General features: G+C 45.2%; 2 protein-coding genes across 2 annotated transcripts; one reads left to right on the top strand and one right to left on the bottom strand.

The window, feature by feature from the left end:
* The first annotated feature begins 32,063 nt into the window (after positions 1-32,063).
* Positions 32,064-33,753, top strand: LOC141126486 (E3 ubiquitin-protein ligase TRIM39-like). Its single transcript, XM_073612429.1, has one exon. It carries the CDS (start codon positions 32,107-32,109, stop codon positions 33,751-33,753), a length of 1,647 nt encoding a protein of 548 aa, XP_073468530.1. The 5' UTR covers positions 32,064-32,106.
* Positions 33,754-38,667: 4,914 nt separating this feature from the next.
* LOC141121961 (BOS complex subunit ncln-like) lies at positions 38,668-132,698 on the bottom strand. The gene is made up of 15 exons (XM_073611738.1): positions 132,500-132,698; positions 125,393-125,583; positions 124,827-124,971; positions 120,971-121,065; positions 120,755-120,841; positions 117,826-117,929; positions 117,590-117,678; positions 115,264-115,403; positions 112,880-113,061; positions 100,559-100,646; positions 82,375-82,413; positions 56,165-56,328; positions 53,256-53,309; positions 48,047-48,125; positions 38,668-39,007 (listed from the first exon to the last, which is right to left on the bottom strand). Exons 1-15 carry the CDS (start codon positions 132,645-132,647, stop codon positions 38,948-38,950), a joined length of 1,665 nt encoding a protein of 554 aa, XP_073467839.1. The 5' UTR covers positions 132,648-132,698; the 3' UTR covers positions 38,668-38,947.
* Positions 132,699-144,179: the final 11,481 nt, after the last annotated feature.

The following is a 144,179-nucleotide window of genomic DNA, read 5'->3' as shown; positions in this document are numbered from 1 at the left end:
AAAGTAAAAACATTTCTTTTTTTCAAAATTGTTAATTTTTTTTGTTCAGTGCAAAAAATAAAAACCTCAGATGATCAAATACCACCAAAAGAAAGCTCTATTTGTGGGGAAAAAACATATTTTATTTGGATACAGTTTCACACCACCGCACAATTGCCAGTTAAAATAACAGTGAAGTATTGCAAAAAATGGCCTGGTCATGAAGGGGGGTAAATCTTCCAGAAGTCAAGTGGTTAAAAAAAAAGAAAAGTGTAGTACACAAATCTGCTTATTTTACACCAAAAGCACAGGTTTATGATACAAACATTCCAATCATTTCACACAGAAGCAGCTCCTTTTCTAGGACTTGGGAGTGTGGGATCCGCCAGTGCAATCCTGTGTAAGGTTCCAGGTTTGTCCCTGGCACAAATGCTCCATGAAAGTTTTGCATACAATATGAGGAGCTCATGGCTTACCTTGATCTCCAAATTTGACACCAAAATAGCCTAGAAATGCTCTCTTCACAAGCTCAAAAATAGGTTTTGTGGCAGGAGTCACTTTGGGCAGAGGGCTTGTGGAACCCAGCTTACCTTCGAGAGCTCTGGAAACCCCTTCTCCAGCTTCCCCTCCTATGTGTAAGTTACCCTGTGTCTATTAGGGGCACAGGGTGACCGAGAACCCCAGTCTGATCTGCACTGATCTGTTGAAAGAATGAAGGGGCTTGTTCACTTGGGAGAGTGGTATTTCTGAACAACATCCGTCAAGAAATATGTGAAGATAAATGAATTCCACCTTTCCGACTGCTGGAATATTTTCTGGTCTCAAACTGTTGTAGACTTTTTACTAGATCGTTTGAGGTGTGGCTGTATCCCATTGTTCTATTGTTTCTGTCTGCCTTGGAAGCAACCTATTATAGGACGTATATGTATTTCTAGGATGTAAACCGGGGGCGGGGTGGAGGGAGGGAGGAATTCCTCCAACAGCCCTCCCTGCTGATAAGACGGTCTACTGCTGGAAAGTTGATTACACCTGTGTGTCTCTTGTCGCTGAATGTAGTTTACCCCTCCCTGTGTCATTATGCAAAGAAAGGGGGGTTGTCCCCTGAGTGTATATCTCATTGTGCCTGTGTTTGAATAAACAGTCTTATGTTTTCCACCCTACACTAATGTTTCGACAAGTGACTGGGACCTTGGATTGTACTGGTACCGGGCAAAGGAAGCTTATACGGTGGACAGACTCTTGAGTACGGGGTTCCACTACAGGTTTCCTTCTTGCTTTCAGGGTGTACTCTCCCAAATGTAGCAAAATACATCAGGATGATCCAGGCAGCACTGTCGTGAAGTAGCTATGACCTCTATGATGCTCGATCTGCAAAAATGAAACAATATGAGTCTCAATATACAAACACCACCAATATGATCGTAGCTACAATACAGTTACTAACTTACACTTTACGTACTTCCAACTGTTAGGCCCCTTTCACACGATCGGACCATTCAGGTCCGCCTGTCAGTTTTGACGGCGGACCTGAACGGGTGCTCCATGTTAGTCTATGGAGCGTCGGATGTCAGCGGAGACATGTCCGCTGACATCCGACCTGGTCCGATCCGCTAAAAGCAGACGGATGGCTCTACGTCCAGGTCCATCGCTGGTGGATCGGATCGGGTGAGATCTGACGAAAACGGACATTCTGTCCGTTTTCATCCGATCCCTCCATAGGCGGCAGCGGCGCCTGACAAGCCCCTCCCCGCTCAGTGAGCAGAGAAGGACCTGTCATCTGCCGGCTCAGCGGAGATCAACAGACAGATGTCCCGCTGAGCTGGCGGACCGAGGCGGGCTCCATAGAAACTGAGTCCGCCTCGTGTGAAAGGGGCCTAATTGTACATCGAAAACTAGCTAAACACTCACTCTCGCTATATCTGCTAACTTGTTCACACAATTTTCTGAATCAGTGCCCCAAATAACCCCAAGAACAGTTCTAAAAAGCAAGACAAGAAGAACACAGCCCAACAAGAAAAAAAAATGTGATTTATTTTTTTAAAGGTGAACTTATTCTTTAAGTAGTGGCCGGCAATGACCCCTTGCACAATCTGTGGTCCTGTAATCTTTTCACTTAGTCAGCTGCAACAGATCATGCATTTGGAACCGTGGTGACTTACCAGCATATTCCAGCAAGGCATCTGGTATGCCTGGATAGCCACCGTTGTTACCCCAAGGTGGGCTAAGAGCTCCACGTTAAATTTGTTACAGTCCTTTGCTGGCAGGTCATAGTAGGCCTTCTGTGCTTCCCCGGATAGGAATGGGGCAAACAGGCTGACTCCCAGGTCCTAAAGCCAAGCAATATCTCTCAACAGTGCACTAAAACGTGGTCTGGAAAGCTTCCTTGTCATTATGGGGTGTAAGCTTTAGCAAAAAAATGGCCAGTCTTCAATGTCACTGGGAGCAACAATCTCCTTCAACCAATCTGCTAGCACATCCAAAGGGGCCTGGACAGACTTCTTTGGCACCTCTAGTTGCAATGCCTGTGCCTGTATAAAGAGAGCCAAGGTCTCTTCGTAGTGCCAATTGGCTTTCATTAGGGCCAACTGCTGGTTGAGTGGCCTCCTGATGGGCTGCTGTGCTCTGAACCATGGCTTTTATGAATTCCTCAATGCCGCCTTCAGAGGTTTTCAGCACCAAGGGCACTGGCCCTTTTGAATGTTAGTTTTGTTACCTTTTGCCTTTTTATGGCTAAATTGCTCACATCCAAGCACCAGCTGTTATCTTAGGGAGCCCGAGATCATCAGCCAAGCACGTTTGTTAAAGCAAAGTAGTCATTTATTGTTCAAAGGTAAAACAAAACAGCTTGCTTGCAGCATAAAAGTATGGAAAACAGTGCACACTTCTAGTACATATCAAGCTTTTTGGCTCACTGCCTGAACAATTTGTCCCTTTCATGGGGTTATGTTCCTAACTGCCTCAGAGGTCCCAAAAGCCCAGTCAGCAGCAGAATAGCCATGTCTCAGTCACAAGCATTCCACCACTCTTGTTCCTAAGTATGTTTGGCTTCACACTCCACATCACAGACACCTGTTGGCTGTTTCCTGCTCCATTTGTGGACTTTCCTTCAGGTGGGTTAATCCATTCATAACCAAATTCCTTGTAATCAGGGTTAGGAGGTCTTTTCCCACCCAAAGTCTCTCTGAGCCTCCAAATTAGGGGCCCAATGCGGAGTCACCAAACCTGAGAGAACTGTAAATTTGTCCTTTCCTCTTTAACCAGACTACCTCTTCACCCTGGATGGGCGAGAATAAAAAATGTATTTTATTGTTCCCCTAAAAAGACTACAACCCAAATAGCAGGGAAACGTATCTGCCTTCCAGGGCCCATCCCTGGTGTCCTGTACAATTTGTGGTATGCTACCTGGAAGATGTTGGTTTTAAAACCAGTTAGACTTACCAGTAACTCTATTTCCAGTAGTCTTCCAGGACAGCCACTGACATATGGAGCTCCTCCCACTGGCACGGGAAACACATTGCCTAAACACTTTAAAAGGTGGTCCCTCAGGAACATGGCCAGTCAACCGCAAGAACCGAAAGACAGAAACTGAAAAATATAGCCAAAAACAGGCAATAACCTGAAAATTACCAAAAGGTTGAGAATGTGCTGTCCTGGCCTACATACTATGTGTCCTTTCATCTCAAGAAGTTGTGAGGTACTGTATGCCAATGGTATAACTTTTCTTAGCCATTCCCAGATTGCTAGGGCTAAGCCTTGCAGTTAGGAGTATTAAAGTGAAACTAGATTCAAGAAGGTTGATATAAAAGATCTTCTAGCTTACAATGGTAATAGCAGGACTTTTGTTGGATATGCTGTTAACATTTTGCTTTTAACATTAAAATATTTTAAAATCATTTACTGATTAATTTTAATATGACATTGCCAAGACCAATCATTACCTGTTTATTGCAGTAACTCGTAGGAACCCAAGTTCATTTTTTTTAATCTAGAAGAGCAAAACCAGTGAAGGATGGTTTCTTTTTGGATGATTTCGGTCTCGATCACTTTGTTTATTGTCTTATTAACTAAGATTAGCTATTCTAGGGCTGATTTCTAATTTACACAAAACATCTAAATTTTGGATCCCTATGAATTTTAGGAAGGCTTTAAGAAATTAATGTCATTGGCCAGAAATGTAAACTGTATAATTTTTTTCTTTGTAAACACATCAAGGCTTCCATCCACAACCAGACCATCTGAAGTGTCAACTTTGCACATTTCTGGAGCCATGTAGGACACGGTGCCACACTTGCCTCTAATCACTGTCCCTTTGACCTTAGCAAAGCCAAAGTCTGTGAGTTTGATGGAATAGCAGTTCCCGTTAGACACTAAAACATTATCTGGCTTCAAAACCATGTGTACCAGTCCTCTTGCTTCCATAAATTCGAACGCACTTGAGATCTGCTCAGCACACCTTTTTGCTGCGTCTTCTGGAATTCCCACCTAAAATAAAAGGAGAAATTCTGAATATTTATCCAGAAACAATTAAACTATGTATAGGCATAACTTTTTTCGTTTTATAATAGGGTTGGATTCTTTTGCCATATGCAAGTATGTGCATGCTCAGAACAAGTACGAGTTGTCAGAATAAAAGGTAAGTGTAAATTTTTCCACATGGATGCCTCTACTAATGTCAGCTAAGAGAGTTTCCTCTCACTTCCTGTTTCATCTCAAGGAGAGGAAGTGAAGGGAAATCTTTCCAAAAGGATACAGACAGCAGAAAATAAAAATTGAGCTTTAAAGCGTTTGTTACTCTAAAAAGAAATACAAAATTATCCTGTTCATTTAAAGAGTAATAAACTGCATAGTGCTTGTGGTGTGTCATTTTTCCTTTTCTAAACTGTAAAAAGCTAGCTGATCCTGCCAGTTCTGTGTCCTGACCATGGTAATCATGGCTGCTGAGCCCTGACACTGTGGTCAGTTTACGTGTCTCCATCATCCGCAGCTCTGCTCTCTCCCCCTTCCAGCTTCTGTGTGTGAGCCGCCCCTCCCCGCCCCGCCCCTCCCACCGATCAGTGGTCACGTGACCGCCCGGCAGACATCAGAGGGAGATCTCGCCCCCCCCCCCATAGTACTCACATCGGAGTAAGAGAGCAATGGGCGGTCATGTGACTGCTGATCGGCGAGGAGAAATAAGGTATTTAGAAGAATTTTAGTATAGTAGATGATGTTATAGCAGAGGGGCTGGCAGTGATTGTGAGCATTGCCTTTACAACCCCTTTAACTCTTCTTAACTCTGCCCAAACCTAAGAAAAAAACATTTTTTTATACTTATACCTTTAATGTATGTAAATTTGGTATAATCACGGAGAGCAGATCACCAAAAGGTACCAACTCTTGAACAAATACACAGTGGTCGGTGGTGGTGAAGGCGGTACCATATCATCCAATGACGTTGGGATGAATTGAAAGTAAAAATTAAATATTGAATTCATCTTGAGGAAAGACCGCTGACTGGTTATGTTTTTATCCATGACCTTCAATGCCATTCTTTGACCTGTGCAAAAAATAATAAGATTACCATAGTTGGAAATTTTAAGTTAGTAATTTCTGTATGTTTCACTTGAAATCCATTCTAATAAAATTTGTGGCTCCCAGATTGAGAATGCATTATGCTTTATTTAAAGCTAAACCTCAGCCTTACTTGCAGTCAGCTTTACAGAAACGTCCCCTGCACTGAAATTTCTTACTCCGATTTCACTGCACACAGATTCTCACAATGTGCATTAGAAGCTTCAGCAAGTCAGATAGAGCCCACCTCACTTCATTTCCTATCTGGAGGATATCCAGCATGTTTAGCACCATATCCTCCCCAGCCTGACTGTCCCTCGCCCGTTCCTTTCATTCATTGAATTTCTGTTTTTTTAAGCATATAGACTCAATATCACATGTGATCTTTATCTAGGGTGGTCTGCATGCAAATACTACCTGTCTAGGAATGCCCACTCCTCCAGGACAGATATATACCCATCAAGATGTCAGCACTATTGAGGTTAAAAAGAATACATTTATCAGGCCTATACATATTTTATATATTTTTTCCTGGGCATCTTGGAAACCATCTTGTTTTGTTTGTTAAAATCTTCTTGTAAGAGCCTAATCGCATATTCTCTCAGGTTGTAAATCGTGAGGATCCCAGACAACCAAACAAGATGACTGGCCATGGGGCCAGAGCGTGTTATAATGAGACTGATGACCCATGTCTCAACTGAACAATAAATAGGAGGTTTTGAATTTTCTCTTTATTACTAAAAGAAAAAAATAAGGGCTTATTTAAAATTTGTCTTATGAATAAATATTCTTAATTGCGGGTAATTATATTAGCAATAATTTCTATTGTATTATTATTACATTATATGGAGCATTTATATGCTTACTTAACTGAATAATTTCAAATATTTTTGTTTATGTATTTTACAATATTCAACATATATTCATTATATATTGTTTGTTTTTACTCATTTAGTATATATTATTAATATGAGGGATGCATGTTAAAATACTATGAATAAGAAGGGAGGTACAAAAGTTCTATCGGTGAAATTATATATGAATAACCATTGTGCTTTTACCAATGACTTCACTCTCAAAGGCATTTGAAGGAAAAGCCAACTGTGTTGTTCAGACTTATTTAAAGCTATATATCTTATGAAGAGACATTAAGTCTGACAGACGCTGCTATAGAATAAACATCCCTATTATATTTATGGTTTTGTTCAAGGCTCAGATCAAAGGTTATTTGAAGTGATATCTTGACATTTTAAGTAAAATTCCAAAATAATTTTTAAACCAATACTGCCCCCTTTAGGTAGTTGTGTGGATGGGTCCAATACTGCCCCCTTTAGGTAATTGTGCGGAAAATAACATGTCATTGGAGGTCATTAACTACAGATCCACACCTACTTTCTTTGGGGATAAAAGTGTGTAGACAAACTGCAGTGAGGAGGGAAAACAGGAGAGGGAAACACGAGGGGAAAAGAAAAGAAAAGAAAAGAAAAAAAAAAAAAAAAGAGTACAGGAGGAGACAAAGCTGATATCTCTTAGACAAAAGATTTTGAGATTTCTGGTAAAGTATACATTTCTATTTATCTGTTGGCAATTGACTAGATATATACCTGGCATTTAGTCTTTGTAGCAAGAAATTTGGAATTGTAATCATTCTAACTGCAGTATGAATTGTTCATTTTTCAATTAAAGAGAGGAATATGCACATATGTATAATCTCAATGAAACAGATTCCAGTTTCTAGTAAATGGTTTAGTTATGATGTATGCTTAAAATAAAATTATTATTTGAAATGTATCTTTACCTTAAATATAAGTCTTGGTTAACCACCAATTCTGTGCATGGTATAACATGTTTGTCCATGTGCTGTTAAAGTAAATTCAAGCTTGCAAAATCTGTTGACAGAGAGGTCACGTGTCAATATCAGCACCTTTTTGTTTTCACATCCTGCTGAGCCACTGATAAGCTATTAATTACTTTCAAGGAGTTAATCAGTTTTGCTACCTTGGTATTTTTGAAACATCTTGTGGTTATTTTCTCATCATCTGTATCATCCATATTATTGAAATGTTGATCCAATTGTTTGTCACCAGTTATATTTTGATATTATTCTGCACTGATGTTTAGTAAATAAATATATATATTTTTGCACACTTTTGTATTCCTTTTGTCTTCAGGCTAGCTTGAATAAACAAATTAGAGGTTTTTTTTTGTTGATTTGTAGAAATAAGTGGGAATCTCCTTAATCATAGATCCTTGCTTATTTTCATAAATATAAAACTGTTTAATATTTCAGTATAAACATTTTGACAAAGATATTTGCATAAGGCTACTTTCACACTGAAACAAATAAAGCCTGGGAATGCCCAGGAAAAAATTCCAAGCCTACTTACCACCAGCTCGCAGACAACCAAATTGACCTGTCTAACAGTATACGTTAAAAACAGGGCTTTAGTCCACACGCATTTGCAAACGCATGCGTAAGCCACAGAGCCTCGTCACGGCACCCTGATATCTGTGGTCCTAACACTAAAATATGAGTGTCCCCACAGTGGAGGCACATGCATTCTGATGGATAAATGCGGGCAGGTGGACTGAAGGGCAGCCCACCCCTTCTTAAAAGGTACAGGAGCACACCAAACACCCAGCAAATAGCACTATGGCTGCAAAGGTGCTGGTGCGTTGCTGGACCAATACACACACCAACATGATCTCAAAAAACTTGCCACCACCCTCATTTATAGCTGGCTACTAGCTACTTTCACACTGGCAGCGCCTGGCCGCTAGCTGCTCATTTTTGCGGTACTTTTCGGCCACTAGCAGGGCGCTTTTTACCCCCCAAAAAATGGTAAGAAGTCCTATTTTGTAACACATTCAAAGTGCTTTTCAGGCGCTTTGGAAGCATTGCCCATTCATGGGCAGGTTGTTTTGGGAGTGCTATTTACAGCACTCCCAAACCATCCCAAAGATGCTGCTTGCAGGACTTTTCATAACGTCCCGCACGCGCACCACCCCAGTGTGAAAAGACACACTGCAGTGAATGGAAGGCAGTTTTCAGAGGCTATTTCTAGCGCTAAAACACCTGAAAACCGCCTCAGTGTAAAAGTAGCCTAACTGCTCTAAAGAGTCAGCCCAATGCTTAGTTACCTAAATAACCTTACCAACACGCATTCATGTTTTATACAGTTGTGCCCGTAAGTTTACATACCCTGGCAGAATTTATGATTTCTTGGCCATTTTTCAGAGAACATAAAACATTTCTTTTACTCATGGTTAGAGTTTGGCTGAAACCATTTATTATCAATTAACTGTGTTTACTCTTTTTAAATCATAATAGCAACAGAAACTACCCAAATGACCCTGATGAAAAGTTTACATACCCCAGTTATTAATATCGTGTATTGCTCCCTTTAACATCAATGACAGTTTGAAGTCTTTTGTGGATGAGGCTCTTTATCTTCTCAGATGGTAAAGCTGCCCATTCCTCTTGGCAGGCTCCAGTTCCTGTAAATTCTTGGGCTGTCTTGCATGAATTGTAAATTAGAGATCTCCTCCAGAGTGGCTCAGTGATATTGAGGTCAGGAGACTGAGATGGCCACTCCAGAACCTTCACTTTATTCTGCTGTAGCCAATGGCAGGTTGACGTGGCTTTTGGATCATTGTCATGTTGGAATGTCCAAGTACGTCCCATGCGCAGCTTCCTGGCTCATGAATGCAAATGTTCCTCCAGTATTTTTTGATAACATACTGCATTCATCTTGCCATCAATTTTGACCAAATTTCCTGTGCCTTTGTAGCTCACATATCCCCAAAACATCAGCGATCCACCTCCGTGTTTCGCAGTAGGAATGGTGTACCTTTCATCATAGGCCTTGATGACTCCTCTCCAAATGTAGCATTTATGGTTGTGGCCAAAAAGCTAAATTTTGGTCTCTCTACTCCAAATAACTTTTTGCCAGAAGGTTCAAGGCTCATCTCTGTGCTGTTTGGCGTATTGTAAGCGGGATACTTTGTGGCATTTGCATAGTAATGACTTTCTTCTGGCGACTCGACCATGCAGCCCATCTTTCTTGACCTTTAAGACCCCTTTCACACGGGATGCATTTTTCAGGCGTTTTAGCGCTAAAAATAGCACCTGTAAAACACCTGAAAAAAGCCTCATCTGCAATCCCAGTGTGAAAGCCCGAGTGCTTTCACATTGGGGCGCTGTGCTGGCAGGACGTCAAAAAAGTCCTGCAAGCAGCTTTATACACACACACACACACACTAATTACAAGCAAACAGATCACAGGTGAGGCTGGTTACCTTTAATAACCATCCAAACCCCCTTTGTGTCAACTTGTGTGCATGTTATGTTACCAGGGTATGTAAACTTTTGATCAGGGTCATTTGGGTAGTTTCTGTTGTGATTATGATTTAAAAAGAGTAAACACAGTTGGTTGATAATAAATGGCTTCAGCCAAACACTAACCATGGGTGAAAATGACCAGTTACACTTACCGGTAACAGTGTTTCTGGGAAGTCTTCCAGGATGGCACCCTGAGAGATGACTGGCCCCACCTGACAGGAAACACAATCAACAAAGAGGTTCAAATCCCCACCCCTCCACTCTAGTGTCTCAGCAACTCCACCCTAGTGTCTCAGGAAGGTGCTCTCGCTTGTCCATGAAGGTGCTCTGGTTTGTCCATGTAGCTGCTCTGCATATTTGCTCCCCCGATGCTATAGTCCTTTCTGCCCAAGAGGTCGCCAGAGACCGAGTGGAATGTGCTTTAAGGTTATTCGGGGCTGCCCTCCTAGCCTGATCATAAGCTAAAATAATAGTCTGCTTGATCCAACTTGCTATGGATGCTTTAGACACTTGCTGACCCTTCTTCTGGCCAGAAAAACTAACTAATAAGTGGCTGGACCTTCTAAGCTTTTTTATTCTTTCTAAATAAGCCAACAGACAACATTTGGCATCTAAACAATGAAAGGAACTTTCTCTCTCATTCTGAGGATTGGTACAAAATGAAGGAAGTTCTGTGAAACCTTGAGGCTACCTTCGGAAGGTACAGGGGATCCTGCCTGAGTACACCCCGTCATCAAATAATAGAAAAAAGGGCTCTTTTATTGACAGAGCCTGGATGTCGCCTATTCTTCTGGCCGCAGTGACCGCCAGCAGGAAGGCTGTCTTTAGGGTAAGCAACTTAGGAGGAATAAGAGGTAATGATTCAAATGGTGCCCTGGTTAGGGCTTCCAAGACTAGCGTAAGGTCCCAAGGCGGAAACTTGCTTATCTCTGGCTGACAAGAATCTTTTAATCAAGGGGTCCAGAGCCAACCTCCTGTCCAAAAAACTGGACAAGGCTGCAACATGAACCTTAATTGTCTTGGTCGCCAACCCTTGATCTGCGCCATCCTGGAGAAAGTCCAGGGTGGCAGGAATCTCTTGTTGAGAAGTCCCCTTTGCCTGGCACCAGCGCGAGAAGACTCCCCAGACTTTGGCATAAATACGCCTAGTACCGAGCTTTCTGCTCAAAAGAAGGGTGTCGATTACTCTCTCAGAACATCCCCTTTTTATAGGCTCTCCCTTTCAATAACCAAGCCATCAGCCTGAAGAAGCAGGGATCTGGGTGGCAGACTGGGCCCTGAAGGAGAAGGTCCCATGGCTCCAGAAGGCTCTGAGGGGGAGCTACGGACCAATTTCCCCAGGTAAGGGAACCAGGTCCTCTTGGGTCACCAAGGAGCGATCAGAATCAGTCTGCCCTCTGAGAGACTCAGCTTCTGCAGCATCCTCGAGATCAGAACTAAGTTGAGAAAGGCATATCCCAAGAGGAAGTCCCAGACTTGGGCCAGCGTGTCTACCCCCTCTGAACCCCTATCTCTCGAGAGTGAGAAGAATCCCTTCACTCGTCTGTTCCCTTTGCGGGCAAAGAGATCGATCTCTGGGTTGCCGAAGTGTCAGCATACGAGGGAGAAGACTTCGGCGTTCAATTCCCCCCCTGGTGAATCGGTTGCCGACTGAGATGGTCTGCTTCGACATTGTAGGCCTCCTTTATATGTACTGCTGAGATAGAGGGGGACTCTCTGCTCTGCCCACTCCAGGAGTTCCAGAGCTAGAGTAAGAAGAGCGCGAGATCTGGTGCCTCCCTGATGATTCAGGAAGGCCACCACGGTTGCGGTGTCGGAAAGGATCTGAACCTCCCTGCCCTTGATTCTTTCCTCAAAGGCCCTTAAGGCCTCTGACTGCCAAGAGTTACCGGAAGTTGGAGGAAACGTTCCTCTGACTCTGGTTCCAGGCGCCATGGGCTTGAAGTTCCTCTAAGTGGGCCCCCCAACCCCAAGCACTTGCATCTGTTGTTACCATGAGGGGTTGGAGGTGTCCCTCCCGCAACCTCTGGAGGATTGAGCCACCACTGCAGAGACTTCTTCACCCTTTCTGGAATGGGAACCCTGTTGTCCTGAGAGTTCCTCTCTTCCTGTCCCAGGAGGATAGGAGGAATTTCTGGAGGGTCCTGGAATGGAGCTGAGCCCATGGAACCGCAGGGATGCAGGATGTCATCAGTCCGAGAACTCTCTCATGACCCTTCTGTAAGAGACCTCTTTTAAATCTAGAAGGGTTGCTACTGCTGCAATGAGGCCCTCGACCTTCCCCTGGGGCAAAACAAGCTTCTGTGCTGTTGAATTCACCGGGAATCCTAGATAGAGCTTGGTCTGGGCAGGAACCAGCGATGATTTTTCCTGGCTGATAATCCACCCAAGGGACTCCAAGGTACTCACTACCTTGGCCAGGTCGGAGAGAAGGAGATCTCATGTAACCCAGTATGTCATTGAGATAGGGACCAGCGTTACCCCTTGGAGACGAAGGAATGCAACCACCTCTTCCAGGATCTTTGTAAACACTCTCAGACTGGCTGCCAGTCCAAAGGGTAGGGCAGAGAACTGCCAGTGCTGCACTCCCTGCTCCCAGGGGATCATGAACCTTAGAAAGGCCTGGTGCTCTGGAAAAATAGGGACGTGAAGATAGGCATCCTTCAAGTCTATTGTTACCATAAATACATCCTTCAGAAGGTGCCTTCTGAGAGTATAAGCGCTTTCCATGGGGAACCTTTTGTACCGCAGGAACCTGTTTAGCCGCCTTAGATTAATTATGAGGCTGTACTTTCCCGAGGGCTTTGGGACTAAGATGGGAATAAAATCCCTGCCCACACTGTTCTGCTGGGACTGGCACTATGATCCCCTGCTCTGCCAGCTGTCCGATAATGTGTAAGAGACCCACTGCTTTCTGAGGGTCCCTGGGTAAGTGGGTTAGAGGGTTAGAGGGAAACTTGGGGGAGGTGAGGAGAGAAACTCCAATCTGTAACTCTCTTATGCAATCTGAAGGATTGGGGACTCTGTGGGGACTCTGAGTAATCCTTTCCCACGGAGAGAGAGTCTTCACCCTACCCTTACGTCACTTGGTATCCTTGTCAGCAGACTTCTGGCTGGGGAAGAGAAGACCTCCCTTCTGCTTGCCTTTGCCGACCCCCCCAACGCCTGGTAACGGTACCTTCCTTTTTGTCTTTAAAACAATTTTTAGCCTAGGGGTCTGGAAAAAAAATTTCCCCTATCCTTCTTTAATGAGAAATTTCTTGCCTTTCTCTGTAGGCCTAGAAAGGGCCTGATCCAAACCAGTGCCGAAGAGCAGGGAACCCTCAAATGTCTTAGAAGTGTTGTCCCCATCCCAGGTCTTGACCCACAAGGCTCTCCTTGCGGAATTCAAAAGGGCACCAGTCTTAGCGGTTGTACGCACCGTCTCGACTGCTGCATCTGCCAGGTAGGCTACTGCCCTACCAATCACCTCTAAAGAGTCCAAGACCTGTTTGGACTTAGAGGTTTGCGACACATGCTCCATTATTTTGGTGACCCACATGTCTGCGTTCCTTGCCACACAAGCCAAAGCCAAGGCAGGACTCATAGCCGCTGCATTGGCTTCCCAGGCCCTGCGCAAGAGGGTCTCGGTTCATCAATCCATCTGGTCCCTAATGTTGCCCGCATCCTCAAATGAGAGATCGGATTGCTTGGACACCTGGGCCAGGGAAGCATCTAATCTAGTTGTCTTAAAGAATCTCTCTTCCTCCTTAAAGGGGCACCTACGTTTTCACGTTTTAAACTTCAAGAGTTTTCTTTCAGGCTCCTTCCACTTACTCAGGATGATATCCTTAAGGGCCTGGTGGATCGGGAGGACCTTGGATAGGGGCTTAACCAAGCCTCTATACATCCTATCTTGTACGAACACCTGTGCTGCGGGTTTCTGAATTTCTTCTGATGCATACACTGCCCTAAGTAGGCCCTCCATATCATCGGAGACAAAGATATGTCTGCCTGGTCTGGAGTTCTCCTCCTGACTGTCCTCAATGCCCTTGTCAGAACCACTCTGATCGGGGGATTCAGCCTCTTTCTCCGCAGAATCCTGAGAGGGGAGAGGTCTCAGGGGTTCCGGATGTCTATGTCTGCTCGGTTAGAGGAGGGACCCTCCTGGGAGGAAGAACCCACTCTGCTAGTGTGGGGTTCAGGGTCCCTAGCTTTGAAGGTTGCTTGGAAGGCTTTAAGGGTTAACAGCATTTCCGACTGAATGGAGAGAAAGTCTTTCATAACCTGAGAGGTTTCCTTCCCCGCTAGCTTGTGGATACACTTGTAACAAAAAGGTTTAGAGTGATCCTGTGGTAATTTATCATTACAATATCCGTATCTTTTAGAGCAGGAAGGGGCTTTAGGACGGCTGGCAACCAACTGGGCAGTAACGTCCTCCCCTATAAGAGACACATATGAAGATTAGATAGCAATGCCCCCTTGCTATGTCCCACAGGAGTAAGAGTCAGGGTCCCCGCCCCATCATTACCCCTGCCAGATAAGTCGACTCACCCCCTGTGGTCTCCTCTAATGCTGCGGCAGCTTAGGGCCTCTCCACTCTTTCCATCTTCTCACCAGAGTCTTCCAACTCTTGCTGATGATCAGGTAAGAGCAGGATGTGGAAGCCTGCTCCACCGTCGGTCAGACCTCCGCTCCCAGCTCAGAACGCTGCCGCCATTTTGCTGAAGCCCCGGACCGGAAGTGACCCAGGGAGGCATGGCGACGTCATTTCCGGCGCTAGGGAGGAAGCCGTGTCATTCCTCTTGCCATCACCAGCAAGATGGCGCCAAGTTCTCTCAGCCCAGCCGAATGGCACAATCTCTCATGGCCAGCCATTCGCACGACCCTATGCAGGAGTGCCGGGAGTCGGGGATATTTCGTACCTGACGCCCCGAGAAAGATCCGACCGCCAGCTCCCCCCCCGCTGAACGGACACCTGCCAGGTAAGAGGCGGGAGGAACAGGAAAATGGTCCCTGAACTTCTGGGTACCCCACTGTACCCAGGGTCCTTCAGCTCTTCCCAAATCTGCTGCTCCCCTGAGAAAAATGGGGAGACCCCCCCCAGGGAGGGCAAGCCCTACCGGACCCAAAAGCTTCACAAGCCTGCGGTCTGGCTCCCAGGGGGAGACCACCAGCCCACGGCTTCAGGTCTTTTAGAAAAAAACAAACGGTTTTGTGTGGGGAAACACAATCAAGAACTGAGAAACACAGGGAGGGGCGGGGGTTTTAACCTCTTTGTTGATTGTGTTTTCTGTCAAGTGGGACCAGTTATCTCTCAGGTTGCCATCCTGGAAGATGACTTGAAAAAGGAAAGTTTTTGTGTTATCATTCATATTCTCTGAAAAATGGCCAAGAAATCATAAATTCTGCCAGGGTATGTAAACTTATGAGCACAACTGTATATATAGAATTAAATTATATCATTGGGCCATACTTTTTCGCTGCATTTACCTGCTATTCTTCATTAATAGTGTTGTACAGGGATTCTACTTGACTGCTTTGTTTATTTTAGAGTAAGTGTACAATTGTTGACCTCTTGGGAAAAAGTCCATTCTTGCAGATCATATTTCTTGCAGATCAAGTTTCCATACATAAACATAAATATCTGTAGAGGAAATTGAAATGGGGATTAAATTAATTCACGGACCTGTTTTCCTGTCATTTGCCAAGAGTACATTTCCAAATTCACCTTTTCCAAGTTCCTTCACAATGGGGAAGTACTTCTGTAGTCATGAGTAGGAGACCATTCTATCCAAAAGACGTTTCACATCATGGGCAACAGAGTCCATAGTGTCCTGGAGAAAAAAAAATAAAACTTGTTACATTATGAGGTAGAAAATAAATCTTTAAAGAGAAACTATAGAAAGGCGTGAAATATGAATAGTTACCCTCAGTTATACAGCTATAAATATGACATTTTAAAAAGACCTCCAGCTCTGTATATACAGTATATGACTCGAGAATAAGGTCTGATTGGGCTTCATGTACACTACAGCTCCTAAAGTTTAAAGTAGGAGTTTGTGGTGTTTTTTTGCCAAAGCTCCTAAACTGAACTCCATAAAAGCCTATGGGGTTGATTTACTAAAACTGGAGAGTGCACAATCTGGTGCAGCTGTGCATGGTAGCCAATCAGCTTCTAACTGCAGCTTGTTCAATTAAGCTTTGAAAAAAAACCTGGAAGCTGATTGGTTTCTATGCAGAGCTGTACCAGATTTTGTACCCTCCAGTTTTAGTAAATAAACCCCTGTGTCCATGTACACATAAGCTTTTACCAGAGTTTAGGAGCTGCTGCGGTTAGGGGAGCTTCAACCTCCCTCTCCTGAATGTGGAAGATAGGAACATTTTGGCCACCAGAAAATGCAAAAATGTGGCGTGTTTGCCACTTTTTGCATTTTCCCATGGCCAAACTGGGCTGTGTGTACATGAAGCCTTAAAATCAGAGCTCAAGCACAACAGAAATGTATGGAGTACATTTAAAAGACCTAAATATGGAAAGCCAGCAATCTAATTATAAACAAGAAAATGATCAAGACGTTGTCATGCATGCGAACCTTGATTGATGTCCGGGACCGACTGTGTAAGCCATATTCAGGGCTGGTGCAACAATTTTTTGACACCCTAGGCGAAACCTCATTTTGCTCCACCCCCTTTTCCCCACCCATGTATACCCCCACCTTTTTAATGAAGCGCCCATCAAATGCAGCCTCATCAGCACCCATCAATGCAGCCTCACCAGCGCCCATAAATGCAGCCCACCAGTGCCCATCAATGCAGCCCACCAGTGCCCATCAATGCAGCCTCATCAGCGCGCATCAATGCAGCCCACCAGCACCCATCAATGCAGCCCACCAGCACCCATCAATGCAGCCTCATCAGCGCCCATCAATGCAGCCTACCAAGAAGGGAGGGGGGGGGACAGTGGGGAGAGGCCAGGAGGCCAGGAGGGAGAGCGGCTTCTACGACCGGGGGGGGGGGGGGGGCAGGGGACACAGGATTAGGAATCACTTATGGGCAGAGAGGCAAATCGGCTGGTCATGTCACGGACAGCAATCACTGATCAGAGGTGCTCAAAGGCGCAGCAGGGGAGGTTTGCTTGCTTCCATTCATTCGGGAGTCAGGACACAGACACAGTCCTCCGCCATGCGCCAGGCGGCTGCCTGCTGATGCTGAGACTTAGTTGCTTGCTGCAGAGAGAGGAGAGTAGGAACACCAGTGGCCGGGCGCCCTAGGTGGCTGCCTAGTGGTAGTACCGGCCCTGGCCATAGGAACGCTATAATAGATATACCTGTATATGTGTATGAAGCCTGTTGGCCTAATTTTTATTGTGAGTGTTACAGCTATACTTTTAATAAATCTCTGATATGAAGTATTATACAATACGAGTATTCTCCGTGTCTTATCCTTGATCAGTTTTGGTGGTTTATTCCATATTGGCTCTGGTGGAGAAAGCAAACAGGTTGAAAGGAGACCTTAACTCCTTAGGTGCTTTCTGGCTATCTGTAATACAGGGGACAATACATCTTTGTAAGGAGCTGCAGTGATTATCTGATTGGGGTGCACCGTTCACCATTTTTAATTGCTACCACCAGGGATGGGCTGAACACCCCCCTAGCCTGAACAGCGAACCCCACTGAAGTTTATAGGAGCTGAACATGAAAAATCAAAATTGCCCATTTTGAAAGCTTATATGCAAGTAATTGGCCATAAAAGGGTTATGGGGATCTGGGTACTGCCCTGGGGGACATGTATCAATAAAAAAAAAAAAAAAAAAGGTTTTTTTTCCAGGAGCAGTGATGTTAAATATGCTTAATGTGCAACAATGACAATGAAAAACCCCATTTTAATATCATGCCTGGGGGAGCCTTTAATGTGCCTGTAAAGTGGCACCTTAGTAGCTTATACAGAACATGCTACAGCAAAACTGACATTTCTAAAGAAAAAAAATCTCCATTAAAACTGCCAGCACCCGGCTATTAAAAAAATAAAGAAAAACATGGTGCCCCCCCCCCCAGTCCTCACCAGGCCCTTCTGCCTGGTATGAATTTTAAGGGAAACCCTACGCAAAAAAAAAAAAAAAAAAAGGCTGTGGGGTCCCCCTAAAATCTATACTAGACCCTAATCTGAGCATGAAGCCCGGCAGGTCAGGAAAATGGGGGGGTGAGAGACGAGCGAGCACCCCCCCATCTGGAAGCCCCCTTAAACAAGGGGCCCCCAGATCCTGCACCCCCCAATGTCAATGGGTATTGGATACATCACTAGCAAATCATTTTTTGGGGGGAAATGTAAAGTAGAACTTATTTTTTCATTTTGGATAGAGTAAGGGAAGGTTATAACCAGTCAGATTTCTCATTGTCTCATTGGGGTGATTTGCTTTCACTTCCTGTCCCATAGTCAAACTGGAAGTGAGAAGAAATCCCTGCAAATCAATCATTTAAGCCCTGAACCATTTGGCTGGCCAAAGACCAGAACACTTTTTGCGATTCGGCACTGCGTCACTTTAACTGACAATTGCGCGGTCGCGCTACGTGGCTCCCAAACAAAATAAAAAAAAAAAAAACACACATTTTTGACTATAATAAATATCCCCAAAAAATTTATAAAAAAACATTTTTTTTCCTCAATTTAGGCCGATACGTATTCTACATATTTTTGGTAAAAAAAAAAAATTGCAATAAGCGTTTATTGATTGGTTTGCGCAAAAGTTATAGTGTCTACAAAATAGGGGATAGTTTTATGGCATTTTTCTTAATTTTTTTTTTTTCTTTACTAGTAATGGCGGCGATCTTTATCATGACTGCGACATTATGGCGGACACATCGGACAATTGTGACACATTTTTGGGACCATTGTCATTTTTACAGCGACCAATGCTAAAAAATGGCATTGATTACTGTAAAAAAATGACACTGGCAGGGAAGGAGTTAACCACTAGCTGGCTAGGAAGGGGTTAAGTGTGTCCTAGGGAGCGATTCTAACTGTTAGGGGGCGTGGCTACGAGTGACACATCACTGATCATAGCTCCCGATCACAAGGAGCAGAGATCAGTGACACTGTCACTAGGCAGAACGGGGAGATGCTTGTTTACATTAGCATCTCCCTGTTCTTCCTCTCCGTGAGACGATCGCGGGTATCCCCGCGGACATTGAGTCCGCGGGACCCGCGGTCCTACTCACGGAATTCGCGGCTGGGTTGTGCACGCATGCCGCTGGCGGCGCACCAGCGACCACAGGGTGGCAAATTCAAAGGGACGTACAGGTGCGCCCATTTGCCCAGCCGTGCCATTCTGCCAACGTATATGTACATGGGGCGGACAGCAAGTGGTTTAGGGGATTATTTGAGGGCCCCACAGGTCACCAGAACTGGTGTCCCCATTGGAAGATTTCCCCTCTATCACTTTTCTGGGGACAACCCAAAATGTGTGATTTTCTTTTACTTTCAATGATAATAGTAAACAGAACAAATAGAGAGGATGAATCCCCCTAACAGGGACATAGACTGCAATAAAAACTGGTGTTCTAATCCCTCTCCACTCTATCCAAAACCAAAAAAAGTTTTGCCTTTAGTTATACTTTAACCGCATGCCGACTAGCCGCCGCAGTTGTACTGCGGCAACATGGCTCGGCTGCGCAAATTGCCGTCATGGTACGTTGGTACCATAGACGGCCACTGCTCGCCCCCGGAGCGGATGCGAGTGCCCGGCGGTTGCGATCATCACCGGGCTCCCGCGATCGCTCGGGGCACACGGAGAACCGGGATCTGTGTGTGTAAACACACAGTTTCCAGTTCTCTGAGGGGAGTACAGACACTCTGTTCATACAGATTATGAACAGCGATCTGTCATCTCCCCTGCACAGTCCCCTCCCCACTTCAGTTAGAACACACAATAGGATACACTTAACCCCTTCACTGCCAGTGACATTTTTCAGTAATCAATGCAATTTTATAGCTTTGATCGCTGTAAAAATGCCCGTGGTCCCAAAAACGTGTCAAAAATGTCCAACGTGTCTGCCATAATGTCGCAGTCCCGATAAAAATCGCAGATCGCCGCCATTACTAGTAAAAAAAATAATAATAAAAAGGCCTTAAAACTATCCTAGATGCTATAACTTTTGCGCAAACCAATCAATATACGCTCATTGTGATTTTTTTTAATAAAATTATGTAGAAGAATACATATCAGCCTAAACTGAGGGAAAAAAATGTTTTTTTTATATATTTTTGGGGGATATTTATTATAGCAAAAAGTAAAAAATATTGTGTTTTTTTCAAAATTGTCGCTCTTATTTTGTTTATAGCGCAAAAAATAAAAACCGCAGAGGCGATCAAATACCACCAAAAGAAAGCTCTATTTGTGGGGAAAAAAGGACGTCAATTTTGTTTGGGTACAACAATGCAGGACCGCCCAATTGTTAGTTAAAGCGACGCAGTGCCGAATCACAAAAAGTGCTCTCGTCTTTGGCCAGCCAAATGGTCCAGGGCTCAAGTGGTTAAAGCGGTTGTATACCCGCACATCTAAAAAAAAAAAACCCCATGAGGCAAAGGCATAATGAGCTAGTATGCAGCGCATACTAGCTGCATGCAAAGGGAATATCTCCTGAACCGTACAGGTTTAGGAGATATTCATTTTACCTACAGGTAAGCCTTATTATAGGCCTTATTAAAGGCTTACCTGTAGGTAAAAATTACAAATTAAGGTATACAACCTCTTTAAGCAAGCCAGGTCATCGCCTTTTTGGAGGGGAAATTAAAGTGATTGTAAGGGTTCGTTTTTTTTTTTTTTAAATAACAAACATGTCATACTTACCACCACCGTGCAGCTTGTTTTGCACAGAGTGGCCCTGAACCTAGTCTTCTGGGGTCCCCCGGTGGCTCTCGCGGCTCCCCCCCCCCGCATCAGATAACCCCCTGGGTGAAGCGCTGTCCTGGGGGATTACCTTGCGGGCGCGCTCCCAAGTCCAGCATTCGGCGTCCACAGAGGCCAAATGCAGGACTCGACCCCGCCCCCCCGGCGCCCGCGTCATTGTGTTTGATTGACAACTTTGGGAGCCAATGGTTGCGCTGCAATCTAGCCAATAAAGAGCCGAGAACCCCAGGCAGAGAGACAGTGCGTCCCCACCGGGTCAGGTTCCGGAGCTCAGGTAAGTAAAATGGGGGGGCTGGTCACTGCCAGGTTTTTTTTTTCACCTTAATGCATAGGATGCATTAAGGTGAAAAAACACGAAGGTTTACAACCCCTTTAAGTATGCAATGTCATGGCCTTTTTGTGAGCAAATTATGTATTCCTGGACAGAAGGCCATTCTCATTGTGTGTGTGTGTGTGTGTGTGTATATATATATATATATATATATATATATATATATATATATATAAAAGAGAGGGTCCATTGAAGTGGATATAGCTAAAACAAGAGATTTAAATGGCCTGGTCGAAATAATTACTTTAGTCCCTGTAGAGTCTGAAATAATGAGATAAGGCAATTAATATAACCCTAGTCCCTTCTCATGTCCAGTGTCACTGGTAAAAAATAGAACATTCCCTGTGGCACCCGCATCAAAACCAGTGGCGGCCTGTCCATTAGGGGGCACCCGGGCACAGCCCCCTCTCTATCCTTGCCACCCCCCTATATGAATCTATCCATGGCCGCCGTGGCCACCCCCTATTCAGGCGTCTGGCCCCTTTCAGGAAGCCGGGCACCTGAATTGCAGCGGCGGGGGTTTTTTTTGCAGCCCCTGATTAGAGCCATATAAAAGAAACAAGGGGGGAGGCGCCTCTAAGTGTAGTATTAAAACAATATTATTTATTGCACAAGGTTAAAAACACTTACAAGATATAAGTGGGAGTCATGCTCGTCATAAGTATGTAGACCTGGCAGTTCTACTGCATCCCACAGGCTCCTCGTACGATCCGGGTAGCTGGGAGAGGTTCTGGTGTGATGTTGTGCTGAATAAGCTGTACATTCAGGAAAAAACAGGAAGTAGTCAGCTCCATGCTATCCAGCTTGAACCGGAAGAGGAAATGATGTCACCAGCAGGGGGCGGGAGGAAGGGGTCAGGACTGTCTCTGTGAAGTGAAAGGTTACACGCTCGGCGCTCACAGCTCCTTCTACTGGCCTACCATGGTTCAACTTTGTTTTTAACCAAAAAGACTGACTAATCAAATGTACATTATTACAAACTAAGGGCATTGCCTCCTGGAGCGCCAGATACCCAATTTACCTCCACTTGATTAGCGCCATAGGCTCTAATAGGCTGCAAAATAGCGTGGCTCGTGGCGCTATGAGCCCACCCAAGTGTTACAACAGCGAATGAATATTCGCTGTTGTAACACTGATCCTCAATCCGGCCAATCAGAAGCGGGGGTGTGAGACCCGTTTTCTGATTGGCCGAAAAGAGAAGACTCCTGATTTGGCTGCTGGGAAGGAGGGAGGAAATGGAAGCCACCGCCACCACCCTAGAGAGCAGGGGAATGGGAGGCCGCGATGGGGTAAGATGCAACCGACCATCCCACCGACTGACTGACCGAATAGGGGCGGGGCAGGGGGAGTGGTGTTGTTGCCCAAAACGGATCAAAACATTCACACACTTCAAAGTTATCTGATTAACCAATCACACTACTAAATAAGGATGAGCTCCGGCGTGTTGGCACACCCCACGCGCAGAGCCCGCCAGGAAGTCGGCACTGCGCTGATCACAGACAGTGAGACATTTCCTGATCTCTGCAGCCGCGCATCTGGACAATGTCTCACTGCTTGTGATTAGCGCAGCGCTGTGCCGATTTTCTGGCGTGCTCTGCGCATGGGGTGTGCGAACACGCCAGAGATCATCCCTACTACTAAACCTGAACCCTTGTTCTCCATATATTTATACCAATATCTAACACCTCTAAACTTGTTTAGTATAGAGTTATACAAATATATATTTACATTTACTAATGGAAATTTCACAAAAAAAGCCCTCATAAGGCAGCAGATCCCCCTTGTGACCAGTGAGACCAGACCACTCTCAATAAAGTCATTGTTCTTGTCTTATCTTCATTAGTTCGGGATTTACAAATCTCCCAGGCACCTTTTGAGACCTCTGATCCTCTGTCCAGATTTTCCACCTCTCCCTTTCAATCAATTTTAGTCTCACCTGGGACCCCCAGTCAGTACTCTGCAGTCTGGAGAGGAAACAGGTCTTCTCTGTTGGAGATAAAGGTTGGTGTTGACAGTCAGTAGGGTTGGTCAGTCTGTTAGGATTGCTGATATGTAGTCAGAGCTGAGACACGGTTAGGTTTTGTTGGAAGTTTCATTTTTTTTTTTTCCTCTGAAGGCATTGTACATCACCTGGAAATACCACCAGTAAAGTCACCGCTGTTTGCCATAACATTACCGGACTGGTACTGAATATCTTCTTGGACAATTCCGGTTTCCTCTGAAAGGAGTGGACAGCTGTCATAAAGCAAATAGAATTGTTCTTCCCCTTTTAGCTTTAAGTCTTCGTTCACACTGAACGTGGGTTTAAAAAATCATGCAACTTCACCTGAACTCGCACAATTTCAAACCCGCATTTCGGTGCGAGTTTGGGAGCAATTTGAAAGACCTCTGTGTGGGTTCATGCACAGGTGTCTATTGACGTTGCCAAAAATAGTGCAGGAACTACTTTTGGGGATCCGGTGCGGCGCCGCAAAGTCTGCGTCTCACCGATTGCTGGCAACGGCACCGTCCCAATAGGTTGTGATTTGACAAGTCAAATCAAGCGGATTGTGAATGGGGGGGCTAAAGCGGATCTTCACTTTAACAATCGGGGTCTCCAAACTACGGCCCTCCAGCTGTTGTGGAACTACACGTCCCATGACACCCTGACATTCACAGACATGACTAGGCATGATGGTAATTGTAGTTCCTGAACAACTGGAGAGCCATTGTTTGAAGACCCCCTTAACTAGTTAAAAATTCAGTCAAACTTTCCCAAGCTGGTTGGTCTATATTAGAGGTGGGCACCCACTGTGCACATTGTATGAAGCCTCAGCTATATGATTTATACCGTCTAAACCAGGAACTACAGCACTACTGAGACCCCAAATGACAAATGAGGTGCAAAGAAGGGGAGAGGGGGGTGGAGGAGGAATGGATGTTGAAGATCTGGATGAGAGAATATAAAATAAGCTAATCTAAATGCAGACCACGTAAACAAGTGACATAAAGTAAAAGTACAAATCTTGCACTCACTATTTAGTAGTAAGTAGTGTACATGTCATCATTGTGCCTCTTAGGCTGGATTCACACCTATGCATTTTTAATGCTTTTTGCATTTTTCATATTTGCACTACAGAACGTGTTCCATAGGAAGCAATGTTAAATGGACTGTAGTGCAAAAAGCACTAAAACTGCATAAGTGTGAATCCAGCCTAAGGCTCGATTCACATCTATGCATGTTGCTTTTGAGCGTTTTTGAAGGTTTTTTTGTGATGCTTGCCACGTTTTTGAGCAGCGTTTTTGCCACGTTTGCGGGTTTTTTTTTTTTTTTTTTTTTGTTTTTTTAGACTGTATACAGTCAAAAAATAAATAAAAAATAAAAAAACGCTGCACTTGCGTTTTTGATGCTGGTCCATTGAATTCTATTACATGCAAAACGCTGCATTTTGCATGAAAAAAAGTCCCTGACCCTTTCCAAAAATGCAGAGGTACAAAAAGGCATTGATATGAATATGTTCCATAGGAACCCATGTTAAAAAAATTCCCATGCATTTCTGCAAAATGCATAAAAAAATGCGCTAGTGTGAATGGAGCCTAGGAGGACTGCAGAGATCAGCAGGCAAGTGGCCAAGCACAGGCCGAGTGATGCTGGTGATAGGAACTGGAGCGTAAGCTGGCTGACAATGCGGCAGCTTCCAGATAACTCGGGGCCAGTTCACACCACATGCAGTCCAGTGTGTGTGTTTTTGTTTCTGTTTTTGTTTCTGTTTTGTTTGTTTGTTTTTTTTTTTCTGCACCAAAAATGCTTGGAAAGTAGGTTATATGGTTTTTTTTTTTTTTTTTTTAATGGTATAGTTCACACAGTGCTTGCAGTTCCAGGAAAAAAAAGTAGCACATGATTCATTTATTTTTCCTGCACTGGAACGTTGAAAAAGGCATAAAAAATGCACTGGAGCACACATGTCCTTTATTTAAGGTTAAGAAAAAAAGAGGGGGAGAAAATTCACTGGACTGCATCAAACACACGCATGCAGAAAAGCATCCAGACTGTTTCTTTTGGTGTGAACTGGCCCTCAGTCCACTCGGTGGTGATCGGGTCTGCTTGGATTTCCTCGTGGATGATGTCGCTATGTAGCAGGGGCATGGATATGTTTCAAGGCACCGCCCCTTTTTGTCAAACCAATCGGAAGCTTGGCTTGGTGAGCGAAATGTATTTAAAGGGCAGATGGGAGGGGATGTGACTGGATGGACGCTTCTACATATCCTTAGCTCTCAGCTCTATGTCTTGTGATCTACTAAGAGATAAAGACTGGGACTGTCATACACTGCAGGGCAAACCAATGACAGAAAAATTCAAGATTCTAATGATACTTGGTCAAGAAAATGTCACTGCAGTGACTAAAAACAAATTCCCTTAGGCCGAGTTCACATATGTGCTGCCGTAGTTCCCAGCATGGGGTCCGGTGCGTTTCTGTTCTTCAGTTTAGGTGCGATTCAGGTCTAAATTGTTGCCTCAATCTGCCCCTAAACCGGACCCAAAAATGCACAGGACCTTTTTGGGATCCTCACTGTGGCTGCTCTGGAGATGCGTGAACCGGCTCCATTAAGAGCCAGTCATATTCACCTGTCATGTGAATTGGATATGGTGAAAACTGCATTCAGTTTGCACATATGTGACTGAACCCGGCCTAAAAGGCTAAGCTCAAATTTTTTTTTTTTTTTTCTAAAATCCAGCTCCCCTATGTAACAATATACCAGTAATGTATCTCTGTTGCACAAAAATACAAATTTTCATTGATTTTGAAAACAAGGCCTACCTGGGCCGTAGTTTGCAGATCACTTCAGAAACTTCCTGGTATATAGACGCACAGGACAGACAAACCAGTAGAACCCAGGAAGGAGTTTACCAGCTGACCTCAGCACATGCCCTTTACCCATCAACAAATTTTTTTTTTTTTTTTTTTTTATAGCACCCCTTGCATTTCTCTGTGTGCATTTGCCTGGCTTCCCCAGCATCCCTTCAGACGGGCTCAAGCTGCATGCTAAACTTCCTGGGGCCACGTGCGGCCCACTGGACACCCTTGATGTAGTGCAAGAGCCTGCCTGATTGGATACAAAGTGATTGATTGGATAGATGGTGTGTCCTCCATGATTGTACAGAGATTGGACAATCAAGATTGTAGAGTGTATAGCCGCATTTATACACCTAAGATTACCTAGTTGCGCTTTCAGTGTCATTGTTAATGGCACACTAAACACAGAAGCAAACACACATTTTGCCACATGAAAAAAACAGATGAAAAATGCAGTAAAAAAAAGTGCAAAAAATGTCCCACGAGCTACTTTGCCAGGTGTAGCGCAGCCCATTAAAATTAACAGGCTGCCCTATGTGTGTCACTGGAAAAACAAGCCAAAAAACATGCGCTTCCTTTACTCCTAGGTGTGAATGGGGCCTGAAAGTGAAATTGGTGCATTTACATGAGAACATTGAGGCTCCAATCACATCTGTGTGTTTCCAAACGCATGGCAAACTGTAGATAAAACGTGCACTTTGCCATGTGTTTCAGAAATGCTGCACATTTGCATTGTGTTTGTTGACATTTACATTTTCAAGGCTCCAAGTGTAGCAAACACGCCAAAATTTATTTTTGATTGTTCGTGTAGGGAAGCCCATTCAAGTGAATGAGCTGCCCTATGCCTGACGAGTGAAACCGCCCCAAAACAAACATGCGAGAATGTGTGATGGTGTGTTTTTTTTTTTTTTTTTCTACATGGAGATGTGAACAAGGCCTGAGAACTGAGTGTCTCTGTCCGCTCCCTCCTATGTACTTGTATAAAGATGGCCATACACTATACAATCTTTGTACAATTTTCTTTAGATTTACCAGACCTATGGTATAGAAGACATACCTGAACAATCCGTTTAATTTGTATCCAATTAGACAGGCCCTTGTACTACATAGCTAATGGAAGATCTAAAGAAGATTGTACAATCAGCTTGTATAGGGAGTGGGTGGCAGGTGGTATTGTAATGAGGGAGGTGTGGTCCAGAGTGGTGAACACACCCTACCACGCCCTCTTATGTGATGTAACAAGGAAGTGAAGGCTTCTGGGAGATGACCTTAAAGCGAAGTTCCGCTTAAAATAAAAAAAATAAAAATTTAAAAGTCAGCAGCTACAAATACTGTAGCTGCTGACTTTTTTTTTAATAATCAGACAGTTACCTGTCCCAGGGTCCAGCGATGCGGGGGATCGAAGCCCCGCTCGTCTCCCCCTCCGCTCTGCGGCGCCGGCATTGCAACTCTGGGCGCCCGGCTGTGGCTTCACAGCCGGGCACCCACTGCGCATGCGCGAGCCACCCAGTGCGACATGACGTGTCCCAGATGATTGCTGGGAGAGGTGATATTTCTTCCGGCGCCGAGGGTGCACCAGAAGGAAGTGGGAGCTGGAACCCTCTGGAAAGAGGGTATCCGCTCCCCCCCGCCCAAAAAAAAAAAAAAAAAAATGACATGCCAAATGTGGCATGTCAGGGGGTCACCTCCTCTTAAAGCAGAGTTCCACCCAAAAAATGGAATTTCCGCTTTAACAGGTGAATGCTGATACAAGCTACAGGATGTGAAGGAATCTGAAAATCCATTTAAAGGGGAAGTTCATCTTTACAAAAAAATCTGTGAGGTGAAATTACACAAATTTTTTTTTTTTTTTTTTTTTCCCCACAAACAGAGCTTTCTTTTGGTGGTATTTGATCACCTCTGCAATTTTTATTTTTTTGTGCTATAAACAAAATAAGACTGACAATTTTGAAAAAAAAACAATTTTTTTTTACTTTTTGCTATAATATCCAAAAAAAAGTAAAAAATGTCTTCATCGGTTTAGGCCAATATGTTTTCTTCTACATATTTTTGGTAAAAAATAATTGCAATAAGTGTATATTAATTGGACAAAATGTGACACTTTATTTTGGGAGCCAATGACATTATTACAGTGATCAGTGCTAAAAAAATATGCACTGTTACTGTACTAATGACACTGTCAGGAAAGGGGTTAACACCAGGGGCAATCAAAGGGTTAAGTATGTCCCTAGAGGATGTTTTCTAACCGTGTGGGGGATGGACTCAATGATCCGTGTTCCTGATTAGCACTGTGTTCATCTCTGGCAGAATGGCGGTCTGCATTGTTTACACCGGCAGACCGCCATTCTAGCTTTCTTGGGAGCGATCGCAGGTGGACATCGCATCCCCCCCAAACCTGCCGATTGGCTCCTCCCTCTGGACAATCAGCGCGTGGGCTATTGGACGAAAACTATGTACAGGTATGTTTCACACAATAGAGTCGACCTGCCGGAGTATATGTACTGCCGCCGGTGGGCAAGTGGTTAAACATGTATAATATGGGGGGGGGGGGGGTGAATAACAAATATATAAAAATATGTATATGGGTTAAATGAGTATACCTTTGTAGCAAAACCTACATCGGAGTTGATGAAGTTGGGGTTCCCCACTGCTGCCCAAGCCAAGGACAGTGAATGAAGGAAATGCTTTGTGATTGGCTGGCAATCGCACAACATTTCCTTCATTCATTCCAACTCAGAAAACTGTCCTTGGCTTGTCTTTGTTTTCTTTATTAGGGGATGATAACTGGGATAGGGTAAGGAATTATGGGATGCCCAACCTGAACTTCAAGGACAACTTCCTCCCAGTTTACAGATTCTCCCCCCATCATGTCCTCCTGCACTCTCTTGGTTTCTTATGTACAGCTCCTAATCATTCACTCCTTAGGGAACTAACCGTTTTATCTTGTTCAGCACAGGCCCATTACAGGCAAAGACTTTCAGCCTCTAACACAGTAACACAAACTGAGTGAACAGAAAACCCACTTTATTCTGCTTTCCTGTGGCTACTGATCCCAGTTCCACTTACAGAATATTAGCCCGCTTGGCTGCCACCAGCCACACCTGGCTGTTTTCCGCCCCAGTCCTGCCCCTGAGTACAGAAGTGCAATAATTTTACTCTTAATTTATGTCACTTGTTCTGTACACAGTCTACATTTAGACAGAGGTGTCCTCTCTTGCTGCTTCATATACTGTATACAGAGCTGTGATCTGGCAGTGAGGCAGGAACTTCCCTTTCTGCTCTGGAACTAAATTGAGTTGGGCTGAGCTCTGACCTGAGGAATATTCCATAGACCGGGGAGAGCTCTGCCCCGAGGAGCGCTCCCTAGACCGGGGAGAGCTCTGCCCCGAGGAGCGCTCCCTAGACCGGGGAGAGCTCTGCCCCGAGGAGCGCTCCCTAGACCGGGGAGAGCTCTGCCCCGAGGAGCGCTCCCTAGACCGGGGAGAGCTCTGCCCCGAGGAGCGCTCCCTAGACCGGGGAGAGCTCTGCCCCGAGGAGCGCTCCCTAGACCGGGGAGAGCTCTGCCCCGAGGAGCGCTCCCTAGACCGGCAGTGGGACAGGAACTTCCCTTTCCACTCTGGAACAAAATTGAGTTGGGCTGGGCTCTGACCTGAGGAATATTCCGAGGAGAGCTCTGCCCCGAGGAGTGCTCCCTAGACCGGGGAGAGCTCTGGTAGGAAGAAGAAAAGGTGGATTACAACCAGCAGTGCCGGACTCAGAACAAGACAGGAGGGGGATATGAGCCAGACAGTGCAGTACACAGGATAAGCCCTGCAGGGTTGTATTCCATAGGCAGAGCCTTTCAGTGTTCTATATAGGACGAGTTTGGTGTCTACTATACTGCCTAAGGAGAGATACATTGGGGTTGATTTACTAAAACTGGTGCTTTCAGAATCTGGTGCAGCTGTGCATGGTAGCCAATCAGCTTCTAACGTCACCTTGTTCAGTTAAGCTTTGACAATGAACCCAGGTTCACACCGACAGCAGGAAGGGAATTGTGTGATTTCAGCTGAACTCACACAATTTCATTCCCGCATGTCAGTCCTGACTTCGGGGGCGATTTCAGAGACATCTGTGCGGATTGCTGCACAGATTTCTATACAAATCGCACCCCGAAGTCGCCAAAAGTAGTACAGAAACTACTTTCGAGAATCTGTGTGGCATTACACCGATTCGGATAGTGCCATTGCCGGTGTAGCGTCACATATGGCGACCCATCACATGCACGACGACGCCATATGCGCTCCAACACTTTTACGACAAAACTCCGCACCCCTCATGGGATTGCTTCGCTCGCCACACTTCGGGCACGGCCTCGCTTCGCTCGGCATAATTATAATCTGGCTCTATGTCCACTTGGATGGTGGGGCTTGAACCTGGACTTAGGGGTGGAGTTATGTCGTAAAAGTGTTGGAACTCATATGGCGGTGTGGCACATGCGCACTCCAGTAGTAATAGTAGTAGTAATATGTGATGGGTCGCAATATGTGATGCTACACCAGGAATAGCCACCGATTTGACATGTCAAATGCCAAATCGCTGCAATGTGAACCTAGCTTCAAACCTGGAGGCTGACTGGTTTCTTTGCAGAGCTGCAGCAGATTGTCTAGACTGGGGATGAGGCTGGATGAGGGATTTATCTGAATTAAAGCGTGAAATAAGGGATGGAATGATATTTTGTATTAGATTGAGATTACTAATTATCCTGAAGTTTGTGTGCACCTCTGAGTACCATCATAGAACCGGATTTTCATAATGAGGTGGAAAGGAATCTTTATCCTTCTAAAGGGTCTTCTAGGTCAGCTGAAAATTAGTGCTGACATCCTGTATATTTGTTTATCTGATTTTGTTCATTTCAAGTGAGGTAGGCAAGGTGGATTAAGCACATTGGGATTTATTTACTAAAGCTGAAGGGTTCTTTCACACGGGCTTTCCAATCAGGTCTGCCTGTCAGTTTTTCAGGCGGACCTGGTCAGATGCTGCATTCACTCCTATGGAGCCACGGATGTCAGCGGTGACATGTCCGTTGTCACCCGCTGCTATCCGCTCCTGTCCATGAAATTCAGACGGCTGGTGACCCTATCTTCCATCCATCTGGAGGATCATATCGGATGAAAATGAACAGGTGGTCCATTTTCATCCGATCTTACCATAGAGGAGAGCGGGGCTCTGACAGGTCCATCTCAGGACAGTGAGAGAAGACGAATTTGTCATCTGCCTGCGGATCGGATTTTTTTTTTCTCCCCGCTGAGCAAAGCAGAGTCTGTCAGGTGGAAGGCCCGTGTGAAAGGATCCCAAGAGTGCAAAATCGGGCTCAGTTCTGCATAGAAACCATTCAGCTTCTAACCTCAGCGTGTTCAAGTAAGCTTTGGCAAGAAAACATGGAAGCTGATTGGTTTCTGTGCAGAAGTGAGCCCGATTTTTGCACTCTCCAGCTTTAGTAAATAAACCATAATGTGTCGTTCTTGTAATCGTAGACTAAACAATGTTTCCACAATTTATTAAATGTCCTTCATTTCCCCCCAGATGGGGAGATTATTGTCAGGAATCCTCCCATGTATAATCTATGTTCCTCTATATAAGGATTCCTATGACTACTAGAGATGATATTTACGTATTGTGTATGCTTTGGGAAGCAGGAAATTCCTCTGCTACTTATGACTGTCTGTCGGCTTTCACAGCTTCCCAGCAAGATAGCTTGGGCAGATTAAGACTCGTGTCTAGGAATGTCAGACTGGCTAAATATGGATTGTTTGATATATTAATTTTTTTTTTCTTTCAAATCAACCTGGTGGCTGAAAAAACAAAAAATTGATTCCCCCATCTACATAAGAGATTGATGGAGTGATCCTCCCTACTGTGCCATTGTATTCAGACAGTGGGGAATCCTCCGCTCTCAGAATATATTACTTAATAAATATTCCCACTAGAGAGAAGCTGATCATTACATTGACTTCTCTCTTGGGAGCAGCCATAGATGGATCAAAATTCAGCCAGTCCCTGGTAAATGGCCAAATGTTGGTCCATCTATGGTCACCTTCAGTCTCACCATGTGTAGGAATATACAGAACCTGGTTACTGAGTGTCAGACTTTTCTTTTTTTTTTTTTTTTTTTTACTGTCACTTCTCTCTTCTGGTCTCAAGGATGGCATCTGCTGAACTGAAGAAGGACCTGGAATGTCCCATCTGTCTGAACACCTTTACAGATCCAGTAATGCTGAAATGTGGTCACAACTTCTGCCAGGACTGTATTGGTCGTGTGTTGGATACACAGGAGGGGTCTGGAGGTTATTCCTGTCCTAAATGCAGAGAAAAGTTCCAGAAGCGGCCTGAACTCGAGCCGAACATGAGATTGCGTAACATACTGGATCTTCTGTCTGCTCAGCCATCTCAGGGGTATGCTGGGGTCTTTACTTACTATATTGACACTCCTATACCTGCTGTGATATCCGATCTGAACAGGAAATGCTCTGTCCATAAGAAACTACTAGAGTATTACTGCACTGAGGACTCCACCCTTATCTGTGCGTCCTGCAGTTTGGATGGAGAACATCGGGGACACCAGGTGGAGACTCTGGGTGAGGCCTCTGCGATGAAGAAGAGACGACTGAGAAATGTTCTGCAGAAACTGATTACAGGGAAAGAGGAAACGGAGAAAAGAGTTGAGAGTTTGCAGGAACACAGGAGGAAAGTACAAGGAAAAGCAGATGATGAAACGGAGAGAGTCGCTGCCCTGTTCAGAGACCTCAGGAGACATCTGGACGACCTGGAAAAGAGAGTCCAAAGTGAAATCTATGGGCAGGCAGAGCTGGTCTCTCTATCACTTTCTGATATTATCCAACAGCTGGAAATAAAGAAGGAGGAGCTGTCCAGGAAGATGGGTGACATTGAGAAGCTGTGTAACATGACAGATCCACTGACTGTCCTACAGAAATCAGACACAGGTGACTTGTGTGATACTGAGGATGGAGATGATGAGGACAGAGAGAGACATGATAGACTCCTCCATGATGGAGGGGATCTGGATTTGGTGGGGATCTCACACACATTACACACAGGTTTATCTGATATCATGTCTTGGGTAAATGTACAGAAATATACAGGCACACAAGTCTATCCACCTTCTACTACACAGGACAAAGATCACATCAATGCTAAACCATTCAGGAGACCACCCCAACCCACCCCCACCATTCAAAGCTCACACTGCCAGGCTGAAGGACCAAATATTGGGTCTGTACTGCAGACATCAGGGGTGTGGGGGTTTATGGACCTATTACTGGATGTGAGCACAGCTTGTAATCTTCTACATATATCAGATGACGGGAAAACTGTATCCTGGTCATCAAATCAGAATCGCCCAGAAACACCAGAGAGATTTCATTGGCCTCAGGTGATGAGCAGTCAGAGTTTCTCCTCTGGGAGAAATTACTGGGAGGTGGATGTCGGGGAGTCATTATATTGGAGAGTCGGGATGTGTTACCCCAGTATAGACAGGAAAGGAGATCAGTGTCTGATTGGATGTAATAATAAGTCCTGGGGTTTGAGGAGGTTTGAAAATCAGTATTCAGTAATGCATGACAGGAAGAAGCTCCGATTACCCGGCTATGTCTCCAGTAACCGAGTCAGGATATATCTGGATTATGAGGCCGGGCTGCTCTCCTTTTATGAATTGTGTGACCCGATCCGACACCTCCACACCTTCACCACCACCTTCACTGAGCCCCTCCATGCTGGTGTACGGGTAGGGCTAGGTGCCTGTATAAAGATATCTGGGGAGAATGAAATGTGAGAGATCTGTCTGGAAACTGGTGATATCACAGGGCTGAGAATCTGATTGATTGGTGTAGTACTTGGCTGATAACTTGAAGCAGTGAACAAGAACCAACATAACTGATATATGTATAAAGCTGCAGACTCCGGGGCCATCATCTTCATAGTAAACCTCACTCTACCTTGCGTGTCACTGACCAGGAAGGTGCATGTAGGAGGTCCGATTTAGTAGGCTTCATTTTCTGCATGCTTGTTCTGGGTGAGTGAAACACAAGGTAATGTGGTCAGGATTGAGATGACAACCCGGGAGCCTTCACCTTTTACAGTGTATCTGAAGTCCATTTGTTTCAATTTTGGAAGCAGTGTGGAAGGATTAGAACCTCAGTCAGATCTTTAGTCCTTTGTGCCCCTGTTGTAGTTTTTCCATGTATATCCTGTTTGGTAAAATGTTGATATAGAACAGGAAGTAAGAAGAGATCTCTTTACTGAAGCCCCAAATAAAAATCCTGACGGGTTCTAATCCCCCCCCCCCCCTCCATCCAAAACTAGAACATACAGGTTTTATTTAGGCACACACTTTAATAGCCACAATGATTCCTAAATTTCTGTCCCCATAGGTTCTTTTACACATGACCAATCCATTTATCTGGGATTGCTCCTCCACGTCGCTGTGATTGGCTGTGAAGATTGCCACTATTAATACAGGCAGTGCTATTCTTGTTCTTATTGGTTATGATGTATAGGGGGCGGGATTAATATCTGCCACTATCAATGGTATTTTATTTCCAAAATAAATGTACATGATGAACAGATGTCAGTGATCAGCGATTTTATTCTGACCGTAGATCATTCTTTTTGTTCTGGGGGGGGGGGGGGGGGGGGTTCAGCAGCAGGTACAAAGTAAAAGTCATTTTAAATAAAACAAATTGCACTAAATTCATAAGGACTGGAAAAAAAACTGTGTTGCTTATAGTAAGTAATCACATCCTTAATGCTATTTTCTCAGATCCTCTTGAAAATTGAACCTGATTTCCGTTTTGCCTTCTGGCAGTTTTTATGAACGTTGCCTATTGTCCAGTCTAAGGCCTGGTATACACTGTCAGCTTTTTTTTTTTTTTTTTTTTATTCAACCAGACTGATCACTGTACTAACACATGCAGTGTTAGTACAGTGGGCTTCCCCACTGTGCTATAGTGTTCTGACAGGGGGGATGCCCCCCACCAGAACACAGCGGTCAGTGCACTCAACCATTGGAGTAGCTATCACAGGGTGGTGCACTGTAATAGCCAATCTTACTGGGCAGGTGCAAAGGGGCGCCATCTTGTGGAAGGCAGCACACTCACTGATTTTTAACCCAGTATACCAAACGAGAGAAGTGGTACTGTGCTGAGTCCATACATACAAAGCATACCTCTAAACCTGAGAAAAAGGGGTATGCCAAGGAGAGAATAACCTGTGGGTGTGGCCAAAAAATATTGTGGGAGGGGCTTAATGGCCCTTGGGGAGAGACTGCGGACAGATTACACGATATAATCAGAGACTGCGGACGGTTTACCCTTATCTTAGGGTCCCTACTCCCCTCTTACATCAGTGACCCCCCCCCCCCCTGCAGATCCTTTTCAGTAGATGGCAGGGCAGTCTGTGGTGTGGATTTGTCACGCACTGACCTTAACTTTCTGCTGCAGTCCAGGGCACTGATGGTAGGAATTGATCCTCTTCTCTTCCTGCTCCCTCTCCTTGCAGTATATTTAAAATGAGTGAAAAAGGGGCCACCTTTGTGTCACCACACAGTGTGCACCGGGTCAGCAGACCGCCGAGCGCCCTGTCCCCTGCCCGAGCCGACCTGAGATGTCAGCAGAGCACCCCGCCCCCTGCCCGAGCCAAGCTCTAAATCGGCGTTGATGGAGGAGGGAGAGACTGACTGCGGCAGTAGCTGGATCAATATAGGAGCTTGCCTTGTTCCTGTCCATTAACAATTACGGATTGGACGGGGACAAGTGCAAAGCTCCCCCCTTTTTTTTTTTTTTTTTTTTTTTTTTTTTTTTTTTTTTTTTTTCCCCCCCACAAACCTAACTCTGCTCTGGGGGGGGTTCTGATACCCCAAATCACCCCCCCCCCAATCTACGTCCATGACTGTGTGGACAGATGAAGGAGGGTATACAGTCTCAGGAAGTGGAAATCCTCGGCTCTGTATATGGAAATATTGATGGGATGGATTACTAGAATCACCATTACCCCTTCAGTCCCACCACCTCTATGATGCTTAGAGAAGAGAGAGAGAATTTTTTTTTATTTCCTCTACGGTCAATCACTTGATAAAGAAACCGTTTTTATATGGGGGGGGACCCTTTCATCCTAAATAAAAACATCACCCCAATGTAAAAGTGTAGAAAACAATAATAATCAGCAGCTATATATAAATCAAACCTCCAGAAATATTAACCACAGTACACAATTGAAGTTTTTTTATATCATATTTTTTTTTTTTTCTTTTTAATATAGCTTTCTTTTGGTGGTATTTCATCACCACTTTATTAGAAAGTAGGTGTGTGTGTGTGTGTTATATATATATATATATATATATATATATATATATATATATATATATATATATATATATATATATATATATATATATATATATATATATAATTTTCAGACACCCCCCCCCCCCAGTGAATAAAATGGCGGTTGTTTCAATACTTTGACACACCATATTTGCGCAGCGGTCTTACAAGCGCAATTTGTTTGGAAAAACTACACTAAAAAGTTAGCCCAATTTTTTTTTTTTTTTTTTTAACATTGTGAAAGAGATGTTATGCTGAGTAAATTGATACCCAACATGTCACGCTTCAAAATTGCGCCTGCTCATGGTGACAAACTTTTACCCTTAATCTCCATAGATGAAGTTTAAAAATTTCTACAGGTTACCAGCTTTAAGTTACAGAGGAGTTCTTTTGCTAGAATTATTGCTCTTGCTCTAACGATCGTGGCGATACCTCACATGTGTGGTTTGAACACCATTTTCATGTGCGGGTGCAGCTTATGTACGTGTTCGCTTCTGCGCACAAACTGTATGTATGTTTCTTTTTTTTTTTTTTTTTATTTCTATTACAAGGAATATAAACATCCCTTGTGCATGACAGGACCTCCTTAAATGTGAGATCTAGGGTCAAAAAGACCTCAGATCCCATATTTTCCCAAAAATGTCCCCTTTTTTAAGAATGGAGGGCACCCCCGATTTAAAAATGATCTTGCGGCGAATCCGCCATGGAGACCACTTTTTATCTGAAAAAGGACCGTCCGCTCTTGAAGCTGCTGCCATAACAGTATTTCTCTTCAAACAGCGGACATACAACGATGGTGGGCGGTCCTTAAGTTAACTTTGTATTGACAGCGGTTCGTAGAGGGCAGTGTGAACCCGCACTGGATTTAACTCTTGAGGTGACATTCACTCATGAATTTAAAATCTGGATTCAACATATTACTTGTAAATTCCCTGCCTTCTTCTTCAGATGTCCTTTCAAATTTGCTGTTAGTGAACGTAACGAATGCGAATGTATCCACAGTTACGAATTATCCGAAATAATGAATGCCATATCTAAACAAATGGTGCGGAACAAATTAATAATAAAACTTTTTTAATATTGTTATTTATTATTCATTTGTTATGTTCCATTCATTTAGATACGGCATTGGCTAATTCGGAACTTCGGATAAATTTGTATTTGCTACGTTTACTAACGGCCAAATTTGAAAGGAAATTCCAATACCTATAATTTATTAGTTAGTTGTTTCAGATTTTCGGATTTTTGAATTTTTCTAATTTCTGAATTTTCGAAATTTACAAATCTTTGCAAAACTGTATTAATTGGGTTTCCATCCGAATTAAGGAATTTGTCACAAAACTATTTGCACATGTCTAGTACATGGTACAGAAGCCACATATCAGGAATATGAAGTGTTGGGGTAACAAATGCTTTAAGGCCAAACTTGTTTTAACTTTTTTTATTTTTGGATGGAGTGGAGAGGTATTAGGCCCCCTGCCACTTTTCATTGCTATCTGTGCCCTCCCTCCCTCTTGGGGAGATTCACCCTCTCTATTTGGTTTCCTGGTGACCATTTTATACCAATAGTAAAAGAAAATCCTAAATTTTGGGTTGTCAACAGAATAGGAATAGAGGGGAAATCTTCCAATGGGGACACTAGTTCTGAATTGCCTCACTTTAAATGGATTTCCTCCCACTTCCTGTTTCAGTTATGGAACAGGAAGTGAAGAGAAACCTCCCCAGTGGGACACAGATGGCAAAAATAAAACTCACCGGGGTTATACCCTTCCTTACTCTATCCAAAATGAGAAGGGGGGGGGGGGGGGGGGAGTTTTGACTTTAGTTGTGTCCTGGAGCATTAGCAGCAAAACTTAGGTCTTCATCATAGCTGCTGATTGTAATAGAATGTATAAAACAATTCTTTTTTCTTTAGAAAGATTTCCCTATGTTTTTCTAAATATGTATATATGAGTTTTCAGCAAGACTCCTCTTTGGTTTACATAGAAGTAAGATTTTGTCTGTTATTTTTGGTTAAGCCATCTCCCGGAACAAGCTTCCTGTTTCTGTGAAGACATATGTCCTTATCTGTAGGCAAACATCTGTTTCTCACTTACAAGAGACTTTATCTTGTGGTTTAAGACAGAACCCAACAATAAGTTTCCTGTCCTAACTGTCAAATACGTTATTGAGAATATGCATGATCAGAATGGAAACAGATGTTTGCTAGAGATGACTTGTTTCTTATTCTGATAACTTACAGAAGTCCCTCCTAGCCCCTACCTTTTTCCTTTTGCATCTATATAAATACTCTGCCTTTTTGTGTTCAATAAACTAGAGACACTCTGATCAACACTCAACAAACTCTCCATGTGTAATCATTGAGTCTCTCTCAGATCTGACAGGTCCCTGAAAAGTTCTTCCTGCATTACCTAAAGAGTACACCTGGGTGGTTATATTACCTGTTTCCTCTTCACTGATGATGCACAACACTCCCAGGGTAAAGCTTCTGGTGGAGCTCACACCCACAGGGGACGCAGAGTTCACACACCAATACAAAATGTGGTTTTACTATCAATTTTATTTTTAAAAACAGACTGTTGTGATGTAAGAAGTTGAGTTCCATTCGGTGATGAAGAGGACGGATGGCGGACTTCAGGCGTCTCTTCATCTCCTCTTCTGCTTTGTAATAAGGAGGACAAACCTATTATATGCCGGGCCGGAATTCTGGGGAGAGAATAAGAAGGGAAAAGAGATTAATTATAATCACATTGCAGGTTCAATTTACAAAGCGAACACACCGAGAGAAGGATCCTTATTTTCAAAAAGCGATAGTTTTCAGGGAAGCCCAATGAGATTTGAAAAATGACAGTTATATGGCTATAATATAAAGTTGTATCCTGGTATAAAGCTCTGTGAATTTTATGTACTGAATATAATAATCCCTAGGTGTGGAAGTGGCGTCATATTTACAAATATTTCTCAAATCGCCCTTCAGGACAACCTTGGAGAGAGTGTAGTTCCGCCTTCTTCACAGGAAACACATGCAGCCTTTAAATCCCTCCTCTTCCACCATGGCATCAGTTATTGTGTTTCCTCTGCCATGGTGGAAGCATGTGCCTGGAACCAGGGAGCTGCGCTCTCTCCAAGGTTGGGGAGTGTCAGGTTTACCTTTTTTGCTTTCTGTCTTTATTGACCATCCTAGCAACCCCCCCCCAAGGGGCAGGGGGTGTCCCCAGTCTCTCCATCTCAGGGGAGTTAGGGCCCTCAGGAGGTGTGGTGTCTCTGTGCCTGGATTCTGCTTTTTCTTGGCCCTAGAGATGGCTCTGGTGGTCGGGCGGGGGCTGCTGCCGGTCAGCGGTGTGTCCCGCATCTCGGTTCCGGGTTCCGGCCGGCGAGGGCGTCCTTTCCGGTGACGCAGCTTCCTGGGGGGGGTGTGGCACTGCTGGTTCCAAGCACCTGGAATGCAGAGACCAGGGGGCGGGTCAGAAGACCGGTGCTTCAGTTTTCCAGCCCTCGCTGATGACACGGGGACCGGGAAAATTTTTTAAAACCTGTGGGTTTTCTTCCTAGCTGCTGATTTTCCTCTACAAGATGGATGAGAGCAAAACAGCCATGGCGGATGCAGGCACCCCTAGCAAGCCCAGGTAAGGGGTACAGTGGTGCCTTTTCCTGATCCCTATGGGCTTTGCTGAGGGGAGCCTGTAGCTGCAGGGTCAGTGGTTACTTCACTTGGACCCTGCAGCGTGGACTGTGTGCCTCACTATTTATTCTGCGTGGGTTTTCTGCCTCCTGTCTGGCTTGGTGGTTGGTCTGCTAGTGTTTGGTATTTTTAGGGACACTAGGTTTCGTTAAAATTGTTTGTCGTTGCAGAAAAAAGCGTTAGCAAAAACTAAACAGTAATACAAGGACTTATTCTCCTCTGTAAGGGAACTTTACAAACTCGCGGAGTTCCATCAGGTCCATATTGGTACAGAACCCAGCAGCTCAGGTTGAGCCCCAGAATCCACCACCTAGTCCAAAAGCATCCTCATCCAGACTAGTGTAGACTGAGGACTCAGGTGATGAAGGGGGAAGTACTCTTCTCTCACTCAGGGACTCAGATGAGGAGGAAGACGATAGCAGAACCTCCCGGTACAAGCTATCCCTAGAGGAAGCGGATGACCTCTTAAGAGCTATCTACACTACTCTTGAAATTCACGAAGATAAGGTACAACTGTCAGTTCACGACAATGTATCAGGGTCTGGATGAAACTAAACACAGGGTGTTTCCAGTTCATAGGGTTCTCTCAGTCAGTCAAGAAAGAATGGAAGGACCTCGAGAGGGCCCCTTTTTTCTCCAAGACCCTTAGGAGAAGGTTTCCATTTGAAGATAAAGACTCTAAAGTTTGGAATAAAACCACGGGTAGATGCTGCTTTCTCACAGGTTTCTAGACTCACAGACCTTGTGTTTGAGGACATGGGGGTGCTGAAGGACCCGATGGATAAGAAGGCAGATTCCCTCCTTAAAAAAAAGCTTGGGATTCTACATCAGTCAGTCTCAAACCCGCTATTTCTTCCACGATTGTGGCAAGGAACCTGGAATGCTGGGTGGAAAAGCTGAGAAGTCATGTTGAAGCAAGTCTTTTTCCCTTAATATTAAAAGCTGTTAAGTATGTATGGCTGATGCATCGGCTGAATCAGTCAAGTTGGCGGCAAGGTCATCAGCACTGGTGGGGTCTGGCTGAAGACCTGGTCTGGTGACACAGCTTCCAAGGTTAAGATGTGCAGTTTACCTTTAATTTTTTTTTTTTTTTTTGAGGTGATTTTCCTTTTTGGTCTAGACCTTGAAACAGTCTTAGATAGGACAGCCGACAAGAGAAAGGCTTTCCCTGCCAAAAAGAAACAGCCGATTTTTTTTTTTTTTTTTTTTTTTTTTTTTTTAAAGAATTTTCGTGCTGTTCAGCCCCATAAGAATAAGGAGCAGGACCGTAAAGAGCCGTTGGGTCTCCAAAAGGGGTAAGGGAAGAGGAGGAGGAGTTCTTTTCAGATCTCCCCAAGACCAGCCCTCTAAAAGTAAGTGACAATCTCACCCCACTAGGGGAAGATTGTCAGCTTTTCACCTACAGTGGAACATGACATCTCCAAGTATGTTTGTGAAAAGCATCATAACTCAGGGATACAGGCTGGAACTTTCAGAGCCACCCCCGAGCAGATTTTATGTTACAGCCCTACCAAGAGATCAGGGAAAAAGCTTCTGCAATGATGAGCCTACTACAGGATCTGATTCAGCAAGAAGTAATCATCCAGGTCCCAAAAAATCAGGAGGGCAGGGGCTTCTACTCTCATCTATTCCTGGTAAAGAAGCCTTCAGGGAAGTACCGCTTGATCCTGAACTTAAAAATCTTGAACAAATCAATACGGTACAAGAATTTCAGAATGGACACCATCTTTTCAATTACGACGTTGCTGACTCCAGGCTGTTTCATGGCTTACCTGGATCTAAGAGATGCTTATCTTCATGTTTCGATAAATCAGACGTCTCAACAGTTTCTACGCATGGCAGTGGATCTGGGGAACTCGGTATGGCACCTCCAATTCAGAGCTCTACCATTCGGACTTTCATCCTCCCCCAGGATCTTCACAAAAATTATGGCGGAACCTCTGAAGTTGAGAGGGGTTTCAGTTGTCCCCTAGCTGGACGACCTGTTGTTCTTCGCAGATTCCAAAGAACAAGTCTTATCAAATCTCCAGACGTCCCAGGATCCCCTCAAAAACTTAGGATGGCTCTTAATTTTTGGAAAAATCCAATCTGGAACCCTCACAGTAGATGAAGTTTTTGGGTTACACCATAAACACGGTGCTTCAAAAAGTCTTTCTACCGCAGGAAAAAAGGGAAAAGATCCAATCAGCGGTGAAACAGGTTCAGAACAACCTGTCAGTGTCAGCTATGGCAGTGTTGGGTCTCCTTACAGCATAGATTCCGACCATTCAGTGGGCCAGATTGCATTCAAGGCCCCTCCCAGTTAAACATACTATGCAGGTGGTCATACTAGGAACCACAAAAAACAGATAAAACTTTCCTTGAAGGTAAAGAGGGCCCTCTGGTGGTGGAGAAATCCGTCCAACCTGAGAAAAGGCCTTTCTTGGGTCTTTCCCCGGGACAAGCGCCTAACGACAAACGCGGGTTCCTGGGGCTGGGGAGCCCACCTGGATGGTCAGACTTCTCTGGGAGTCTGGTCCAAGTCGGAATCCCAAAATTCCTCAAATTGGCAGGAACTGAAGGCAATTTTTCTGGGTCTTCTAGCCTTTTAACATGTAGTAAAGGGCCATCATGTTCAGGTTCTGTCAGACAATACAACTGCAGTAGCCTACATAATGTTGCGGGCAGACAAAGCTTAATATATAAAGGTAATGGTGAAACGGTGACTGCTTGAATATAGCAAAGCAAAAAATGCATATACTAACACAAATAGGATGAATAATGACACAATGCAAAAAAATATATAATGCAAGAAAAATACATGTGGGCTAGTGCCCCATTAGCAAAAAAGTGCCAAATCCTGGTGGACTACAAGTGACAAATCCCTAGGACAAACATGAATACTAGTTCTATCATCCAGTCCAAAAACAAAAACTCGTGATGAGAAACACAAAACAATTCCAATCGTAAATAAGGTAGTGACAATGATGAACATGCCAAGTGAAATATAAAAAATAAAAAGTATACAGCATGTAAAATAACTCTGCGACGACCACAGTGGAGGGGGGGGGGGGGGGGGCAAGACACACACGGGGGGAGGTTGCACTCACTTTCATGAAGTGAGTGTGGGCATCAATCCACGAGCGCCGAGCTCGTATGCCTCCAGGGGTACCACCAATCTGGAATTTGTCCCCCTGCCTGGAAACTGGAATTTGTCCCCGTGCCTCTCTCCTCAGTGTTCGTCAGGTAGAGTAGTGATGTACAGTGTGAGGGGGGAAAGAGACGCACATAGCGTGATCCCATATAAAAGGTATATTTATTTAATAAAACAAGTCCAATCAACTTACATTTAAAACAATGCTGCAGTGTGTAGTAACTACGAGCGCCAAGCTCGTCTCCTGTTGTTTGTCTGTGGCAGGATTGGAGCACGGATGCTGCCACAGACAAACAGGAGACGAGCTTGGCTTGTTGCAGCAGTGTCCTTTTAGCGTAGCCCCCCCAAAGCGCAGGAGTTTCCACTTTCACAGCCTACATAATGAAACAAGGGGGAACCAGGAGCAAAAGGATCCTATAGTTGGCCAGTCAATTACTGACCTGGGAGGAACAGAACGTGGCCTCATTATCAGCAGTTCACCTGAAAGTTTCTCAGAATCTTCTAGCAGATCTTCTAAGCAGACAGAAGCTGGTGGAAGCAGAATGGAGCCTAAATCAAGAAGTCTTCCTGATGATCTCCAAAGCTTGGGGGCAACCTCAAATAGATCTGTTTGCCAACCAACAAAACTCAAAAGTACACAAATTCTTCTCTCTCCACCAAGAAGACCAAGCAGTAGGCATAGATGCTTTCGCCCATCCGTGGCATTACCAGCTGTGCTATGCCCCCCCACCCCCCACCCCCACCCCCTTTTCGCTAATACCACTGGTCCTAAGGAAGTTCAGAGAAGAAAAGGCCAATTTGATCCTGGTCGCTCCTTTCTGGTCAAAAAGGCCTTTGGTTCGCGGCTCTGTTAAATCTAGCCACGGAACCTCCATGGAAGTTACCGTCCAGAAAAGATCTATCACAGGGGTCAGCGAACCATCCGGAAGTGTTAATTGAAGATAGTCAAGCTTGGTTTCTGAATAGGACCGCCTTGAAGGCAAAAGGACTTTCTGATAAAGTAGTAAAGACCCTTCTTTCAAGTAGGGAATAAGTCACGCGGGCCATATACATGAAGGTCTGGAAAAAATGTAACTCCTGGTGTGCGTTTTAAAGGCCTCCAAGTTAAAAGTTTAGTATCTGTTCTTGAATTTCTCCATGAGGGAATGGAGAAGGGACTTGCAGCCAGCACCCTGAAGACTCAGGTGGCGGCTTTATCTGTTTGTTTTCTTTGAAAGAACTTTATCCAAAGAAGTTTTAATTTCAAGATTTTTCAGGGCATTTTACAGGGTCTCTTGGGAGCTCCGTTTGAACCCATCCTTGTAGAATCTGATTCTCAAAACAATTTTTCTGGTGGCTATCACCTCAAGAAGAATCAGTGAGCTCCAAGCTCTGGCAGTTACAGAACCTTTCCTGAAAGTTTTTGCAGGCAGAGTGGTCCTTCAGACGGACCCAGCGTTCCTTCCTAAAGTTTCTTCTACCTTTCACCGCAAACAAGAAATAATCCTGCCCACTTTCTCTTCAACCGACCGATCCAGCAGAAGAAGCGTTCCTTGGATGTGAGGAGGTGTTTGTTACATTTTCTTACAGTAACCAAAGAATTCAGAAAATCGAATTCTCTCTTTTTGTGGTTTTCTCAGGCTCACACAAGGGAGAAAAAGCTTCCAAAAGTACGCTGGGCAGATGGCTTAGGTTGGCAATCACAGAGGCCTATAAAGCCAAAGGAGAAATACCCCCTTCAGGTATTGCTGCCCATTCTACAAGATCTACAGCAGTTTCCTGGACTGAAAGGGCCGGTGCTACACCTGAACATATCCGTAAGGCTCCTACTTGGTCCAACTATTCAACATTTCTCTGACACTATCGGTTGGACTTACTGTCCGCCGCAGATCAATCCTTCGGTTGGAAGGTACTGCAGGCAGTAGTCCCATCCTAGGGTAAGTTTCTCGGTTATCCTCTCCAAGGTTGTCCTGAAAGGCATAGTTAGACTTACCGGTAACGGTATTTCTAAGAGCCTTTCAGGACAACTGTTACTTCCCTCCCTTTGCTTATCTTAGAAGTGGTTTTAAGTGTCTATCATGGTTGTTTGGTTTCCTGTGCTTTGTTTTTCAGTTGTCGGAGACCACAATAACTGAAGCCATGGTGGAAGAGGAGGGATTTAAAGGCTGCATGTGTTTCCTGTGAAGAAGGCGGCGCTACGCTCTCTCCAAAGTTGTCCTGAAAGGCTCTTAGAAATACTGTCACTGGTAAGTCTAACTATGCCTTTTTTTTTTTTTTCTAATAGAGAAAGTTATTGATAAAATAATTACTTTGGCCAATAGTAAGCAAGAGCAAATGTCATTTATCAGGGTCTGGTATGCATTTTAAGGGGAACCCCATGCCAACATTTCTTTAAAATGGCGTGGGCCCCCCCCTAAAATCCATATCAGACCCTTATCCAAGCATGCAGGCAAGGAGACGAGCGAGCGGCCCACCCTCCTGAACCATACCAGGCCACATGCCTCCAACATGGGTGGATGCTTTGGGGCAGGTTGGCTCTGTGACCACCCCCCCCCCCCCCCCCCCCCCAGCACCTTGTTCTCATGTTTATGAGGACAAGGGCCTCTTCACCCACAACCCTGGCCCAGTGATTGTGGGGGTCTGCGGGCGGGGAGCTTAGCAGAATCTGGAAGCCTCCTTTAACAAGCTGCGGGTCCCCCTGATCCTCGCCTCCCCCCTATAGTACTCGTACTCATTCACCAAAAAAAAAAGAGTAGTGTAAATAAAGAAAGGAGGCAGTTTTTGACAAGTCCTTTATTTGAAAAAATTGTCTGCATTCTCCAATAAGGGTCTGGTATGGATTTTGGGGGGACCCCACGCCTTTTTACATTTTGGCATGAGGTACCCCTTAAAATCCCTGCCAGACCTGAAGAGCCTGGTATGGGTTGGGGGGGGGGGGGAACCCAATGCTACTTAATTTTTTATCTTAATATTTTTTAAATTTTTAAGAAGCTGATGACCCTTAACCATGGCAGTTACTGGTCGTTAGGGAGGCATCCTTAACAACCAGCTATTTACTACTGCTTGTTTATAGCCTTTTTTTTTTTTTTTTCTTCTGTGCAAGGTAAAGGCATGATGTTAAACTTACCTTTTTAAAACAAAGCCCTCCCGCAGCAAGATATCAGATCTGGAGGCCACCACTTCCATCTTCCGGGTTCGTGGACTCCAGCTCTGTAAATGGCTGGAGCCCCAATGACATCACAGTGCGGGGCCCTGAAGAAAGGGCACAGGTGGTCGTTCCTTCAGAACGCATCACTGGCTGCATGTACAGTAAATATCTCCTACATGACGCACGTTTAGGAGATATTTACATTCCCTATAGGTAAGCCTTATTAGAGGCTTAACTATAGGTAAAAGTCATGCATAGAAGTTAACTTTCACTCTCTAAGGACACCGGTTAGTGCCAGCGTAAAATTACAACAGGCTTTCACTACAAAAGACCACATCATTTCAAAATGGCGTATGCGGTATTTTAGTAGCAGTTTTGAGGAAATTGAAAAAATATTTTTGAAAAAACACCTGTGCGGGGGGATCACGCTTTGTGAATGGAGCCCACTGTAAAGCAAGAATGCTTTCAAACATATACAGTATATTTTTAATTTTGTTTATTTTATTTATTTTTTTTTTTTTATCAATATGCAAAATGAGCGAACAGAAGAAAAATCGAAATCCAACCCTGATCTCACCATCATGGAGTCTGTCTGGGATGACATTAGGAGACAGAAGGATTTGAGACAGCCGACAGAAGATCTGTGGTTAGTTCTCCAAGATGTTTGGAACAATCTACCTGGCGAGATCCTTCAACAACTGTGTGCAAGTCTACCTAGAAAAACTGATGATGGTTTAAAGGCAATGTGTGGTCACCCCAAATATTGATGTGATTTGGATGTCTCTTCTGTTCCTTAACTTTCCCTTTTGTTAATGGATAAGCTGAACTACTCACACTTCTATTTCTGAAAGCATTCTTTATTTACCGTACAGCATTTTTACACACCTGCCTAAAACTTTTGCACAGTACTGTTTATAAATATACTATGTGTGATATAGAGAGAGATATATATATATATATATATATATATATATATATATATATATATATATATATATATATATATATATATATATATATATATATATATATATATATATAGTCTATCTAGTCTATCTTTTTTTTTTTAACCTAAAAACATGTTCAAAACTAAAACAATAGCTCCTTGTCAAAAAAAAAAAAACTACTACTTGCAAAATAAATTTTAGAAAATTAAATTCAGCTTTGTCAGTGTTTGAATTTTTGGCACTGTAGACTGTACAAAATAAGGTAAAGCCATTTTTATGTTAAAGGGAGTGCTTAGTTTTGTTTGTGTCCCTAATCCAAATTTTTCTTCATTATGTTCAGAAATACAAAAAAAACATATACACATTTGACATTATATTTTTCATCAAAGATTTTATATAAATAGTAAAAAAAAAAAAAAAAAAAAAGATCGTTCAAAAACAAATGTTTTAATAAAATTGACCTAATCCATTATGTTTCTCTGTAATATAGGCCAAGGCCACAGCGCAAAGATCCAGTTTTCTGGAATACAAAAAAAAAAAAAAAAAAAATGAACATTATGAAATATATATATATATATATATATATATATATATATATATATATATATATTATATTATATTATATTTTTTTTTTTTTTTTTTTTTTGTCAAAGATTTTATAGAAATAGTAAAAAAAATTAAATTGGCAATAAAAAATAGAAATAAAAAAGATTGAAAATAAATTGACCCTAATCCATTGTTTCTCTGTGATGTAGGCCAGGTAATAGCACAAGGGAGCTGATTCCAGTGTTTAAAAATTGTGGTAGATATTTAATCTCTCATTGGGTTACCTTCTGGTGTGTTGGGTTTCACTTACTTGGACAGCTTTGTGAATCGCGCCCAAGTAGGCCGCAATAATAACGGCCATAAACAGATCAAACACGGCCGGCTTCACCCTACAGTATGAGAAAATACAAATTAAGTAAATTAGACATATAGGGGTCCATAAATGTTTTTCACCTAATATTCACGCAACTTCCACCCAAAATTCACATATTTTCTTTAAAAACTTAGAAATGTCGTATTTGCCTTGGAAAAATGTATGAATTCTGGGCAAAAGTTGCCTTAATCTTGTGTGAAATAGAACCTTTAGTATTGGGGTCGTCCAACGAGAATGCAGAGAGAATTCTGTCCATTGCATCTGACAATGTTTATTTTATCTTTTCTGTTTTTTTAACCTTGTTAACACACCCAATAGGCGTGCATTACCATGTAAGCGCACATTTATTTGTTGGCCTAATTGTAGCAATTACCAGGAAATGATTCTTATATGGGTGGCACTCTGGTAAGTTTTGTTGGCACTTCCATAAACAGTGGAGCAGGGGTTGATTGTTTAGGCCTGCTCAATGTATCAGAGGCTGCTGCTCTGATTGCTTTCCCCTGAATTCTAGAGGATTCTGGAATTATAGTGGGAGGAAGAACAGAGTAAGCAGCCTGAGTGTTTGTGGGACTCCGGCCAGTCCGTGAGGAGGTGTGCCCAGTGGGTAATGGGAAAGCCCATGAATGGGGTGGGGCCTGAGACAGGAGCATCTGCGTTCCAGGGTTCAGTCCTGCTGGAGGAGACCCCTGGGGCAGTGGCGGAATTATAGGGGTCGCTGAGGTTGCCAATGGCGACCGGGCCCCTTGCTGCAGGGGGCCCTTGAGGGCCCCCTGTATACAGTACTTTGATAGGGGGAGCGGAGACAAGCTCCCCATTTCTAAGCCGAACTGTATTCGGCACTGTGCAGGGAGCTTGTCACATTGATCACAAAGTGAAAGCAGTGTGTGCTGTGCTCTTTGTCTCCCCCTACAGTGCAGTACCCGGCAGGAAGAGCTAAAGGTAAAGGTCGGCCGTTTTTTATCTACTGTATGTGTGTTTATATGTATGTATGTATGTATATGTGCATGTATGTATGTGTTTATATCAGTGGCGGTGCGTCCATAGGGGCGCATGGGCACCGCCCCCTCTCTCCAGGCACCCCTCTATCACAAATAGATAGATTTATGCATAGCGTGAATGTATCTATGGCCACCACTGCCCCCCTATTCATACGCCTGGACCCTTTTTGGACACCGGGCGCCTGAATTACACAGGCGGGGGTGTTTTTAAAGCACTAATAGGCTTAAAAAAAAATGAACTGCGAGTGCCATGCTTGGCGCTCACAGTCCACCCAGGTGTGTTAGAAAAGCGAATAAATATTCGCTTTCCTAACACTGAACCGCCTCTCCACCAATCGGGTGCTCGGGTCTGTTACCCGTCACCTGATTGGCTGAAACGACAGGCGCCGCTATTGAATGCCTATCAGGAGGAGAGGATGGGAGGAGACGCATAAAGAACCCCACTCGTCGCCGTCACCCGCTGCCCCACCGAGACAGGGTAAGTGCCGGGCAGACTGCGAGCGGGCAGGGGGGTCACAGTGGCAGCATTTGATGGGCACAGTGACTGCATTTGAGGGCACAGTGGTGGCAATTGATGGGCACAGGTGCTGCGTTTGATGGGCACAGGTGCTGCCTTTGAGGGCACAGTGGCTGCGTTTGAGGGCATAGTGGTGACAATTGATAGGCACAGTGGCTTCGTTTGGGCACAGTGACTGCGTTTGAGGGCACAGGGGTGGCAATTGATGGGCACAGTGGCTGCGTTTGGGCACAGTGGCTGCCTTTGAGGGCACAGTGGTGGCAATTGATGGGCACAGTGGCTGCCTTTGAGGGCACAGTGGCGGCGTTTGATGGGCACAGTGGCTGCGTTTGATGGGCACAGTGGCTGCCTTTGAGGGCACAGTGGTGGCAATTGATAGGCACAGTGGCGGCAATTGATGTGCAAGTGAGGCTGCAATTGATGCGTATTTTAAAGAATTTTTCAGTTTGCTTGCGCCCCCCAAAAAATTTTGAGCACCATCTGCCACTGGTTTATATGTGTGTATATGTATGTATGTGTGTGTTTGTGTGTATGTATGTGTGTTTACGTGTGTGTGTGTGTATATGCACATTTTATGTATGCGCTTTTAATCCTGACCCCCTATATGTGTCCCGTTAGAACCGATTTTTTTTTTTTTTTTTTTTTTTTTTGCTTGTTCATAGTACCAGCAAAAAAAAATGCTGTTCCTCTGAAAAGTGATCCATGCTCAGATCGCTTTTCAGAGGCATTTGACAGCCGGTAAAGAGGCAATATGTTGCCTCCTGACCGCCTGTTTTAACCCCTTAGATGCATCATCACTATGCTGCAACTGCATGCAATGCACACAGTTGCAGGGTGGTTGCAGTGCAGCCACTTCAAGGGTGCCCTGACTGGAAAAAGATTGAGAAACACCGACATAGAGGAACCCATCTCTCCATTTTCCTCCTGCAGCTGCTGAATGCCTGTTGGAGGGAGAGGAGGAGAAGCTGGGGGGGGGGGGAGAGAAATCGATTCCTTTACATGCAGCCACCCACTTGCGACCGGACCCTGGTGTTCCGCCATCGGGCTCGGAGAAAAGAGCCCTGTCCGGGGGTCAGGGGGGCCCTTCATGGTTTATTGCATCGGGGCCCTGAAGATTCTAGTTACGCCTCTGCCCTGGGTCAGAATTTCTGGAGGTTTCAGCTGGGGCTGCCTATTTGCGGGGTCTAGTCCTACCTTTTTGTTTGGGTCCGGAGAAGCTCACTGGAGAGTACCAGGAGGAAGTTTGGGGGGGGGTGCCTGGCTGTCCTATGGTGGTATGAGTTTGTGTCTCCCGCAATGGAGACTGCCTGATGGATATCAGAGGGAGGCAGCTAATGACCTTGTAGCTGTGTGGGTGGATGACTGTTTAGGTGTTTTTGCAAATAACCAAAAGCTGCAGTCACCTGTCAGCATCGGAGATTCTGTGGGAACATTTTGTGCAGCTCTATAGAGTCCTCAAGGTGTTCAGTTCTTTAGTATCTCATGCTCTCCTCAAATCCATCCAAGTTCATTGTTCCAGTAAAACCCTAGAAAAGACACCTCAGTCTCCTCTTCCTTTGAGCCAGCTTCCAGGCTTCTTTTGAGCCTTTAATGGTATTTCATATTGTAAAAGACACCGGGGATGGGTCCTGGATGAGAGATGCATATCCCCATCATTTGGGTTGTGGTCCCTTTTTAAAAAGGGGTGAAAATAGACAGTTGGGAGTACTCATGGCTTCTCACCTATGCAAGATAAGAGGTTTTGGGGTGATACAGCAGAGAGGAAAACTGACTTACAGTTTTTTCAGGATTATGGAGGCTCACAGACTTTTGGGTGGGAAAAAGCCTCCAACACCGACTATGGGGACTTTGGTCCTGAAAGGGTCAACCTGCCTGTGAGAGAGAGGACTGAAAAAGGCAGGAAGGAGCCAGTAGGTGTCCATGAAGTGTGAGGTGGACGAGGACATGCTTGTGAGAAGGAGCTGTGTTGTGTTCACTGATGAGGCATTTGTGACCTTTTTTCGATGGATTCTGAAGTAGGTGGGGACTTTATAACTCTTTTAAGGGAACAGTTTAATGGGCAGTGAGCCAAACCTTTATTTTGTTGTACTGGGAGTATTTAGAGTGTTGCTTTTAAAAACATGGCTGCCTGGTGATCCCGGGCTCCCCCAAATATCACAATATACAGAAACATATATAACATCAGTTATAGGTTAAACCATCTAGAATTTGCCTGCAAGTTACAATGTCCCATTATCGACCTGAACTGAGCTAACAAGCATCAAGATGTATTTTATATTTACCAACCTGGAGCTTCCGCACTGCCCCAATCTGTCCTTGTAATAAATCTGCTTTTTTTTTTTGTAAGGACTATCCAGATTGCAGTGCTCAGAGCCCAGGGCTGTGCTTGGGGGTGGAGGGTGTCCTGTATAGTCCATAGACATTTTAAGGAGTTTCAGTAGCAAATTGGGGCAGGGGAATGAAGTAAAGGGTCCGTGTCACCAGATCGCACTTTCAGTGCTCTGCTATGTGTGATCTCCTACTATGAGCCTCTATGCCATGTCATAATTGAGGCTGTTCAGTGAGTCCTATATAAGAGGTCCAATATAATAATAGCTGGGGTCAAAGATATATAGAGACAACAGTTTTCTCATATACACTGAGCAAAATCATAAACAACACTTTTGTGTTTGCCCCTATTTATCATGAGCTGAACGCAAAGATCTACGACTTTTTCTATGTACACAAAAGGCCTATTTCTCTCAAATATTGTTCACAAATCTGCTTAAATCTGTGTTATGCCCCGTACACACGGTCGGACTTTGTTCGGACATTCCGACAACAAAATCCTAGGATTTTTTCCGACGGATGTTGGCTCAAACTTGTCTTGAATACTCACGGTCACACAAAGTTGTCGGAAAATCCGATCGTTCTAAACGCGGTGACGTAAAACACGTACGTCGGGACTATAAACGGGGCAGTGGCCAATAGCTTTCATCTCTTTATTTATTCTGAGCATGCGTGACACTTTGTCCGTCGGATTTGTGTACACACGATCGGAATTTCCGACAATGGATTTTGTTGTCGGAAAATTTTATATCCTGCTCTCAAACTTTGTGTGTCGGAAAATCCGATGGAAAATGTCCAATGGAGCCCACACACGGAAAATCCGACCATGTGTACGGGGCATTAGTGAGCACTTCTCCTTTGCCGAGATAATCCATTCACCTCACAGGTGTGGCATATCAAGATGCTGATTAGACAGCATGATTATTGCACAGGTGTGCCTTAGGCTGGCCACAATAAAAGGCCACTCCTAGAATGTGCAGTTTTATCACACAGCACAATGCCACAGATGTCGCAAGTTTTGAGGGAGCGTGCATTTGGCATGCTGACTGGAGGAATGTCCACCAGAGCTGTTGCCCCTTGAATTGAATGTTCATCTCTCTACCATAAGCCGCCTCCAAAGGCGTTTCAAAGAATTTGGCAGTACATCCAACCGGCCTCACAACCGCAGACCACGTGTAACCACACCAGCCCAGGACCTCCACATCCAGCATCTTCACCTCCAAGATCGTCTGAGACCAGCCACCCGGACAGCTCAGTCTATCACTTGAACCTGACACACGATGTACCCGGAGCCCCATCTTACCTGTGTGATGTCATGGTCTGTTTCATCTGATCATAGAACACAAATTCTGGATGCCTAAAAGACACAAATGTGTTTAGTTAAAATGCAGCAATCATCATCACATGTATGACTATATTGTCACTTTTTTAAACGTGTGTGTGTGTGTATATACACACATACACTAAAATATTGATGAGTCCATGCATCTTCTCAGATAACACTATATATTGTGGTGTGAATTGTCATATTTCGACTTCTTATGCTTCTGCATTGCCCAGCCATCTCTTGCAGTCAAACAGCTCAGCCCAGCAGATTACACTGGTGTAACAGCCGCCGGTGTGGCCATAGTTCTGTATGCTCCTGGTAAGCAGCCAACAACGCCCAGGTGTCACAGAATTCTGTATGCTCGTGGTAAGCAGAGATCAAAGCCCGGCTGTCGCAGAGTTCTGTATGCTCCTAGTAAGCAGAGATCAAAGCCCGGCTGTCGCAGAGTTCTGTATGCTCCTAGTAAGCAGAGATCAAAGCCCGGCTGTCACAGAGTTCTGTATGCTCCTGGTAAGCAAAGAACAATGCCCGGCTGTCGCAGAGTTCTGATGGTTACACAGGGAGAGCCATGTTCTTCCTGTGTACCCTGTAGCACAGAGCGGTCAGTTTGGTCATGTGGGTCCTGTTCAGCATTCATTTATAAATGAAGACTACAATTGCACCTTTCATTCATCAATTATTTGTGTGCATGGAAAGCCAACCTGATCACATTCTGAGACCAATGAGCAATGATTCGCTGGTCTTCCCCCCTTTTTTTTTTTTAACCCACAGTGGTGTGAAAAAACATGGTCCAACTAGCCAAAAGGGCCTCTTTCCTTGTCATCATGGTCTGTCGAAGCCTACCATCGAGTACTACGTGGGGGGCTCTCCTGAAGACATAACCCCCCCACCCAGTTCAATGGAGGAAAGAAACTCATGGCCACACATCTTCCCCCCTAGACTTCAGGGTTGGACTGAGGACTCACACCCTCCACCCGACTGAAAGAAACACAGGAAAAAGTGCAAAGTGAAAACTTGTGGAGAAAAATAAATGAAAAAGTGCAGGTGCAAGGGGCAGTGGCAGAGCCTTGCAATCTGGTAGCAAAAATTGCCCCGGACTCACTGTGGGTTTTCCACACCCAAGTAATAATAGGAGCACCCCTGGGGCAACAATCTCCCAGGGGGCACTGACATCTCCCCTGGCTAGAATAAACCCAGAAGGGATGTGTAAAACATCCCTTCTGGTTTCTGTTGTCACTTCCCCTTGTGGGGCCAGGGAAGAAGCTAGTGGAGAGCGATCTGTACTCCATTAGCTTCAATGGAAGGTAGGCGAGACATCAGGGGTGAGACCCCTGATGTCTCATTAAAGAGAACCTGTCTTTAAATATTATATCACATAGGGAACTTGTTCTCCACTATGTTAATATCTAAATCTTTAATAAAAGTAAAAAGAAAAAAAATAACCCTCAGCCCACCCAACCCCCATTAACACACACACACATGAAATAAACGCACCGTTGGGGATTGCCTACATACAAAAACATCACTTAGGATATACACGTTACATATCGCTGCACACATGAGAGTGAAAACAATAGTCCCAGGCCGATTATTCAAGGTTAAAGTGAATGTAAAGGTAAATTTATACATTTAAAAAAAAAAATAATAAACATGTCTATACTTACACTATCTGCTCTGTGCAATGCAATTGGCTGCCGCCAACCTCCTCTTCTCAGGTCCCCAGCCAGTGCCCCTGGCCCCTCCTCTCTGTCCAGTGCCCCACCCTCGTGGGAAGCCGTTTTATATGGGGGCACACATGCGTGCTCGCTCCTGAGCTTTGCTGCTACGTCTATTGACTCAAATAGCGCCCCGCAGCCCCCCAGCGCACTCTTTTTCTCATTACTGGCTTTGATTGACGGCACTAGGAGCCGATGGCTCCCGGTCACCCAGAAAAGCCAGCGAGACCCGGAAGTGAGGGGAGAGAAGAGCTGTAGATGGGCACATCGCTGGATCGAATGATGGGCTCAGGTTAGTATTGGGGGGGGGGATGCTGATGCTTAAAGATTTTTTTACCATAATGCATTAAGGTAAAAAATGTTTAGGCTTTAGAACCATTTTAACTCTAAACTGATGACCCATAGGGGCTTTTAAAGCGTCACTTAAAGCGGGGGTCCACCTATCGTTTTTTTTTTTTTGAGTTCATTCACAAACTTTTCTTCTCAGCATTACATACTCACATATTGTGTGTAATATGTCCGCCTGTGTCAGATTTCGTCGGAAAGAATAACTTAGATTATTCACTGCAGGCGGTTTCCATCTTCATTGTGGGCATTTGAAGCCCACAAGCATTTATTTCCTGGATGTGGTGAATGCTGTGCTCCCAGCATTCACCTCTCGTTCCCGCACATGCTCAGTGGCATCCTGGGAAGCCTGAGACTAGCTCCCAGGAGTCTGGGAGAGGCTAGAAACACGCCTACTCCCACGGGAGGAGAACCAGGAAGTGCAAAGAAGAATAGAAAAATAAAAGGTAATTACGGCGATTTCAATTTTTTTAAACGGCATGTCAGCATCTAGGCAAGGAAGAGAATGCATACAGATATTGTTCAAAATTTGGGTGGAACCCCGCTTTAAGGAAAGTATAGGGTACAAAGATTGGGCAATATATTGCATTAACTTTAATGCATTTTTCACTGAAGTTTTGCACTTGATAAACCATTGTGCAAATGTTGTGGGACATAAAAACTGGAAATTGTATTCTCCAGGGTGTCTGCTTTTATAAAATAGATCATGTTTGGGGGTTTTAACTAATCTTCAGGCCTAAAATGTTTTTTTTTTTTTTTTTTTTTTATAAAGATATGGAAAAAAACTCAAGCTGCCACAGCACAGGTTGGCGCTATATTCTGTACCTTTCATCCGGTTTGAAGACGTGGCGCCTTACATCTTTTAGGTGCCTCTTGAACAGATGCTCGGCGGTGGACAGTACGGGGTGCGTCCGGTCAATGAGCGGAGCGGAACGAGGCTGGGAGGCCAACCAGTCCAAGGTAGCCGATAACCGCTCTTCATCAACGCTCTGCGACCAGAAAGAGGGACAGAGGACAACCAATGAGCTCTGAATGTCACTGATACACCTCATTATTATTATAGATGTCATTTTCTTTATTCTGCCCAGAGTTGCATTCTGCTATTTAGATATGATAATAGTTGGCAACTAGCTTGTCTTTTTATTGTATTCAGTAGTTTGCATTTGCACAGCTTGCAGATGAAGGAATCTGGATAGACATCAATGATACATGAGAATCAGTAAACTCTGAAGAGAAAAAAATGATAGTTTTCTTTTTGATATTATATATATATATATATATATATATATATATATATATATATATATATATAATGTAATTTTTTTTTTTTTTTTACAGCTTTTCTGATGTTCCATATCTGGTGTTTTGCTGCCATTTATTGGTCCATAATGATTATTGTGTTCATTGCACTTTCTAGTAATCTACTAGTGTCTAGATGTCACATATGTGGTATCATGCTGGCATCTAGTGGTCTATTATGAATATTGCAGCCATATTGATATCTAGTGGTCTAGTCCTGAAACAATGCCATTTTAATGTTAATCCTGCTATGAGTAGGGCTTCAATAGCCGAAACATGTCTGCATAGATCCTGTGTATATGATGTAGCCAAATAAAGCATAATAACTAGGAGTTATCGAGTTTCCGGCTTCATTTGGATTTTGGTTTTCTAGAGGTTTGATCATGTTCAGATGTTCCATTTCTGGTGTATTGCTGCCATCTAATGGTCAATAATTATAATTGTGTTCATTCCACTTTCTAGTAATCTGCTAGTGTTCAGATGTCCCATATGTGGTACCATGCAGCCACCTTGTGGTCAGTTATGATTATTGCATCCATATTGGTTTCTAGTGGTTTGATCATGTTCAGATGTTCCATATCTGGTGTATTGCTGCCATATAATGGTCAATAATGATTATTGTGTTCATTCCACTTTGCACAATATCAGATTACTAGATATGTCCCATATGTAGTACCATGCTGCCATCTAGTGGTCAGTTGTGATTATTGCACCCACATTGGTTTCTAGAGGTTTGATCATGTTCAATTGTTTCAATCTGGTGTATTGCTGCCATCTAATGGTCAATAACTATTATTGTATTCATTCCACGATCTAGTATTCTGCTAGTGTTCAGCTGTCCCATAGATGATACCATGCTCCCATCTAGTGGTCAATCATGATTATTGCACCAATATTGGTTTCTAGAGATTGGATCGTGTTCAGATGTTCCATATCTGGTGTATTGCTGCCATCTAATGGTCAATGGTTATTATTGTGTTCATTCCACTTTCTAGTAATCTGCTAGTGTTCAGATGTCACATATGTGGTACCATGCTGCCATCTTGTGGCCTATTATAAATATTGCATCCATATAAATTTCTAGTGGTCTAGTCGTGAAGCAATGCCATTTTAATGTTAATCATGCTATGAGTAAGGCTTCAATAGCCTAAACATGTCAGCATTGATCCTGTGTATATTGAACCATATTGGTTTCTACAGGTTTGATCGTGTTCAGATGTTTCATATCTGGTATATTGCTGCCATCTAATGGTCAATAATGATTATTGTGTTCATTCCACTTCGCACAATATCATATTACTAGAGAAGCCCCATATGTGGTATCATGCTGCCATCTAGTGGTCAGTTGTGATTATTGCACCCATATTTGTTTCTAGAGGATTGATCATGTTCAAATGTTCAATTTCTGGTGTATTGCTGCCATCTATAATAATGATTATAATAATAATAATATTAATGATTAATGTGTTGAACTTGGGCCCGCTATTAGACAGGCAGAAAATGAAATGTAATAGTTGGTGTAAGCTCCCCTTATCAGTGGTGGGACGAGTGAATATAATAAAAATGGTATGGGCACTGCAACTCCTATAGTGTGGCACAATTCACCTATGTGGCTTTCGAACAAATGGTTCAAACGCATTGACTCTCTAATGCGAGACCTGATATGGAAAAAGAAAAAAGCTAGGATCGGCTTGACCACCCTACAATATGGAAAGGATAGGGGAGGACTAGCTGTACCACACCCTAATATGTATTTCATAGCCTCACAAATCCAACAACTGGCGGGGTGGAGAGGGGATGCAGGAGAGGACCCCGTAATTAACTTGGTCACCATGTCTAGCCCCTCATTGAAGGCAGCTTCCCATATGGAAATGGACTTGCCCAGTATTCCGCACTCAACCCCCACGAGTGTTCTTCTTATGCCATGTACACACGGGCGGACTTTTCGACCGGACTGGTCCGACGGACCGAATCCGGCGGATAATCCGACCGTGTGTGGGCTCCATCGGACCTGCAGCAGACTTTTTCGGTCAAAAATCTGAAGGACTTTAGATTTGAAACATGTTTCAAATCTTTCCGACGGACTCGATACCGGTCGAAAAATCCGCTCGTCTGTGTGCTAGTCCGACGGACGAAAACCCACGCTAGGGCACCTATTGGCTACTGGCTATCAACTTCCTTATTTTAGTCTGGTGTACGTCATCACGTACGAATCCGTCAGACTTTGGTGTGATCGAGTGTAGGCAAGTCGGTTCGCTGGGAAAGTCCGTCGGAAGTCCGCCAAAAGTTCGTTGGATAGACCGTCGGACCAGTCCGGTCGAAAAGTCCGCCTGTGTGTACGCTGCATTAGGAAAGTATGGCAAGAATTTCAGAAAACTGAGGCACTTAAAGGCCCATTGCCCTTTACCCCATTGTGGAATAACCCTAGATATCCAGAACTTCAGGATCTGTTTTTTTCCACAGCTATATGAAGGGACAGTGCTGAAAACGTATAAACAGAAGTGTAAGGAATTCCAATTAGCCCCAAGGGGCTTCTACAAATACCTCCAACTTAGACATGCCCTGTGGGCACAGCAACAGACCCACTCACTAGCTGTATCATCTTCTCCTCTGCTGATGGATGTCCTCCGGGCCAAGACCCGGAAGGGACTTATACCTAGGATATATGCAGAATTGCTGTCCTCTGTCCAGGAACATGCCTCTCTCAAATGTAGAAGCAAGTGGGTGGAAGATATTGGAGATATAGATGGGGACCAGTGGGAGATGGCTCTGGAGTCAATCACTGCGGTATCTGTTTCAGCCTCTCATAAACTGTCACAATTATTTATCTTACACAGAGCCTATAGAACACCAATACAGCTCCATAACTGGGGAAGTAGAGACTCTCCCCTGTGTCCAAAATGTAAAGTACATCAGGGGGACTTCATGCATTTACTCTGGAGGTGCCCGAAACTCCGCCAATATTGGGTGGAGGTTTCTTAATGCATCTCCAGTCTAGCTCAGGTTCCTGTTCCCCTGAAATCCCTTGGTGTACTTGCTCGGGGCAATTGATGAGGAAATGTATCCGAAAGGAGTGTATTATATGATCACTAGGCTGATGTATCTGGCCAGGAAACTTATAGCAAGGTACTGGATGGCACCCACAGACCCCCACAGGGAAACAGTGGATTGCTTACGTAAACTCTCTACTTCTCAGGGAGCGCTTGGCCTACAGCCGCAGGAAGGCTGCGAAAAAATGTGATCTCATTTGGCAACCATGGCTGGATGACCCTAGCCTTGCCCCACCACAACTGGTAATAGACAGGCTCCTTCTGTAGAGGTTGATAGTTGATGTTGGGGGGGGGGTGAGAGAGAGAGAGGTAGAAAACACAGGTTTAATCACGTTCAAAAGTTATGCACTAGCTCAGTGATGGCGAACCTTGGCACCCCAGATGTTTTGGAACTACACTTCCCATGATACTCAACTACACTGCAGAGTGCATGAGCATCATGGGAAATGTAGTTCCAAAACATCTGGGGTGCCAAGGTTCGCCATCACTGCACTAGACTCTGCCTTATCCGTTGGCTAAAGAAATATCTAATACTCTTCTATTATGATGGGTCGAAAGTGCTGGTTGGTGTTTTTCAGGGTTGGGGGGGGGGGGGGTTAAAATAGAAATGTACTATCTGCACCATCTTCTGTTATTGCTCAGATAATATGGATGCTCAAAAAGATATATTCTGTATGTACTGTCTTTTTTTTATTTTTCTACTGCAGTAATTGTATGTATCATATAAGCAATTTATTAATAAACAAGTTTTGATTAAAAAAAAAATGATTATTGTGTTCATTCCACTTTCCAGTATTCTGCTAGTGTTCAGCTATCCCATAGGTGATACCATGCTGCCATCTAGTGGTCAATTATGATTATTGCATCCATATTGGATTCTAGTGGTTTAATTGCATTCAGATGTTTCATACAATATGTTGTGTATTTCTGCCATCTTATGCCCCGTACACACGGTCGGATTTTCCGACGGAAAATGTGTGATAGGTCCTTGTTGTCGGAAATTCCGACCGTGTGTGGGCTCCATCACACATTTTCCATCGGAATTTCCGACACACAAAGTTTGAGTGCAGGCTATAAAATTTTCCGACAACAAAAATCCGTTGTCGGAAATTCCGATCGTGTGTACACAAATCCGACGGACAAAGTGCCACGCATGCTCAGAATAAATAAAGAGATGAAAGCTATTGGCTACTGCCCCGTTTATAGTCCCGACGTACGTGTTTTATGTCACCGCGTTCAGAACGATCGGATTTTCCGACAACTTTGTGTGACCGTGTGTATGCAAGACAAGTTTAAGCCAACATCCGCCGGAAAAAAATACATGGATTTTGTTGTCGGAATGTCCGATCAATGTCCGACCGTGTGTACGGGGCATAATGGTCGATAACGATTAGTGTGTTCATTCCACTTTCTGGTAATCTTCTATTTTTCAGATGGCCCATATGTGGTACCATGCTGCCATCTAGTGGTCTGTTATGAATATGGCATCCATATCAGTTTCTAGTGGTCTGATTTTATTCAGATGTTCCATATCTGGTGCACTGCTGCCATGTAATGTTAAAGTGGAACTCCAGGCTAATACTAACTAAGCTTACAACTGCTTACACCCCCCTTCTAACACCTATACTAACCATCCTTTAAAAGAAAGATGCATGTACCTAACTATTCTCAAGCTGATCTGGTCATGTGCTCTGCTCTTTTCTCTTTCAGCTGGCAGCGGCTTCAGGGGAGAGGAGGGATCTCTAAAGTAAGCCTATGGGTGATGTCACCACTCAGGCATTCCAGCCAATGTCAGATCACCCTCTCCTCTCCCCTGTATGTGACCTGGGAATGTACATGACGGCCTGGGAATCGGTAAGTATATTCCTTTCTTCCACAGAGTAGTTGGTATAGGTGTTAGAAGGGGGTGGGGCCGTTTTTAAGCGGTATTAAACCACAAACTAAGAATGTCATATATTATTATTTTTTATCATTAAATTGTTATTATATATTGCAGCTTACCAATCATTTAGATGTGGTGACTGCATTAGTTTTCTTTTTTAGGCATCTTTCCCCTTCTGTTTTCACCTGGTGATCTGGCCAGTAACATACCTCCTGTATTAGAGCATCCTCCCCCCCCACACACACGCACACACTTTGGATGAAGGAGCATAGGAGGCACAGCTCCCCTCCTGGGGGGAGGGGAGTGTTAGGTGCACTAGCAGATTTAAATACAATAACAGATTGCAGCCAAACTCCAGCTCACACTTCATAATCAGCTACAGAAAGCGGTCTTTTTTTTTTACTTTTGGGATAAAGGTTTTACATATATAAATAAAGGCTGATCGTTGTAAGCACAGCTGTCAGTGGTAAATGGTTTCTCCCATCCCTATAACCGCATGAGAGCTTGTTCTTTTGCAAAACAACAGACCTACTGGCTGGATCACCAGATGAAAATAGAAGAAAGCATAAAAGGGAAAACTAATGCAGCCATCACATTTTAAGAATTGTTAAGCTGCAATGTAATAACTGTTTGCTTCTGGGTTCAATACTGCTATTAGGCCCCATTCACACTGGGGCGGTTTGCAGGCGTTATTGCGCTAAAAATACCGCCTGCAAACCGACCCAAAACAGCCTGAGGGCTTTCACACTGAAGCGGTGCGCTGGCAGGAGAAGAAAAAATCTCCTGCGAGCCGCATCTTTGGAGCAGTGAAGGAGCGGTGTATTCACCGCTCCTAAACCGCTCCTGCCCATTGAAATCAATGGGACAGCGCGGCTATACCGCGGTAATATCGCGGCTATAGCCGCACTATACGAGGGGTTTTAACCCTTTTTCGGCCGCCAGGGGGGGGGGTTAAAACCGCACCACTAGCGGCCCAATACCGCGATAAAAAAGCGCTAAAAATAGCGCTGTTTTACCGCCAACGCCCCCTACCGCCCCAGTGTGAAAGGGGCCATAGTATCACCCTGGAATTCTACTTTAAACGATGATTGTGTTCATTATGGTGTCTAGGAGTCAGATGGTGTTTAGATGTTCCATATCTGGTGCAATACTACCATCTAGTGCAGGGATATGCAATTAGCGGACCTCCAGCTGTTGCAAAACTATAAGTCCCATCATGCCTCTGCCTCTGGGTGTCATGCTTGAGTCTTGCTATGCCTCATGGGACTTGTAGTTCTGCAACAGCTGGAGGACCACTAATTGCATATCCCTGCTCTAGTGTTTAATTATGATTATTGTGTTTTATTCTGGTTTGTAGTGGCCTTATAGTGTTCTGACGTCCCATAACTGGTGCAATGCTGCCATCTAGTGGTCCATTATGAATATTGTGTTTTTATCCCGGTTTCTAGTTGTCTGATAGATCTCTGGTGTTCTATAACTGGTGCAATGCTACCATCTAGTGGTCCATTGTGAATATTGAGTTTTTATCCCGGTTTCTAGTTGTCTGATAGATCTCTGGTGTTCTATAACTGGTGCAATGCTACCATCTAGTTGTAATTAATGCATATTCTAGTCATTCTGGTTCCCTGGGTTGTCAACGGTCAGTAAATTCAGGGACAGTTTGTGAAATACATGATCTTTACATCTGTCAGTGAATGCCCATGACAGAAACGAAGACTGCATTCCTGTAATGCACATTCACAGACAGACGTTAAAATAATTGATTTTTCAAGCTATCCGTGAATTTCCTGACAGTTGGCCATCCTGCTGGTTTCTGGCAGTTTGATCGTGTTTATATGTTCCATATTTGGTGTGTTGCTGCCATCTAGTGGTCAGTAATGATTGTTGTGTTCATTCAGCTTCTCCTGGCTTGAGAGTTCTCTGAAGCTCTTTATCTGGTGGCAATGCTGCCATTAATGATTATTCTGTCCATTCTGGTTTGTAGCAGTCTGCTAGCGTTAAAGTGGTGTTAAACCCAAAACCAAAAATATTATATACTGTATTACAGCTTACCAATCATTCGATCTGGTGGCTGCATTAGTTTTCTTTATTTTTTAGACTTGTTTTCCCCCCTTTATTTTCATCTGGTGATCTGGCCAGTAACACACCTCCTGTATTACAGCGCCCCCCCACTCTGGATGAAGAAGCACAGAGACACCTTTTGGACAGTAGCCTTCTCAGTCTGGGGAGGGGAGGGTATTGTTTGATGCACTAGCAGGTTTGAATACACTGATACATTTTAAGCAGTTAAGCAGTAACAGTTTTTTGTTCCTTTTTTGGGATAAAGGATAGGATAAAAGCTGATCATTGTAAGCACCACTGTCAGTTTTTGAAATGGTTTGTTGCAACTCCCCAACCGCTACGTCTGAAAGAGAGCTTGTTCTGTTGAAAAACAACAGACTTACTGGAAGGATCACCAGGTGAAAAAAAGGGAAGAAAACCTAAAAGAAAACAAATGCTGCCATCACATCTAAGAATTGGTAAGCTGCAGTATAATAAAGGTTTACTTTCGATGTTCCAGTGCATTACTTACTCCTGACCTCTGCTGTCCATATGTTACCTACTCCTGACCTCAGCTGTCTTTGCTTTACTTACTCCTTATACCTCTGTTCTCCTTATGTTACTTAGTTCTGACCCCTGCACTATGTACATTATTTATTCCTGACCTCTGTGCTCCTCACATCTTCTCTCTGTGTTACTTACTCCTTACCCCTGCTCTCTGTGCATTACTTACTCCTTGCCTCCGCTCTCCATGCGTTGCTTCCAAACTGTGCACTCTGCGTTACTTACTCCTGACCTCTGTTCTCCATATGTTATTACTTCTGACCTCTCCATTCATTACTTACTCCTGACCCCTGCCTTCTGTGCTTTACTTACTCCTGACCTCTGTTCTCCATATGTTATTACTTCTGACCTCAGCTCTCCATTCATTGCTTACTCCTGACCCCTTCATTCTGTGTGTTACTTACTCCTGACCTCTGCTCTTTGTGCATTACTTACTCCTGATCCCTGCACACTTTGCCTTACTTACTCCTCCTTTCTTCTCACATGTTCTCTTTGTGCATTACCTACTCCTGACCCCTGATCTCTGTGCATTACCTACTCCTGACCCCTGATCTCTGTGCATTACCTACTCCTGACCTCTGTGCATTACCTACTTCTGACCCCTGATCTCTGTGCATTACCTACTCCTGACCTCTGTGCATTACCTACTCCTGACCCCTGATCTCTGTGCATTACCTACTCCTGACCCCTGATCTCTGTGCATTACCTACTCCTGACCCCTGATCTCTGTGCATTGCTGTAACGAGCCCCTGCTCGCTCGGTTCCACTCTCCCGACACTCCTCTGCGGCTATTGAATCAGATTACCGATCGCAACATCTGATGGTTCGGTCATCTGATGCTCCGGGATTCGAACTACAGCTACGTGCCATTCGAATCCAGTTGTGATAGCTCAGAACAAACACCAGGCAGGCTGTTATTAAGTTGAAACAGGAATCTCACTTTTATTGGATGCACACAACACACTTTTATACATAGCAGTTTGAACACCCCGCCCCAATAACTACTTTTCTATTGCTCAATTGTAAAGTACACTCTAGTTCTTACTCAGGTCCTCTTGGCCATGCAAATGAGGACTTGAAACAGGGTCAGCAGGGATTGGTCCGGTAGCTTGAATAGGAGGACTGATATGTGTAATGACACAGAGAAGCCCCAGGAGGTAATTAAAGTACATAAACAAACGGTCAAACACAGAACAATGCACTCCTTCCAGACCATGGAGCCGTCTGGAGGGGGTTAGCCTTAAAACAGGGCAGAAGCCCCCCCCCCACTGTGTAATAGAATCAAAGGAGAAATACTTCAGTATTCCAAGCTTCATGACAATACTCCCCCCTGGAAAACAGTCCAACAGCCACAATGGAACCCCGAACGGGTCAACTCGAGGATGTTGGAAAAGTAGTCTTAAGGTTCCAACAGTATGAATCGGTCACTATTTGTAATATGGCAAATACAGGGTTCCCAGAGTCTGTCTCTTGGGGGATATGGACCTGAATCCAAAGTAACACCACCTCAAGGGTCCCCAGGCATACAGCTCACAAAGAGCACCATTCCCCCAAATGCCAGGGCCCATGATCGGTTGGCAAGAGGCTAGCATTCAGTCCCCTCCAAAAGCCTCTGTTCTGGCTAGGTCTGTCACATTTTTCCCCTGTTGGCAGAAGACTAACACAGGAGGAGACCCCAGACGGATTTACTCCAAAGTTAGTCCATAGTTCCAGTCCCCTAATGCCTGTACCCACACAGTACCCCAAACAAATTGTTCCAAACAGAGCATTACTTACCCAGCCAACCTCTGCCTCTCTCAGAGAACATGCCCGTTGCTGGGGACAGGCCTGGACTGGCCCTTCTCCCTGGAGTCCTTTCAGGTGCTGGAGAGAAGACAGGGTGACTAGGCTCACTCCGTGATGCTGTTGGGGATCTGGGCCGACTGCCCAGCATTCCTGAGGTATACAAATGGGGACTGAAGTCCCATCCACTTTTAGTAGGTGAAAATCCCCCAGTGCTTGCAAAGCATGGCTGACATCCTCCTGTCTCAGTGTCGCACCATTTTCCGGGGTTGTGTCAGTGGAGACCAAAGTCCCATCCACTACCACAGGAATTCCCTCTTCTGTTAGTTGAGGGCAGAGGCCAGCAGCACTCGGCCCGGTTGCCAGCCCTTCTGCTGGGCTGCTGCGAGTGGAGACCGCAGTCCCATCTACCGATATCAGCTCAAGCTGCAGTTGTGAGGTGCCGATTGCATTCTCTCCTTGGGTCCAGATCTGCTGCTCGGGAGTGACCACCACCTCCTCACCCTGGGCTTCCAGAACTGCCACAGGTATGGGGCAGAGGTCTTGGACACTCTATCCAGTTGCCAGCACTTTAGCTGGGTTGGTGTCATCATTCTAGGGCGCCGTCTGCTGCTGAACAGTGGGGCCGATCGCCCCAGCTTCCTGAAGCTGTAGAGACACTGTAGGTGCTAGGCAGAGGCCAGCAGCGCTCTGCCCTGTTGCCAGTGTCTCAGCTGGGAGTAGGAGCTTTACTACATCAGCTTGTCGCTGGAGAGAGAGGGGCCAACTGCCCCGGCTCCCTGTAACTCCGCAGTTGTTGCTGGTGCTGGGCAGAGGTTGGTAGCACTCTGCCCTGTTGCCAGCACTTCTGCTGAGGACTCCGCATCCTCTGCTCCGGCTAACCATTGGGGCAGGAGGCTGGCTTCCTCCACTCCCAAACTGTGTAGCTGCCATTGGGGAGGTGAGCCGGCTGCTTCTTTTTCCATTCCCTCATCTGGCTGCTGGGACGACATGTCTGTGGTACTGTCTCCCAGGTGCATGGATCTTTGCTGGGGAGGGAAGACCGCTTCCTCCACCCTGGCCGACTGTTGGGGGGGGAAGACGAACACCTCCTCTCCCTTCTCCCCCTGTATCCTGATCTGCTGCTGGGAAGTGACCACCTCCTTCTCACCCCGAGCCTCCGGAACCGCCACAGATGTGGGGCAGAGGCCTTGGACCCTCTGTCCGGTGGCCAGCACTTCAGCTGGGGAAGTTCCTTGTAACTCCACAGATACTGCTGTTGGTGCTGGGCAGAGCACAGTGAAGTTTGGCCCTAATACCAGCTCTTCTGCTGGAGGCTCACCAGGTTGTTCTTCCTCAGCAGAAAAGTCTATCAAATCCCCTGTCTCTGCAACTGGTGTCTGGGGATAAAGGTTCACCATCTCCTGTCCGTGGAACCCAGAAGATGCTATTAGTGCTAGGCAGAGGTTAGCAGAGCTCTGCCCTGTTGTCAGCACTTCAGCTTTGGGGATAGCGATCTCTAGATTTTCCACTGCCGATTCTCTGGCATTCTGCTGGACAGGCACATTCCTCCATCCAAGATCATCCCATGCAGAAACAGGATCATCAAGGTCAGTCAGCACTTGCTGTATCCGCCATAAGACCTCCGCATCCATAGCTGCAGGGGCAAGTTGGCAAAGCACACTGTTACTCTGCCACATTGCCGACTCTTCAGCCAGGATTTCAGAGTTGTCAACTGGTATTTCCTGATAGTACCGGGCAAAGGGAGCCCCACCCTGCTGCTTAGCAGAGTCTAGCAGCCGTCTGTAGGTAATCTCCAGCTCCCATTCCTGAACAGCCAGAAACTTTATAACTTCCAGTGCCCAGTGCACTTCCGAGACATTGAGTCTTTGCTCTCTGTGCTCCATTTCCTCCAAACGCCACTCCAGATCACTCCCAAAGTCAGAGTCCCTGGACAGCTTCCAGTAAAACAATCCCAGGCCATCATAGTCAAAGCCTTCCGTGGGGCTGTCATCCGCTGTCCACGGGCACACTTGGGCTACATACCACTGGAGGGCCCTGTAGCTGTTGTCCAACTGAATTTCTGCCCGGATCAGCCTGCTTAACTCATCTGTCCACTCCTGGTTCAGCTGTTCCCCCAATAACAGCATTCGTACTTCATACTGCGACCAGTACCTTACATGGATAGAGGGGAGACTTTTTCCCTGGTGGTGCTGCTCGAGGGCTAGCGTTTCCTTCCAGTGTTGTAGGTGGACAGAATCATACCATCCCAGCAGGACCTGCACCGATACTGGCCCTCTGTGCTGTATCCGCATCTCTCGCAACCTCCTTTGGAATTCCTCTTCCATGACGACTGTAACGTACCTGGGATGTGAGCCTGACGTGTGGAGGGAGACCTCCCATACCACCCTGGCTCGGAGACCACTGGAGTGGGAACAGTGGCGGTAAGAGCACAGTGAGGTAAAGGTGCCTGAGTCCTTACTGCTTGCAGTGGTCTCCTTGCGTGGAAGATGGAGTGATGGTTGCAGGTCTACAGATGCAGGCTAGTAGGATAGTGGATGCAGGTCAGCAGGTGCAGGTTGCAGAGCAGCGGATACAGGTCAGCAGATGCAGGTTTGCAGAGCAGCGGATACAGGTCAGCAGATACAGGTTTGCAGAGCAGCGGATACAGGTCAGCAGATGCAGGTTTGCAGAGCAGTGGATGCAGGTCAGCAGATGCAGGTTGGCAGAGCAGCAGATGCAGGTCAGCGGGCAGAAGCGGAGTCAGACTAGCCGGGTCATACACATCAGGGAACACAGCAGAAACGGCAGGCAGAGAATAGTCAGAGTCCAGGCTGGGTCTTGGCAACAGGCAATCAGGCAGGTAACAGAGCAGGGTCAAACGAGCCGAGGTCAGGATTGGAGACATAAGCAGGGTCAGGAAGCCGGGTCAACACAGGAACAGAGTACTGGTACAAATCAGGAACACAGGAAACAGAAGCAGATCAATCCGCAAGGGGCAGCACCATTGAGCATCTTTTATGGACTATTGGGCGCCAAAGCGCGTCTAACGTGCGCGCATGCGCACATTCGTGTGCGAAGTCCATGATTCGCGCATGCGCATAGGCGCACGCCTTCTAGAACGGGCAGTACGTCCCTGACATTGCCCCCCCCTTAAGGGCAACCTCCGGGTGTCCAAGAGAACTCTTTTCTGGGAGTGACTGCAGAAAAAGGCCTGAATTAATTCTTGAGCATGAATGTTCCGTTGGGGTTCCCAGGAAATCTCTTCCAGACCGTAACCCTTCCATTTGATCAAGAAATGTAGCTGGTTCCTTCTTCTTCGGCAGTCTAAGACGGCCTCCACTTCGAATTCCTCATCTCCGTCAATGATTACATGTTCAGGTGGTCTTGATCCTCTGTCTGGGAAGGGATCAGGCACTGTAGGTTTTAATAGTGAAACATGAAATACCGGGTGGATTTTCAAGGACTCCGGTAAGGCAAGTTCGTAGATAACGTCATTTAATTTCCGTTTTATTGGGAAGGGACCAATGAATTTGGGTGCCAAATTCCTTGCGGGGCAAGCCATCTTAAGATTGGTGGTGGATAACCATACTTGATCGCCCTGTTGCAGACATAATTCCCCTCTCCTCTTCCTGTCAAACATCCTCTTATTGGTTGCTTGTGCCTTGGTCATGGCTTCCTGCAATATCTTGCTATTACGAGTCAGGAAATCGACGGTACTCTGGACCGCCGGGACTGTTGAATCCGGGATAAGATCAGGTAGAAACTTTGGATGGAACCCGTAATTGGCAAAGAATGAAGACTGACCTGTAGCCGAATGATTAGCATTATTAAAGGCAAATTCTGCCAGGGGTAGTAAAGATACCCAGTCATCTTGAACAAAGGAGGTGAAGCATTGGAGATATTGCTCGAGCGTTTGATTCGTCCTTTCAGTTTGCCCATTGGTCTGAGGGTGATAGGACGAGGACATGGACAGTTCAATCTTCAGAGCCCTGCACAAAGCCCTCCAGAAGCGAGAGGTGAACTGCACCCCTCTGTCCGAAATAATGTCCGCAGGAACCCCGTGTAGCCTTACTATCTCTTTAATGAAGACTTGGGCAGTTTCCATGGCAGAGGGTGTGCTCTTTAGTGGAACAAAGTGGGCCATCTTGGATAAACGGTCAACCACGACAAAAATGGCTAAGTAACCTTCTGATGGAGGAAGTTCTACTACAAAATCCATGGCAATCATTTTTCAAGGACGGTCAGGGACTGGTAAGGGTCTGAGTAAACCCCAGGCCTTGCCTCTAGTTTTCTTGCTATGGATACAGGTAGCACAAGAGTTTATATATTCCCTGCAGTTCTTCTCAAGATCTGGCCACCAAAACGTACGTTGGACTAGTTCCAGATTCTTATGCATCCCGAAATGACCTGCCAGGGGATGATCATGACACAAATTCAGCACTGTGACTCGGACCTCCTCAGGCACAAAGATCTTGTTATTTCTCCACAGCAGTCCATCTGTCATGAAGATCCTGCCAGTAACTGGCTTCCCAGGCGCACGGGAACTCGGCCACGGGTCCCATTGCGCATGTGCGCTCGTTTACGGGTGCAGTCACGCACGGGCACGCGCGCGCGCACTCCCGCTGGTGTCAGGCGGGCTATTTAAACCTGCCTGTCACACTCCATCCCCGCTGTCTTCTCTACAGCGTTCTGTGAGTGTTACCTGATCTGATCTGTGTATCCTGTTATCTGACCCGGCTTCCTGTTTGACGATCCTGCTATCTGCCTGCACCAGACCCTCTTGGCTTGCCTGACCATCCCTCTGCATTACCCCTGGTACCTCTGCTGTCCGACCGTTACTTACCACCGGCTTGTTGACCCTCCGCTGTGTACACCAGCTTCCAGTCTGCTATTACCTGCTGTTGTTCCTGGTTCCAGTCCAGCTTCCAGTCTGCTATTGCCTGCTGTTGTTCCTGGTTCCAGTCCAGCGTTCCAGGCTACCTTCTGCTGTGTTCCAGTCCAGCGTTCCAGGCTATCTTCTGCTGTGTTCCAGTCCAGCGTTCCAGGCTATCTTCTGCTGTTGTTCCAGTCCAGCGTTCCAGGCTATTACCTGCTGTTGTTCCTGGTTCCAGTCCAGCTTCCAGTCGGCTATTACCTGCTGTTGTTCCGGGTTTCAGTCCAGCTTCCAGTCTGCTATTACCTGCTGTTGTTCCTGGTTCCAGTCCAGCTTCCAGTCAGCTATTGCCTGCTGTTGTTCCTGGTTCCAGTCCAGCTTCCAGTCAGCTATTGCCTGCTGTTGTTCCTGGTTCCAGTCCAGCGTTCCAGGCTACCTTCTGCTGTGTTCCTGTCCAGCGTTCCAGGCTACCTTCTGCTGTGTTCCAGTCCAGCGTTCCAGGCTATTACCTGCTGTTGTTCCTGGTTCCAGTCCAGCTTCCAGTCTGCTATTACCTGCTGTTGTTCCGGGCTCCAGTCCTGCATTCCAGTCTCTGTCCTCAGTCTACTCCTCAGATTCCTGACTCCAGAGGGTGCCACCACTACTGGACTTTCAGCAACTGTTGATCCTGCCAGGCACCCATACCACTCTTCACTCCTGGCCCTCTGTCTCCATTCCAGGGGAACGGGAGTGGGAGCTGTAAGGGAGGTCTTTTCCTGCACTTCAGGCTCACAACCTACCAGGTACGTGACAGTAGCAGACAGCCATGTCTGAGCCTGAGCAGGGAACGTCTCCCATGGAGGAACTCTGTGCACACCTGGCAGGATTGACTGAAGCAGTCAAAAATCTACAGCAAGGATACACTAGACTGGAGGAACGAGTGTTAACCCTGTCTAACCCCATTGGGGCCCAGGGAGCTTCCTCTGCTCCTGCTCCTTCAGTTGGGCCTTCCTCAACGGTGGTGATGCTTCCCCCGGAACCTAAGGTTCCCACACCTGAACGTTTCTTCGGAAATCGTCATAAGTTCAGAGCCTTCCGCAACTCCTGCGAACTATTTTTTGCTCTTCAGCCACGCACCTTTTCCCTGAAGGCTACAAAGGTGGGCTACGTAATTTCTCTACTCTCTGGTGACCCCCAAACCTGGGCCCATCGTCTCTTAGAGCAAAAGGACATATCTCTGACCAACCTCTCCACCTTCTTTGACGCACTAGGTCAGTTATATGATGACCCCCAGCTATCTGTAACTGCAGAGGCGGCTCTGCACACCCTTCAACAGGGTCGCAGAGCAGCAGAGGACTATGTGGCTGAATTCAGGAAGTGGAGTGCAGATACTAATTGGAACGATGCGGCTCTCCGTTATCAATTTCGGTTGGGACTTTCTGATCCTCTGAAGGATGAACTGGCCAGGGTGGGTACACCACAGACTTTAAATGCTTTAATCGATCTAGCCATCCAGATCGATCGACGCCTACGAGAGCGCAGGTCTGAGAGAGCTATGGGGTCTTCTCGTCCAACTTGGGTTACCCCTAAAGTTCCTCATCACCCATCATCAATACCACCTACCTCCACGCTTAACTTACCAGAACCGATGCAATTAGGAGTCCTGCGACCTTCGCTCACCCCAGAAGAACGACAACGTAGTCGAGCAAATAACTTGTGCCTGTATTGTGGGGAACCCAGGCACTACGTCAGGAACTGTCCCCTTAAACTCCGTAAGTGTTTATCCCTATCTACTGACCATGTGACATCTCTGGTTAAAAATACCACTCACCTGGCTCTTCCTCTTCTGCTACAGCTTCCAGGGAGGGATCTACAAATCACCGCCATTATTGACTCAGGAGCTTGCAGCTGTTTCATGGATTCTCGTTTTGCCATCCAACACCAAATACCTTTGTTACCTAAAGCCCAAGGACTTTCTATCCATCTAGCTGATGGGACTGCTATCAAGTCTGGACCTGTCACTCAAGAGACTATGCCAATACCTGTCTTCATTTCCAATGTCCATCAGGAACAGCTACGCCTGGACATTATCGCTTCCCCCCTGTTCCCTATCATTCTTGGCATGCCATGGTTACAGGCCCATAATCCGGACATAAATTGGATCACGGGTGAGGTGACCTTTCCCTCTCCTTACTGCCAACAGTTCTGCAGAACCCAGAACATCCAGGAGAACTCTACTCTGTTATGCCTAGATACAGATCCTAGTCTACTTCAATCCATTCCTTCCGCCTATCATGATTTCCTGGACGTATTTAGTAAACAGAGGGCAGAGGTGTTACCCCCTCACCGGGCCTATGACTGTCCCATTGAGTTACTTCCTGGTGCTGAAATTCCTTTTGGAAGAATATTTCCCCTAACTGAGGTGGAGCAAGGGGCATTGAAGGAATACATTGACGAAAACCTCAAAAGAGGCTTCATTCGTCCATCCACGTCCCCCGCAGGTGCAGGCATCTTTTTCGTGCAGAAAAAAGATAAAACCCTCAGGCCGTGTGTGGATTACCGCGAACTAAACAAAATTACTGTGAAGAATTGGTACCCTCTCCCCTTAGTACCAGAGCTGTTTCAGAGACTGGGGACGGCTACCATATTCACCAAACTTGATCTCCGTGGGGCCTACAATTTAGTTCGTATTAGGGATGGAGACGAATGGAAGACCGCTTTTCGTACCCGTTATGGACATTTTGAGTACCTCGTGATGCCTTTCGGCCTGTGCAATGCCCCTGTCACATTTCAATACTTTATTAATGATGTGTTACGTGACTTTCTAGACCTGTTTGTCATCGTCTATTTAGACGACATATTGATTTTCTCTTGTTCCCTTGAATCCCATCGCAGGCACGTCAGAAGTGTATTGGGCCGACTTCGACAACACGGTCTATATGCAAAGGCTGAAAAGTGTGAATTCGAACAGGAAAGTATTCAATTTTTAGGGTTAGTCATTTCCAGTAAGGGCATTAAGATGGACCCCCAGAAGGTCACGGCTGTTCTAGATTGGCCAGTCCCGACAGACAAGAAAGGAATCCAGCGATTCGTTGGATTCGCTAATTTTTACCGCAAATTTATTAAGGGGTTCTCAGCCATCATTGCACCCATCACACAGCTAACCAAACAGGGTACACGCTTCCATTGGTCGGCCGAGGCTCAAAAAGCTTTTGAGACTCTCAAGGGCCTTTTTACCTCCGCCTCTGTACTAAAGCATCCAGATTCCTCTCTGCCATTTATTCTAGAAGTGGATGCATCTGAAATTGCTGTAGGAGCAGTATTATCCCAAAGACAGGGAACCAAGGCCCTGCTGCATCCTGTGGCCTTCTTTTCTCGTAAATTATCCACGGCAGAGAGAAATTATGATGTAGGTGACAGAGAGTTGTTGGCAATCAAGTCAGCATTGGAGGAGTGGCGCTATCTGTTGGAAGGTGCCGCTCATCCAGTCTTAATCTTTACAGATCATAAGAACCTGGAGTATTTGAGGTCTGCAAAAAGGTTGAAACCACGTCAGGCCAGGTGGGCTCTCTTTTTCTCCAGGTTCTCCTTCCATGTCACTTACCGTCCTGGTTCCAAGAATACCAAACCTGATGCCCTGTCTAGGATGTTTCACAAACCTCAAGAGATTTCCCCTCCAGACACCATTTTGTCTCCGGGGAATTTTCTTCTACTTCAGGGAGACCTGCTTTCCCAGATTAAACAGGCCTCTGCAGGAATGGAATCTTCCATTAAGACAGAGCTCCAGGTTAAGGATGGGTTATTGTGGCATAAGAGCAGGATCTTTATACCTGAAACACTACGAGTTCCAGTACTAGAGCTTTGTCACGATCATGCGCTGGCTGGGCATTTCGGTGTGGCTAAGACCACTGATTAGGTCCAGCGCACCTTCTGGTGGCCTCAGCTGCGCAAAGATTATAAAGAGTTTGTAGAGTCCTGTACCACCTGCCTTAGGAACAAAGGGCACAAGACAAAGGCATGGGGTCTACTAAAACCCTTGCCTGTCCCAGATAGACCCTGGAAAATGCTCTCTATAGATTTTATTGTAGAACTACCCCCGGCCGGGGGCTTCACTTCAGTCTTTGTCATAGTGGACCGGTTGTCGAAGATGGCGCACTTTGTCCCAATAAAGGGTACCCCTTCAGCTACAGAAACAGCACAAGCATTCATTAAAGAGGTCGTCAGGCTCCATGGGGTACCAGTTAATATCGTTTCTGATCGAGGGGTACAATTTACCTCTCGATTCTGGAGGGCTTTGTGTAAAACCTTGGACATTGAACTCTCATTTTCATCGGCTTATCACCCCCAGACTAATGGGCAAACAGAAAGAACAAACCAGACCCTTGAACAATATATGCGCTGTTTTTCTTCCTTTGCCCAAGATAATTGGATTTCTGTTTTACCATTGGCCGAATTCGCTTATAACAATTCTATTCATTCTGCTATCAAGCAGACCCCCTTTTGCGAATTATGGTTTCCACCCCTCATTTTTGCCTAATTCTCTTCCAGAATGCACAATACCCGCAGTCCAGGAGAAATTGGATTTCTTTACCTCTAACAACCAAGTTTTACAGGACACCATGACCAGAACCCAGGAGTACAACAAAGCAACCTTCGATAAAAAGAGGCGAGGTGAGCTCTTACTTACACCTGGAGATCAGGTATGGTTGTCCACCATAAATCTCAGGTTGGCCTGCCCTTCCAAGAAATTGGGTCCCAAATTTCTTGGACCGTTCCCTGTTAAACGGAGAATTAATGAAGTTGCATATGAACTTGAACTCCCGGATTCACTAAAGGTACATCCAGTTTTTCACGTGTCCTTGCTTAAACCATCCATCACCAACCCATTTCCAGGTCGAAGTACGGATCCTCCTGATCCTATCCTGGTAGATGGGGAAGAGGAATTCGAGGTGGAAGCTATCATGGACCACAGGAAAAGAGGTAACCAAAATCAATTCTTAATAAAATGGAAGGGGTTTGGCCTAGAGGAGAATTCTTGGGAACCAGAGGATAATATTCATGCTGAAGACCTGTTACAAGCCTTTAAAACAGCTCATCCAGAGAAATTTCTTCAAAGGGGCATCCGGAGGCTGCCCCTTGGGGGGGGGCAATGTCATGAAGATCCTACCAGTAACCGGCGTCCCAGGCGCACGGGAACTCGGCCACGGGTCCCATTGCGCATGCGCGCGTTCACGGGTGCCTGTCACACTCCATCCCCGCTGTCTGCTCTACAGCGTTCTGTGAGTGTTACCTGATCTGATCTGTGTATTCTGACCATTCCACTGCATTACCCCTGGTACCTCTGCTGTCCGACCGTTACTGACCACCGGCTTGTTGACCCTCCGCTGTGTACACCAGCCTCCAGTCTGCTATTACCTGCTGTTGTTCCTGGTTCCAGTCCAGCTTCCAGTCTGCTATTGCCTGCTGTTGTTCCTGGTTCCAGTCCAGCGTTCCAGGCTACCTTCTGCTGTGTTCCAGTCCAGCGTTCCAGGCTATCTTCTGCTGTTGTTCCAGTCCAGCGTTCCAGGCTATTACCTGCTGTTGTTCCTGGTTCCAGTCCAGCTTCCAGTCGGCTATTACCTGCTGTTGTTCCGGGTTCCAGTCCAGCTTCCAGTCTGCTATTACCTGCTGTTGTTCCTGGTTCCAGTCCAGCTTCCAGTCAGCTATTGCCTGCTGTTGTTCCTGGTTCCAGTCCAGCGTTCCAGGCTACCTTCTGCTGTGTTCCTGTCCAGCGTTCCAGGCTACCTTCTGCTGTGTTCCAGTCCAGCGTTCCAGGCTATTACCTGCTGTTGTTCCTGGTTCCAGTCCAGCTTCCAGTCGGCTATTACCTGCTGTTGTTCCTGGTTCCAGTCCAGCTTCCAGTCGGCTATTACCTGCTGTTGTTCCTGGTTCCAGTCCAGCTTCCAGTCGGCTATTACCTGCTGTTGTTCCGGGCTCCAGTCCTGCATTCCAGTCTCTGTCCTCAGTCTACTCCTCAGATTCCTGACTCCAGAGGGTGCCACCACTACTGGACTTTCAGCAACTGTTGATCCTGCCAGGCACCCATACCACTCTTCACTCCTGGCCCTCTGTCTCCATTCCAGGGGAACGGGAGTGGGAGCTGTAAGGGAGGTCTTTTCCTGCACTTCAGGCTCACAACCTACCAGGTACGTGACACCATCCTTAGGTAGCAGAGTAACTCCATGAGGGCCAGACACACCTGCAGAGGCTTGTTTCAAGCCGGACATGAGATCAGTTTGCAAAATTAAAAGTTACCTTCCGATAGAATGGTGTCTGGGGCTGGTACTTCCTTCGGGTCATCAAACATGCGGGAAAGAGCGTCCGATTTGGTGTTCTTGGAGTCGGGCTGGTAAGTTATGTGAACTGAAAACCTAGAGAAAAATAATGCCTATCGTGCCTGGCAGGGTCTCAGACGTTTGGCAGCTCTCAGATACTCTAAGTTCTTGTGATCTGTATAAATGAGTATAGGGTGCGCTGCTCCTTCCAACAAATACCTCCACTCCTCAAGGGCAGATTTAATGGCCAGTAGCTCCCTGTCCCCAACGTCAGTGTTTTTCTCAGATTGGGTGAGCTTTCGGGAGAAGAAGGCTATGGGGTGCATCAAGTCCTTGAGACCCTGGCATTGGGAGATGACAGCTCCAACCGCTGTCTCTGAGGCATCTACCTCTAGCAGATAAGGAAGTGCAGGATCAGGATGACTCAGAATAGGAGCCGACGTGAAAAGTCCTTTTAAGTTTGTGAAGGTGGCCTGTGCCTCGGGAGTCCAATGAAACCGGGCATTTTGCTTGGTCAACTGCGTAATTGGGGAAATAATAGCAGAGAAGCCTTTGGTGAATCTCCGATAAAAGTTTGCAAAGCCAACAAAGCGCTGCACCGCTTTCTTGTCTGAAGGTGCAGGCCAATCCAGAATGGCTGAAACTTTCTGAGGGTCCATCTTGAATGCCTCTGTTGAGATCACGAGGCCAAGGAACTGGATACTCTGTCGCTCAAACTCGCATTTTTCTGGTTTTGCGTATAGTCCATGTTGACGAAGACGACAGAGTACATTCTTGACATGTTCTCGATGCTGCTCAAGGGAAGAAGAAAAAATCCAAATATCGTCTAGATAGACAACTACATAAATATCCAGACAGTCTCTGAAAACGTCATTAATCAGGTGCTGAAATGTGGCAGGGGCTTACATAACCCAAAAGGCATTACTAAGTATTCGTAATGGCGAAATCTAGTACGAAAAGCAGTCTTCCATTCATCCCCTGCATGGATGCGGACCAAGTTGTAAGCCCCCCGCAGGTCTAATTTGGTAAACACAGAGGAAGTTCTAAGTCTTTGAAAGAGTTCAGGTACCAGGGGCAAAGGGTATCGGTTTTTAACCGTGATCTTATTCAACTCCTGATAGTCCACACAGGGCCGGAGAGAGTGGTCCTTCTTTTCTACAAAAAAAGATTCCTGCTCCTGCTGGAGAGGTGGAAGGGTGGATGAATCCCCTCTTAAGATTATCATCAACGTATTCCTTCAGTACCCCTAGTTACCGTTCAGATGCGTCCGAAAGGGATCTCAGCACCGGGAAGAAGCTCGATTGGACAATCGTATGGACGATGCGGTGGAAGAACTTCGGCCCCACATTTACTGAAAACGTCCAAGAACTCATAGTATTGTTTGGGCACAGAAGAGCATATCTCTGGATCTGGTTCCAGGCATAGCAAAGAACCAGAGGTGCTGGGACATGATGGCATGCAATGGTGCAGGCAGTAAAGTGACTGGAACTTAACACTTCCGGTTCCCCAATCGATCTGTGGATTGTGTGCCTGAAGCCAGGGTAGGCCCAGAATGACTGGAAACAAAGGAGATGAGATAGCATCCAAGCTTAATAGTTCCTTATGATCCATAGAGGTGATTACAGGCAAAGGTGGGGTTTCCTGGGTCACTACTCCAGACTTGATGCGGGACCCGTCTGCCAGGAAGATGGAAAGTTCCTGGGCCTTGGGTTGGAGAGGGATGTGTTGTTGAGCTGCAAAGTCTAAAGTGGATAAAACAACTGCATGCCCCTGAGTCGATTATTGCAGTCACTGGTATTGTTCTTCCCGGTAATTGGAACGAGATGGGTAGGGCCAGGTGAGTGGCACTGGTAGAGGGAGATGCGTGGTTGGGAGAAGAGGTTGCCAGGACCTTGCGCAGCTTAACGGGACAAGAGGAGACATAGTGACCAGCTTCTCCACAATACAGGCATAGGTAGTTCTGCTGCTGACGAAGTCATTCTTGGGCAGACAGGGAATGTTTCATCAGTCCAAGCTGCTTGGGTTTGATGGAAGAAGTCTGGTTAAGAGATGCAGTCTTGACTGGAACTGGACTGGTGCAGATGGGATGCACGGAGGCTGGCTTTCGGGGTAGCATCCAAGCTGTGAGGAGCTGCTGAGTGGATTTTTCTGCTCTGCGTTCCCGGAGTCGTCGGTCTATCTGGATGGATAATGTAATTAAAGTCTCTAGAGCATCAGGAATACCAACCCGGGCTAACTCATCCTTCAAACTCTCAGACAGACCGAGACAGAACTGGTGTCGGAGGGGGGCCTCATTCCACTGGGTATCTGCGTTCCATCGTGTGAAAACGGTTACATAGTCCTCGACCGCTCGGCGGCCTTGCTGGAGCACGTGGAGGGCAGCCTCGGCAGTGGAAGTCCGCTGGGGGTCGTCATAAAGTCAGGCCATGGCATCAAGAAAGGATGACAGAGAGTCCAGAGCCATATGGCGGACTTCAAGTAGGTTATGGGCCCAGGCCTGGGGCTCCCCCTGCAGCAAGGTGATAACAAAGCCTACTTTGGTAGTTTCAGATGAGAAAGTCCGAGGTAGCAATGAGAAATATAGTTCGCATGCATTGCGAAACGCCTGGAATTTGTTTCGATTCCCAGAGAACCTCTCAGGGACAGGCACCCTAGGCTCAGGAGGTGGGTCTGCCGAGATGGTCAGATCTTGTGTCCGCTTTTCCATTCGGACGAGGCTGTCTTGTAGGGTCTCCATGACCTGAGTGAGGGCTGTGAGAGTTTGATAGACAAAGTCCATAGGTAAGGTCCCTCCTGCAGGCTCAGACATGGCGGTTTGATACTGTAACGTACCTGGGATGTGAGCCTGACGTGTGGAGGGAGACCTCCCGTACCACGCTGGCTCGGAGACCACTGGAGTGGGAACAGTGGCGGTAAGAGCACAGTGAGGTAAAGGTGCCTGAGTCCTTACTGCTTGCAGTGGTCTCCTCGCGTGGAAGCTGGAGTGATGGTTGCAGGTCAGCAGATGCAGGCTAGTAGGATAGTGGATGCAGGTCAGCAGGTGCAGGTTGCAGAGCAGCGGATGCAGGTCAGCAGGCAGAAGCGGAGTCAGACTAGCCAGGTCATACACATCAGGGAACACAGCAGAAACGGCAGGCATAGAATAGTCAGAGTCCAGGCTGAGTCTTGGCAACAGGCAATCAGGCAGGTAACAGAGCAGGGTCAAACGAGCCGAGGTCAGGATTGGAGACATAAGCAGGGTCAGGAAGCCGGGTCAACACAGGAACAGAGTACTGGTACAAATCAGGAACACAGGAAACAGAAGCAGATCAAACCGCAAGGGGCAGCACCATTGAGCATCTTTTATGGACTATTGGGCACAAAGCGCGTCTAAGGTGCGCGCATGCGCACATTCGTGTGCGAAGTCCGTGATTCGCGCATAGGCGCACACCTTCTAGAACGGGCAGTATGTCCCTGACAACGACGTATCTGTACCTCTCCTCTCCTGCTATCCGGACCTAGGATTCAGGTGATGGTTTGGATGTGTTCATAGCAAGGAAGCACCGGTCCCTCCACGGCTCTCAAGTAAGTCTTTCAGAGTGGCTCTCCTGCAGGCTGCATAGCTGGTCATTCATTGTGGTGGTTAGGAGTGTCCCAGTAACTGGAGAGCAAATCCCACCGCTGCCAACCACTCCTCTGCAGCTATTGAATCAGATTTCCGATCGCAACGCCTGATGGTTCCGTCATCCGATGCTCTGGGATTCGAACTACAGCTATGTGCCGTTCTAACCCAGTTGTGAATGCTCAGAACAAACACCAGGCAGGCTGTATGTAAGTTGAAACAGGAATCTCACTTTTATTGGATGCACACAACACACTTTTATACATAGCAGTTTGAACACCCCGCCCCAATAGCTACTTTCCTATTGGTCAATTGTAAAGTACACTCTAGTTCTCACTCAGGTCCTCTTGGCCATGCAAATGAGGACTTGAAACAGGGTCAGCAGGTATTGGTCCGATAAAGGAGAAATACTTCAGTATTCCAAGCTTCATGACAATTGCCTGCTCTTGATCCCTGCACACTTTGCCTTACTTACTCCTCCCTTCTTACTTCTCACATGTTCTCTCTGTGCATTGCCTACTCCTGACCCCTGATCTCTGTGCATTACCTACTCCTGACCCCTGATCTCTGTGCATTACCTACTCCTGACCCCTGATCTCTGTGCATTACCTACTCCTGACCCCTGATCTCTGTGCATTACTTACTCCTGACCCCTGATCTCTGTGCATTACTTACTCCTGACCCCTGCACACTTTGTCTTGCTTACTCCTCCTTACTTAATACTCACATCTTTTCTCTGTGCATTACTTGCTCTTGACCCCTGCTCTCTGTGCATTATTTACCCTGACTCCCTTCTGTCTGCGTGTTGCTTACTCCTGACCTCTGCTCTGTGTGTTACTCTTGACCTTTGACCCCTGTATGTTACATACTCTTGATCCCTGCTCTGTGTGTGTTACCTACTCCTGATCCCTGTACTCTGTGCTTTACGTGTACTCGACATCTGCATTTTGTACGTTACACCATTTTGACTCCTGCAATCTGTGAATTACACACTCCTGACCCTTGTACATTACATTAATGACCCTTGCACTCTGTACATTTCACCCCCCTGACCTCTGCACTCTGGGTTTTACACACCCCTTACCCAGAGCAGAGTAGGCTTCAACCATTCCCCTTTAAACCCCTCCCACTGTTACAACAATTTGGCCACACCCACAATTCATTGTGGCACTCTTAAATGCCTACCTCTTGTTCTGAAAGACTTCGAACAATTGTTTTAGGGTGGGTTAAAATGGAGGTGTGGTTTTGTGATTGTGTCTATAAACAGGGTTGTGATTTTGTGGCTGTGTCTATAAATGGGGGAGTTCTTAGTTAGGTGACCCTGAATTTCATTTTGAAAAACTGATAACCTTACCTTAGAGATAGCTGGGACAATGTAACTAATAGGAGTGCAGTAGAGACAGAGAGTGCAGGAAGTTATCAGCTCAGAAGATTTCTGGCAGGATCAACAGGTATTTTTGTCACTTATTGGACAGATATAACAAAACACTTTTAAAGGTATATTTAACAGACCAAATGGGGGAAACAAGAGAAGTTCATTGGTAGGGATTACACATTAGCTTTAAGTGATACAATAGCTGTAATAAGAGACCATGCTAAAAAAAACAAAAAAAAAAAACAAAAAAAAAAAAAACCTCTTCCTATGAGAAAAGGGTAATATATAACATACCAGCACTCCTTTAAAGATTTGCAGGTTCTGCAGATTTCCCTGAAAAACAAAACAAAAACAACCACAACAAATAAATAGAATAGTATTCTAGTGATGCATACTGCAATATGAGCACTAGGGGGCAGTGTGAGAACTCAGGCTCTTTATAGCCACACTAACTTTTACTGATAGTTCTCCAAATAAATACCCATGCTTTATGAAGAGTTCCTGTGAGAAGAATGTCCCTTACATTGGTGATCAGTGGGAAGAATGCTCCTTACATTGGTGATCAGTGGGAAGAATGTTCCTTACATTGGTGATCAGTGGGAAGAATGCCCCTTACATTGGTGATCAGTGGGAAGAATGTTCCTTACATTGGTGATCAGTGGGAAGAATGTTCCTTACATTGGTGATCAGTGGGAAGAATGCTCCTTACATTGGTGATCAGTGAGAAGAATGCTCCTTACATTGGTGATCAGTGGGAAGAATGCTCCTTACATTGGTGATCAGTGGGAAGAATGCCCCTTACATTGGTGATCAGTGGGAAGAATGTTCCTTACATTGGTGATCAGTGGGAAGAATGTTCCTTACATTGGTGATCAGTGGGAAGAATGTCCCTTACATTGGTGATCAGTGGGAAGAATGCTCCTTACATTGGTGATCAGTGAGAAGAATGTCCCTTTATTGGTGATCAGTGGGAAGAATGCTCCTTACATTGGTGATCAGTGGGAAGAATGTCCCTTACATTGGTGATCAGTGGGAAGAATGCTCCTTACATTGGAGGTCAGTGAGAAGAATGCTCCTTACATTGGTGGTCAGTTGGAAGAATGTTCCTTACATTGGTGATCAGTGGGAAGAATGCTCCTTACATTGGTGATCAGTGGGAAGAATGTTCCTTACATTGGTGATCAGTGGGAAGAATGCCCCTTTATTGGTGATCAGTGGGAAGAATGTTCCTTACATTGGTGATCAGTGGGAAGAATGCTCCTTACATTGGTGATCAGTGGGAAGAATGTCCCTTATATTGGTGATCAGTGGGAAGAATGCTCCTTACATTGGTGGTCAGTGGGAAGAATGCTCCTTACATTGGTGGTCAGTGGGAAGAATGTTCCTTACATTGGTGGTCAGTGGGAAGAATGCTCCTTACATTGGTGATCAGTGGGAAGAATGCTCCTTACATTGGTGGTCAGTGGGAAGAATGTTCCTTACATTGGTGATCAGTGGGAAGAATGTTCCTTACATTGGTGATCAGTGCGAAGAATGCTCCTTACATTGGTGATCAGTAGGAAGAATGCCCCTTTATTGGTGATCAGTGGGAAGGCCAGTGAGGCCAGTTACATTGGAGGTCAGTGAGAAGAATGCTCCTTACATTGGAGGCCAGGGAGAAGAATGCTCTTTACATTGGTGATCAGTGGGAAGGAGGACACACCCAATGCATACCTCCCAACTATTTGAGATGGGACGAGGGACACCTATTAGCAAAAGTATGGAGGCTTGGGACACGCCCCCTTAAAGGAGACTTAAACAAAAAAATATTAGTTAAACCCACAAGTTCTTTTTTTTTTTACCAATACTATTCCTTTATATTGGCTTTTGAAACTTTAGAATTTGGATGAAAGCTTTAGTACTAAGAAACACTTTTTGGGGGCGTGGCTTAGCGGCAGATGTAGACGGTCGCATCTTTCTCCTGCTCCGCCGAGAATCCGGATACAACATCCTGCAGAACAACTATAAAGGTCCATCTCAGACTCACATAGATCGGAACCGATCCGGACACGATCGTGACCCGAACCGCCGCTTTCTAGCTGCAAATCCTGACATGACAAAGAGGAATAAAGAAGCCAGAAGCCTCATGGAGGAATACAGCCAAGATGGTGCCTGGGCACAGAGATCATCTAAAGAGAAATATAAAGAGGCAGCACAGAAACTTCTCTATGGTGGAAAACTGCCTAACGATCCTCAGTCATCATCAGCTGCACAAGGAGAAGTTGTGGGAGGCCAATCTGAAACAGATGACACAGCCCCACTGGAGGATGCCGATGGATTATCTCATGCATGGGACACAGTGGGTACTCCCAGGGATATATTCACAGGGCTGCAGAGCACATCCCCAGTTACAGAAGAGGCAGAACCCACTCTTAGGGACATATTCTCTGCAGTGACATCCTGTAATATGTCTGTTACTGCTTTGGCTGATGAACTTAAAGGGGTGAAAGCTGAAATTTCGTTTGTGCGCCATGATATGCAAAAACTGCGAGAGCGCACATCTGCCATAGAAGGTAGACTAAGTACAATGGAAGATGAGGTGACTCCCATGCAAAGAGACTTGCAATACATCTGTCATCTTACAGCCCAGCATGCAGCACGTCTAGATGACCTAGAAAATCGCACGAGACGCAACAATGTGCCTGCTATAGGCATCCCTGAACGGGCCGAGGGCAGGAACCCTGTCACCTTCACTGAGCAATGGTTGATAAACACCTTTGGCAAAGAGGCCTTTTCCCCACTTTTTGCCGTGGAGAGGGCGCACAGAGTTCCAGCGCGTCCCCTGCCACCGGGCAATCACCCACGCCCATTTCTCTTCAAGTTGCTAAACTACAAAGATAGAGACGCTATCCTGTCTAAGGCTAGAACCATGAGTGGCAATCTAGCTATCGACAACTCCAAGATTTCTCTGTTTCCAGACTTTTCAGCAGAGCTGCAAAAGCAACGAGCTAAATTTATTGATGTGAAAAAGAGGCTCCAGGACCTGAATGTACAATATGCAAAGCTATATCCTGCACGCCCTGGGGGAGACTCCTTTGATCGTTCGGCCACGGCAGCACAATGGCTAGACCGGGAGGAACGAGCGCTTAAAGCAGCCAAGTCGCAACGTCATGCACCGGTTTGAAAGTACAATAACTTATCTGATGGCGGGTGAGAAATTATCATTTCCCATTGACTTTCATTCATGGCCAACTGACCGCAGGTTCGGGGTCTGTTGATCCCTTTAGTCTATTTGACAGTCTGACATAAAAAATCCTTCTTTTTTTATTTTTTTTATTTTACTTTACTCATTGCCCCTGGACAGGGTGGGTGAAAAAAGGAGAACACTAGAAACATTACCACGCGGTATATCCCACGTAAGATGCAGAGGTGAAACCCTCCCTATTATTTTAACGGGAGTTTCCACTGCCTTCCCCCTTCCATGGATAAACCATGAGGAAGAAGTATACAGAGGCCTGTATGGCTAGGAGCCCTGTTGGCTTCTACAGTTTACCTATGTTTCTTAAGGGACTTATGTTATCTCACCAGTTGCTGCTTTGACCCACCAGTAAGCTCACAACGGACCAATTCCGACAGGAACGTTGCGGTCCCCTTCTGCTTGTCCACCTATGCACATGGTAATATTGGTTTAACACGTGTTGTTTCTTTCTCTCTACATGTAAAGATAGATTTAATGCAAGAAGATTCTTACGTAGTAAATGTGTGGTTATCACTATTATTGATAGATAGACTTCCTTATGGCGGTTATATTGAAATTTATGTCCTGGAATGTTAGAGGACTTGGTAACCCAATAAAGAAATTGGCGGTTCTCAGACACCTTAAATCTGTGGGGGCTGGAGTTGTGTGCTTACAGGAAACCCATTTCCCTCCTGATCCGGTACCCAATTTCAGCCCCCGCATATATAACACCCAATTTCATTCGACCTACTCTGCATATTCCAGAGGGGTCAGCATTCTGATTCATCAGCATATCAAGTTTCAATGCTTACGAAAAGGTCATAGACCCAGGAGGAAGATATGTGTTTTTGCTATGCAAAATCCTTAGTTTATCATGCATAATAGCGGGAATATATATACCACCGCCGTTCTCAGCCGGGGTCCTCAGGTGTCTGGCGGGGTTTGTGGCCCAATTCCCTAATACTCCACTCCTAGCAATGGGAGACTACAACAATTACTTAACCTACCAATGGGACAAACTCCCAGTCCCCACTCATGTACCTTTGGGAGGTGGGGGACTTACACCCTTTGCCAGATTACTTGGGAAGCTCGGACTGACAGACATATGGCGACACGGACACCCAAATACCAAAAAATTCTCCTGTCACTCAGCATCACATGGGGGATTGTCCAGGATAGACATGGGTCTAGGCAATGATGCGATGTTGCCATTGGTAACGGCATCAGATTATAGCGACAGGCACGTATCTGACCATTCCTCATTCTGGGTGACTATCTCACTCCCTGGCACAGAAAAAAGGACAGGGTGGAAGTTAAACCCTTTCTGGCTTTCCTTATTTCTGGAACAGGACCCCATACGGGACTCATTACAGCTTTTTTTGAAAGATAACCTGGGAAGCGCCAAACGAGGTGTAGTATGGGATGCAGCAAAGGCATATCTGAGAGGCCAATTTATCAGGATAATAACTAGACATGTGCATTCGTTTTCGTCCGAATGCATTTTCGCCCGAATTTCAGGTATTTTCGTTATCCAAAACGATAACGAAAGTGCAGAATCCGAAAAACGAAAGATCCGACATAAACAAATGCTTTATTTTTGTTTTCGTTCCTACAACAGTTCGATATAGATAGGAGATTCGACATGATGATGACAATAACAATCTGTGTCCATCAAACCTGTGGTCGAATGTGCCTAACCTTAACTCTGTTAGTCCAACATTATTCTACATAGAGAGAAAAGATTCGGCGTAGGGGAGAAAAGATAAATAAAAATAATGATGATGATGAATGTTATTGGCTGATTGTAACCAAAGAGATGGAGCAGTAAAATAGCTAGAACTAAGTACACACGTACTTTGGCTTATGGTGTCTGTTGAAAGTTCTAAGAAGATTCGACGGAGCAGGTAAACTATATGGCGTCGTACAGTTTAGCTGCTCCGTCGAATCTTCTTTGAACATTTGACAGACACCATAAGTCTTCAATGACAGATTCGACCTTAATTTGGATTTTCGGACGAATGCAATTTTTAACGAAAAACAAGATAAAAAAAACGAATTTCGGGAGTAACTAAATTTTATTTTTCGGACGAAAACGAAATTCCGAAACGAAATATTTCAGTGTGCACATGTCTAACCCACATTAAAACAGATACTAAGGCATGGGAAACAATGGTAAGAGAAAAGATCACAGAAACCGAGGACAGATTTATAGCCGATTTTTTTTTTACAACAGAACCATTTTGAGGAGGGGGGGGCAACTGGGCACATGCTAGCTATGATGGCGCGTGCACAGAGGCCCTCCTCCCTTATTTCGGCCATTTGTGACGTACCAGATCTACGGCCCAAAATATTAGGAGGCTTTTTTTGAATCTACAGCTTCCTGTAGACAATCCCGGCAATAGAGCAATATTTTCACTAGACGCAGCTAAGGCCTTCGACAGTGTCGAGTGGCCTTTCCTGTGGAAGGTGCTCGAACATATGGGACTGGGGGCAACCTTTATCAAATGGGTCCAACTGTTATACGCCGCACCATCGGCTAGGATTAGAATTAATGGAGAGCTGTCGGGACCTTTTTCCTTGTTTCGAGGCACTAGGCAGGGGTGCCCTTTGTCGCCCCTGCTGTTTGCCCTGGCCTTGGAACCTCTGGCAGCAAAGATAAGGGGAAATCCAGACATAATAGGATTCAAGCGAATTACAGGCACGGATGTAGTATCAATGTATGCAGACGATACCCTATTGTACCTGGGAGATACACAGGGTACATTAAAGAACGTCATGTCCCTTATTAAAGATTTTGGAAACCTGTCAGGCTTCTCCATTAACTGGAATAAGTCGGTGCTGATGCCGGTGGACCCCATAACAGAACCATTACCACAGGGAGCAGAGATGATACAAATAGTGCCCTCTTTTCGCTACTTGGGTATACAGATATCCCCAAACCCATCCCAATACATTGATTTCAATTTAGTCCCTCTACTCCACAAATTCCGTGAAAAATGCACCTTCTGGTGTACACTGCCGCTCTCAGTAGTAGTAAGAATTAATTTGATAAAAATGGTTTGGGCGCCACAGTTATTATATATATTTAACAACTCCCCGGTATGGGTCCCTCGAAAGGGGTTTGACAGGATAGACTCCCAATTTAGGGAACTGATTTGGAGCAAAAAAAACAGCAAGGATTAGACTAACGACATTACAGTATAGAAAAGATGAGGGAGGTTTGGCAGTTCCTCACTCTAGGGCCTATTACCTAGCATCCCAGCTCCAGCATACTGTTAGCCACGCAGGATGAGAGTATGACGGCTCTAGAGTGTCTGGAGGCGGGATACATGCATCTTGATCCTGAGGCCCCCACGGTGAGAATTCTAAAAACATTATGAGCATACACAAAAAAAATGGTGGGGATCAGAGGCTTTATAAGCCACACGCCAATATGGCGTAACACTAATTATAAAGAGATACTAAAGTTAAAAGGATTCAGAAATTGGGAACTGCTGGGAATCCGATACCTGTCTCAACTATACAATGGACCAAATCTCAAGTCCTTTATGGAAATTCAAGCGGAATTTAATATTCCACGCACCAACTTTTTCAAATATCTGCAGTTACGCCATGTGATACAAACACAATCACAACGTGCTCCATTACAATTGACCGACCACACATTGATACAGGGGATCTTCTTGGAAGACAATAAGAGGGGAATGATTTCCAGAGCATACAACATACTCCTCAGTGCCATACAAGACCCTTCCAACCTTCCCTGTCGGCAGGGCTGGGAAGAGGATATAGGGAACATAGACGGTGTGGACGATGTGCCTATCATCTGCCCCCTTAGTTTCGGTCTCCGCATCCCAAAAGCTATCACATCTATACCTGTTGCACAGGGTATATAGGACCCTGGTCAGGCTACACAAATGGGGGATCAGAGACACCCCACTCTGTCCGAAATGTGAAGGTGCTCATGGGGACCTAATCCACATGATATGGAGATGCCCCAAATTTTTCCGCTACTGGAAAGAAGTTGTAGATGTAATATTACAGGTCTATATGATAATTATTCCACGAGAACCAGTTGTATGTCTATTGGGAGCACTGGACGAGGAGGCTTTAACCCCTTTGGCCCATACGGCGGCCCTACGATTATTATATGTTGCACGTAAACTAATCGCTCAACTATGGATCACTCCCAGAGTACCCAGTAGAAAACAATGGGTGGATCAGGTCAACAAATTACTAATCAGGGAGAAACTAACTTACCAACACAGAAATGTTCCACGTAAGTTCTATTCATTATGGCAGGCTTGGTTAGATGTCCCGGGTCTGGCACCACACCAGCTGATTAAAGACAGGCTACTGCAAATGTAATGCACTAACTGCACCTGAGCTGAGGTCGGCCAATACCTGACAAAACGCATAATTTCGAGGGATGTAGAAAACAATGGCGGGTCGAGGCAACTTTTGTGTTTAGATACCTCATGCTCTCAAGGTTCTGAGGAAGTTTAAGTAAAAGTTTGTATTTTTCTTTTTATTTTGCTTCTATTTCTTTTATAAAAATGTATTAAATGACACTGTACTAATAAAATGCATTTCTAAAGTCATGGATATCCTGTACCATCTAACAATGTATCACTAAAAGATGTAAGTTCCATATTGCTATGTTATTACTGAACATCGAGTGTCATATGTTATGTACCGTGAAAGTCAAAAATAAAAGTTTTTTTTTTTTTTGTTTTAAAAAAAAAAAAGAAACACCTTTTGAAAGATAAATAGTGCATTTTATATACAACTATAAAGATCAGACCAAAATAAGGGACAAATGAGGAGGAAAGAGGGACTTTGTTCCAAATCAGGGACAGTTAGGGTTATGCCCAAGGGGCTCTCTCTGAGAACCAGCCTTTTTCAAGCCTGGGCCTTGCCTGCTAGCTTGGCCCAGGAATAATGCCTGATCCTGGGGGAGGCCCTGGGAGGGATCCCCCTGATGACACGGGGCCTAGTGAGGAGGACCTGACGCTGGGTCCAGGCGCTGGTTTGGACGCAAATGTCTTAAGTCAGAAGATTATCGATTGTTTTAGGGCAATTGGAAGAGCTGAAGAAAAACTTTTAAGTTTTGAAGGCTGAACACAAATCCTTCAGAGCCAATTACTGCCAGGCCTGGAGTAAAAATAGTTTGGCCATGAAGCCAGAGTTGGAGGAATTAGAAGAAAAGGTAAATAAACAATCTTTTCTATTGGAAAAGCTGAAAGATAGAAGTGGAGCTTTTAAAGAAAAGTTTGATAATGAGAGGAGATTTGCCAGCCAGACATCAGCAAGTTCCATGGATCAACAGCCTCAGGTAACAGATGACCAGGGTCCATCTGCCTCTGCAGCTCTCCCCCCATGTCAGGCCTGGGAATCGCCAGCGGCAACCAGCCAGGGAGTTGAGAGTGAACATGGCACCCTGACCTTCATCCAGCGGATGGAGTAACCCCTGAGAGCAGACAAGTTTGCTTTTTCTGATGATTCATCAGAAGTCCCTGAAGATGAGCAGAGAAAATAAAAACCAGCAAAGCCAGTACAGGGGGAGAAATCCCAGTACACCACACTGCCTTCCACTTCCAACATGCCTGCTCCACCTGCTGTGGTGGATGGTGTCCTGGCTCAGGAGCAGAAAGAGAAGGCCCTGTGCAAACAGCTGCCTGGAGTTTCTGCCGTGAAATATCCCTCTACAGACATGGAAGGAAAACCCCCAACAGAGATGCCTTTGGACCATCAGAGGAATGCTGATGGACCTGCAGCAAGCACCCCGGATATGGATGTTTCTGCTGAGACCTGTAGCATACTTACCAACTGTCCCGAATTTCCCGGGACATTCCCGGGATTTGGACCTTTTTCCCGATTTTTTTTTTTTTACCGTTTCCCGGGAAATGTCTGGGAAATTCTTTTTTTCACGATTTTTTGCGGCTCCAAGCCGCCTCCGCTAGGTCCGTGGCTGGCGGAGACAATGTCTCCGCCGGCCACCCTTTTACCGAAGACCAAGAACAAGAGGCAGAGCCAGCCGGGTGGCTGACAATAGAAATTGAGTGTCGCCAATTGAGCGCCCACCCCCCGCCCCGCTGCTGGTCTGTTTGTGACCTGTTGTGGCAAGGGGCGGGGAGTGGGCGGTGCCACAGTTCAATTTCTATTGTAGCCACTCGGCTGGCTCCGCCTCTATCTTGATTACCTTGGCCTGTTACTAATAATGTACGGTAATGGCGGCGGAAACTCCCCTGCAGGCACACTGGATGTAAGGAGGGGCTCTGCTGGGGACACCTGATGTACGGTCAGGTCCATAAATATTGGGACATCGACACAATTCTAATCTTTTTGGCTCTATACACCACAACAATGGATTTGAAAATAAAACGAACAAGATGTGCTTTAACTGCAGACTTTCAGCTTTAATTTGAGGGTATTTACATCCAAATCACGTGAACGGTGTAGGAATTACAACAGTTTGTATATGTGCCTCCTACTTTTTAAAGGGACCAAAAGTAATGGGACAGATTAACAATCATCCATCAAACTTTCACTTTTTAATACTTGGTTGCAAATCCTTTGCAGTCAATTACAGCCTCAAGTCTGGAACGCATAGACATCACCAGACGCTGGGTTTTATCCCTGGTGATGCTCTGCCAGGCCTCTACTGCAACTGTCTTTAGTTGCTGCTTGTTCTTGGGGCATTTTCCCTTCAGTTTTGTCTTCAGCAAGTGAAATGCATGCTCAATCGGATTCAGGTCAGGTGATTGACTTGGCCATTAAATAATATTCCACTTCTTTCCCTTAAAAAACTCTTTGGTTGCTTTCGCAGTATGCTTCGAGTCATTGTCCATCTTCACTGTGAAGCTCCGTCCAATGAGTTCTGAAGCATTTTGCTGAGTATGAGCAGATAATATTGCCCGAAACACTTCAGAATTCATCCTGCTGCTTTTGACAGCAGTCACATCGTCAATAAATACAAGAGAACCAGTTCCATTGGCAGCCATACATGCCCACGCCATGACACTACCACCACCATGCTTCACTGATGAGGTGGTATGCTTTGGATCACGAGCAGTTCCTTTCCTTCTCCATAATCTTCTCTTCCCATCACTCTGGTACAAGTTGATCTTGGTCTCATCTGTCCATAGGATGTTGTTCCAGAACTGTGAAGGCTTTTTTAGATGTTGTTTGGCAAACTCTAATCTGGCCTTCCTGTTTTTGAGGCTCACCAATGGTTTCCATCTTGTGGTGAACCCTCTGTATTCACTCTGGTGAAGTCTTCTCTTGATTGTTGACTTTGACACACATACACCTACCTCCTGGAGAGTGTTCTTGATCTGGTCAACTGTTGTGAAGGGTGTTTTCTTCAACAGGGAAAGAATTCTTCGGTCATCCACCACAGTTATTTTCTGTGGTCTTCCGGATATTTTGGTGTTGCTGAGCTTACCAGTGCGTTCTTTCTTTTTAAGGATGTTCCAAACAGTTGATTTGGCCACACCTAATGTTTTTGCTATCTCTCTGATGGGTTTGTTTTGTTTTTTCAGCCTAATGGTGGCTTGCTTCACTGATAGTGACAGCTCTTTGGATCTCATATTAAGAGTTGACAGCAACAGATTCCAAATGCAAATAGCACACTTGAAATTAACTCTGGACCTTTTATCTGCTCCTTGTAAATGGGATAATGAGGGAATAACACACACCTGGCCATGGAACAGCTGAGCAACCAATTGTCCCATTACTTTTGGTCCCTTAAAAAGTGGGAGGCACATATACAAACTGTTGTAATTCCTATACTGTTCACCTGATTTGGATGTAAATACCCTCAAATTAAAGCTGAAAGTCTGCAGTTAAAGCACACCTTGTTTGTTTCATTTCAAATACATTGTGCTGGTGTATAGAGCCAAAAAGATTAGAATTGTGTCGATGTCCCAATATTTATGGACCTGACTGTATGGAGGGGCTCTGCTGGAGACACCTGATGTATGGAGGAGCTCTGCTGGGGGCACCTGATGTATGGAGGATCTCTGCTGGGGACACCAGATGTAAGGAGGGGCTCCTCTGGGGACACCTGATGTATGGAGGGGCTCCGCTGGGGACACCAGATGTATGGAGGGGCTCCGCTGGGGACAGCTGATGTATGGAGGGGCTCCGCTGGGGACACCTGATGTAAGGTGGGGCTCCGCTGGGGACAGCTGATGTATGGAGGGGCTCCATTGGGGACACCAGATGTATGTAGGGGCTCCGCTGGGGACACCAGATGTATGTAGGGGCTCCGCTGGGGACACCAGATGTAAGGAGGGGCTCCGCTGGGGACACCAGATGTAAGGAGGGGCTCTGCTGGGGACACCAGCTGTAAGGAGGGGCTCCGCTGGGGACACCTGATGTAAGGAGGGGCTCCTCTGGGGACACCTGATGTAAGGAGGGGCTCCTCTGGGGACACCAGATGTATGTAGGGGCCCTGCTGGGGACACCTGATGTATGTAGGGGCCCTGCTGGGGACACCAGATGTAAGGAGGGGCTCCGCTGGGGACACCAGATGTAAGGAGGGGCTCTGCTGGGGACACCAGATGTAAGGAGGGCCTCCGCTGGGGACACCTGATGTAAAGAGTTGCTCTGCTGGGGACACCAGATGTAAGGAGGGGCTCCACTGGGGACACCTGATGAATGGAGGGGCTCCGCTGGGGACACCAGATGTAAGGAGGGGCTCTGCTGGGGACACCAGATGTAAGAAGGGGCTCCACTGGGGACACCTGATGTAAGGAGGGGCTCCGCTGGGGACACCAGATGTAAGGAGGGGCTCCGCTGGGGACACCAGATGTAAGGAGGGGCTCCGCTGGGGACACCAGATGAAAGGAGGGGCTCTGCTGGGACTAAAAAAAAGAAAATCTTTTCTAATTATTTGTGATTTTTTTGCTTTTGCTGCAGTATTTCTTTGTTTGAAAGCAGATTTGCTATATTTATTTTCATTTAAATTGAATTCATTCATTGGATGAATGTTCCTTACATTGGTGGTCAGTGGGAAGAATGCCCCTTACATTGGTGGTCAATTGGATGAATGTTCCTTACATTGGTGGTCAGTGGGAGGAATGCCCCTTACATTGGTGATCAGTGAGAAGAATGCCCCTTACATTAGTGATCAGTGGGAAGAATGTTTCTTACATTGGTGATCAGTGGGAAGAATGTTCCTTACATTGGTGGTCAGTGGGAAGAATGTTCCTTACATTGGTTATCAGTGGGAAGAATGCTCCTTACATTGATGATCAGTGGGAAGAATGTCCCTTTGGGACATTGGGAAGAATATCCCTTATATTGGAGGTCAAGGGGAAGAATGCTCCTTACGTTGGTTACATAGTTACATAGTAGGTGAGGTTGAAAAAAAGACCATCAAGTCCAACCTATGTGTGTGATTATATGTCAGTATTACATTGTATATCCCTGTATGTTGCGGTCATTCAGGTGCTTATCTAATAGTTTCTTGAAACTATCAATGCCCCCCCGCTGAGACCACCGCCCATGGAAGGAAATTCCACATCCTTGCCGCTCTTACAATAAAGAACCCTCTACGTAGTTTAAGGTTAAACCTCTTTTCTTCTCATTTTATTGAGTGGCCACGAGTCTTGTTAAACTCTCTTCTGCAAAATAGTTTTATCTCTATTGTGTTGTTACCAGTACGGTATTTGTATATTGAAATCATATTCTCAAGCGTCTCTTCACCAGAGAGAATAAGTTCAGTGCTACCATTCCTCATAACTAATATCCTCCAGACCCTTTATTAGCTTTGTTGCCCTTCTTTGTACTCTCTCCATTTCCAGTACATCCTTCCTGAGGACTGGTGCCCAGAACTGGGCAGCATACTCTAGGTGCGGCCGGACCAGAGTCTTGAAGAGCGTGAGAATTATCGTTTTATCTCTGGAGTTGAACCCCCTTTTTAATGCATGCCAATATTCTGTTTGCTTTGTTAGCAGCGGCTTGGCATTGCATGCCATTGCTGAGCCTATCATCTACTAGGACCCCCAGGTCCTTTTCCATCCTAGATTCCCCCAGAGGTTCTCCCCCCAGTGTATAGATTGCATTCATATTTTTGCAACCCAAATGCATTATTTTACTTTTTTCTACATTAAACCTCATTTGCCATGTAGTTGCCCACCCCATTAATTTGTTCAGATCTTTATTGCAAGGTTTCTACATCCTGCGGAGAAGTTATTGCCCTGCTTAGCTTAGTATCGTCCGCAAATACAGATTGAACTGTTTACCCCATCCTCCAGGTCATTTATCAATAAATTAAATAGGATTGGTCCCAGCACAGAACCCTGTAGCCAGTTTTCAATTCATGTACTCACCCTATGGTTCATGCCAACGGACCTTATTTTGTACAGTGAACGTTTATGGGGAACTGTGTCAAATGCTTTTGCAAAATTCAGATACACCACGTCTATGGGCCTTCCTTTATCTAGATGGCAGCTCACTTCCTCATAAAAGGTTAGTAGATGATTTGGCAAGAACGATTCTTCATGAATCCATGTTGATTACTGCTAACGATACCGTTCTCATTACTAAAATCTTGTATATAGTCCCTTATCATCCCCTCCAAGATTCTACATACTATTGATGTTAGGCTAACTGGTCTGTAATTCCCAGGGATGTATTTTGGGCCCTTTTTAAATATTGGTGCTACGTTGGCTTTTCTCCAATCAGCTGGTAAAAATTAGGAACAATGGTCTGGCAATTACTTTATTGAGTTCCCTAAGTACCCTCGAGTGCAAGCCATCTGGTCCCGGTGATTTATTAATGTTAAGTTTCTCAAGTCAAATTTTAATTCTGTCCTCTGTTAACCATGGAGGTGCTTCCTCTGATGTGCCATAAGGATAAACACTGCAGTTTTGGTTACTGAAGCCCCCCTCCCTTGTGAAGACTGAGGAGGAGAATAAATTCAATACCTTCACCATCTCCCCATCCTTTGTAACCAGATGTCAGTCCTCATTCTTTATGGGGCCAATATGGTCTGTCCTCCCTTTTTTACTGTTTACATACCTAAAGAATTTCTTGGGATTTTTTTTGCTCTCCTCCGCTATGTGTCTTTCATGTTCTGTCTTAGCCGTCCTTATTGCATCCTTACATTTCTTGTTGCATTCTTTATAAAGTCTGAATGCTGATGATGATCCCTCAACCTTGTATTTTTTGAAGGCCTTCTCCTTTGCTTTTATATGTATTTTTACATTCGAGTTAAGCCATCCAGGACTTTTGTTCGCTCTTTTAAATTTATTACCCAATGTGATGCATTGGCTAATGCCCTTATTTAATATCCTCTTAAAGCAAACCCATCTCTCCTCCATGTTCTTTTTTCCCTGAGATTTTATCCCAATTTATGCCTTCTAGCAAGGTTCGTAGTTCGAAGTTGGCTCTTTTGAAATTCAGTGTCTTTGTATTCCCCTTATGTTTCCTATTTGTGTGATTTATACTGAAGCCAATTGACCTGTGATCGCTGTTACCTAAATTGCCCCGTATTTCCACATCTGTGATCAGGACTGTATTGTTGGTAATCAGTAGATCCAGTAATGCTTTATTTCTAGCTGGTTTGTCTACCATCTGACCCCTAAAATTGTCCTGCAAGACATTTAAGAACTGGCGAGTCTTAGATGAATGCGTGGTTTCCTCCACCCAGTCTATGTCTGGATAATTAAAATCCCCCATTTTGATAACACTTCCCATCCTTGCTGCTAATCCAAATTGTGATAGGGGATCTGTCTCCCCCTCCTCCCTCAGGTTAGGGGGCCTATAGCATACTCCTAGTATTATTTTCCCCTTAGCTACATCCCTTTGGAGCTCTACCCATAAGGATTCCCATAGGGACTCCTCCCTAGCTCCCTTAGTGATATCATCTCTCACATTCACTTGTACATTATTCTTAATATATAGGCATACCCCTCCCCATTTTTTACCCTCTATATCCTTGCGATAAAGGGTATACCCTTGAATGTTTGCCAGCCAATCATGAGAGCTGTTGAACCAGGTCTTTGAAATTCCCACAAAATCCAAATCCTCCTCGTACAACAGTATCTCTAGTTCACCCATCTTGTCCGCCAGGCTCCTGGCATTGGTGAACATGCCACGTAGTTTAGACCGGCCGCACTAATGCCCCAAATACTACCCTCTGGAATATGTTCCGCGCTGACTATCTCTACCTCTGGACCCTCCCCCCCATCACCTAGTTTAAAAACCCTCTAACTTTTTGGCCATCCTCATTCCCAGCTGATCTGCACCCTCCTCATTTAGGTGCAGTCCATCCCTTCTATAGTACCGGTTATCGACTGAGAAGTCGGCCCAGTCCTCCAGGAACCCAAACCCCTCCTTACTACACCAGCTCTTCAGCCATTTGTTTACTTCCCTAATATCCCTCTGCCTTCCTGGTGTGGCTCGATGTACCGGTAGTATTCGAAGTATTTCCTTGGAGGTCCTTTTCCTCAATTTAGCTCCTAAGTCCCTAAAATTGTTCTTTAGGACCCTCCAAATGCCTCTGACTTTGTCATTGGTGCCAACGTGCATAATGACAACTGGGTCTTCCCCAGCCCCTCCCAGTAATCTGTCCACCAGATCCATGATGTGTCGAACCCAAGTGCCCCGTAGACAACATACTGTTCGGCGCTTCAGGTCTTTGTTACAGATCTGTCCTTCTAAGAATTGAGTCCCCTACCACCAGAATCTGTCTTTCCTTTCCCTTCGCTCCCACCCCCACTCTCACTGGAGGAGTTCTTCCCCTGGCAGCTAGGAGAGTCCCTCAGCTCCAGCAGTGCTGGTCCCTGACTGGTTTCACCAATGTCACTCAATGGGGCATACTTATTGGGATGCTCCAGCCCTGGATCGGCCTCCCTGGCACTTCCCCCTCTACCCTTCCTGACTGTCACTCATCTACTCCTTGCTAGTGCCTGCACCTCTTTGTCTCCACCCGCCTCTGTGCTGGCCCCTGCCGACACCTGCCGTGTACGTTCCTGGCTCACCTTTAGTATGGAGGGACTTCTCAGTGCTGACAGTTGCTTCCCCAGATTCAGAACCTGGGCTTCCAGGGAAACAATGTGCTTACATTTTGCACAGCAGTATTCACCCTCGATCGGATGATCAAGGAACGCATGCCTGCCGCAAGATGTACAAAGAGTCGCCTCTCCACACCCGTCGGGCATCGCACCTATTAAATTTAATGAGGATTGCGGATTATACCCTGTCCAAATTACCTAACAACTAGCTTCCTGACACTAATACTCAAGACAATACACAGGTACTCAATAAGACAATACACAGGTACTCGCAGAACTACATGCACTCGCAGAACTATGTGCACTCGCAGAACTACGGTGGTTAGTGGGAAAAATGTCCCTTACATTGGTGGTCACTGGGAAGAATGTCCCCCAATCAGCCACATGTAAAAGAACCCCTAGCAACCTCTGGAGGTTCCATATAATTCTGGCTGAGTGTGGCTGAGTGTGGCCCCAAAAGTGTAACTGAGCTTTATTGCCTGTCACACGGATCTCTGCCACCAGGGGGTGCTGTTGGACCTCCATTGTCTTTCCCCAGAACTGATGAGCACGGTCAGCAGATGCACATGGTGTCATGTACTGCTGAAGATTCATCAGAACATCTGACTCCCTCCACTTCTGTCATTATAACACTTCAAACCATTCATTTATTGCTGTTCTCGGGAGGGTAATGAGCTGTGAGATGCGGGCACAGTGATGCAGAGCAGCAGTTTGATCTCTCCGCTGTTCTGCGTCATCACACGATTGTCTTTTATTGCGGAATATCTGGTAATGGATCTGAAATGGGATTTATGAAGCTGAAAAGAGAAAAAGCATGAGGGGTTATCGTGGAGCACTGACTGTATTTATAGGAACTGGGGCACTGCCTGCAGGAAGCACTTAAAGCATCACTCCACCCAAAATTCATATTTCAGGGGTAGTTAGACTGCTTAACCCCCTCTCCACCGGCCTTATGGGTATATGTGACCGCATGGAGTTGTCCTTTATTCTGTGCTATTAAGTGTGCTGGGAGTGTGCTCAATCATGAGCCCTCGGCACTGTGACTGCACTGTCACCAACAGCTTCCTGTCAAATGGCGATGATCGGGAGTCGGTAAGGTAGGCTCCCGATCATGTGATCATTGTGACAGCCAATATCAGTGATCACATGACTGAGAAGCCTTACAAACTCTTAACAGGCCAGCAGGATCCAAGGGTTAAAACTGTTAGCTAACAGCTAAGCCAGGGGTCTCCAAACTTTCCAAAGGGCTAATTTGCTGTCCTTCAGACTTTAGGGTGGCCAAACTGTGGCCATTGGGAGTAAACAATCCCCCATCATTGGTGTCATTGGGAGGAATTGTGCCCCATCATTGGTGTCATTGGGAGGAATTGTGCCCCATCATTGGTGTCATTGGGAGGAATTGTGACCCATCATTGGTGTCATTGGGAGGAATTGTGCCCCATCATTGGTGTCATTGGGAGGAATTGTGACCCATCATTGGTGGTGACATTGGGAGGAATTGTGCCTCCTCACTGGTGTCATTGGGAGGAATTGTGCCCCATCATTGGGAGGAATTGTGCCCCATCATTGGGAGGAATTGTGCCCCATCATTGGTGTCTTTGGGAGGAATTGTGCCCCATTATCGGTGTCATGGGCACCATTGTTGGTGTCATTGGTAGAAACTGTGCCCCATTGTTGGTGTCATTGGTAGGAACTGTGCCCCATTGTTGGTGTCATTGGTAGGAACTGTGCCCCATTGTTGGTGTCATTGGTAGGAACTGTGCCCCATTGTTGGTGTCATTGGTAGGAACTGTGCCCCATTATTGGTGTCATTGGTAGGAACTGTGCCCCATTGTTGGTGTCATTAGGAGAAACTGTGCCCTTCATTGGTGCCAGTGAATGAAATAGTGCACAAAGGGCCAGAAAAAAGCAAGCAAAGGGCCACCTCGCCCCCCCCGGGCCACAGTTTGGAGACCACTGAGCTAAGCAATCAGAATACATATACCGATTTTTATCTATCACAGGATTTATTTTTCTGTCCATCCAGTTCTGAGATTTGCACAGCCAGCCTGGTGACCTGATTTTATGTACTACAGTTAAGCAGCATGGCTGGTTACCTAACCACCCCCCGCCCGTGATTGGACTGTGAAGGAACAGCAGCAGACTAATACAATCATCCCTCTGTTCTCCTTCCTGTTAGCATATTCCTGTTTAGCACATAAAGAGAGATCTGATATCTACAAGTCTATCTTACCTTTGCGGTGTCTGTGTACAGAACCCGAGCCAGAGCCTCACACAGGACCTCTGTGTTCCTCCTGAGCCTCCTCATGTCCACCCGAGGCCTGCCGAACATCAGAAAAAAAGAATGGTCCACTGTATTTGTATACTTCATATAGCCAGACAGTGGTAGACACCTGACCATCACACCTACCTATATGGCCAAAAGCCACCAACATACATGACCAGAACTGTATGGACCCTATGACAATGTTGTTGTCACATAATGGTGGCAGTGCTGGGATTCATGATACCGCTGGCTTTAAGAACCTCTGCTAGGAAAGTTTAATGGAATGCCTGGGGGTGTATGTAATTCTAACTTCCACAAACAAAAAGATTTGAACTTGTGTCGCATACTGACAAATTTTTAAAAAAATATTCAGAAACTACGGTGTATCTGATTTAGTTTTAGGGGTGCCTAGACCCCATTACTGACCCTCCCTCCAAATTATGGAGTTCAGGTGTATCCAATGAAGTGTACTGGTAATACTACATCATACAAAGACATTGTAGACAATTGTGCTCATCCACCCTTGTGGTAACAGTTTGGTGAAGATCTTTTCTGTTCCAGCATGACTGTGCCCCTGTGTACAAAGCTAGCTCCATAAAGACATGGCAGGACCATTTTAGTGTGGAGGATCTAGAGCAGTGGTTCTCAACCTGGGGGTCGGGACCCCCTCGGGGGTCAAATGATGATTTGTCAGGGGTCACCAAATCCTGGGCTGTTCCTGAAGCCTGCACTGCTCTCCCAGCCTTTTAGCGGCCACCCAGCTGGGCTGTTCCTGGAGCCCGTGGCCACCCACTCAGCCTCTTTGCAGCTGCCCATTCAGTTCATGGCATGGGTGGGGGGCAGAGACTAGAGGTCAGATGACTGGTGAGGAATGTGAAGTGGGAGGGGCTGGAGGAGACCCTATCTCCTGATTTTGGCAAGGTGTCACTGCTACGAGATGCCACAAAGTCGGAAACACAGTGAAGCCAGAGACACAGTGAGTAACACTACCTGTGATTATAGTTGCCATTAAAAGTCCCCACTACAGTTCTCACATCAGATGACCTTGATCAAGAGCACCTAAGTTGGCTGATCAGAACTCCCCTGAGCATTGGCACTCATCCCATTCCCCCCACCTCCCCACCAAGGAGTAAGAGAAGGAATAAAAATAGAGAATACATGGAAGGAGGGAGAAGAAAAGAGGGGGAGGAACAAGCAAAAAGGGAGAGAAAGAATAAGAGAAAGAACAAGAAAGATGGCTAGAGAGAGGGATGGGGAAAAAACCCAATAAATTAGTATAGAGAGAGATAAAATGGAAAGAAAGGAGAACAAAGAGAAAGAGTGGTATGTCCTAAAAGGTATCATAAGGGGTTTTAATACTGTATGAGTGGAAGGGATTCAGGGAGCACTAAATGTCTGTGGGTTACGGGCGCAAATTACTTGTCTTGCCTTGGGTGCTGACAACCCACGCTATGAAGATAATTTTACTGTTAGGGGTCCCCACAACTTGGGAGATTTTATCAAGGGGTCACGGCACTAGAGGTTGAGAACCGCTGATCTAGAGTGTCCTGTATGAGCCCTGACCTCAACTCTACTGAACACCTGTGCACCACAAAGACATGGTTGGTGTGGAGGAACTCAAGTGTCCGGAAGCATCTCAGGGATGAATTGGCACACTGATTGCAAGCCAGGTAATTGTTTTTTGGGGGTTTTTTTTGGCGCCCAATGTGGGGCTCGGTGTGTGAGCTAGGTCTTCTTATCCAACATTAGTACCTGAGCTCACCAATGGGTGCACATTCTCACACAGACATACCCCAAAATCTTGAGCAAAGCCTTTCCAGAAACAAGGAGGGTGTTGTAGCTGCAAAGGGGATAAACTTTATTTTGATGGCCATGAAAAAGTGTATGTCTACATATCTCTACCAAAAAAATGCCCTTGCATATCTATCTATCTATCAAATTGATCAATCTTTTTTTGATCTGAATTCAAATCATTCTCAACATGGGGAATTCATTAGAAAATTAATAAATTAAATTAAACGAAACAAATCAACTGAGATTAAATTAGTAAATCTATCTGAAAGGAAAATAAATGAATTTTTCAATTCTGCATATGTCTATCTATCTATCTATCTATCTATCTATCTATCTATCTATCTATCTATCTATCTATCTATCTATCTATCTATCTCTCTCTATCTATCTATCTCTCTATCTCTCCCTGCCTCTACTGGTATCATAATAGATTTTTCCCTGTAGAGAGTCTCTCTATCAGTATAAAATGTGTCCCTATACACCGCCCCTTGGCTACAGTGCTTCCAATAAATATCTCCAGATCCCAGCGGTTGGCACGTAGCGTATAAACACGTTTCTTTTATTAACGCTCCGAGTGTCTCTTCTACATCCTGTGTGTGATTTGTGGCCGCCATTCTCCATATATCACATGGGGGTTATTTTATCAGTGTATGTTCCCGGAGACTCCCGGCCGGGGGGATTTGTCATTACACGGTGACGGTCCGTCTTCCCGGCATTTCCAGAGCTGGGAGGAAATTAAATAATAAAAGCCGGCACCAATGTGAATTCATTTATAACCAGCCGGGTGCCATGGCAGACAGTTTTAACTCCTTCCATACCAGAGCTGCTTTTTCATTTTTGCACACGTATTAAAAAAAAAAAAAATTAGGCTTGAAGATTAAAACCCCCAAAATATGATAGATTTTCTGAAAGCAGAGACCCTGGAGAATAAAATGATTGTAGTTGCAATTTTTTATGTTGCGTAATGTTACTACAACAGTTTTTTAAACCCATGTGCAGTGATACCTAATATGTGTGACCCAATTGTAATTCCTGTACATAGGCACACTTGTACCTTCAAATGAGCAAGTATGTGGGAGCGGGGGGGCGGTAACAAAAAATATTTTGGATGCTTTTTCGTTATTTAATTTAACTACATTTTTATTTTATTTTTTACTACAAGAGGGCTAACCACCTATGTGATAGCACAATGAAAGTGATATTTTTTTTTTTAAAGAAAAGATTGACTGGTTCCCGCCCGACCTATTGGTGAATGACGCTGGGGCAAGCCTCTCGTTGATCTGAGTGGACATCATATGATGTCCTTCCTGATCACAGGGTTACACTGCGGCGCAATCTGTCACTGTTTGCTTCCACCGGACACAGCCAATGACTGATCACTATAACGGCCTGCTGCCGGTACCATGTGACCGTTGTAACAAATCACAGCAGGTCACATGACAGTTGTAAACAATGGCTGGCTTCCTTTCAAGTCATCCATTGTATGCAATTGTGTTGCTAGCTGTGATTGGTCACAGTGATTACATGGTACAGACTGGGCCAATCATGGCCCATCTGGGCCATGTGATCAGCTGTGGCCAATCAAAGCTAATCACAACAAAACTAACTGAATCAATTTAGTTCTGTTAAATGCTTGCATATAGCAATGATATTCATTGCTATAAGCAAAAATAATGTGTAAAAAAAAATATATATTGATCATTTCCCCAGAGTAGTACAATGTTACTATATCCTATTGTTCTGATCAAAGTGTGGTAAAAAAAAAAAAAAAAGAAACGTAGAAAAAAAAATGTGTAATTAAAATATATATTATTCTTATTATTTTTTTGTACTGTCACCAGTGTCCCTGATCACTGCCATGCCTGTTTATATGATGACACTGTCATGTGATGGTGACAGTATGTAAAAAAAAAATGTATTTATTTACCAAAAAATTATGAGAAAAAACCTGTGATGCCTCTTACTAAATACCTTGGACTGTCTACTTTCCAAAAAGGGATAATTTGGGCGATATTTGTACTACCCTGACATTTTTGGGCCCCAAGAAATTAGATAGGCCGTCAGTACATCCGGAGTTATCAATTTTCTGATATATATCCCATAGTTTGTGGACTCTATAACTTTCCTACAGACTGAATAACACACACTGATTTGGGTTTTTTTCACCAAAGAAATGTAGCAGAATACATTTTGGCCCTAATTTATGAAGGAAGATAATTTATTTGCAAAATTTTATAACGAAAACAAAACAAAAAAAGTATAATTCATCCAACACCACTAACCACCCAATAGACCAAAGAGCACCACCACATCCAATAGACTAATCAAAACCACCTCACCCCCACCCAACAGACTAACCAACACCATCCCACCCAATAGATTAACCAACAACAACCCACCCAACAGACTAATCAACAACACCCCACCCAAAAGGCAAACCAACACTACCCCATCCAATAGACTAACCAACACCATCCCACTCAATAGACTAACTAACACCACCCTGCCCAATAGACTAACCAATAGGGATGGACAAACGGTTCGGCCCGACCATAAGTTTGGGCTGAACCTTCATTGTTTGGCTGTTCGGCGAACAAACGGGTCGTTCGACCATTTGTTTGGCCCCCTGAACCTACCACAATGCATTGCGGCGCTGAACAGTGCATTGCAAGCCCTGATTGGCTGAAACAGTCATAGCTTCAGCCAATCAGGGCACAGAGCACTGTCAGAGTCATGATAGGACACTGTCATCATGACTTTATCCAATCATGGCTCATTCCCGCCCCACAGTATAAAAGTATTCTTTCAATGGCAGCCATTTTCAGTGTGATTTCGGAGTGGAGAGAGATAGAACAGAGCTCTGTTCAGTGCTATCCAATAGTTAGTGTGCTACACTGTGCTATTTTGCTTCAATTGTCAGTGTAGAATATTAGTTTTAGTGTCAGTCTAGGTATGATGTGAGTGTAGTAAGGAGGACCATCATTCAGCTTTGCATAATGTGCATCTAGAGTAGGGACAGCTCTGATAGTTTGACTGTAGTGTAGTGAGACCGTGTCAGTAATCTTTACATTAGTGTATAGTTAGAGTAGGGACAGTTCAGGTAACATCAGTATAGTGACGGTTGAACAGGTCTATTTGATTGTGTTACTGCCAGTTTAACGCCATATCGTTTTGCGTGTGTTACTGCCATTTTAACGTCATATTGTTTGTATGCGTTACTAACAGTTTAACGCCATATAGTTCTGTGTGTCACTGTACGTTTGGCTCATAATATTGCAGTATATTATAGTGTATCCGTGGAGTGTGTCTGTGTAGTGTGAGCACTCAAATTAAAGTGCACCAAACACCTCTTTACATTGATTAAAGTGCATCTACATACAGATTTCAACTTCTCCTTTACATTTGCTTATAAGCACCGCCCCCTCCCTCCCAATAATGTCTGGGAAGATAACAAGGAGAGGCAGACGTTCCCTTGGCACTGTAAGGGGACCAGCAACAAATGTGTCCACAGGCAAAGGTGGCGTGGTGGTCAGTCCTCAGGCAGGGCATCATTTCCTTTGTTTAGTGAGTTTGCTCATGCTATCCAGCCTCAGCATGCAGAGGAGGTGGTGGACTGGCTTACTAAACCATCCTCATCCTTTGTCACGCAAGCAGAGACACGCAAGCATAAAAACTACTGACACCATCCACAGCCCTACTGACACCGTCCATTGCTTTGCTGACACCATCAGTATAAATACACATGCACACACATGCAAATGTGTTTGACCTTTGGGGTGCACAACCTAATTCAATAGGCTGTGCACACCTATGCTCCAGTGGTAATGATGAAAATGGAGGAGATAATGATGATGATGATTATGAGGTCACTGATGAGACTTGGGTGCCAGATAGAGCAGAGGAGGAAACTGAAGGTGAGGTGGCACAACCCCAACCCCAAGGAGGCTGACATCAAGAAAGGGTAGAGAGCAGCCATCCTATTCCATCACTTTCTGCAGCTGTTATCTCCCCCGGCCCACTCTTCACAGCTCAGCTGTCTGGGCCTTTTTCAGCATATCTGCAGCAGATCGCACTGTTGCTATCTGCAAACTTTGCCACGTTTGATGTGCCTGAGACACAAACACCAACCATTTGGGTGCCACATGCCTAACAAGGCATTTAACGTTCAACCACTCAGCCCGTTGGCAAGAGCACCTAAAAGCCACACAAAAGGGACACAAATCTGTCACTCTTCCTCCTCCTTACCCACTTCAGTCTGCCCCTGCTATACCGAGTCATTACCTCTCAGCAGCCTCCACTGACAGGGATAATGGTATAGTACAGGGTGTCCCAGGTCCTAGCTGCACATCTGCCAGCAGCACACCACCAGCTGTAGACTGTAGCCGGCATCGGAAAAAAAAATACAGTCCCTGCCACCCACATGCCGAGCGTCTGAATGCAAGCTTGTCAAAGCTGTTGTCTCTCCAACTTCTGCCTTTCAGCCTGGTGGATTCTGCTCCCTTCCGTGAATTCCCACAATGTGCTGCACCACAATGACAGGTTTCCAGTCACTACTACTTTACACATAAGGCCGTTCCATCTCTCTACCATCACGTGGAAGGGAATGTTCTGGCATCGTTGGGCAAGGCAGTCAGCGGTAAAATCCACGTTACTGCTGGCACATGGTCCAGCAAGCATGGGCAGGGACAATATATTTAGTTCACAGCACACTGGGTAACGTTGCTTGCAACTCGAAAAGATGCAGGACAGGGCTTGGTGCTGCAGCTTGTTGTGCCCCCACTTCTCCATACAACTGGTGGTGGTGATGCCAGACCTGTGAGCTCTCCCCCTCCTCCTCCGCCACCTCCATGACCTCCTCTGCAGAATTTTCCTATGAACATCAGGTACCCCCTAAGCATTCAAAGGGCTATTCCCAGAGTCGGGCTAAAAAGGTGCCATGCACTGCTGCAGCTGGTGTGTTTAGGGGACAGGAACCACACTGGAGCAGAGATTCTTGCAGCTCTACAGGGACAGGCCCAGAGGTGGTTCACACCATGCCAGCTGGAGCCAGGATTGGTGGTGTCCGATAATGGCTCAAACCTCCTGTCCACCCTTAGACAGGGAAAGTTGACACATATGCCATGCCTGGCACATGTCCTCAATTTGTTGGTGCAGCGTTTCCTAAGTACATACCCAAGGTTGCAAGGTGTACTAAAACAGGCCAGAAGAGTCTGTAGCCATTTCAGGCGATCATACACAGCCAGTGCTTAGTTGGCTGAAATTCAGCGGGAATTCCACCTGCCCATAAACCGCCTGATTTGTGATATCCCCACCAGGTGGAACTCAACTTTGTGAATGCTGCAGTGGCTATACATGCAGCAGAGGGCCGCCTCGGCTTTTTTTCCCCACGCCAATGGCTGATCATTAAGGATGCATGCACTTTATTGTCACCATTTGAGGAGGCCAGAAGGAAGGTGAGCAGTGACAGTGCATGCATCAGTGACCCAATCCCTGTTGTGTTCCTGCTGGAGCAGACTCTGCATGGCATTATAGACAGGGCACTGGAGGCAGAGCAGCAGGAGGAAGAGGAGGACTTCCTTTCCTCTCAAGGCCCACTTTAACCAGACACCATCATTCCTGTCACAGAACACACAGGAGGAGAGAGGGGAGGAGGATTCTGGCACTTTCATAGGCTTTCGAAGAAGAGGAAGACATGTGTCAATCTGTAAGCGATGGCTTTCCAACCCCAGAACCCTTGGGAGTAGTACGTGGCTGGGAGGAGGAAGTTCCAGATGCTGTCATCCTATGTGACCCTGAGGAGTCTGCTTCTCAAGCCTTGGCAAATTTGAGGCGCATGGGCAACCGTATGCTTCTAAGCCTGCGAAAGAACCCAAGAATACGTGGCATAAAGGAGAAGGATGATTACTGATTGGCAACCCTCCTTGACCATCGTTATAAAGGGAAGGTCTCAAAACTCATCCCGTCCCCACAGAGAGTGCAGAAGATAAAATCTCTCGAGGACCCGTTAAAGAGGGTTTTATTGAACGTTTTTCCTGACTCTAGTAGGTTATGGTGTGGTGGTGCTTTCATTTTAAAAACCATTGGTCATTTTATAAATTACATTTTTCACAAACTTTTTTTTTTTTATTGATACATCTCCCCTAGGGCAGGATCCAGACCCCAATAACAACTGTATGCCCAATTACTTGCATATAAGCCTTCAAAATGGACACTTTTGATTTTGACATTCGGGTCCCATTGACTTTAATGGGGTTCGTTATTCGGGTCCGAACTTTCGTGGTGTTCGAAAGTTCTGGTGCGAACTGAACAGGGGTCCGTTCGGCCCATCTCTAGCAACCAACACTACCCCACCCAATAGACTAATCAACACCACCCTGCTCAATAAACAATCATTGTGCCTGAACATTGCCTGAAATGAACTGTCATAACTCTGCCTGAACATTGCCTAACCTGACCTATGTCACAACTCTGCCTGAACATTGCCTGAACTGACCTGTGTCATGATATTGCCTGACCTGTTCCTGTGTTATGACTCTGTCTGAACAATGCCTAACCTGACCTGTGGCACAGCTCTGCCTGAACATGGCTTGACTAGACCTGTGTTGTGACTCTTCCTGAACATTGCCTGACCTGACCTTGTGTCACTACTCCACCTGAGCATTGCCTTACCTGACCTGCATCATGAATCTGTCTAAACATTGCCTTACCTGACCTGTGTCACAACTCTACCTGAACATTGCCAGACCCAACCTGTGTTTGCATCTCCCTTAACATTGCCTGACCCAACCTGTGTTATGTCTCTCCCTGAACATTGTGTGACCTGTTCCTGCTTTAGGACTCTTCCTGAACATTTCCTGACCTGACATGACCTGTGTTTGCCTCTCCCTGAACATTGTCTGACCTGTTTCTACTTTATGACTCTTCCTGAACATTGCCTGATCTGACCCTTGTGACGACTTTGCCTGAACATTGCCTGACCTGCATCCTGAATCTGTCTGAACATTGCCTGACCAGACCTGTGTCACAACTCTGCCTAAACATTGCCTGACCTGCTCCTTTTGTTATGATTCTACCTGAACTTGCCTGAGCTGACCTGTGTTATGACTCTACCTGAACATTGCCTGACCTGTGTTTATATATGTATATAGTGGGGATGGAAAGTATTAAGACCCCCTTAAATTTTTCACTCTTTGTTATATAGTAGCCATTTGCTATAATCATTTAGTTAATTTCTTTTCCTCATTAATGTACACACAGCACCCCATATTGACTAGAAAACACAGAATTGTTGACATTTTTGCAGATTTATTAAAAAAGAAAAACTGAAATATCACATGATCCTAAGTATTCAGACCCTTTGCTCAGTATTTAGTAGAAGCACCCTTTTGATCTAATACAGCCATGAGTCTTTTTGGGAAAGATGCAACAAGTTTTTCACACCTGGATTTGGGGATCCTCTGCCTTTTCTCCTTGCAGATCCTCTCCAGTTCTGTCAGGTTGGATGGTAAACGTTGGTGGACAGCCATTTTTAGGTCTCTCCAGAGATGCTCAATTGGGTTTAAGTCAGGGCTCTGGCTGGGCCATTCAAGAACAGCCACAGAGTTGTTGTGAAGCCACTCCTTCATTATTTTAGCTGTGTGCTTAGGGTCATTGTCTTGTTGGAAGGTAAACCTTTGGCCCAGTCTGAGGTCCTGAGCACTCTGGAGAAGGTTTTCATCCAGGATATCCCTGTACTTGGCCGCATTCCTCCTTCCCTCAATTGCAACCAGTCATCCTGTCCCTGCAGCTGAAAAACACCCCCACAGCATGATGCTGCCACCACCATGCTTCACTGTTGGGACTGTATTGGACAGGTGATGAGCAGTGCCTGGTTTTCTCCACACATACCACTTAGAATTAAGGTCAAAAAGTTCTATCTTGGTCTCATCAGACCAAAGAATCTTATTTCTCACCATCTTGGAGTCCTTCAGGTGTTTTTTTTTAGCAAACTCCATGCGGGCTTTCATGTGTCTTGCACTGAGGAGAGGCTTCTGTCAGGCCACTCTGACATAAAGTCCCAACTGGTGGAGGGCTGCAGTGATGGTTGACTTTCTACAACTTTCTCCCATCTCCCGACTGCATCCCTGGAGCTCAGCCACAGTGATCTTTGGGTTCTTATTCTTCTCACCAAGGCTCTTCTCCCCCGATAGCTCAGTTTGGCTGGAGGGCCAGCTCTAGGAAGGGTTCTGGTCGTCCCAAACGTCTTCCATTTAAGGATTATGGAGGTCACTGTACTCTTAGGAACCTTAAGTGCAGCAGAATTTTTTTTGTAACCTTGGCCAGATCTGTGCCTTGCCACAATTCTGTCTCTGAGCTCTTCAGGCAGTTCCTATGACCTCATGATTCTCATTTGCTCTAACATGCACTGTGAGCTGTAAGGTCTTATATAGACAGGTGTGTGGCTTTCCTAATCAAGCCCAATCAGTATAATCAAACACAGCTGAACTCAAATGAAGGTGTAGAACCATCTCAAGGATGATCAGAAGAAATGGACAGCACCTGAGTTAAATATATGAGTGTCACAGCAAGGGGTCTGAATACTTAGGACCATGTGATATTTCAGTTTTTCTTTTTTAATAAATCTGCAAAAATGTCAACAATTCTTTGTTTTCCTGTCAATATGGGGTGCTGTGTGTACATTAATGAGGAAAAAAAATGAACTTAAATGATTTTAGCAAATGGCTGCAATATAACAAAGAGTGAAAAATTTAAGGGGGTCTGAATACTTTCCGTCCCCACTGTATATCACACACACACACACACACACGGTATCTCACGAAAGTGAGTACACCCCCTCACATTTTTGTAAATATTTTATTATACCTTTTCATGTGACAACACTGAAGAAATTACACTTTGCTACAACGTAAAGTAGTGAGTGTACAGCGTGTATAACAGTGTAATTTTGCGGTCCCCTTAAAATAACTCAACACACAGCCATTAATGTCTAAACCACTGGCAACAAAAGTGAGTACACTCCTAAGTGAAAATGTCCAAATTGGGCCCAATTAGCCATTTTCCCTCCCCGGTGTCATGTGACTCGTTAGTGTTACAAGGTCTCAGGTGTGAATGGGGAGCAGGTGTGTTTAAATTTGGTGTTTTCGCACTCACTCTCTCATACTGGTCACTGGAAGTTTAACATGGCACCTCATGGCAAAGAACTTTCAAAGAATTCTGAAAAAAAGAATTGTTGCTCTACAGAAAGATGTCCTAGGCTATAAGAAGATTGCCAAGACCATGAAACTGAGCTGCAGCACGGTGGCCAAGATCATACAGTGGTTTAACAGGACAGGTTACACTCAGAACAGGCCTCGCCATGGTTGATCAAAGAAGTTGAGTGCACGTGCTCAGCGTCATATCCAGAGGTTGTCTTTGGGAAATAGACGTATGAGTGCTGCCAGCATTGCTGCATAGGTTAAAGGGGTGAGGGGGTCAGCCTGACAGTGCTCAGACCATACGCCGCACACTGCATCAAATTGGTCTGCATGGCTGTCACCCCTGAAGGAAGCCTCTTCTAAAGATGATGCACAAGAAAGCCCACAAACAGTTTGCTGAAGACAAGCAGACTATGGACATTGATTACTGTAACCATGTCCTGTGGTCTGATGAGACCAAGATAAACTTATTTGGTTCAGATGGTGTCAAGCGTGTGTGGGGGCAACCAGGTGAGGAGTACAAAGACAAGTGTGTCTTTTCTACAGTCAAGCATGGTGGTGGGAGTGTCATGGTCTGGGGCTGCATGAGTGCTGCCAGCACTGGGAGCTACAGTTCATTGAGGGAACCATGAATGCCAACATGTACTGTGTCATACTGAAGCAGAGCATGATCCCCTCCCTTCAGAGACTGGGCCGTAGGGCAGTATTCCAACATAATGACCCCAAACACACCTCCAAGACGACCACTGCCTTGCTAAAGAAGCTGAGGGTAAAGGTGGTGGACTGGCCAAGCATGTCTCCAGACCTAAACCCTATTGAGCATCTGTGGGGTATCCTTAAATGGTAGGTGGAGGAGCGCAAGGTCTCTAACATCCACCAGCTCTGTGATGTCGTCATGGAGGAGTAGAAGAGGACTCCAGTGACAACCTGTGAAGCTCTGGTGACCTCCATGCCCAAGAGGGTTAAGACAGTGCTGGAAAATAATGGTGGCAACACAAAATATTGACACTTTGGGCCCAATTTGGACATTTTCACTTAGGGGTGTACTCACTTTTTTTGCTAGCGGTTTAGACATTAATGGCTGTGTGTTGAGTTATTTTGAGGGGACAGCAAATTTACATTGTAGCAAAGTGTCATTTCTTCAGTGTTGTAACACGACAAGGTATAATAAAATATTTACAAAAATGTGAGGGGTGTACGGACATTTGTGAGATAAAATATATATATGATATTGTTAGACTTCATTCCTTTAATTTCCTGGCTGCATGCTGTGGTATCCATAACCATTATTCTGGATTACCTGGTGTCCAGTATAGACTTCCTCATCCCGCTCTTGTGATTGCGCAGATGAGACAAGGTAAAAGCTGGGAGACGGCGCAAGCTGAACTGCTCATGTTCCCATGCCAGGAAATTCTCCCCTAAATTTATCTTCTTGTGGATGAGTGAAAAATTCAGACCCAGAAATGGAGGCGACTGTGTGACCTGGAGAATGGCAAAGGGTACCAGTCAGTACAAGAATAAGAGCTGCAAGAAAAGACAACCAGTGAAAGACAAAACTGCAGCTACTTTAAAATCTGGAAGTTCGCTCTTAGAGATGTGCTTCATCTGAGCATGTGCCCTGAGAGTCATTGAGAGGTGTGCTTTGTCTGTAAGGACCCCCCCTGAGAGTCATTGAGAAGTGGACTCTGCCAACTACCTGAAAGCCATCAAGTAATGTGCTTTGGCTGTAACCGTCCCCTGACAGTCATTGGGCGGTGTGCTTTGGCTGTGCTCACCCCCTGAGAGTTATTGTGGGGTGTGGGTGGGCTTTGTCAGTGCCTGCCCCCTGAGAGCCATCAAGAAGTGTGTTTTGGCTGTGCCTGTCCCCATGAGAGTCATTAAGAGGTAAGCTTTGTTTATGCCCATCCCATGAGAGCCATCAAGAAGTGGGCTTTGGCTGTTCCCGCTCCCAGCTTTGTCTGTGCTGGCCCCTGAGAGCCATGAAGGAGAAGACGGCGGGAAGAAGACAGCGGGAAGAGACGGCGGGAAGGAGAAGACAGCGGAAAGAGACAGCTCGAGAAGGAGATGGAGGGAAGGAGAAGATAGCGGGAAAAGACAGCTCGAGGAGGAGACGGCAGGAAGGAGAAGACAGCAGGAAGAGACAGCTCGAGGAGAAGACGGCGGGAAGGAGAAGACAGCAGGAAGAGACAGCTCGAGGAGGAGACGGCGGGAAGGAGAAGACAGTGGGAAGAGACAGCTCGAGGAGGAGACGGCAGGAAGGAGAAGACAGCGGGAAGAGACAGCTCGAGGAGGAGACGGCGGGAAGGAGAAGACACCAGGAAGAGACAGCTCGAGGAGGAGACGGTGGGAAGGAAAAGACAGCGGGAAGAGACAGCTCAAGGAGGAGACGGCAGGAAGGAGAAGACAGCAGGAAGAGACAGTTCGAGAAGGAGACGGCGGGAAGAGATGGCTAGAAAAGACAGAGCTATTAATAATAAAGAAATTGTCAAAAATCGTGTCTTGTGGTTTTTTTCTACATTTCACAGCGTTTTGGTGAATGGGTACGATGTACCCAATACCCATTCACATAGGGGGGGTGGGATCTGGGGGCCCCCTTCTTAAAGGGGGGCTATCAGATTCCGATAAGCCCCCCGTCCGCAGACCCCGACAACCACTGGCTAGGGTTGTCGGGAGGAGGCCCTTGTCCTAATCAACATGGGGGCAAGGTGCTTTGGGAGTGGGGGGGCGCAGAGCCCCCCCCTGCCCCAAAGCACCCCCCCATGTTCAGGGCATGCGGCTTGGTATGGTTCAGGAGGGGGGGGGGGGCGCTCGCTCATCCCCTCCCTTACCTGACCTGCCAGGCGGCATGCTTGGATAAGGTTCTGGTATGCATTTTGGGGGAGACCCCACGCCTTTTTTTTTTTTTTTAATTTTGGAGTGGGGGCCCCCTCCGAATCCATACTATACCTGAAGGGCCTAGTAGGGTCCTGTAGGTGGAACCCCACGCCATTTTTTTACAGAATTTTTTTCCAGGCAAATTTTATTTATTTTTATTACATTCAGCTTTCAGTGGCGAACTCCACTGACAGCTGATGACTCATCGGTTGTTAAGGACGCGGCGGCCGGATTCCTGGCCCCCTGTTTATAAACCAGCTATATCCATGTGGTAAAATAAGAACCGCAAAACACATAAAAAAATTGCATCAAAGATGCACCACTTGTGTTGCTGGTGCAGCTCCATTGAAGTCTATTAGCCGCAAATTGAGGGGAAAAAGTCCCAGACCCTATCCAAAAATGCACCGGCCACAACTGTAGTGCGTTTCTGCAAACTGCAAAATGCACTAAAAAATGCATAGGTGTGAATGTAGGGTCGGTGTGCTTTGTTCACATATAGGGCTGTTTTATGGGATTGCCATATAAATGTCCCAAAATGCTAGGGCTTTTGGATGGGAGTGCAACTGTCAGCAATATTTCCAGCAGGCTGTAATGGAGGAGAGGTGTCAGTATTGCCCTACTGGCTTATCGGTGTGTGTATAGTTAGTAAAGGGACTCCTATGGGTGGCGTTGGGAATCCCTGGCTTGCAGAATTACAGGCTCAGCTTTTAGGTATTCCAAAAAAAAAAAAAAAGGGGGGGGGGAGGCAAGCTGACATTTCCCAGTCATCTGCTGGTGAGACTAATCACATATTAGAAATGGTTGGTGTACCAGCTGTAGCTGCCTCAGAACCTCCCACTGTGCACTGCCCTCTGGTGGTGGCCGAGAGACGTGAAGGTGGAGAGAGTCACCATTGGCCAGGGTGTCCAAACACAGGACGAACGCCACGTTCTCATGGAGGACACTGGTTTCTAGGAAGAGATGGTTGAAAGTATAAGAGTACAATGGATTACCCCAAATCAGTGAATCCAATAGTCACAGCAATGGAACAATCTAACTGCTGATGATATATCTTAGTAAACGAAACAGTGGCAGTTTTTCAACTTATTTCCTCAGTCCTCAGCTGCAGCGGCCATTCTAAATGGGAGGGAGGAAAAGGGGTGTGCTTGACAATGACTAAGAATTCCCAGAACTGTGACATCACCCATAGGTTCCCATTGCCACTCCATTCTCGGAACTACCTCCTTCCGATCCGCGGCCTTCTGTCTGCTCCAGCAGTTACTGCTGTCACATAAGGCTCGGAAAGTGGTTACTGCCCCACTGAGACTAATGATTTGGGGGCTATTCAACCTTGGGGATCACTGTTTTACTGACACCAATGATTTGGGATATTCCTTTTGGGATCATCATTCCACCGATATCAATGATTTAAAGAGTCATTCTCCCCTAGTGGCCACTGTGCTACTCACACAAGATTTGAAGGCTATTCTCCACTTGGAGCCACCACTGACACTTATGATTTAAAGAGGTATTCTCTCCTGAGGGCCACTAACTAACCAGCAACAATGAATTCTCACCTGGAGGGGGGCACTATTCCACTGATACCAATGATTTCGGGGCTATTCTCTGGGGGCCACTATCCCATCAACACCAATGGTTTGGGAGTTCTCCTCAGGGAGCCACTATCCCAATGGCACCAATGATTTGGGGGGGGGGTATTCTTTCATTGTTTCTATTAAAATTACAGTAACTTATATTTTCAAATGAAGACTCCCTTTTTGACCTCTTCCCGCCCCCTGGTGGCCCCTTTAACTGGGTCCTAACACCAGTAGGATGGACAGATTTTCTGAAAACTGTAATTGACTCTTGACACGATGGGAGCCCGCACAGCTGGCTCCCAATAAACAGAGATTGGGAGCTGTCTGTAACAAATGGGTCACCATTTTACATCCCCATGCTTTTATTGTATGAGTATAAACTTACTATTGGGACATTGAAGATTTGGAAGAATTTACTGGGCCCTGGTCCCACTAAGGTTAAGGACCTAGGCAACAGATATGGTTGACTGTTGGGGCATGGAAGGTTTTGGAAGAAATTCATGTGCCCCAGTCCCACTAAGGTTTAAGACCCCTGTTCTAGGCAACGGATATGGTTGACTGTTGGGCATTGAAGGTTTTGGAAGAATTTCATGGGCCCCAGTCCCGCTGGGGCTGAGGACACCTGCTCTAGACAACAGATATGGTGACTGTTGGGGCATGGAAGGTTTTGGAAGAGTTTCATGGGCCCCAGTCCCACTGGGGTTGAGGACACCTGTTCTAGGCAACAGATATGGTTGACTGTTGGGGCATGGAAGGTTTTGGAAGAATTTCATGGGCCCCAGTCCCACTAGGGTTAAAGACCCCTGTTCTAGGCAACATATATGGTTGACTGTTGGGGCATGGAAGGTTTTGGAAGAATTTCATGTGCCCCAGTCTCACTAGGGTTGAGGACACCTGCCCTAGGTAACATATATGGTTAATTGCTGGGACATGGAAAGTTTCTGAAAAATATCCCAGGCCCCTGTCTCACTACGGTTAAGGACCTCTACTGAAGGCAATAGATATCGTTGGTTGAAACCTGAGCCAGCAGATTTTATCTGTTCTACTTCAGTCCTGTCTTTGGTGTGAGCGAGGTGTATGGAGACACACAATAAATGTATAAGTTAGCTTATTGATTCGTTCAGTAGGGATTTTTATTTTAAACAGATCATGATTGTTACTTTGCTTTTAATAATCGGATTTGGATAGTTTTTGTATTTATTAAACTGCCTTGAGCTGTTTCCCCAGTCATTGTCTCAGCACTTCAGCACTTTGTTCTGTAGATACATTTTGTCAATGTGGATTTTCTGCATATGAGAAGCTCACAGTGTGCAGTGAAATCAGAGTAAGCCATTTCAGTACAGGAGAGGAGCCAGTAAAACTGTGCAGGACTAAAGGTAAGGCTGGAGGTCCGGTTTAAATGTATAATTATTGCTTAAAAAAATATGAACCAAAATGTATGTGTTTGTCTAAGAACCATTTATGGGGTAGACTACAATAATTACTGCAAAGGAGGCCCAGAATACCCAGGCACATACCCTAAGTGCCAGACTCTAGCAATGTCCATGGTATGCACATACCAGAATGGTCCAGATGTTCCTCTAGCCATCGTTTGCTTCCATGATAATTGAACTTCCCACCTCCGGTTAGAGCGAACACCATGTTATACCTCAAATAAAACACAACAAATCTACATGTGTATCTCAATGGTCTGTCTTATCCATATCTGCCCACCTATGTACATCTGTATTTGTTATTGTGTAATTATCTATCATTCTATAGAGAACTATTCCTTTAAAAACAAGACAATGCAGACCTGGGCTGAGTCCGCCAGTCGCTGTACAGTAGGTGAAAGAGGCGAACCATCTCCAGAAGCATTGACACCCCGCTGCCGTTGGAGTCCGCTCCATAAGCCAAGTACTGCCAGAGATACAAAAGAGATGAGATATGTAGTTATCATCAAGATTTGTCCATGGGCATGCCTTACTCCTGCAACAAGTCATGTGATAGCCATGGGCCACATGGTCTACCCAAGGTTGATTGATTTTTGCTAGGAATTTCAGTCTATTCCATGGCTTAGAATAAAAGTGCCTAACGCAAGACAGTAAAGTATGAATAAAAAAAGGTCTGTTCCTACACCTGCTGAGGAAGGATCTAATGCTGGATATTTACCAGCAAATGCAACATTACACAGTATTTCAGCTGTCTGTCTGGTCATCATCTCTGATTACAGTGCAGACCTGATGATGTAGGCAGGGTAGCATGTGGTTGTACAGCATAGCCTATATACGACTCTATAACAGGGGTCTCCAAACTTTTTAAACAAAGGGCCAGTTTACTTCCTTTCCGACTTTAGGGGGGTTGGACATTGGTGTCAGTGGGAGGAATGCTGCCCCATCATTGGTGTCAATGGGAGGAATAGTTCCCCATTGTTGGTGTCAATGGGAGGAATAGTGCCCCATCATTGGTGTCAGTGGGAGGAATAATGTACCATCATTAATGTCAGTGGGAGGAATAGTGCCCCATCAATGCTAGTGGGTAGAGATGGGCCAAACACCCTGTTTGATTTGCAGCAGAACTCCTGAACAGGGGAAAAGTTCTGTCCCAAACTGCAAACTCCTTTGAAGCCCCCATTTCAAAGGCTTATGTGCAAGTAATTGGCCATACAAGGGGTGTGGGGGTCTAGATACTGCCCTGTAGGACATGTATCAATGCAAACATTTAAAAAAATAAAGATTGTTTTTACAGGAGCAATGATTTTAATTATGCTTAAAGTGAAACAATAAAAATTAAAAATGCCTATAAATATAGTGCCTGGGAGGTCCCCTTAGCTCGCCTGCACAGTTGCTCATCTGTAGCCTGTATAGAACCTGCTGCAGCAAAAATGACATTTCAAAAGGGAAAAAAAAAATCAAATCACATTTAAATTGACTCACGGTTGCAATTATCGGCACCTAGCTATTTAAAAAAAAATAAATAACAAAAACAACAGCGTGGGGTCCCCCCCCCCAGTCCATACCAGGATCTTTGGGTCCTCCCAAAAATCCATACTAAACCCTTATCCACCCTACAGGGTTGTCAGGAAGAGGCCCCCTCTGCCCCAAAGCACCCCCCTCCTAAACCATACCAGGGCACACGCCCTCAACATGGGGGGGTGCTTTGGGGTAGAGGGGGCCTTTTCCCGACAACCCTGGGTGTGGGGGTCTGCAGGCAAGGGGCTTATCCCAATCTGGAAGCCCCGAGATCCCAGCCCCTCCATGTGAATGAGTAGGGGTACATTGTACCCCTACTCTTTCACCAAAAAAACTGTAAAAAATAAATAAAAACACTACAAGGGTTTTTGACAATTCCTTTATTAAAAAGATAAATGTAAAAATTTTAAAAAACAATGTCACCCGATGTAGAGCAATCATCAATCACGATGCCCGCCAGACCCGAAAAAGCAAAAAAATGCTCTGGCGTCAATGAAGACTGACGGCTTACTGCAGGCTCGCCATCTGACAGTTTCTAAATGGGTAAGGTGTGGAGCCACCTGGTGATGTCCCCTTGAGACATCACCGACCGGTGCATGCTGGGTCAGCGATGTTACAAGGGGGCAGTGCCACCAGGTGACGTTGCCAGATGGCTCTGCCCCTTACCTACATGTATATAAGAAATGTCAAACGGCGGAACCTGCAGTAGGTGGTCAGCCTTCAATGACAGTGGAGCAGATTTTTTTGGGGTCCTGCAGTGGCAGCGGATCTACATTGGGTGGATGTTGTTTTTTTTTTTTAATTTTTACATTTTTGTAATAAAGGAATTGCCAAAAAACTGTCTACTGGTTTTTTTAATTTATTTTTGACACTTTCTTCTGGTGAAATGAGTAGGGGTACTCATTCACATAGGGGTGGGCCGGGATCTGGGAGCCCCCTTGTTAAAGGAGGCTTCCAGATTCCGATAAGCCCCGTGCCCGCAGACCCCCACAACCACAGCCCAGAGTTGTCGGGAAGAGGCCCTTGTCCCCATCAACATGATGAGGACAAGGTGCTTTGGGGTGGGGGGGCAGAACCCCCCTGTCTCAAAGCACCCCCCCTATGTTGAGGGCATGTGGCCTGGTATAGTTCTGGGGGGGGCGCTCGCTCATCCTGCCAGGCTCGGATAAGGGTCTGGTATGGATTCTGGGGGGGGCCCCACACTGTTTTTTTTTTTTTTACATTTTGGCCTGGAATGTACTGGGGGGGGGGCCACGCCATTTTTTTTTCTATTTTAGATCGTTCTTCAGATTTGGGGGAAGAGCGTTTTTATTATTACTTTACTGCCCGGAAATAAGTTTTAACAGGAAAAGTCCAGTGGAATCATTTTCGATTTAGGAAAGAGCTTTAAAGAGACCCTGTCACTAGCATAGAGAATTACAGGTAAAGGCAGTCAAAAATTGAATGATTACTTGCAGTACTGTTCCTTTTCATATTTTTTTTATATACAGTTGCAATGTGCCTCTATGCTTTCTAGAATATCTGACTGTTCCAGGAACATTCAATTCCCCCTTCCCTCCTTGCATTTCATAGCCCTCTCTTCTTTTGGGATTGTCCAATGTCTGTGCTGACCCAGCTCCTCACCCCCTTACATACTTTTGCATGTAGCTGCTGGGGGAGGAGTAAAGGGGAATACTATACAGTGGTACTTGACTGCATCATATATGTCATTTTTTCATTTTATCCACAGTTTCCATTGGGATGATGTATGTTATTTCCTTGCCAGTCACTTACCGGAGCGGCTCCAAATGAATCATAATGGGCGACAATCACAACGGAAGGCAGCTCAGCAGCATCACCGCCGCGTCCCATCAGCTGTCCCTGTGAAAATTCATAATAACTGATATTAATGTGGCTCTGAGTGTAAATGGACCAGATGACTGCCCCCGCAGAGCCAGAATAACATTCATCCTTGCACATGGGAGTTGACAATGGGGGGGAGCCACATACCTCCAGGGTGATGATGACGGGGTGAACAATAGGTTTACTTTGCACCTCGCTGGTCGTCATCTGGAAGCCGCTTCCCATCACCATCCCAAACAAGACTACAAAAGAAAGAATTAGAATCCTGAAGCTCTAAAGATTCACAGAGATAACTTCTCTTTTGGACAGCTTGGCGAGACACAGTAGAGCCAGTATTGGCGGGCCATCAATTTGATGTCACAAATGCAGTTTGCTTTTTATCGATTACAATTTTGTCAATGTTTTATCCACACAAGAAATCAAAGCTGATGTGATTTCAGCGCAAAATTTAGGAAGTAGTGGTTTAGGGTCCAGAGAGTCCAGTGTAGTTCCAGAAATTGGCAACTAGATGTCGCCATAGTTGGGTTTGTGAAGAAGAAAAGTAGGCAGTGTAAGAACTAGACATGTGCACTGCCGAAAAATTTGTTCGTTTTTGTTTTTGTTTTTGTTTTGTTTTTTCCTTTTTTCAGTTATTTGTTATGATCGCAATTCGAAAATTCATAGATTCGAAAATCCAAAAATAAGAAAAAAAATCAGAAAGAATAACTAACTAATAATAACTTAACTATTACTAACTATTAAATTATAGGTATTGGAATTTCCTTTCAAATTTGGCTGTTAGTAACTTCGGATACATTTGTTACTTTCACTAATTATCCGAAATAACGAATGCCGTATCTAAATGAATCGAACGTAACAAAATAATAATAAAATGTTTTATTATTAATTATTTATTATTATTATTGTTATTTATTATTATTAATTAGTTACGTTCCATTCATTTACATCCGGCATTCGTTATTTCGGATAATTCGTAACTTCGGATAAATTTGTTACGTTCACTAACAGCCAAATTTGAAAGGAAATTCCAATACCTATAATTTATTAGTTAGTAATAGTTAAAGAGGAGCTCGACCTTAAACAAAAAATATTAAAAGCCAGCAGCTACAAATACTGCAGTTGCTGACTTTTAATAAATGGACACTTACCTGTCCCAGGGTCCAGCGATGTCGGCAGCCGAAGCTGATCAATTGCTCGTCTCTCGGCTGCCCCCACCGCCATCCTCGGTCAGGGAATCAGGAAGTGAAGTGTTGTGGCTTCACTGCCCGGTTCCCTACTGCGCATGCGCGAGTCGCGCTGCGCGTCTACACTGGTCCCCGTTGTGTTGTGGGAACTGTGTGTTTCCCACAACACAACGGGGGGGGCATTTGCGGCTAGCTACGGCTAGCTATTCCTGGAAGTGGGTGCAGATACCTGTATTATACAGGTATCTGCACCCCCCTCCCCTCTGAAAGGTGCCAACTGTGGCAGCGGAGGGGGGGAGGATTCCGATGAGCGGAAGTTCCACTTTAGGGTGGAACTCCGCTTTAAGTTATTATTAGTTATTATTTCAGATTTTCGAATTTCTGAATTTCCTAATTTTTAGAAAAATTTGTTAAATGGGTTTTCGTTAATTTGGATATTTCCGAATTAACAAATTTGTCAAAATTCGTAAAAAAAATTTGGAACGAGATGAATTGGACATGTCTAGTAAGAACCTAGGTAGCCATTAGAGGCCCCCAATGTAGTGAGTAGGGTGTACCATGGATAGTGAAGAAGTGCCAGCCCTGCCCCCTGCCAGTGTGGGGCATCTTGGGTAAGAGGGCTCTGTATACAGTATACCCACTTGCCCTCTCGAAAATTTTACCCCCTTCATGACCAGGCCATTTTTTTGCTATTCAGCACTGCGCTATTTTAACTGACAATTGAAACCAAATGAAATTTATAAAAACAAATTCACACAAATAGAGATTTCTTTTGCTGGTATTTTGATCACCACCGGGTTTTTTATTGTTTGCGATGTAAATGAAAAAAGGGCAAAAATATAAAAAAAAAAAAAAAAAAAAAAAAGATTTTTTACTTTCTGCTATAAAACATATCCAATAAACACCTTTACAAAAAATATCTAATTTCTTCATAAATTTTGGCCAAAATGATTTTTGTTGTCTTTGGTAAAAAAAAAAAAAAAAAAAAAAATTCCAATAAGTGTATATTGACTGGTTTAGTCTGAGAGTTATAGCATCTACAAACCAGTGGTGGCTGGTGTTATTTTTTTTTTTTGGGGGGGGCAAACAATCCACCCACTGCTATACCTCCTCCCCTTGGTCACGGGCAGCACCCCCCTCCCCACGGTCGGTCAGTCAGTAGTTGGGGCCCCGGACTTACCCCCATCTTGTGGGCAGGGCTGCGAGCTGCTGCTTCCTCGCTTCCCCTGTGTCTCTTCCCCCCTCCTGGCGGACGATCGGATCTCCTTTCAGCCAATTCCTGATTGGCCGGGAGGAGATTCAGTGTTACAATAGCCAATATTCATTTCGCTATTGTCATACATCTGGGTGGGCTTCTGGCTCTAATCACATGCTTTAAAAACAAAAAAAAAACCCCGGATAGGGAATCTATGCGTCCGGCGCCTTGCATGTAGATTAGGGGGCCGGACGCATGGATAGGGGAGGGGTGGCGCCTGTGCGCCCCCTATGGATGGGCCTCTATTAGACAATCCGTTCCCCAGCCGCTGCTTGTCTATGCAGTACCGCCTGTGGCCAGAGGTGAGGGGGTGCCGGAGACAATCAGACGCTCGGAGACACTCGGGAACTGTACTAATGAATCTGGCAGGGAAGGGGTTAACACTAGGGGGCGATCAAGGGGTTAAGTGTGTCCCTAGGGGGGGTGCTAGCTAACTGTGTGGGGGATGGTAGTAACAATACAGGACTCTTTCAGGCTTTGTAATTGGAATGAGTACACTTTAAATCCTTTAATGAGGATCTATTGGAGGGCAAGTCTGGTGCCAACAGCCACGGTAATTCCAGCTCCAATAGTGTATATTAAAGTTGCTGCAGTTAAAAAGCGAGCAGAGATCCGTGTTGCTTAGCAGGAACGTGAGATCTTTGTTCTCCCCTGACAGAATGGCGATCTGCCTTGTTTACATAGGAAGATTGCCATTCTGCCTCTCTGGGGAGCGATCAGTGGGTCACGTCCGATGGACCTACTGATTGGCTTACCCAATGGGCAATCAGTGCGCCCGCACCCCCCCCCCCCCCCACTGTCTATTGCACGAAACGATGTACATGCAATACATTACATCTGCAGGCAAGTTTAAATTACATTTTTTCATTTAGAAATGTCATTATTTCTGCAGCATGTTCTACACATCACACAGATGTGCCACTTTACAGGCAGACTAAGGGGACCCCCCCCCCCAGGCACAGTATTTAAAGTAATATTTCATTTTTATTGTTTTACTTTAAGAATCTTTAAAATCACTGCTCCTTGTTTTTAAAACTTATTTTGCATTGATACATGTCCCCTGGGGCAGGACCCGGGCCCCCATACCCTTTTTATGGCAATAACTTGCATATAAGCCTTTAAAATGAGAACTTTTGATGTTCGTGTCCCATAGACTTGGAGTTTGCATGTTCGCTAGAACTTTATGCCTGCTCAAGATGTTCTGGGGTGAACAGAACCGGGGGGGTGCGGCCCATCCCTAATATTCACCCTGGATGCAGCCAGTTATGTCACCAGCACAAGGTCCTTTCCGGCCCTTCAGAGCTTCGTGCCAAAACTGAGGAGTGATGTCATTGCGGCTCCACCAATCACATAGCCGGAGCACGTGAACCCTGAAGAAAGACGTGGGGAACATGTCAGCCCTCTCATCGGTAACAGGACAGCGCTGGAGGGCTTCTATCCAAGGTAATTATTTAATAATGTGCTAGCATGCGATGCATACTAGCACATTATGCCATTGCCTTGCAGGTGTTTTGTTTTTTTCACGAGCTACACAGCCGCGGTTTACAACCACTTTAACACTCACCTTCCCAGGCTGAGGCAGAGGTCAGAGAATGTGACACGGACCTTGTCTCCTCATACATTTCCAGAAGAGCATTATTCTCTATCGCGAAATAGACGGGAAACAGCGTCTCATTCCTGAGGATTTCCATCTCCCGCTCCACAAATTCCTGTGTAGAACAGAAGGTCACTAAATCTTGGAGCTGTGGTCTGGGAGAATGTACTTCTTTATATAGCTCTGACATATACCACAGCGCTGTACAGAGAACACTAAGGCAGTCACATCAGTCTCTGTACCATAGGAGCTCACACTCTAATGTCCCCCCCACAGTCACACACTATTATTATTATTATACATTTATATAGCTCTGACATATACCCCAGCGTTGTACAGAGAACAGTAAGGCAGTCACATCAGTCTCTGTACCAGAGGAGCTTACACTCTAATGTCCCCCCCACAGTCACACACTATTATTATACATTTATATAGCTCTGATATATACCGCAGTGCTGTACAGAGAACACTGAGCCGATCACATCAGTCTCTGAACTGGAGGAGCTTACACTCTAATGTCCCTCCTGGTGACATACCTGTACTGGTCCTTGCAGCTCTGCTGGGCTCTCAGGGGGGACCAGTATCAGCACTGCAGCCACCGACTGGGCCAGGACCCGGCTCCACCTCTCCACTGAGAACTCTGTGATTCTCATGAGCACACAGCGCCTGCTCAGTATCTCCGCCTCCAGCGTCCGGCTCTCCGCGTTCACCTGGACCGACTTACAACCTGCAAAGAGTTTCCAAGAATCCAAAATTCCATCAGAGCTGCCCGATTCCATTCATACGACGGCCTCACCAGGGTTAAAAGGTAATGGGACACCCAACCAGGACAGGGGCTTTTGAAGCGGACTAGGGGCAAACCTCCTACCCACTGAATATGGCCCATGGAGAGAGCAGATAATTCTCTAATGATGGACAATCACTTAATAGAAGCTGAGAGCGAAGCTTGGATTACTTCTCTGAATAAGGACCATAAAGCTTCCCTTCTGGAGTGGATGGAAATGTGTAATATTAATCTTGTACAGGATAATGATCAGAGGGAATATGGTGGCCCTCCTGCAGACTAGGTTGGGAAGACTCCTTCACTTGGGACAGAAATATTTATCAACCATAATCCTCAAGAGTTCTATGAAGAGAAATTAAATCCACTGTATCAGACTGCTAGGACACTGTATATCTTCTGATGTGTATTCTGTCCCCTAGAAAAGTCAAGTTATGTCTCTCTCATTGTTAATTGGATAGCCTATTGTTTCTGTCTGTCTGCTAGTATTGTGTCCACTCCACCTTGTTAGCAAACTATTGTGGGATGTTATATGTTTGTTAACTAGATTACTAAAGTGGCGCGTGTTTCCCGTGCTTAGAACAGTCCCTGCACAAAATTACATTTTAAAGGCATAAAAGTCATTTAAAACTGCTTGCGGCTTTAATGTAATGTCGGGTCCCAGCAATATGGATGAAAATCAGTGAGACAAACGGCATGGGTACCCCCCAGTCCATTACCAGGCCCTTTGGGTCTTGTATGGATATTAAGGGGAACCCCAGACCCAAATTAAAAAAAGGAAAGGCGTGGGGTCCCCAGGCCCTATATACTCTGAACAGCAGTATACAGGCGGTGCAAACAAGACAGGGACTGTAGGTTTGTTGTTAAGTAGAATCTGTTTGTAATTTTGAACTGGTACATTTTTAAAGTGTTTAGCTCCAGACAAAAAATCTATTTTTAAGCTTTTTGGAAAATATAGGGAAGGGTTATCACCCCTGTAGCATTTGTTTTGCTGTCTGTGCACCTCTTCAGAAGATTTCACCTTACTTTCTGTCCCAATGACAAATGTTTTTTGAAAATTTGGGGTTGTTAGTGAAACAAGGATTGGTGATAAAGCATCAGTGGAGAGGAGACACGTTTTTCCCATATTTACTCTTACAGGAGAGAATTTCCCTTTCTAGGGGTAGATTTCATCTCACTTCCTGTTGTCTCCTTCCATTTGCAAGTGGGAGTATATATATATATATATATATATATATATATATATACATACTCTGCAGAAATTGGGGCCTTAGGTGTTGGTGTTGCCCCAACACTGTAAGCCCTCACAGTTACTCTTGGTGGGAGCAGGAACGGGCCCTGCTGTGAAATATTAGATCAAGAATTGTAATTACATGCCATGAAAAATTGGGCCTTTGGTGGTGGTGGTGGTGGTGCTGGTGCCACAACACCGTAAGTCCTCACAGTTACTCTTGGTGGGTGCTGGAACGGGCCCTGCTGTGAAATATTTCATGTCCCTGTTGAACAGGGGCAGAAAAATTTGGCCTTGGGCACTGGTGCTGGTGCCACAACACTGCAACCCCTCACAGATACTCTAGTTGAGCGCAGCAATGAACCATCCTGCAAAATATTGCATCAAAAATTGTAATTACACGCCCCTGTTAAACAGGGGCTGAAAAATTGGGCCTTAGCCACTGGTGGCGGCGCCCAGAACCAAAAATGTTCTTACAAGCTATCAGCATGATCATTGAGGAGGAAGAGGATAATCACTCAGCATAACAGAATAGTCACTCAGCATCAGCATAGGCAGTCTTTGAAGGGATCTGACATTTCAAAAAAAATTATTCGGTTACATCAGCACCCTGTCCTGCATCCTTCCCAGCTGCCAGAAGAGTCACCCAGTGCGCGGTGAAAGATAGGTAACATCCCTGTCCATGCCTGCTGGACCATGAGTCAGCTGTAATATGCACCTTACCGCTGACCGCCCTGTCCAGTGAGGCCAAGACATTGCCTTCCATATGCCGGTAGAGAGCTGGAATCGCCTTCCATGAGAAAAAGTGGCATTTGGGAACCTGCCACTGAGGAACCGCACATTCCACAAACTCACGGAAGGGGGCAGAGTCTACCAACTGAAAAGGCAGCAGTTGAAGTGCTAGCAATTTAGCCAAGCTAGCATTCAACCACTGGGCATGTGGATGGCTGGGAGCGAACTTCTTTCGGCGGTGCAGCAGCTGGGGCAGGGAAATTTGCTTGGTACAATCTGACGTTGGTGTACCAATAGCAGATTGCCCCCAAGTACTTGGCTGTGACACACCTAATTCTGCACCTTCATTCCTCTCAGTGCAGGTCTCAGAGAGGACTGAAGGTATAGTGGGGTTGGAGATGCCAGCTGATGAGGAGCAAGGAGAGGTCCTCTTTGTTCTTTGGTGTGGGTCTTTTAGGTACGCTTGCCAGCGAACTGCATGGCAGGTTGACATATGTCTGGTCAAGCATGTGGAGCCCAAGCGGGTGATGTTTTGGCCACGTGAGATAAGCTTGAGACATATGTTGCAAATAGCAGCGGTGCGATCTGATGCACTCCTCTCAAAAAAGGCTCACACCAAATAACTTTTGGAATAACGCGCAGACAGCAGCGTCCTGCACATGCAGAGCTCTGCGGTGTGATGCAGTCGGTGTGCTGCCCTTAAGCTGGCCCCTGGAGGGCATCCTGCCTCGTTGGTGATGTGCCTCCTCCTCCTCTTCCTCTCTCCTATCAGGCACCCACGTGGAGTCAGTGACCTCATCATCCCCTCCCTCCTCATCACTGGAGCAAACCTGCCAGTATGCTGCAGCTGGGGGAACATGACTGCCAGATTGCTGTCCTTCTTGGGCACCCCCTCTCTCTAGGCTCACGTTACTGCCTTCCCCTAGCTGGGTACCATCATCTGAGCCTTCAAAACGCTGGGCATCCTCCTGCAGCATGTACCCAACACTGTGGTCAAACAGTTCGGGGGACTCCTCAGGAGGACATGGTGGGGCTAGGGAAGGAGTGACTGATGCCATTGAGCTGAAGGAAGAGGCCGCGTTGGCAGCTGCTTTGCCAGACAAAGTACCCTGAGCCTCTGTGAGAGAGGATGAGGAGGATGAGGACGGCTTGGTCATCCACTTTACCAAGTCTTCCGCATGTTGCGGCTCAACGCGGCCAGCTGCTGAAAAAAACTACAAGCGTGTGCCACGGCCACGTTCTGATGAGGATGCACCGTCTCAATGACCAGCACTGTTGCCTCTAAACACAGAGCCTGCTTGCCCTCTTTTATTGGCTTGTGACTGTCTGCCTCTCCTTGTTGGCCTTCCAGATATACTAATGACCTGCAGTGAGATGTAGCTGCACAAAGCTGGGATGTATATATACACTAATACTGCAGCTAACAGAATCAACTGCCTGCCTGTAGTATTATTAGTATGAGAACACCAGCAATTGTCTTCAGGTAGCTTTAGGTGCACACTGTGCAGAGGACACAGTACACTAACTGTAAATACTGTAGTTGCCTGCCTATGGTATTAATAGGAGCAGAACAACAGCAATTGTCTTCAGGAAGCTTTAGGTGCACACTGTGCTGAGGACACAGTACACTAACTGTAAATACTGTAGCTGCCTGCCTGTGGTATTAATAGGATCAGAAGAACACCACCAATTTTCTTCAGGTAGCTTTAGGTGCACACTGTGCAGAGGACGCATTACACTAACTGTAAATACTGTAGCTAATAGGACTAATAGGATCAGAAGAACATCACCAATTTTCTTCAGGTATCTTTAGGTGCACACTGTGGAGAGGTCGCACTACACTAACTGTAAATGCTGTAGCTAATAGGACTAATAGGATCAGAAGAACACCAGCAATTTTCTTCAGGTAGCTGTAAATACTGTAAAAAAACCTGCCTGCCTGTCAGTAGGAAGAGAATAACAGGAACGGATCTAGCTAAACTGAATACAGTATATATATATATATATATATATGTATATATACAACACCTAGGATGTATATATATACACAATACACTGTAAGTGCAGCTAACTGACTCGCCTGCCTACTCTATCTAACTTAAATCAAATGACACTGTCTCTCTGTCTCTCTCTCTCTCAACACCGGAACATACTACACAGGGCCGACGTGCAGGTGGCCTTATATAGTGTGGGGTGTGTACTAAACCCCCTGAGCCATAATTGGCCAAAGCCACCCTGGCTTTGGCCAATTGCGGCTTTCTGTACAGACGACGCTGTGATTGGTCAAGCATGCGGGTCATAGTGCATGCTTGGCCAATCATCAGCCAGCAATGCACTGACGTGCCACTCGAAATTGGAGCGAACGGCCCATAACGTTCGCAATTCGGCAAACGGACGAACATGCGATGTTCGAGTCGAACATGGGTTCGACTCGAACTCGAAGCTCATCCCTACCAAAGAGCAAAAGATGTAATATAGTGCAGTAGATGTGGTGGATCCATTAGTTTTCTTTCTTCAGGCTTTTTTTCACCTTGGTTTTCACCTGATGTTCCTGTCAGTGACATATTTCCTGTCCTAGAACAGGAAGTGTGTTGGGACTACAGGAAAACTCCCCCTCTCTTCTTTTCTATAACATAATAGGGAGGTGTGCTGTAGTCCTCAGAAAATATTCGGAAATTCTGATGTATCCGAATTTTCAAATTACAACAGTAACGAATTTAAACAAATCCAAAATAATTGATTTAGAATTTTGGCCAAAATTTGAAATATTTTTTGTTTTCAAATTTAAATTTGGAATTCAAATTCTAAAATTAATTCTATAATAAAATCGAATAGAAAATAAAGGGATATAATAGAATAGGGTAAAACAGAACAGACTAGAATAAAAAAACAAAAGAATAAAATATAATAGAAAATAAAGGAATAGAATATAAAATATTATAATAAAATAGAATAGAAAAGAAGAGCGTAAAACAGAAAAGAAAAAAAGGAATATGATAAAATAGAATAGAAAACACGGGAATAGAATAGAAAATAAAAGAATAAATCAGAAAAGAATAGAGTAAAACAAAACAGGATAGAATAAAATAAAAATAAAAGAATAGAATAGGAATAGAATAGGATAAAACAGAACAAAGTAAAATAGAAAATAAAAGAATAAAATAAAAGAGAATAGAAATTAAAGGAATATAAAAGAATAGAATCAATTAGAATAGAATAGAATACAACAATATAACAATCTTTCGAAATTCGAATTTTGAATAGAATGAATTTGAATAGAACAGATTAGAATAGAATAGAAAAGAAAAGAATAGAAAATAAATCATATTACTTTCTATTTCATTCTATTCTTTTAACCATCTTCCGAAATTTAAATTTCAAATAGAATAAATCTGAATTTGAATAGAATAGTTTTGAATAGAATAGAAAAAACAATAAAAAATAATTCAATAGAATAAAGTAGAATATAACCATCTTCCGATATCTGAATTTCTAATTTTGAATTTTTTAAATTAAAGTGGAGTTCCACCCACTTTTACAACTCTTCAGCATCCCTCACTAAACTGTGCACTGTAAACGAATTGGATATTTAAAAAAAAAATTTTCTCAGCACCTACTGTATATCTGCTGTATTAATTTTTCACTTCCTCCTCCCTGGCCGTGGCCCATCGCATCATTTCCTGTTTGCAATGCCTTCTGGGAAGGGGCGCCAACTTCCTCTGACACTGCCGTTGCTATGGAAACCTGACCTGAAACCTATTACACTGCTTGTGCTGCACTGAGCATGTGCGAGATCTGCAAGGATGAGATCCAGGAAGAAATACAGTCTGGCTTCAGATGCCCACACTTAAGATGGCCACGGCCTGCTGTAAGTTTATAAAATAACAAACTACTGCTATAAACTAACAAAACAGACCTTAGTTTACAGACTAACTTTACTAGAATACATTAAGCTTGTGTATTATAGGGGTATTTTTATTTAAAAAGTATAATTTCGGCCGGAACACCACTTTAAGGTCGAATCGAATTCAAGTTTGGAAAATTCTAATCAAAATCGAAAACAAAATCAACAAAATGAATTCCGAAAACCAATTAAAAATGAATTTAGTTAAACAAAATTAACCAAATAACAGATTGAAACGTTAAATCGTTCTGCACATGTCTACTTAATATATTTCTTTAGCAAGGCAGCAATGTTGGTGTTGATTAGCTGTGAATGCCATGATTGGTTCTTTCACTTAATACTGTACATATAATGTGACGTATTTCAGTTTTATTGTAGTCGCGCTTATCTGTGTTATATGAGATATCACCCTGCATAGGATGAAGAAGAAAAAAAATGAGGATATGTTTTATGAATGGTCAAATGAAAATATGAAGTTCTTCTCTGCTAATGTTAGGACTCTTTATGTAATGGATTATTTTGCTTGAAATGTCTTTTATTTTGCAGTCCTCGGAATGTGTTGTCACAATGCCGAAGCCAATCATTCTCCTAATATTGTACAGCCAGCCATGTATTGGGATGTTCCAAAATACCAGAAAATTAACATCTCTTGTAATTCTTGAAAAATTTTATGTGAGTGGCTGGTGCAAATTTATTAAAGTTTTAGGGAGGTCCTATATGGAAACTGCCCTAAAAAAGTTTGTGTTTCCATGAAAATGATGGTTTTGGCAAAACCAACTATGCTAGACTTCCATGGCCACGCTAAACTTTATTTTTTTTTAATATAACCTTTACTTTATTTAGAAGAGTTACAAAGTCAAACCATTCGTTGTGATCAGAGGCTGTTATGATTTTGTTATCATTACACAGCGAGGACCCGTCACAGGGTCAGTGCAGGTGGGGGAGGGGGGGGCATATTCCGGTCAGTGGGTCACATCTTCCTCCTCCTCACTTACCGTGTGTGTGTCCCTCCAGGCTGTATTGCTGCATTCGATACACTGGAAATTCCATTGCCGGGATCCCGTAAAGGAAGAGAGCCAACAGGAGTATCACCTCAATTGTCCTGGGGGCCCCGGGGCCAGACTGGGTGCTGGAGTCCCCCATGACGGGTCTAGAGAGCACATAGACAACGTGTCACCTTGCTACTTGCTCATTGTCCCAGTGACACCATCTGTCTAATCCCTGTGTAATCCTGTGACAGGCCTAATTATCTGCTCATCTATGTCTGGGCTCTCCCAGTTACCAGAAAATTCATTTCCCATTTCTGAGCTGGAATTCAGGGACTCACTATTCAAAATATCAATAAAAAGACTGGACAAGTGATCTGTTATTCTAAGGACTGTGCAAGGAGGCATCAGCTGGAAGAGATACGATATCATTAAGTAAGGCTTACATCTACCTGAATTCCAGTGATGGTATCAAAATAAATTGCTACTTTTTAAGTTACTGTTTTTATCACTTTGTTACATGTCAGTGCTGCTGATCTGCTGCAGCCTTTTGCAGCCACTTCGTATCTAGGTGCAGGAGAAAGGAAGTTCTGATTCCTCTATATAGATCTTCATATCTCTAGGGGGATCACCAGCAGGAGGAAGGAGGTCCTGATTCCTCTATATAGATCTTCATATCTCTAGAGGGATCACCAGCACGAGGAAGGAGGTCCTGATTCCTCTAGTGATATAAAGATCTATATAAAGGAATCAGGACCTCCTTCCTCCATCTAAATCACTAGAGGGGTCACCAGATGAAGGAAGGAGGTCCTGATTCCTTGATATAGATCTTTGGTGACCCCTCTAGTGATATAGATGGAGGAAGGAGGTCTTGATTCCTCTATACAGATCTTTATATCACTAGAGGGATGACCAGAAGGAGGAAGCAGGTCCTGATTCCTCTATATAGATCTTTATGTCACTAGAGGGATCACCAGCAGGAGGAAGGAGGTCCTGATTCCTCTATATCAGGCATGTCCAAAGTCCGGCCCGCGGGCCAATCGCGGCCCGCGGTCCGGTTTCGGACGGCCCGCCTGGTAATTTTGACATATATATCTTTTGTGGCCCCCAACGAATCCCCGAGCGCCGGGGGCCATAAAAGATAGATATGCTGGCTGCCTTGGAGGGGGCGGGACAAGCGCCGTACAGGATACAGGAGAATTTCCTGTTTACACGGCGTCCTGTGTAAAAGGAAGTCCCGTCTCCTGCGCTGCCATTGGACAATTGTTTTGTCCATCATAGGAGGCGGGACTTTCAATTAAAGAGGCCGCCGTGTAAACAGGAATTTCTCCTGTATATCTGTTGGCGCTCGTCCCGCCCCCTCCCTGTCTCCTCCAAGGCTGCAGATGGACATGAATCAGGCTGCACTGACAGCAATGGTGAGTCTGCATTCATGTCAATGTGGTGGGGGCTGCCGTATTTATGTCAATGTGGTGGGGGCTGCATTCATGTCAATGTGGGGGCTGCATTCATGTGAATGTGGTGGGGGCTGCATTCATGTCAATGTGGGGGCTGCATTCATGTGAATGTGGTGGGGGCTGCATTCATGTCAATACGGTGGGGGCTGCATTCATGTCAATACGGTGGGGGCTGCATTCATGTCAATACGGTGGGGGCTGCATTCATGTGAATGTGGTGGGGGCTGCATTCATGTCAATACGGTGGGGGCTGCATTCATGTCAATACGGTGGGGGCTGCATTCATGTCAATACGGTGGGGGCTGCATTCATGTCAATACGGTGGGGGCTGCATTCATGTCAATACGGTGGGGGCTGCATTCATGTCAATACGGTGGGGGCTGCATTCATGTCAATACGGTGGGGGCTGCATTCATGTGAATGTGGTGGGGGCTGCATTCATGTGAATGTGGTGGGGGCTGCATTCATGTCAATACGGTGGGGGCTGCATTCATGTCAATACGGTGGGGGCTGCATTCATGTCAATACGGTGGGGGCTGCATTCATGTCAATACGGTGGGGGCTGCATTCATGTCAATACGGTGGGGGCTGCATTCATGTCAATACGGTGGGGGCTGCATTCATGTGAATGTGGTGGGGGCTGCATTCATGTCAATACGGTGGGGGCTGCATTCATGTCAATACGGTGGGGGCTGCATTCATGTCAATACGGTGGGGGCTGCATTCATGTCAATACGGTGGGGGCTGCATTCATGTCAATACGGTGGGGGCTGCATTCATGTCAATACGGTGGGGGCTGCATTCATGTCAATACGGTGGGGGCTGCATTCATGTCAATACGGTGGGGGCTGCATTCATGTCAATACGGTGGGGGCTGCATTCATGTTAATGTGGTGGGGGCTGCATTCATGTTAATGTGGTGGGGGCTGCATTCATGTTAATGTGGTGGGGGCTGCATTCATGTCAATACGGTGGGGGCTGCATTCATGTCAATACGGTGGGGGCTGCATTCATGTCAATACAGTGGGGGCCACATTCATGGCAATGGAGTGGGGGCCGCAGATGGGCACTGATTAGGCTGCATTGATGGGCACTGACCCTTATTTTGCTTCACAGTTCTTTATTTAAAATTTAAGATTTTTTTTCCTGAAACTTCATTTTTAAAGTGAAGGTGCATGTTATAAGCAGATTAAATCCGGTATATCCAAATAACACGCCCGAGCTCATCTATTCACCACACACAGCACAAAGGCAAGAGAATTCTTGTTGGGCCGTGTATTAGTGCTCGGATGGACACACTTAGACCAAATTTTAATGGTTTAAGAATGTCAGGCAAAATGGTCGGCCCTCAAGCATGTTCTATTCATCAAATCTGGCCCTCTTGGAAAAAAGATTGGACACCCCTGCTCTATATCGATATATAAAGATCTATATAGAGGAATCAGGACCTCCTTCCTCCTGCTGGTGATCCTTCTAGTGAGACAAAAATCTATATAGAGCAGGGTTCAAAGGTGTGCCACATAGTTAGAGGGATAAGATATAATATCTTTAATAGGTACCATCATCCTTTGCATGAATAGAGAAGAAAAGGAGGGTTGAAAGAGAAAACAAAGACCTCTCCAATTGGGTCCTACCTCTTTCAGAGATATTAGGACTATTGCGGTACCAAAAGGGATGTAAACAGAGCTTAGTAAAAAATTTTTGTTTTATTCAAAAATAACGTTTTAAAAAATTCTACAAAAGACGCAGAATATAAACCATGAAAAATTGACACAATTATAAATTGGTTGTTACAGCAATGTTGACACTCAATTTGTAAAGATAATGCCCACACAGACGCATGGAGGCGGATTATATGATACTTGCAGACGTGACCTCTACAGTTTCGCGGTCACAGCCGCTTCTTCAGGAGGCGTCTATTAGTACATATTCTACAAAGTGAAAAAAATACTGTATTTGGGGGGGGGGGGGGAAGGAAGGGGAGAGGGGAAAAGGAGAGGGGAAGGAAGAAGGGGGGAGTTAGGAAAGAAGAAAGGGGGGATGGGGGGGGGGAGGAAAAGGGGGGGGGGGGAGGAAAAGGAGGAGGAGGAGGGGAGAAAAAAGGGGGAGAGAAAAGGAAGAAACTACCACCTCTTCAGGGTAATGAGCAGAAAAAAGCTTGAAAAAGCGGAGGGTTTTAGTATCAATAAGATATACCCACCGTTGCTGTATTGTTAAGAGCTAGACTCAATGGCCAATGGCACCCAGAGTGAATGAATGTAGGAACTGATGGCCATATAGGCCAGGCCGCAATGCTGTGAGGAGCCGCTGGGAAAGAAGTAAATACAAATATTCTGCGTCTTTTGTAGAATTTTTTAAAATGTTATTTTTGAATAAAACAAAAACTTTTTACTAAGCTCTGTTTACATCCCTTTTGGTACCGCAATAGTCCTAATATCTCTGAAAGAGGTAGGACCCAATTGGAGAGGTCTTTGTTTTCTCTTTCAACCCTCCTTTTCTTCTATATAGAGCAGGGGATAAAGGTCTATAAAAAGCTTGGAGACCCCTTCTCTATATAGACCTTTGTCCCCTGCTCTATAAATAAAGGGCCAGTTTACTGTCTTTCGGGCTTTAGGGGGATCAAACAATGGCCAAAGGGGGTAGAAAATGTCAGTGAAAGTAAACAATGCCCCATCCATGGTTTTAATGTGAGGAATGGTGACACACTGTATTAGTTGGAGAAATAGTGCCCCATCATTGGTGTCTTTTGAAGAAATGGTTCTCCATCATTGATGTCAGTGGATGGAATGATGGCCCAAGGGCTGGATATAGGCAAGAAAAGGGATAATGATATAAATATCTAAATAGCGGAATCAGGACCTCCTTCCTCTTGCTGGTGATCCCTCTAGTGATATAAAGATCTATATAGAAGAATCAGGACCTCCTTCCTCCTGCTGGTGACCCCTCTATATAGATCTGCTGGTTACCTTCTAGTGATATACAGATCTATATAGAGAGGTCACCAGGAGGAGGAAGTAGGTCCTGATTCCTCGATATAGATCTTTGGTGACCCCTCTAGTGATCTATATAGGGGAATCAGGACCTCCTTCCTCCATCTATATCTTTATATCTTTGGTGACCCCTCTAGTGATATAAAGATCTATATAGAGGAAACAGGACCTCCCTTCTCCATCTGTTGACCCCTCTAGTGATATAAAGGTCTATATACGTAGAGGAATCAGGACCTCCTTCCTCCTTTATATCACTAGAGGGGTCAGCAGGAGGAAGGAGGCCCTGATCCCTCTATATAGATCTCATTTATCAATAAGTGAGGTCTCCAGAACTGGACAACCGGACTAAATTCTAAGATAGAACAAGTCCAGAATAAAACATATCAGGTGAGACTGCAGGAACGTAATGTGTACAATCTGGAAGAAAGGAGATAAAGGGGGAACATGACTTAAACCTTTAAATATCGTACGTGAAGGGTGTGAATAAGGTTCAGGAGGGCAATATCTTCAGTATGAAGCCAAGAACAAGATCACAGGGACATGACCTTAAAATAGCAGAAGGAAAGTTCAAAACTAATTTGAGAAAGTATTACCGTATGTTACCGAAAGAGTAGTTGATGCTTGGAACTGACTTCCAGCAGTTGAGTTTGTCCCAAGTATGTTTGAATCCGATACTGTTGACTAACATAGATCTATACTCAGGCAAAAAGTTTCAACTAGGGTTGTCCCGATACCGATACTAGTATCGTTATTGGGACCGATACCGAGCATTTGCGCGAGTACTTGTACTCGCGCAAATGCTCCCGATGCCTAATCCGATACCTGGTCGTTGGGCGGATTCAGCGGGCGAAAAGGGCGGACGGAGTCAGTGGGTGGGGTCAGCGGGCGGAGTTGGTGGACGGAGAGGGTGGGCGGAGTCAGCGGGTGAAGAGGGCGGATGGAGTCAGTGGGCGGAGTCCGCGGGCGGAGTTGGTGGACGGAGAGGGCGGACGGAGTCAGCGGAATGGAGAGCGAATCCTAACCTTCAGTGAACTAGCTAGGTAAGCTGTCAGGGGTGCAGGGCGCAGCCGTATCAGGATCGGTGACCGGAGCCGTCACATTCGGTCGCCATCAGCGGCTGAACATCCCGACGTCCATCTTAGTACACCCTGCACTCAGCTGTAGTAAGCCAGCAGTGGACATCTTGTTAAACCCAGCCCATAGAGTTCAGGCTGGGTGTAAGAAGATGTCTGCTGCTGCTGTTTACCGCGAGTGCAGGGTGTACTAAGATGGGCGTTGCAGCATAGCATTTCAAAATAAATTCTTTCCTCGTGTCATTTATTGCTGCATTTCAGTGCCAGCCATCAGTGCCCATAAGTGTCACCTATCAGTGCCATCTATCAGTGCCCATAAATGCCACCTATGAGTGCCAGCCATCAGTGCCAGCCACCTGTCAGTGCCCATAAGTGCCACCTATCAGTGCCATCTATCAGTGCCCATAAATGCCGCCTATCAGTGCCAGCCATCAGTGACAGCCACCTGTCAGTGCCCATAAGTGCCGCCTATCAGTGGCATCTATCAGTGCCCATAAGTGCCATCTATCAGTGCCATCCGTCAGTGCCCATAAGTGCCGCCTATCAGTGCCAGTCACCTGTCAGTGCCACCTAACAGTGCCCATAAGTGCCACCTATCAGTGCTATCAGTGCCACCTATCAGTTCCCATCAGTCAAACTGTCACATGACATTAAAAAAAAGTATCGGTATCGGCGAGTACTTGAAAAAAAGTATCGGTACTTGTACTCGGTCTTAAAAAAGTGGTATCGGGACAACCCTAGTTTCAACTAAATTAAACAAGGGGCAAACTTGAAGGACCTCTTGGTCTTCTCCTGCCGTCATTCTATGTTTCTATGTATTGCTCCATGCAAGTCAAACTGAACCAAACCTGTGCAGGACAATGAGAGCCGCAAAATGAAATCTTCGGTGTTGTATGTAGCAGAAGGGATCACAGACAGATCTTATTTAGCACGTTAAGAAAGGAGGCAGTAACAGTAGGTGAATGGCACCCGGGGAGTTGGGGAGCGTCTGTGGGCACGGAGAGAGAGAAGAGCCGACATAAAAATGATGAATTGAGGATTGAGCATCAGGCGCTGCGGCGGATGCTTAGAGATTTCTGTTCCGTCTTTGCCGGCAGACTCGGAGCAATTACCAGGCAGGGCTGCCGCCAGCTCATTTCCCTCGGGGGTTGGAGCCCCTCTCCAGGGAGATCTCAGCATATCCTGCGCATCAATGAAGGCGTTTTATAAAAGGCTGAAATAAGATACTTTGCCCCTTTTTTTTTTTGATTGGAAGCGCTGATAACGGCCATTTTGCCTGGTAATAAAGCTTTTCTGGAAATTTCTGCACTTGTTTTCCTGAGTTAATGGTTTTCAGCGCCAACACCTGGGCACTGATAGGTCTCTGCAGGGGAGAGGGTAAATCTGGCTCTTTCAGCACCAACAAGGTTAGGAGGGGTGAAGTTTAGGGTTTGGGGGATGTTTTAGGGTAATGTAATTCCTGAGGGGCGGAACGCATTTCTCTGCTGCTGTGTGTTGCAGTAAGACACGTGTGTGAACGTGTGTTACAGAAAAGCAATGTACAGTATCTCACAAAAGTGAGTACACCCCTTACTTTTTTGTAAATATTTCTTCAGTGTTGTCACATGAAAAGATATGATAAAATGACACTTGTCTACAATGTAAAGTAGTGAGTGTACAGCTTGTATAACAGTGTAAATTTGGTGTCCCCTCAAAATAACTCAACACACAGCCATTAAAGTCTAAACCACCAGTAACAAAAGTGAGTACACCCCTAAGTGAAAATGTCAAAATTGGGCCCAAAGTGTCAATATTTTGTGTGGCCACCATTATTTTCCAGCACTGCCTCAACCCTCTTGGGCATGGAGATCACCAGAGCTTCACAGGTTGGCACTGGAGTCCTCTTCCACTCCTCCATGATGACATCACAGAGCTGGTTACATAGTTACATAGTTACATAGTAGGTGAGGTTGAAAAAAGACACAAGTCCATCAAGTCCAACCTATGTGTGTGATTATGTGTCAGTATTACATTACATATCCCTGTATGTTGCGGTCATTCAGGTGATTATCTAAGCTGGTGGATGTTAGAGACTTTGCACTCCTCCACCTTCCATTTGAGGATGCCCCACAGATGCTCAATAGGGTTTAGGTCTGGAGACATGCTTGGCCAGTCCATCACCTTTACCCTCAGCTTCTTTAGCAAGGCAGTGGTCATCTTGGAGGTGTGTTGGGGTCGTTATCATGTTGGAATACTGCCCTGCGGTCCAGTCTCTGAAGGAAGAGGATCATGCTCTGCTTCAGTATGTCACAGTACATGTTGGCATTCATGGTTCCCTCAATGATCTGTAGCTCCCCAGTGCCGGCAGCACTCATGCAGCCCCAGACCATGACACTCCCACCACCATGCTTGACTGTAGGCAAGACACACTTGTCTTTGTACTCCTCTCCTGGTTGCCGCCACACACGCTTGTCACCATCTGAACCAAATAAGTTTATCTTGGTCTCATCAGACCACAGGACATGGTTCTAGTAATCCTAATGTAATCCAGTAATCCTAATAATGTCCTTAGTTTGCTTGTCTTCAGTAAACTGCAGGCTTTCTTGTGCATCCTCTTTGGAAGAGGCTTCCTTCTGGGATGACAGCCATGCAGACCAATTTGATGCAGAGTGTGGCGTATGGTCTGAGTACTGACAGGCTTACCCCCCCCCCCCACCCCTTCAACCTCTGCAGCAATGCTGGCAGCACTCATACGTCTATTTCCCTCTGGATATGACGCTGAGCACGTGCACTCAACTTCTTTGGTGGACCATGACGAGGCCTGTTCTGAGTGGAACCTGTCCTGTTATACCGCTGTATGGTCTTGGCCACCATGCTGCAGCTCAGTTTCAGGGTTTTGGCAATCTTCTTATAGCCTAGGCCATCTTCATGTAGAGCAACAATTATTTTTTTCAGATCCTCAGAGAGTTCTTTGCCATGAGGTGCCATGTTGAACTTCCAGTGACCAGTATGAGAGAGTGAGAGCGATAACACCAAATTTAACACACCCGCTCCCCATTCACACCTGAGACCTTGTAACACTAATGACACCGGGGAGGGAAAATGGCTAATTGGGCCCAATTTGGACATTTTCACTTAGGGGTGTACTGACTTTTGTTGCCAGCGGTTTAGACATTAATGGCTGTGTGTTGAGTTATTTTGAGGGGACAGCAAATTTACACTGTTATACAAGCTGTACACTCACTACTTTACATTGTAGACAAGTGTCATTTCTTCAGTGTTGTCACATGAAAAGATAGAAGAAAATATTTACAAAACTGTGAGGGGTGTACTTACTTTTGTGAGATACTGTATGTGAATTAGCGCATTATGGTGCTACTTATTTTTAATGGCACCCCAATGCACTAAAGCAGTGGTCTCCAAACTGCGGCCCATTGCTTGCCTTTTGTCCGGCCCTTGAGGTACTATTCCTCCCACTGACACCAAAAATGGGGCACTATTTCTTCCACTGATACCGATGATGGGGCACTATTCCTTCCACTAAAGCCAACAATGGTCACTATTCCTTCCATTGACCTAAATGATGGGGCACTATTTCTCTCACTGACACCAGTGATGGGGCTCCATTCTTCCCACTGACACCAATGATGGGGCATTATTCCTCCCACTGACACCAACAATGGGGAACTATTCCATCCACTGAGCTTAATGATGAGGCACTATTCCTCTCACTGACACCAATGATGGGGCACTATTCCTCCCACTGACACCAATGATGGATACTATTCCTCCCACTGACACCAGTGATGGGGCATTAATAATTCCCCTAATACCAAAGATGGGACATGGTTTACTCCCACTGATGCTAGGACATTTTCTACTCTCAATGGCCACAGTCCGGGCCCGACCCTAAAGTCTGAAGCACAATAAACTGGCCCCTTGTTTAGAAAGTTTGGAGACGCCAGCACTAAATCAATGCGGCTCCAACATTACACGCACCCTAATTCACAATAACGCACTACAATGTGCGCTGTTCTGCATTACAGTTCCAATAATGGCGGGTTTCCTTTTTCCTGTCTACATACACTCCAGGGTAGGCTGCATGGGATATCTTCTTAGGGTGGGTTTCCTGACAGTACACAGGCATGGTCCTCTGTTGTCACTGTGTGTAGTAACAGCCCACTATAAGTGACAGGGTGACAACATGGGAGCATAGTTACTTGACAAGGGCAGAGTGTTGTCACCCTTTAATAAGAGCCCTGTTCCCCTTTACTGATGCAGGCAAACTCACTTGGAGAAAAGTCAATGTTCTGTAGAAGGCCTGAGCCTAGGACCTTAGAAGGCTCCACACAGGGATCAATATGAAACAGAATATCCATAAAGTTGTCACCTTAAACACTTTTTAGGCCAGGTCAGATTCACTTTAATTGGGGAGTTATAGAAAATGTTTTCTTTTTTTACTATATGGTAAGTGGGTATACCCTCAAGAGCTAGTTCTGGCCAGCACAGTAGATTGCTTTGCTGGGTTTTTGCCTTCCTTTGGATCAACTGAGGGTATAGAATTGTGTATATAGGATTGTATATAATTTTTTCCCCCTTTTATTGGTTGAACTAGATGGACTTGAGTCTTTTTTCAACCAGACTATGTAACTATACCCTTTTGTGGGGTTTTTGCAATATTTATGCTAAAAAAAGTTTTCTACTACCTATTCAAGCCGTCATTACTGTCTGGAAAATGTCACACGTGTCCCTTGAATCCAACCACTTTGAACAAGAACAAGAGCTCCAGCATAGTGTTTCTCGACTCCAGTCCTCAAGGCGCCCCAACAGGTCGTCTTTTCAGGCTCTCCATTATTTTTGCACAGGTGATTTGATCAGTTTCACCGTCTTCGTATTTACCACAGCCGTTTCATCTGAGGGAAATCCTGAAAACCTGACCTGTTGGGGTGCCTTGAGGACCGGAGTTGAGAAACACTGCGTCTAGTTCATTTATTCTTTTGTTGATCACCTTAACTGGTCCATCTCACCATTGCGAATCTGCAATATGTTGTCATAGGTGTTATTTACATGACTGTCCACCAGAGGGAACTCTTACCCACACAAGGACATGTTATAAGATCTCTGACCACCAGGAGGAGCACACCTCCATAGGACAATATCTATACATTTGGGAATGATCTATTTGTTTTTTTTTCACTGTTGGGTAATCGGTATCATTAGCATTGCATTCATTTTTGGCATTCGATGAACAAAGCAATCAAATGTGACTCATACAACTGATGTTACATTTGGTAGCCCTGGTTATAAAGGTTTACCAATTTCAGTGATTTCTAACCAAATCCTAATGTGATCCTTCTTATTATATTCCCCATACTGTAATGTATTGCTTGTACATTCAATCTCCTATAAATAAATAATAAAAAAAAAAATTATATATATATATATATATATATATATATATATATAAATGTCCTCCATGGGCTAACATTTGCCCTATGGGCATGATGTTATAACTCCAGCAGTGTTGGTGAGAGTGGTAGAATCCTGACACTGTAATCTGCCCAGATTGCGCCATTAAAAAAAAAAAAATATATATATATATATATATATATATATATATATATATATATATATATATATATATATATATATATATATATATAAAGCAACCTTGTGCTACATTGCAGAACGCTGTATTCATACCATTCAGTGGCACAACAAGAGCCATAGCAGTCCATGCGGCTGCTATGGGGCCCGGAGTAGGAAGGGGGCCCCCATTGGGGAGGCTGTTGGGGAAACCTAAGCAGTGAAGCATCCAGTGTAGAAGAGCTAAAGTTTGACCTCCGGATCGTCACTGGTCACCGATCCCCCTTCCTGTCTTAGGATCCTTATCCAAGCATTCTTAGGAGGCTCCTTATGGAATATTGGGGAATGCGATTTTAATTAATTCAGACATAATCTGTATTATTTTTAGGACTTAATTTAATACATAACCCATATAATCTATTAGTCATTAATAATAAATAAGCCTTAATATTAAAGTAGACCTTCAGTATTTCTTTCATCTCTCCATCTCTTAAATCTTTTGCTCTTCTTGTTTTAACTTCGGATAGTAAAACATTTTTTTTTTCTGCCAGTAAATCCCCTATACAGCCCACTTCCTGTTTCTTGTCTGGTCATTAGCCTAGGC

This window comes from Aquarana catesbeiana, linkage group LG01 (assembly GCF_042186555.1).
Source record: "Aquarana catesbeiana isolate 2022-GZ linkage group LG01, ASM4218655v1, whole genome shotgun sequence".
NCBI classification, from domain to species: Eukaryota; Metazoa; Chordata; class Amphibia; order Anura; family Ranidae; genus Aquarana; species Aquarana catesbeiana.
Note: the sequence above shows the minus strand (reverse complement) of the source record. Positions and strands in the feature narration are given on the sequence as shown.

What these genes read in the sequence shown, in the direction of transcription:
- LOC141126486 (XM_073612429.1), top strand. Translation starts at nt 32,107, where the DNA reads ATGGCATCTGCTGAACTGAAGAAGGACCTGGAATGTCCCATCTGTCTG.
- LOC141121961 (XM_073611738.1), bottom strand. Translation starts at nt 132,647, where the DNA reads ATGGGGGACTCCAGCACCCAGTCTGGCCCCGGGGCCCCCAGGACAATT. An exon ending in CCGTCATCATCACCCTGGAG is followed by an intron (nt 120,842 to 120,970) that starts GTATGTGGCTCC and finishes GAATTTTCACAG; the next exon opens with GGACAGCTGATGGGACGCGG. An exon ending in ATTCATTTGGAGCCGCTCCG is followed by an intron (nt 117,930 to 120,754) that starts GTAAGTGACTGG and finishes TATCTCTGGCAG; the next exon opens with TACTTGGCTTATGGAGCGGA.